The sequence below is a fragment of the Mus caroli genome, unplaced genomic scaffold (genome assembly GCF_978045245.1).
Source record: "Mus caroli unplaced genomic scaffold, Mus_caroli_1 scaffold_3, whole genome shotgun sequence".
In the NCBI taxonomy this organism is placed as follows: domain Eukaryota; kingdom Metazoa; phylum Chordata; class Mammalia; order Rodentia; family Muridae; genus Mus; species Mus caroli.
In genome coordinates this window covers 54707383-54851561 of record NW_028227258.1, presented here as the reverse complement: position 1 = coordinate 54851561, position 144179 = coordinate 54707383, and the positions used below count along the sequence as shown (strand labels likewise).

The 144179-nt window shown below is 41.5% G+C and overlaps 4 protein-coding genes across 6 annotated transcripts in view; 2 read left to right on the top strand and 2 right to left on the bottom strand.

Moving 5' to 3' along the window:
- Kcnd3 (potassium voltage-gated channel subfamily D member 3) overlaps positions 1–2139 on the top strand; it is a 219862-nt gene extending 217723 nt beyond the window's left edge. For both annotated transcript variants that reach the window (XM_021158358.3, XM_021158357.2), the window contains 2 exons: positions 788–1035; positions 1715–2139. In XM_021158358.3, the coding sequence (XP_021014017.1) occupies positions 788–1035; positions 1715–1916 (450 nt within the window). In that variant the 3' untranslated portion in view covers positions 1917–2139. The remainder of the gene's footprint in view (positions 1–787; positions 1036–1714) is intronic.
- An 8571-nt stretch (positions 2140–10710) lies between these two features.
- Positions 10711–20079, bottom strand: Ddx20 (DEAD-box helicase 20). Its single transcript, XM_021158845.3, has 12 exons — positions 20049–20079; positions 19528–19880; positions 19043–19137; positions 16932–17100; positions 16037–16151; positions 15774–15916; positions 15498–15636; positions 15351–15409; positions 13414–13496; positions 12983–13088; positions 12777–12878; positions 10711–12148 (listed from the first exon to the last, which is right to left on the bottom strand). Exons 2-12 carry the CDS (start codon positions 19829–19831, stop codon positions 10986–10988), a joined length of 2478 nt encoding a protein of 825 aa, XP_021014504.1. The 5' UTR covers positions 19832–19880; positions 20049–20079; the 3' UTR covers positions 10711–10985.
- Positions 20080–37477: 17398 nt separating this feature from the next.
- Inka2 (inka box actin regulator 2) lies at positions 37478–53784 on the top strand. Of its 2 annotated transcripts, none has more exons than XM_021157132.3 (2): positions 37478–37575; positions 49134–53784. In XM_021157132.3, exons 1-2 carry the CDS (start codon positions 37519–37521, stop codon positions 49977–49979), a joined length of 903 nt encoding a protein of 300 aa, XP_021012791.1. In that variant the 5' UTR covers positions 37478–37518; the 3' UTR covers positions 49980–53784. The 2 variants fall into 2 exon arrangements, with proteins under 2 accessions (XP_021012791.1, XP_085691718.1); XM_085835592.1 differs by lacking the exon at positions 37478–37575 and adding an exon at positions 37612–37701.
- Positions 53785–60103: 6319 nt separating this feature from the next.
- Rap1a (RAP1A, member of RAS oncogene family) lies at positions 60104–143464 on the bottom strand. The gene is made up of 8 exons (XM_021157561.3): positions 143327–143464; positions 89153–89236; positions 84940–85008; positions 74193–74249; positions 72344–72484; positions 70572–70715; positions 64846–64961; positions 60104–61804 (listed from the first exon to the last, which is right to left on the bottom strand). The coding sequence occupies exons 2-7, from the start codon at positions 89207–89209 to the stop codon at positions 64875–64877; spliced, it is 555 nt and encodes a 184-aa protein (XP_021013220.1). The 5' UTR covers positions 89210–89236; positions 143327–143464; the 3' UTR covers positions 60104–61804; positions 64846–64874.
- Positions 143465–144179: the final 715 nt, after the last annotated feature.

Genomic DNA, 144179 nt, shown 5'->3' with positions numbered 1-144179 from the left:
AGCTCTATGCTGCCTCCCACATTACCTGGGAACTCCTGGTACTGGCTGCCAGGGGACTCTTTGATCTCTGTTCTTATACTTCTCTTCCTCCTCATTCTGACAGCCTTAGCCTCACTGCCAATGCCACAGAGTTTTAATCACCTTGGTCAAGCAGCCATTTTCAAATTGTCTTGGGTTTAGCTACAAGCCACGCTCATGCCCTATAGTCAAGACACAGTTAACATTCTTTCCCAAGCTCACAGTTGACCTAGGAATCCTGTACCACCAGGTAGTTAAAGATCCATATGCTTTAACCAGACAAAAAGGAAAAAAAATGAAAAGAAATCTTATCCTTAGCAATTTGACCCCTTTGCATTCAAGAACATTGTCCCTCCAATTCTATGAATGGTCTGAAACGTTTACAAAGTTACGTCACATCGCTAAGAGTCATCAGATGCATAAAGACGAACTAGAAGACTCATATTCAATGGCTTCAGAGCTTACTGATTCCAGCTCTGCCGATGCCCCTAGGTCTCTCCGAGCCCCTTCTACTCAAAGCTGTATATGGTGTGTATGAAACATAATGGTTTAACAACTGTGCCCCTGTCCAATCAAATGGCCAGGGAAGCCAGTTTGAGTCTTTTGACATTGACACCTGTGAAAATGAAACCTCTCCCAAACACTTCTCTGTAATCCAGCCATCTGGGCATCGTTCATGAAAGACCCCAAGCAGGCAGACAGGCAACCAGAGACTGGGGCTCTGCCCTGCCCTTTTCTTCTTTTTCACTTTCTCTCCTTCCTCCCCCAGAACCACGAGTTTATTGATGAGCAGATGTTTGAGCAGAACTGCATGGAGAGCTCAATGCAGAACTACCCCTCCACCAGAAGTCCTTCTCTGTCCAGCCACTCGGGCCTCACCACCACCTGCTGCTCCCGTCGTAGCAAGAAGACCACACACCTGCCCAACTCTAACCTGCCCGCCACCCGCCTGCGCAGCATGCAGGAGCTCAGCACGCTCCACATCCAGGGCAGCGAGCAGCCCTCCCTCACCACCAGGTGGGCGGCTTCCCTTCCTGCCACCCCCAAAGCCTGAGTCATCCTCTTTCCAGAATTAAACAATCACAGCATTAGAACCTCTGGGATCTCCTTGTGGCTCCCCTCATCTACGGCATGGGGCCCCTCTGCTTTCTTCCCCCACTTTTCTTCTCACGCATTAAAGTTAATCCAAGGGTCTTCATGGCTATTGGATGATACTGTAGCAGTGTAGGTCAAAAGTGGGTTTAAGTAGTAGGGGGCTAAAAACTGAAAAAGATTTCAAAAATTGAAAAGATGGACTATGATCATTTTCCTAAGAAAATACTTTTCTCAGCAATGTGACATCTATGGCTGACCCCAAACTGATTATGAATCACAAACTGACTTTCCCTTCTCATCTCTGTTTATATTTAAGGCATTCCCCCATTAGTTCCAAATACGTTGGAGAAAATTCAGGAAAAGCAAATGTCATAACATCACAAGTTATAAGTCCACTGGGCTGGGAATAAGTACTATCCGCATGATTTAGTGATTGTTAATAGCAGTTAGAATGGCAATTATAAGCTGATTATTAAAGGGCGAGATCAAGGGCCACTGAGTTCTTTGACAGAGCGTAGAGCAAAAATCATGGCGGGAGTCAAGGGAGATTTGGGGTGCCCACAAGCAGGAACTATCTTCAACTCACTCTTTTCTATCCTAGTCGCTCCAGCCTTAATTTGAAAGCAGACGATGGACTGAGACCAAACTGCAAAACATCCCAGATTACCACAGCCATCATCAGCATCCCCACCCCCCCAGCTCTAACCCCAGAGGGAGAAAGTCGGCCATCCCCTGCCAGCCCAGGCCCCAACACGAACATTCCTTCCATAACCAGCAATGTTGTCAAGGTCTCTGCCTTGTAAACACACTGGACAGAGGGCCTGAGGGGGTAGTGGGGAGTGAAAGGGGCTGGCATGTTGGTGAGTGGCCACTGGGACCACTCCCTCCCACTATTTCTGGCCGGCCCCGTTGCACCCCTAGCACTGAGACTTGTGCCTGGAAGGGAAAGGAAGCAGCAAAGGGTACCCAAGGATCCTGCTGCTGGTGTGGACACAGCCCTGTGACATTGCATCTTACTGGGGCCAGAGGAAGGGAGGGGGTGGGTAGGGGATTGGCCATTAGGGGGTGCAGGCTGCTTGCCTGGACAGGGCCTGGTGGGGATACCTCAGACCAAATAACAGTTGTTTCTGGAAACCCCAGTGAGGAAAACACAAGACCAAGAGCTGCCCAGAGGCCGAGTCATCACATGCAAACAGGAAGAAAATATAACACTGTGTATTTAAGCACCTTTTTCAAGGCTCTTAATGGATAATATTTATTCATGGGAAAAGGTGGAAAACAAAATCATCAACAGATTTTTGTGAAATGTTTTTCTCCACGGACCCAACACCTTTAAACCAAAACAATGCATTTTGTGAGGTTGGTTTTTATTTTTCTTCTTTTATAGCAAAAGCTTTTAGACTCAAAGTCAGTTACTGCTGAGTTCTCTCCCCATTCCCTGGATGAGTGCGGTTCCCTTAGCCGGGCCCTCACTGCCCAACTGACCTGCACAGAACTGTCAAGCAACCAACCACACAGCAAACCTTCTGCTCCGTTGGTCCGTCTCCTTTGTCTCTGTACCTATCTGCTTCACCTTGGCTGTTTTCTGTGTCCAACCATCTGTCTCACCATGGACAGTAAATCCTCTGTCACTGCCAAGTACTGCAGACTTGTGCCTGGAGTCAGGCTGAGTGAATGCTAATACAGAAAAAAAAGGAAGGCAAGTGGGCTGAGTTAAAGGGTGAGGTAAGTCTATATTATGAACAGAGGTGCTTCCATTTTGATTGGAACCACTCATCTTTGCAGTTTGGGTCAGGGTGGTGGTCACATTTACCACATCGGGTCTTGAAAAGGAAATCAGCAACCTCAGAAAGCAGTTGTTTCTGCTATGCCCCCATGAAGAGAGAAGCACCAGGAAACTGCCACAGCTCCGGAGCACCTTGCTATGTGCCCTCCTTTAGGATCCACCAGGAAGGCCGTGTGGAGCTCTGCCAGGATGCTCCATGAGCATCTTCAAGTGAGGGGTATGGGAGGAGACCCTGGCTTACTGCCCAAGGCAGTTAGTTCCTACACAGAAGCTGTGAAGGTTAAGCCTGTGTGCCTCATGAAGGATGTTTCAAAACAAGAAAGCAAGCAAGAGGCTCTAGATGATCATTGTCTGGTCAGAAAGATGCCTTGAGGTCTGAGCCATCTTCAGCCCCCATCTCCGAAGACAGCTGATGGGTGGCGCCACTGACGACCTCCATGCAAATGGGAAGTGGAGACTACTTCTTGGAAATGTGGATACGTTGGTTCAAGTTATTTGCATGGTAGTGGGCCTGGGAAAAGTGTTTCTGGAATCTTCCTAATGGTTTTCACCACTTAACAGCAGAGCAAGTGGGCCCCAGGGTTAGTGACGAGCCCTTTCCTGCCCTTCTCAACCCCAAATACTCTCCTGCAGTCTCTGAAGCCTGGGATCTGAGACACAGGAGCTGCTTGGGAATTTATCCATTCTACAGCTCCATTTAAAATACAGATAAGCTGTTCATTTGCATGTCAAAATCTCCCTGCCCACTACAGCCATCTAGATGAGTTTTAACTAGCCAGCGACCTGAAGGGGCTTCCTGGGTCCAGCTCCAGTGACCTTGTATGCAGAGAAGCCCTGATGTTTTGAGGAGGTACCAAACCAGAGAGTGGCTAGAAGGGTGGAAGAAAGGCACCCTTTCTTCTATCTTTGTCTCTCTGTCTTCATCCTCAGTGGCCCCTGACAGCCCTTTCTCCTACATCTGGCCTCAGGATTTCTCCCCTTATAGGAATGGAGTGGTTCTTCCAATCTAGTAACTTTGTACATATATTTTATTGGCCAAGGAGTAGAGCCAAGCTAGACCCAATTTTAGCAGGTAGTCCAAGAAGTAGAAAAGGATCTTCCTTTATGAATCATGGAACAAAGGAATGTCTAGGTGCATGATAAGTCCTAAGAACTGAGTGGAATAAAGCTAGAGTTTAAAAGGAACACTTGCATTCTCATGCACACCACCATTCTATTTCAGAACAAGTCATTAGAGAGTTAGAATAATGACTGCTTCAACAGAGCATCTCCATGTTACTTGGGACCGTGCACCAACACAGCATAGTATGGTTCTCATGAAAAGAAATGCATTTTAAAGACTGTTCCCCCACAAAATTCCATTTTTATTGACTTCAGTGAACTGAATGCTTGTGCTGTTTCTGTTTCATTTCCAAAGTCCATATCATCCAATTCCTAAAAATAACCATTAGACTGTCTGCATTTTCATTCCCCCATTTGAGTCTTGGGAAGAGATAAGGAGCCCAACTCACCTGTGCTCAAAGATACCAACCCAAGAAAACAGCCCACAGCCATATCTGCTCAAGGGTATTGATGGGGAAGCACAGGGGCGAACATGTGCTGGATCACCTTAGCAAATCTGATTCATCGGCTAGTAAGTGAACAACCAGAGTATCAGATTCTTCTGGAGACCAATAGCTCTCTGGTGCAATGGCTCATGGTATTCAAACCATGCTAGGGTATCAGTAAATTCCCCACTCCACCACTCCATTCAACCTTACTTAGCACTGGGGGAGAAGGTATCAAAAGGACAAAAAGAATAAGACTAAGACTACACTCAATAAGTAGAAGTAACTTGGAAAATATATTGAGCATACCAGAGAAGATTAAAGACTCTAATTCATTTTAAAGTGTGGAAATATGAGGTCCAGAGAACTTGACTCCCTCCCTCAAGGCAATGTCGTTTAAGGATAGAATAGGGACCGGAGCACAAGACTCTTGGCTACTAGTCTGATGTGGTTTTGGTATTTTGGGGTTTGGTTTGGTTTGGTTTTAGGGTTTTTCATCACACTTTTTGCCTCACAGAGTTACTACTCCATTGGAGAAGAACCATCAAAGATGCCATGTCATAAGGAAATACTCGTGTATAAATGTCAACAGAACTTGATATAGCTCTTGGAAATCACCTGACTGTGCTAATACAAATTATAGATGTTGAAGCCACCGTTTCTAGTGTAGAACCAGCTGTGGGTGATCAATTCTGTAAGTAGATGAACAAGGGAATGCCCAAGATTTTTCAGGCAGTTGTTTGACTTTCTCGATGAGAAGGCTTGGACAATGGCATTTCAAAGCATACTATGGGCTCTCACTACCATCTGTGAAGGTAGTCACCTTAGTAAATTTTTGACTCAGAAGAAATGGGCACCAAGAAGCTAGATGCCTCACTCAAGGTTTCATGCCAAGTGGATGGCAGAATTATGATTTGATCCAGGACTTAGCGTGTCCTGGAGTGTCTTCTAGGTCCTGCTCCATGGCTCGAAGACTTGCTCATATTTTTAAAAGCTGGACGTCAAGAGTGCTGATTAGGGGAAGGAAGCATTCATGAAGTAGCAGGACGTCCTGGAATAGACCATTACTTCTTCCCCATTCCCACATTTCCTAATTAGTCTCAAGCTCAGGACTAACTGTACAGAACCTCTTTCAAAAGACCAGTAGATAGTTGCAACAGTTGAACATTCTTAGTTTATGACCACATAATTTGATCAGATGTTAAGGAAGTGGTAAATGATGATCCCTGGTTGACAGAAGTCACATACAGAACTGCTGAGGACTTTATACAGTTGTTTTGATTTCTCTGCAGTTCAGGATCATGTCATTTTCTTGTCAGAAAGCAAATAGGGAAAGTACCTGGGAGCATTATATGCCTAGATCATTTTCCTTGTCTTTTTAAAAATAGCAGTAGTGACTGAAATTGAGCTAGCATTAGATTTGAAACTGTTAATGGATTCTAGTAATTCAGGCTCCCTCACTTCAAATACTAGGTAACTAAGTAAGGCAGAAGGATCCCAATACTGCTCATTTGAAGTAATAGTTTCCCGTTCATGCTAGCTAGCATGGTAACCACCGTAAGAGGAACAGGAAAAACTTTTATTTTTCCTCTGATTTCCTAATGAATTCTCATTACTTGCAAAGCTTTAAAATGATGGGATAAAGGAAAAGTATTGTCATGACCCATGACACTTGGAGCCCAAACAGCATCATGAAAAGCATTAGAACTGAGGGACAGTAGCTTTGAAAAATGAAACGGCTTTTTAAAGGGGTTCCTTGTGGGTCTTGTTTTTTATTCAGGATATTCTACGTTTTCTCATCAACTGTTGGAATGACATTTATCTCAGCAGGTTATTTAAACTATGCTGGCTGATGACACATTAGCCAGTGCAGGGCACAGACCCAAGTCCTAGGGGACTCCTTGGACCAATGGACTATTTTACAAACCAGGGAGGTGGGAGGGATGGTATATTTTTGATAACCAGACATTCCAATGTTTTCCTTAGAGGTCATGCGCTCCCATTAATGTTCCTGTGGAAAACATCAAGTGTGTTCTTTTCTATTTTCGTATACTTATTGGGCTTTGCTTACCACCATTACAATGGCAAAGAAATACACTGTATAAAACTGCAGGAAGACAAATGTGAAAACTTTCTGTGGGGAAAAAAGCTCTTAAGTTTGTCTTCTTTTGAAATTGTAGTGCAAATGTTATAACATGTATATCATTTACAGTACTGAGTCCTGTGCCACTGCTGTACCTGATGTATCCAATCTGGATTAAACAAATTATGTGCCACAAGCCTTCTAGTGAGATTTTTTTTTCTAACACCAGTTTTTTCCTTTCCAAAAGTATAGCCTTACACCAGCCAGCTTTCCAGGCTGCTAGCAGACACATAATCTTAGGTGTAACAGCCTCAGCTAACCAGCCTACCCATCTCCTTCCATGTAAGCAACTCTACTAAAATTTCCTGGAGCTTCTTGCCTTCCTACATGCCTTAAGCAAGTTCAGTTTTAACAGCAAAACACCAGGATAAATTTGTCTACAGCTCTTAAGGGCCAGTTACTAAATAAAAAATGTCTTTATATATACTCTAATGTTTGTTCCACTTAGACAAAGGTCTCAAACAAGCCTCCCCACCCCCACCCCCCGCCGCCCCATCCCTACCCCAAGATCTGACAGGCACCAGAAGCTCAAGCTCAGGCTCGTTGTCCTGTATCTTCTACTTCACATCGGTCACTTTTTAACTTCTTCCCTTCAGTTTCTTTCTTGATTTTAAAGGGGTTGGGTGGGGTAGGGTGGGGTTAAGTATCTTGAAGTTCTCCTTTAACCCTAACAATTCCATTGGTGTGAGAGAAGCAGCATTTTCATGTTCTGCCATCCAACAGCATCCTTTTCATTCTCCACAACCACCAGGTCCCAATGAAAACAGTCAAAGGGCTTGGGAAACACAGTATGAATGCCCAAGTCAACTATGAAATTCATTCTCAGCACTACGCACTCACCGCCCACTAGGTGTCACTAAAGACCCATAGCTCAAATAAGCAGAACAAACCTGTATTCAGCAACTCTAATTGCAGTCAGCAATTCTTTACTAAAAAGCATTCAGTGTGGGACCTAAAGATGGCTCAGTGCATAAAGCCCTTGGTTTGACGCTGTTTTGATTCCCAGATTTACAGATAGAAGGAAAGAACTGACTTGTTATCCTCTGACCTCCACCCATGCATCATGATATGCAGGCACACACACAATTAAAATGTAATAAAACTTTCTTACTATGTAGCTCTGACTGTCCTTAACTCACAATGTACACCAGGTTGGCCTTGAACTCAGAGATCAGCCTGCCTTTGCCTCTTGAGTGCTGGGATTAAAGGCACGTGCATCTTTATGCCCATCTCATAACAAAACGTTTAAAGCATTAAATGTCAAGTATCAAGAAGTACACATGCACTTAATTCGAAAGATACAAAATAAACACATTCTGTCCCAAGTAGACAAGAGCCTTTTGCAAAGGTGTCAGTAGTGGCTACGAAAATTTGAGATTGTTTTATATTTAAAGGGAAATGGGAAAAGCTCTTAAAAACTTCTCTTCCAGATCACTCTCTTATCTTAGACATGACCCACAAGGAGACCATTCTTCTTCAATGACTTTTAAGTATTCTGGTGCTGAAGTTTACCTTTAAGACATACTCTAAAAAAAAAAGTCAAAAAAAAAAGTCACTAAAGAAATAACCTGTGATCTCATATGTTCTCACAATTACCCACAGGAGAGAGCTGGAGCGACAGCTCACTGGTTAAGGGCACTTGCTGTTCAGACGGCCCATGTTGGGCAGCTGACTGCCTTGAACTCCAGTTCCAAGGAATCCGACACCATTTTCTAGCCTCTGTGAGTACATGTGAGTACACACACAGAGAAAAAATTAAAACAATAAAAAGAGGAAACTAACCCAAGACGGTTTCACTAAGGTCCCCATGTAAGAAAGAACGCCTAATTCAAGCTTAACCTGGTTATATTGGTAATGAATGTACTAAGATTTTGAAAATTCAAAAATTACCTTGATTTATAGACTTATTTACAAATTTGAATTATCCTTGTAAAGTATTCTCATTATAAATCATATAAAGACTAAATCTTACAAGGAACCCTCAAAGTCTAATCCAATGTCTCATTTTCTTGAGAAAGCTGGATTTTGAAAGGTTAGATGACTGGTGCAAGGCTTACAAGTAGGTAAAGTCTTAACTAGGACAAACCTCCTTTTCATGATGAGCTCTCAACTGACTTTACTGTGAACCATGGTTCTGAAGAGATTATGTAGACACATGCCCAGCCTAATAGTTCCTGAGATGCTCCTCCCACACAGGAAGTCATGCACGAATAGTAATGCCCTCTTCTTTCACCTCTGCAGCTACAGCTACCTGGAAAGAAACAGCTGCAACTTCCTGGTACCAGCCCATGGAACTTAAATCTCTCAGCCCCTTCATAAATATGCATATGCCCAGATTCAAAGTGCCTCAATTTTCTAAACTTTTAATTCATATACTATTGGGACTGGGGAGTTCTGTTTTCCATTTAGTGTGTGAGGTAGTGTGTGTCCCTGGCAGTCAGAGAGGACTTGCAGAAAGTTCTCTCCTGTGGGGCTCAAGCTGTGGCCATCAAACTTGGTGACAAGTGTGCTTACCAGCTATCTCTAGCCCTGTACCTGCTTCTTTGAATAACTTGAGAATGTAAATTATTCTTTGGAGTAACTAAAGAAATTTTCTAGCAAAAGAAAAAAAAAGAGGGGGAGCAAACACTAAACAAACCTAGAGAGAATCCAATTAATTTCAAGTCTAAAGGGTAGCCTCATCTCTAATTAAGATGCTGTAGTATCCTAATTAAAATCCCCTAGCAATGACAAATTGTGAAGTTGACTCTGTTGTGGGGGGAAAGAGTAGAAAGAGGTTAAGTTCAATTACATAGTAATGACAGGACCTTATTTAAGTATGCAATTAAAATCTCTAAATCTTAGCAATACATTGGACCTAATCTAGGTTTGCTAAATTATTTCATGTAACTTCACAATACATGTATAGTACTGATATGTCCATATATGACCGTGCCAAATCACAGAAATGCAAACTGAACAGTTTAAAACTATATATATATATATATATATATATATATATATATATATATACACATACATATATCCATATCCGAGGGACATTCCATATTAAATGACAATGGCCATGGGTATTTGCTGACATTAGGATAGAGTCTGTCTATACTGCTAAGTATGTACATAGTAAAGAACTTTCCTTTTTTAAAGTGAATAGATTGCTCAATATATAAGGAATTTTCTTACCTAAAATGCCAGTTCACAGCAAGATCCCAGACTGAAAAGTTTAGTGACAACAGAACACTTAGCCTCTAATTTATAACTTTTCTAAATCATAATTTTAGAGGCACTACCATCTCAGAAAAATGACAGATCTCTCTCAATCCTAGTACTCAAGAAAAAAAAAAAAAAGAGGAAAAGAGAAAATCCTCTAACACAGATTAACAAGATTAGGACATACTATGGGAAGAGTCTGAGCAGACTGAACTTATCGTCCAGATACTGAGCACTAGAACCTTCCATCTGTCTGCCAGCAGCAGAGTAGGTCTGCTTCTATGCAACCCATGTCAAGTCTCAACCAGGGTTGCATAGATACACTTCTGAGGACCTATGAGCCCTTTGAAATTCTGTTCACAATCCCACTAAGGAATGAGAAATTTTCTGCGGTCAACCTATCTATAGCTTCTAAAAGGTTTAGAACCCAAGACACAAGAGGACTGGCTGCCCCTAATTAGAAGGTAGCCACAGACAATGCTGACCTCACAGTGAAATGTGGGCATCTTCACAGCTTCATCAGGAAGATGAACAAAAGCATTCAGCACATTTACCTAAACCTGTTTTCATGGCTAACAAAACTACCACTGGAAGCAGAGCACATTAAAAAATTCCTTCCTGCCTAAACAAAGATCTACCATGATAAAAATTTCCACAAGAATGCAGCAATATAGAAATGTAATATAAGTCCTGGAGAGATAGCTCAGAGGTTAAGAGCACTGGCACCTCTTCTAGAGCAAACTTCAATTCCCAGCAACCATATTGTGATTCATAACTCTCTATAATGAGATCTGGTGCCATCTCCTGGCCTGCAGGTATACATACAGGTAGAATGCTCTATACATATTTACAAAAAAAAAAAAGTGTAGTGCAATCCTTTTGTAAGAAACTCGACAGAATAAACGGACATTAAATTCAAATTTTAACTGTTTTTATTTTGCTTTTTAAGTAAGGAGTGGCATAAGTCACCTTCTTAAAGATTTCTTTTGGGAACAGCCTACATGAAGTGGCACCTTGGGGGTCTTTAGATCCAAGTTCTAAAAATAATCTGAAAAATAATTGTGTCCCAGTAGAAAGCCTCAAGTCCTCTCAAGTTCCTCCAAAATGCCACCAACCCCCACTTGTTCTAGGTGAAGAATGCATATCCAATTATCTGTTGACAGTCAATAGTCTGAAGCACATGCTAACCTCATTGGTTACCACGCATCATCTCTTGTAGATAAACTGTGTTCATATGATAGGCAGCCATCCAGCTTGGATGTCTCTGAGCATTCCAATAGTATGAATGGGAAGCAGCAGCATAATACTCTTGCCATGCCCTGTAATATGCTCTCCAGTACTCCTCATAATCCTGGTAAGTATCAGAAAAACTTGCAGTTGTTTCCCTGTGACAGTCATACCAACTCTCTTCCTGGGGTTCTGTCTGTACTCGGTAAGAAGAACGCCGTGGTGGGTTTCTCCGACTTTGCTTAGACCTTTGGTTAGCGCCCTCTTTATGCCTTGCCTTTACCTGGGTTTCAGGGGCTTCTTGATACTCCACTTGAGTCAGGGTATCATGCCCATTCTGAACTTGTTCCAAAGAGAGAGGGCCACCCACAGGAGTACATTCAGAGTCTTTCAACTGAGTGTCTGAGGAGCCTTCCAAGTAAGACTTATTACCTTTGCTCTGGGAAGAAGTCCTTGAGCTGCAAGAATCGCTGTCACTCTCTGAGTCTCCAGACTGGCTACTACTCACCAACATCTGTGCTCTATCTTCAGAAACTCTATTTCTCACAAAGCCATTCTGAGGATTCCCGGTCTGGGCCTCAGGCCCTGTGTAGTGCCGGATAATTTCCACAGGTTTCTCTAACCCCTCTTTAATATAGTGCTCATAATCTTCTACCAGTTCTGCAAAAGTCAAAGTAGACGGCTGATGGACTTTAAAAGAAGACAGACAAGGAATTTTAGGGAGTGACCCAGGTGAGGTATCTTTGGCCTGATGCTGGCTGTTACTGGAGGAGTCCTCAACAGAGGTCTGAACAGAATTCTTCACTTGCTCTTCCAGCTGTGTGGGACAGCCCAACTCTTGTGGTAGAGCTGCCTTTTCTAGGACTCCACACTCTGAGTGGCTTTTCACTGGAAGCTTTTGTTTGCTGTGCTTTGATCTGGCTGATAGTGCAGATACAGAAGTATTTCTAGGGGAAGGCATTTGGTTCCCAGGCGTTCTTTGAGACTGGAAGGCTCTCTCTAGTTTTTGAACTTGCTTTTTGGGGGACTGAGTAGCTATAGTTGGTGAGCTGTAAGTATGCATGGCAGCTTTAACTTCCACATCCCAATTCAAGCATTCTTCCATCAGGCCAGGAGGAATAGGATCTATATAAAAGGAAGAATAAGAAATACTCAGCCTAAGCAAAGTGGTGCACACCTTTAATCCCAGCACTAGAGGCAGGTGAATCTTTGTGAGTTAGAAGCCAGTCTGGTCTACGTATCATGTACCAGGCCAGGCAAGGCTACATAGTGAGACTGTCTCAAAAATAAAACTGCAAAGCCTATAACTATACAGTAGAATATTTTTCATGTGTCAAGTAGTTAGTTGGAAATATCTATTTATCAGTTGTTAACACTCTGACTTAACCTACATGTTAAGATATACCCAATTCTCCTAATCTACAAGATACAGGTTAGCAATACTGTCTACCTCACAGGCTTGTGTAAGTATTAATAAATGAACATATAATAACACTATGTACTATTATTTTTATTATGCCTATATCATCATTACAACTATAAGAATGACAAAACTTCTGACTAATGGGCATGGTAATGGGACCTTAATCCCAGTACTCAGGAGAAAGAGGCAGATCTCTGTGAGTTCAAGGCCAACCTGCTCTACATAATGGGTTCTAGGACAGTCAGAGCTACCCAGAGACTGCCTCAAAATAAATAAATAAGCAATAATAAATATAATAGTAAAAGAATGTCAAAGGAAACAAACACATACCTGGTAAAGGAAGAAGGTTGATATTACATTTCTGAGCAATTTTCATCATCATATTTTCTTCTTCTCCTCTACAACAGTAGGTCACTGTCAGTCCCAATGTACCTAAGAGTAAGAAATGACATAGTAACTCATTTCCACAGAAACAACACTCTAAGTACCCTTCACATTAGTGCTCTTATTAAAGCACTAAACTTCCTGTTCCTTACCAAAACGGCCGGCTCTGCCAATCCGATGCATGTAAGTCTCCCAGTCTAACGGCACATCAAGATTTACAACTAGATTCACCTTCTCTGCGTCAATCCCACGGGAAGTCTTGAAGACAATTTTTTGTATTAATTACAGCATGACTACCAATGCACACTATGCAATTCTGATATAAACAAAAGCCAAATTTAAAATGATCTAATATTTAGTATTCAAAGGAAAAAGGAATCTATTTCTATTGAGTAACTAGGACTAAACCTATTTCAAAGCAAATATTAAACATTAAACACATTTTTAGGAAAGCACTTTTCCCAGAACTAGAAAGATAACTTTTATCTCTGGTACCTGTTAGGTACCTACATGAAATAGGACAGCAGTCCGATAACAATACATGCCAAGACCAACAGTCACCCAAACCAAGCAGGAGCTTTACCAGGTCTGTAGAAATGAGGACTCTGCAATGAAACTGTTTCAGTTTAGCCATAGCATCAAGGCGCTGATTCTGATTCATGTTACCTAAAAAGACCCCAACCCCAAAAAGTCACTTTAAAACACCTAAGCAAGCCAGGAATGGTGGCACACACTTGCTATCTGTCATCCTAACACTCAAGAGGTTGAGGTAGAAAATTCCAGAGTTCAAGGCCAGCCTAGACTCTGTAGGATTCCATCTCAAAAACATCAACAAAAACTTAAGCTAAGATATATTTATGCATAGGATCCACATCCACAATAAGCAAGAATCATAACTCCCAGTCTTAAAGTTTTAAAGAAATATACCAACCAGTTAGTTAATTCTGTTCTGTGCAAATATGAGTGCTAAAATATGACTCAGGCTATCAGTCTGAACATCAAAAATCAATTTTAAATGGCAACATTACAAAGTCTAACAATAAATACTTAAAGAAAAAAATGTTCTTTCCAACTCTTTTTTTAAGATTTGTGAGTCTGCAGTGCTTGTAGCTATGTGCCTATGCACACTGAGGCCAGGATAGGCATTCACCTGTATACAAAGACACAGAGACAAGCACACAGACCCGCAGATCTTAAAAACAAGATTCGGAAGAATATTCACTGTTAGACACATAGCTACAGGAGCAAGAATACTACTCTTGGCTTGTCATGTGGGTGCTGAGATCCAAATTCCTGTGTACAAGATTGCACAGGAAAGGCTTTTAACACTGAATCCCTTCAATAGCCCACTTATCTGGGTTTGAAATATGATCCAGAGTTAAGGTAGCAGCCCATTAAGAAACAGTCTTCCTGGGCTGGCGAGATGGCTCAGTGGTTAAGAATACCAAATGCTCTTCTGAAGGTCCCGAGTTCAAATCCCAGCAACCACATGGTGGCTCACAACCATACGTAATGAAATCTGATGCCCTCTTCTGGAGTGTCTGAAGACAGCTACAGTATACTTACATATAATAAATAAATCTTAAAAAAAAAAAAAAAAGAGCCGGGCGTGGTGGTGCACGCCTTTAATCCCAGCACTCGGGAGGCAGAGGCAGGCGGATTTCTGAGTTCGAGGCCAGCCTGGTCTACAAAGTGAGTGCCAGGACAGCCAGGGCTACACAGAGAAACCCTGTCTCGAAAAACCAAAAAAAAAAAAAAAAAAGAAACAGTCTTCCTAATACTGAGCATGTTCCAGCTAACAAGTGAAAAATTACACTACAGCATATAAAACAAAGGAGCTCACTGACCAAAAATTCCTTTAAATCTTTTCTATTAATCCAGCAATTAACAAACTCTGTGGATGAAGTAAGTCACTTTTGCCTTCCATGGAACATTAAGTCGATTCACGGGTGGGAGGTATAGCTCAGTAGGAGAGCACTTACATATATATATATATATATAAAGGTCAAGTCTGATGGTAGGGGAGCAGAGTAGATAGATCAAAACTCAGCTAGTCTTAGCATGTTTGCTTTCTATGCAGCCTATACCGACCTAAAATGTAACATACGCAAATATGGCCTTAAACCCATGACCTTCCTGCCTCTGTCTCTAGAGGACATGCAACACCATACCTTGTTTAATTTTTAAGCATTTCAATAATGATTTGATTATATTGAACAAAATGTATCTCAAGACAATGAAGATAGAGTTTATTTTATAGTATTAAGTTCTTTGCAAGTATAACTCAGAGATTGTAATTAAAAATTTAAGTATTTCTGATCACTGATTTTCTAAATTATTACTATACACCAAGTTACTCCTTCAAAACAAAACATACACACAAAAAAAGAAAAGAAAAAAAAAAACAAAACAGGAGATTGACATCACACTCTTGAGACAATTTGAGAAGTGATGCTTTTCTCTCATGACATGGAAGGCTTCGAAGCAATACATTAAACAAAAACAGAGTGCTGAACTTGCCTGAAATGCATTCAGTAGGAAAACCTTTAGAAGAAAGAATATCAGCCAAATGTTGAGCTCTACAAAAAAAGAAAAAGATTTACAACCTTCAACTACTGCCCCATGCCCTAGTCTTTAGGTTAAGTTCCCTAGATTAAGTTATATTACCTGCTATGCAAATTAGAAAACACCAAGGCTTGATTAAATGGGACTTTACTAAAAAGTTCCTGTAAGTGCTGAGTCTTTTCCTCAAAAATCTTATGAGCCAAAGGGTAAGAATTGACAACTTGGTAGTACTGCTTCAAACCTATAAAGAAGTCAAGAGTCCCAGTTAAAACAAACAAGTGTGGTAAATTCCAATAGCAACTATGACATGGAAATAGCCAATCAGACGAGGGAAAGCCCCAGGACATCACAAACTAATAATGTAAAATCTATACATACCTATGAGACTTGGATCGCTGGGATTCAATCTTACAAAAGTGGGATCTCTCATATACCTTGTCAAAGCATTAGCCAAAACTTCAGGGTAAGTAGCAGATACTGCCAACATCTGCTTACTCGCAGGTAAAGAGGAGTAAATCCAACTGTAAAATACAGGAAAGCACACACCATGAACACACACCATGCAGACAGCACACACTACCGGGAAAGCTAAAGAGAAATGCTTTGGTGCAACATTTTTGTATTCAGGTTAGTTTTCTTACTTTATTTGCTCCTGGAAACTGCCTTCTTCTAAAAGCTTATCTGCTTCATCAAGAATAAAGAGACGGATACTGCCCGGATTCAGGTAGTCAAGTTCTATGAGCTGTTTAATTCTACCTATATGGCAGGAAAACAACAAAACCTGAAATACTTATGACATATCAAATCTGTACAAACCTCAGGAATGCTTTACTGTATTTATCCACAGGTTAGACTGCTCAGGTTAGACGGCTTAATTTCCTTAGAGTGCACCATTACATACCACCTCACGGTCTAAGTAATCTTAAAGTCTGAATCCATTCTGTGTCCCCTCCCTTTTTATCACCCGTAACTTTGGTAAACAAACATTACAGCTAATAAACAAACATTACTGCTATCAAAATACTTGAATGCTAGCCGGGCGTGGTAGCACACGCCTTTAATCCCAGCACTTGGGAGGCAGAGGCAGGTGGATCTCTGAGTTTGAGGCCAGCCTGGTCTACAGAGTAAGTTCCAGGACAGCCAGGGCTATACAGAGAAACCTTGTCTCAAAAACCAAAAAAAAAAAAAAAAAAAAAAAAACTTGAATCCTATGGCACTGAATCCTAGGTTCTGATTCTGAGTGATTTATGAGCAAATAACCAGAGAGAACAAAAGAGACCTCAGTCCACGGCTTAAACAGGCTTCCTAAAGTCACTTCAGGTCTCAGAAGCTGATCCGAGGGGTATTCTCCAACACTCTTCAGAATGGAGAGGAACAGATTCTGTTGAAAACCCAGCCATGTGTCTCTCTGGTCTAATGCTCTTCATTTATGCTGAAAGCAATTATCGCCACCATCAACAAAACTCCCATTTGATTGGCATGCTCACTGTTCTAGTCTTCAAGAACTTCAGCTACCAAGAGGTCTTAATGACTTACCAGGAGATCCAACAGCAATATGACACTTTTTAAGTCTGGTTTTGTCTTGTGATAATGGAGTCCCTCCAATAAAGACATGACATTCTAATCCTTCCATTTTTATTCCAATGGCTGTGATAACCGAGTGTATCTGAACAGCAATTTCTCTTGTGGGAGCCAATATCAAAATCTAAAATAAATTGCAAAACATTTTAACAAGTCAGAGGAATACATTTGAGTGGTACATCCATTTGTTGCAATACACTACATTTCAAGAAATGAGTTTTAAGACAAGAGAAAATTTCAGCTAACAATTAAGACCGGGTGTGGTTGGTGCACGACTTTATCCCTGGACTTGAGAAGCAGAGGCACTTTGGATCTCTGTTAGTCCCTGGCCAGGCTGGTCTACACAGTTGGGTTCCAGGACAGAAACCCTGCCTCAAACCCCCCCCCCCCCCAAAACAGGGTTTTTTTTTTTTTTTGTCGTTTTTTTTATACATACATAAACATATATATAATACACACATACATGTAATAGCAAGTAATAAAAAGTAAGATTTTTTTAAATATATATATGTCAAATAGAGAAAAGAGAAAGACCTGACAAGGGGAGTGGTTTTACATGGGATAATCAGAAAGCCCTTTTCCATCGATCGAGGGTGTTGGCATACACAGATGATTCTACCACCCTAGAAGCAGAAATCGACTGCCTCAGTTGAAGCCCACTCTAGGTTTCAGGCCAGCTAGGACTATCCCAAGTGTGCCTGCCTCAAACAGACATCTAGGAGCCCCATAAGGAGGTAACATTTGAGAAGAAACCTAAGTATATAGCACAGAGCTAGCTGTGGGACACACTAATGCTTTAGGAAGAGAAAACACAAATTCAAAAGTAGTAAGATATACATGAAGAACTGCAGAAAGACCCTCTCTGCTGTTGTTTCGAGACAGTTTCTCTGTTTAGCGCTAGCTGTTCTTGAACTCTCTCTGTAGATCTGCCTGCCTCTGCCTCCCAAGCGCTGGGATTAAAGGTTTGTGAGAGGACTGTATCTCAAAGCTAACTGCAAAGGTTAGGTACCAAAGGCCCCGAGAGCCACGCAGCACAAACTGCAATGTAACCACTGGAAATGAACATACTGGCTTAAAAAAAAAAAACACTAGGAAATAAGACTTTTTAAAAAATCCCTTAACTCTGGGCACACATCACAGATTTGGGTACTTTATTCTCTCTCTCTCTCTCTCTCTCTCTGGGTACTTTATTTTCTCTCTCTCTCTCTTTCTGATTTTCCCAACTATCAATTATTATGTAGTATCACATTGATACATACACAGACACTAATTATTTTAATAGTATACCTTAAAATATGATTTTTACTCGTTTGGGATTTTGTCTGTTGCCAAGTATTACAAAGCCAAAACTCTCCAACACATCCTAAATCTCAAATAAACTAGCCAATGTCCTTTAAAAAGTATATTCATTATCTCCCAAGGTTTGGTGGATATAGAACTCAAAGATTCTAGACAACAAATACAAGAATCCTGGGTTTAAAGGAACCACTATTGAAGATCCACCATCACAAAAGCCCCTTTTTGAAGTCAGCCATCACTACACACTCCAGAAGACGGTGTTAGGATCACATCTTATTCACTGTTTAATCCCTAGTGCCTATTTTAGTATTTATATGTAACAATGGCTAAACAAAGCTTTTTAAAGAATGATCCCCCAAACCCAAAGCTGAGTAGGACAATCTTAAAACCATATCCCGAGGCAACCTAGAAAATGAGAGATCAAAACAACACATACACAAGGCTTTAAGAACCACCTGAAATTTCTGCCATAGCACAGTACGTAATCCAGAACTTCTACCTTCTATGTCTAACCCCACTCAAGTCAGAAAGTAAATGAATTTTTAATTGTACGATTCCAACTGACAACAGAAAATTCCAACTTTAAAATTCTGGACGTAGCCTTGGCCACAACTCACCGACGTGACCATCTAGTTTACTTCCCTAACTTGCATACGCTTTGGTCCCGCCTCTTCAAACTCACCATCTGGAGGAGTTACTAGTTTGTCACGACTCTCAAGAGCGTCCACGTGCTACACACCCCCTTCGGGATCCTGAGTTGGACTTACCTGAGTACTATAGTTTTCAAGAATCAGAGAGTCCAGAGCAATGGTGGAGAATACACAAGTTTTTCCAGTGCCAGACTTAGCTTGGACAATTAAATCTGAGGAAGAAAAAAATTATATATATTACATATCATTACCTAGATTCACTGATGCTACCAAATACCAAATACGAGAAAGGAGAATGAAGAGGTTCTCTCCCAGGAGGACCTAGTTGCCACCTGTATTTTTGGTTGACTCTCAAACGCGCAGGAGGCGTGCTTGATGCCCCAATCTCTTAACCACCGAGCTACCTCCCCAGCCCCTTGTCCCCCGAATCTCTGCGGCTCACCTTCTCCAACTTGGACTCCATGCTGGAAGAAAGTCCTACCTTCAAATTCAACTGCGCGCCTTAGAGCCTGGCTCAGCCCCGCGATGGCGCGGAGCCGAAGCTCTCCGGGGGCCACGCCGTCCCCTCCTTCCCCCCACCAACCACCGGCCCCGGTCCTCACCGAGCCCGCAGCGCCCCAACGGGATGGCCTTGAGCTGCACCGGAGAGGGTCTCTCGAAGCCGGCCGCCCGCAGACCCTCCAGCACCGGTCGCGACAGCAGCAGCGACTCGAAGTCCGCGGGCTCTGCCAGCACCACGTCCCCGGTACGTGTGCGCGGCCCGCCGATGTCGTGTGCGGTCCGCTGGGTCCACGGGGAGGCCGGAGTCGGCTCCGCAGCCTGCACCGGCGCGGCCGCACGCTCCGCAGCCATAGTGGACTCGGAGGTTGTCAAGGCCGCCGGGGCTTCAAACGCCGCCGCCGCCATGGTAGCCGCGCCTCCAGATCTCGCGATATTTAGACTTGAGGCGGGGCTCCTGGGAGCGAGAAGGAGAAAAACTTTATTGGCAGCCTCCCCGAGAAGACACGGACACGCCTGGAAGCGGAGGGGAAGAACGGAAGTCGAAGGCTGACACTCTGGGAGAGAGCGGAAAAAAAATGTAGCCTGAGGAAGAGGCGGGAAGAGCGAGGGAAGATGAGGCTACCGGTGTGTTGCCGCCTGCGGCCTGCAGAGGGCGCTGCGTGCCCTTGGTGGGCGCCGCCCGCTGCCGGCCTCCCGCGGCTCTGAGGGCCTGACCGCGCGACGCAGCTCCAGACTCGAGCGCCCAGGGCGCGCTTTGTGACGCAGCTCGCGAATCGGTCGCCGTCGCCTGGGCTTGGAGTCGGCTCCTTGGGTCGAGCTCGGCTGTAGCCACGCCGAAGTCTTTGCGATCCGTACCCTGTAGCGTGACGGAAGTCTCCTGATATTTAAGTGGAAGCCTGGACTGGACGCCAACTCCTAGGCTCTGCTTGATCGCTCTCTCGGAAACCCTACGATAATAGACGTCTCGGGTCCAACGGATCTTTTGTGTGCCCTTCCTCCGTTCTGGGGTGGACAACTAGCACACCACTTTCCCTTCCTCTAGACCCACTCATGTGTCACCCCGTCAAAGAGGCCTTTCTTGAAATCTTGAGTGGCCTCCATCCTGACTGCTTCCTGGCCTTTCCCATTATTCCCACCACTATCCCTGAATTTGATTATTTGGTTTGATTGACCTAGTTAGTTGGTGGGTTTGTTTATTTTCTAAATCAGAGTCTCCCTATGCCGCTCAGGCTGGCCTCAAATTGAAAATCATCCTGGCTCAACTTTTCAAATACTGAGATGACACGTGTGTGCCACCATACCTGGTCAGGTTCTTCACGATACTTCACTACCTAAAATGTTTATTGTCTCCCCCACTTTCCATGAGGACAGAAAGCTATTCTGATTTGTTCCCTTCTGTCTCTGGTAGGAGAAACATAATCTGGCACGTAGTAAACAATACTGTTTTTTGAAAGAGCTCTTAGAACAAAGCTTTAGTCATGCTTCCAAATGTAAGCATATCTTTATTACTTTTCTCATTGATGATGATGGACTGAGTCTCAGAACCTGTAAAAGAACCCCAATAAATGTCCTTTAAAAGAGTTGCCTTGGCCATGGTGTCTCCTTACAGCAACGGAAACCCTAACTAAGACATGTTTGCTTAGAAATTAACAAAGCACTAAGCAAACGTCCACTATCCAAATGAAGAAGAACTAAAGCTGCCTCATAGCTGCCCACATCTTTCACCCACCCAATCCACAGATGACAAATCTGAGGATTCCTTTTGGCTTTGCCTTCACCCTCTTTCTATCAAACTACTGTCAAATACTTGTGTCTCCAAATGTTTCACCCACTCCTTTTCAATCTCCATAGTATCTACCCTTGGTCTTCTGGTCATCCTAACTATTGCAAAACCCTTCTAGATGGGCTTCCCTGTCCAGAATCTTTTCTGTCCAGACCGTGAACCTCAGAGGCACAGAAATTACTTCCTTTATCTTTCTTTTTCCTAAGAGTTGAATCCATGATGTTGGCATACTATGCAAACACTTTACTGTCTAACCACACTCCCAGTTAAAGAGTGAAACTCATTCCTCACTTCTTCCTCCCTCTCAGTCTCTTTTTCTGTTGCTGTGCCAAAAGCACCTTTAGGGAGAAGGGTTGGGTTGGGTTTGGGTTTGGGTTTGGGTTTGGGTTTGGTTTTCTGGACCATGGTTGAAGATACAGTCCATTATGGTGGAAAAGTGAAGGCAGTAGGAACTTGAAGCAGCGGGTCACGTTACATCCACTTTCAGGAAGCAGAGAACAGTGGAAGCAAGTGTGAAGCTTTCTTCACTTTATACATGCCAGGATCCCCAAGAGAGAATGGTCCTGCCATTATTAAGATGTCTTCCCACATCAATTAACCTAACAGAGATAATCACCCAGGGCCCATCTCCAGGTAACGCTAGATCCTGTCAATTGGATAGGTAATGCTAACCATTACGTTTCCTTTCTCTTTTCAAGATATTTTCTCACGTTTATAGAATCATTAGAAACGTGCTTTTCTTAAGGTAATGAGAGGATAAATAAAGTTACAGTAGGGTAGTAAGCAACAGATGACATCTTTAAAACGATCATCGCTTGTGTCTTCAGGTATTCAATCTGTGCCCCATGCTTCACAATTATATACCCAAAAAGAAAAACAGAGAAATGGGCTTCTATAAATATGAGCCATGAAGTTCTTCTAGTGGGATGCTCTGCAGACAGAGAAGCAATGCAAATGAAACAGAGAAAGTAAGAAACGAAGGAGACAACAGTGCGGATGTTGGTGGTGGAGAATAATTCTGATGGGGATAAAGGAGATGGACATGATGATGGCTGTGGTGAGTGCTAGCATTTATTAAACTCACATTCCATGAGGAGCTCACAACTCCAGGAAATGGGTACTATCATCTCCATTTCACGGTTAAAGAAGGTAAGGCACCCATCTGACATACTTATGAGTGACAACAGGATTATGGCAAGACATCCATAACGACACAATAGTAGCACTCACATCACTGTAGTAACTCACAGGTCTCTGATTAGACTGAAAGCCCACTCAATAGGAGCAAAATCACACCTGGTACTAGAAACCTAGCCCAACTTCTTGGGGCTGGTGAGGTCACCGATCTTAAAAGAGAACTTCTTAACACCCCTTTGTTAGACCAGCATAATTCCTAACTACATTTCTAAATCTTATTCTTTTTTTTTTTTTTTTTTTTTTTTTTTTTTAGGTTTTTCGAGACAGGGTTTCTCTGTGTAGCCCTGGCTGTCCTGGAACTCACTCTGTAGACCAGGCTGGCCTCAAACTCAGAAATCCACCTGCCCCCAGCACTCGGGAGGCAGAGGCAGGCGGATTTCTGAGTTCGAGGCCAGCCTGGTCTACAGAGTGAGTTCCAGGACAGCCAAGGCTACACAGAGAAACCCTGTCTTGAAAAACCAAAAAAAAAAAAAAAAAAAAAAAAAAAAAAAAAGAAATCCACCTGCCTCTGCCTCCCGAGTGCTGGGATTAAAGGCGTGCGCCACCACTGCCCGGCCTAAATCTTATTCTTAAACAAGTATAGCTTTTTTTAAAAAGCTTCTCTTAGCAGGATGATGGTGGCACACACCTTTAATTCCAGCCCTCAGGAGGCAGAGGCAGGCAGATCTCTGAGTTCAGGGTCAGCCTGGTCTACAGAGCAAGTTCCAGGACAGCCAGGGCTACACAGAGAAACCCTGTCTAAAATAATAATAATAATAATAAATGAATAAAAAAAAAGAAGAGGAGCAAATAAAGTCCATCATGGAAAACCACACTGGGCACAAAGCAGAGATCAGTGGATCAGCCCAGCCCCAGTGGAAACATCTATAGCACAGCGCCTGCATTTATGGCTCAGGGAGCATCACAGAAGAAGCAGAAAGATTATACAAGCCAGAATACCACTGTGAAATCGTATCCCCTAGAAATGACTACATAAAAAGACCAGAACGATGCCAATATCAGTACACAAAAGTCTAACACAGAAGTGGGGATGTCTCACAAAGCACCATCCCTAGAAAAAGGACAACTGGGAGAGGAGAGAATGAGCCTCTCCAGGAGATGAGCCCCTGTGTTGGTTATCCACTACAACGTAGTCAACCCTGAAACCATACACAAACAACAAAAACACACTCAGCAAATTATATTTATATATTTGTATACACATATACATATGTGTGTACAACAGTAATAGAAAGGAAGCTATCAATTTGAGAGTGGGAGGTGTGAAGGAGTTTGAGGGAAGGGACTTGGGAGGAGTTAAAAGGTAAAAAGGGAAGTGGGGGAATAACATAATTTTATTTTAGTTAAAACTATTTTGTAAAAAAAGAAGGTAGAAAACTGAAAAGATAAGGAAGATACCCAGGACCCTCTGCCCTAAGGATCTTTCTGAGACTTACAGGAGCCCTAAAATCACCTCCTTGGCTACAGAAAGAATGTGACTTGGCAAAACAGAACAGAGTCTGGGACACTGTTGACTTCCAGCAGAAGAAATGGAGTGCATAGGCCTGTGCCCAACAATGGCTCAGAGACAACAAGGTACTAGGAGAAGTCCTCAGAAGCCAGGCAAAGTGTCCCAGCCTTCCCGCAGTCACAGGGATCTCTCATCATGGAGGTAGGAAAGGGTGCAGGCTCTTCTGCAAGCAGGCCCAAGGATTACTAGGCCTACGATAGATTTGGGACAAACAACGCTCATAGTGTGAAAATCCTACTGTGCTCCATGCAAGGAGCGGAGATCAATGGAGAGACCAAAATGTGGGCGACTTTTCTGAAAACTTCTTAGATTGCTTTGGTCCAATTTCAGATGCTGCCCCTGATGCCCTTGAACTCTACCTCAGAACTTCCCCTGGGAAGCCCCAGTCCTAGGCTCAGATTCTTTACATTTCTCTGACTCACAATAAACTATCAACTTCTCCAGGAATTGTATCACCCTAAGCGCTCCATCCCAGCACAAGCCTCGGGCTTTTGGTAGACCTAGGAAATACTGAATGGCTGACATCTTCCTGCTGAAAATTCTCTTCTGGACCATGAACATTTAGCAATAGTTCTGTGAAACTCATGCAGACTATCCAAGAACCTGGCTTTCACCCCAAGAGACTACTTTTCTAATAAATAAATACATACATAAATAAATAATATAGCTTTATTGACATTCTGTTAATACATTTGTTGTTCGTGATGTTTTACAGATGCAAATAATACAATTCTGTTAGTTGGGTTAAGTTGTATTTTATATATATATATTTTTTTTTAATTCCTCGGGAGTTGAAATTGCAGCAATGAGTGCTCTAAGATAAAGCACAACAGTAATCAATAGTTTGATAAGCAGATGAGATGTGAGGGTGGCATTTACAAATATTAGGTAGATTGTCTCAGCCTCCTTGCCTCTGGCAGGATCATACTAACGATCCAGCCTTCTCTATGGCATTGAAGCCTACCTCCTCCAACCAGACCTAAATCCTTAATGTCTCTGGTACTTTGTTCATGACATGCCAGTAAAGACTCTCTAGGAACCACTAGAGGAAGAGACATCTGTGAACTGAAGTAAGAGAGTGAGAGTGAGACTCGGGCCCAGAATGGGTATGAAGATTCACATCAATTACTTCTAAGCCAAGGGAGAGGCTGAAAGGATCTCTCTGGTAGGACGCTAAAGAAGGCTGGTGTGGAGGCTGCCCCAGCATTTAAGGATCATTGAGGGAATGTGATAAGCAGAGAAGAAAACTAAATTATCGAAGCTGCCTTCACTCATTTGACCCCCAAAGCAACAGCAATATATTTGGATTAATCCCCGCTTAGTTTTTCATTCACCCATACAAATCTTCTCAACACTCCCTACAAAGTGCGCAAATACTGAAGGTGGGAAAGCAGAACAAAATATTAGAGCCAATGACCTCAAGGGCAAACAGGCGTCATTTCCACTGAAAGCACAGGGTGCTATGGAAGTCAAGGATAACCAGCTAACCCAGGTGTGGAGAGTTAGGGAAGACTGAGGGGTCAAAATTAGGACTAATTAAAAATGAGACTGTGTTAGCAACTTTGGTCTCTGGGAAGTTCATTCCTCCCTAATTAAGTCCTGGGTAAAAGTAACATGGTAGCACAAGTCCACAAAGCTCACGTGCACCCAAGCTTCTATCCTGCTACCCAAATAATTGTTCTCGCTCCAGCCAGCATGTCTGCATTCCAGATATTAGGATGAAGGATGTGTCAAAATAGAAAGAGTAGAGGTCATAATGGCAGGTGCCCACCTTTACATTTATTTATTTTGTTTTATGATTACTAGTGTTCTGCTTACATGTATGTTTGGATGCACCACATATGTGACCACTGTCCTGGAATATGGTCATATATTGTTTGTGAGCCACCACGTAGTGCTGGGGGCCTCTAAAAGGGCAGTGCTTTTAACTGCTGAGCCACCTCTCCAGCCCGAGAAAGCCCTCTTTTTAAAAAGGGTGTACTCCAAAAGCTACTACACTCCTGCTCGGCATTTCATTGATCAGAACGGAACCTGGGGGTCCTACCTGGCTTCAAGGAAGTCTGGGAATTATATTTGTAGGAATCACTTCTTTCTCTTCATCATGTGGGTTCTGGAAATTGAATTCAGATCATCAGACTTGGCAGCAAGCGCTTTTGCCCACGGAGACATCTTGCTGGGAAATATACGTATATTTCCTCAACTATCCATGTCTGTCTAACTACAGGCTATCAAGGAGTCTATTACTACAGAATGCTTAGACCTGCCTAGCAGCAAAATCCAGACTCTGACTTCTGCCTGTCCCAAAAAAGCTGGCAGACCAGCCGGGGAAGAAGATCAAGTATGAAACACGCAGGCAGCACAGCACAAGCTGGTGCGAAATCATATGCACCGTTGGCATTCTCAGGTCCTCCGCTGCTCAGAGTGCGGCTGTCATGTGGGAGTGAGAAGTTCTAAGAAACTGAGGGAGACAGCCTTGGGTATTCAGAGAGCAGCGACTTTCTTGTTCCTCTGTTCTTCTCATCCTTGCACCAAGAGCCAAGTGCTTTGAAGGACACATGAAGCACTGAGAAAAACTATGCACTTGACCCATTCCCTGAGCCCAGCACTGAGGGGGTGGCGTCAGTACCCGGAGCTGGAGCTGAAGCTGGTGTCCCTGAGAGAGGTAGAGCTGATAGTCTCTACGCCTGTGGGGTGAAGCTTCTCCCCGCAACTCCTCCTCAGGCAGTGGGGGTGGCAGGAGAGCTTAGCAGGCAGGCGGGAAGCTATTCTGGGTGATGGAGCAGTCTGTGTAGGGGTGTAGCAACATGAGGCACTTAACTCAGTAGCTTAAAGAAGGTGAGTCCTTCAGTGTGAACGGAAGCTGGGGTGGCAGCAGTTCCAGGAAATGAGGCTAGAAGGGATGTTTCGGCTCCATCTTATGGAACGCCTTGTTTGTCACCACAAGGAATATAAAGTGAGTGTGTCGTGCTTGTCTAGAGCGGGTAGTGTTATGTAACAGTGCAGAGAAACAGTTGGAAATGAAAATGGGACTTGACTCACAGCAAACTGGAGGGGTTAGAACTTAATTTGCAGGTCTGGGTGCATCACTAAGCTTTGTATCTGTTGAGACAGATAACAGGCAGGCCACTTTACACCTGGCTTGCATACCTGCTGGCTCCTGGGTCTTCCTTTCTAAGTCCCAGCACTGTCTGCGTGCTGCTTACCCTGAACCCCTCAAGGCAGGGTTTTTCTAGCTTCTTTCCCCAGACTTCTCTACTTTTTTCTGTCTTATTCTTCAGATCATGTGCCCTCTAGACACAAACTGTTCTATGACCCAGTTCAATCCCGGATGTCATTTCCTAATAGGGAGAATAATCTTTTTTACATGTGTCCCACAGTCACATCGATGTACTTCAGTACTTCCTCACAATGGAGCTGGGGATGGGTAATATACCCCAAAAGTCTCAGCCCCTGCAGTTTGAATAGCCACCTCTGGCTATGGGAATTTACACGGCTGGCTTTGGGACTAAAGCTCTAGGCAATCCTCTCACATATGCCACATATACATGTACCAGATTCTCCTCTGCTCGAGGCCTGAGTTGATTGATTGCCGCATTTAACACCACTGCCCCAATCTTTAGAGAGGAAGGCAGAATGTTTGCTCTTCTTCTGAGAAAGGGGCCCAATTCATTCTTGTCCAAGCGGCATAATAAATAACCTGTCCCTTTTGGCAGGGAGTTTATTAGAGACTGATGGGACATTTAACAATAACTGGGGGCCTGTGATTTATTAGGTAGGGAGATTTGTGGCGTCTCTAAAGACTGGGATGTGGAATTTAATTGATAAAGCGGCTGTCAGCCACTATGAGATGCGCCCAATAGAATATGCATTGGAAGGGATTCTCTTTGGAGCTGTCAGGAAGGGTTTCTGCTGATCATATTTGTCTCCTATGCATTGTGAGGTCTGCTGGATATCTGAGTGAGAGATAAATGGCTCAGAGGTGAGCCTGGAGGGGCCTAGAGACAGGTGCACCTGTCAGTTGCTGGGTCAATGGAAGACTATGACACAAATGAGAAAAAGCAAAGGACTTCGCCATCCTCAGTGAAGGAGCCTCTCAAGCCTTTTGTTTTTCTTCTGTGAGCTGCTGGGGGGGGGGGTAAGAGGGGATGGGGAAGGTGGGGGGAGGTATTTACCGCCTATAGCCTAGAAAGAGAGATAAATGAAAGGGTCATAGGTCATGAAAGATTTATTTTGAAAATCTAAACTTTCTGTAGCAGAGACAGCTTTCCCACCTCCTTTGCCTTGCCCTCCAGCCGCTTTCACCACTACAATCAGCACACGTGCGCGCGCGCGCGCACGCACACACACACACACACACACACACACGCACTTGCATGCCATTGCACACTGTGATCACTACTACCTCACCAATTACTTCACACTACAGTAACCCTGGAAGCCCTGGCTCAAGTAGGGCTCCTGCTTTCTTGCCAAGAACAGAGCCCCAGTAACCAGGCTGCATGGAGCCTCACCTTGCTACTGTCAATGTCTTCCACTCCCAAATATCTCAGAATCCAGGCTGAGAACCTGGATACAAATGTTGATGGGGTTGGGTAGAGCACCCAGCCACCTGTCCACCCTTCCACTCCAGTCTTCCTACTGTAAGGGAGATATTTCCATCAGAGCGAGCATAGCTCTGTCCTCAGGCAGCCTTGAGCCTTTGCAAAGCAGCTCCGCTCACATTTTGTTCTCTCCCCACCCTCTGGGTTGTTGCTCAGCCTTAAACAAGGCCATGTAAGGCGCGGAGAGGGGCTTTCTGGGGCCAGAGCCCGGTTGCCTCCTCTGATCCTCCTGCATCTATTCTTAGGTCCCAGCAGATTGGTCTGCCCCCTTGCTCCCTCCAGGGAAAAGGAGGGAGGGAGAGGCAATAGCCAGAAAGGAAACCATTGTCGCTGTCTAATCTGAGCCTCAGTGGTGACACTGAAGGACCTCTGAGAGGGATACAGCAACTGGTTTGATTAAATCAACCTTCTCCTGCAACCTTGTTAAATTAAACTGACAGGCTCAGAGAAGAGGAGGGGGGCAGCGGGATCGTCGCCTCTGGTGGGGCGGGGCAGGCACTGGTAAGAAGATCAGACAGAGGCAGAGCATCAGCCTGCCCATTCCCTTATTTGCTGACTGGAGAGAGGCGATGGGATTTATAGATGTGCGATGCTTAAGGACCTGTCTGAGCACAGGCTGTGGAAACTGATGCAGAGGCAGACGGCTGCCTCCCAGGAGGCTTGGCAAACTCCCCTGGCACTGAGGCCTTATGCACATTTAGAACATTTCTTTTGACATTTCAAAGGGCCTTCACATAACTTTACCTCCATGACAGGCAAGCTGCAGTAGGATTACCAGCTTCACTTTGCTGCTAGAGAAACCTAGGCAGCAAAGACTGCAGAGCTGACCTACAATCCGTCCAGGAACCTGGGTTTGTTGCTTCCTAGTTCTGGCACACACTGCCTCTAGTTTTGTACCATATGGCAGAATTTCCTCGGATTTAGTCTCCAGAGATTAGCCTTTTCTCCCACCCACTAGGACCTAAGCTGGATGGCTTGCCTATTGGGCCATCAGGAAAATGCCAGTTCCCAAATGGCCTCGCGCAGCCTACTTGCAAAACACATGGCTAGCTTCCAAAGATCAGGATTCCACTCCAGCATCTTCCTATCAGCTACCCGCATGCCGGAGCCCTTCCACGTCATTTCCACTCAATCTAATTGTAATTAAGGGCAGGAGGTGAGGTGGGAAGATATTGTTAGCAACCCCAGCAATCAGCAAGAGGAGGGGGAGGCCAGCAGTGATACCCTGCTGGCTTCCTCACCTGTCACCCAGTTCCTCACCTGCCAAAACTAATTTTCCACTCACTGGTAGGTGTGAGCTCCTTCGGTGTCAGAGCCTCATGGAGACTCTCACACATGCATACAGGCAGAGCGGCCGTCGTGAATAGAGCAGTGCCTCATCGGCAGCAGGCCCTTGTTCTCACCCCAGATACACACCAATGACGCTATTGACACATTACCCCTTCCAATCTCTTCTTCAGCTGGGAGCACTGGGATGGGAATTCTGGTCAAGGTGTTGAACACCAATCAGTGAGCACAGCTGGGGCCTTGTCACACCTTGCTACTCTGGCATGCTCATTACCTACCCCAGGCTGCACACTAGTTAATGAGCAGCCTCTAGACACAGTGGAGGTGGCAGATGTGCTTAGACAAGATGTCCTAGTTTTCTTTCTGTTGCTGTGGTAGAAATTACAACCAAAAGCAACCTCGGGAGGAAAGAATTTATTTGGCTTTCAGTTTTCATTCTGTCTTAGAAGAGAGTCAGTGCAGGAACTCAAGGGAGAACCCTGGAGGCAGGAATGGAAACAGGCTACAGGCTGGCTCTTCATGGCTCGCTTGAACTTCTTGCTCATAAAACCCAGGACCACCTGCCCAGAGGTGGCATGGCCCACAATTGCCTGTCCCCCCTGAAAATCAACCATTAATCATTTGAAGGCCTCACAGATCTGCACACAGGCTAATCTGATGAAGGCATTTTCTCAACTGAAAGTTTCTTCTTCCCAGATAACCTAAGCTTATGTCAAACTGACACCAAGTAGCCATCATAGAAGACAAACAACAAGAAACACCATCAAGGGGAGTGTATGAATGCCACAGCAGGCTTACATTGAGCTCATTTCATGTCACTGTTCACAACGTGGAAAAGCCTAACAGTATCCAGACAGGTTGTGGATACTAAGACAAATACCACTGGCCTATTAAACTCATCCTTTGGGTTATGATTGACCACTCAGCACCAACCTATCTAAAAACATTGAACAGGACTCTTCCAAGGGAAGGAATTAGAGTCTGCTAAGACAGTGATTCACAACCTTCCTAACTCTGCAACCTGTTAATACAGTTCCTCATGCTATGGTGACCCCCAACCCTCAGATTATTTTGTTGCTACTTCATAACTGTAATTTTGCTTCTGTTACAAATCATACTGTAAATATCTGATAGGCATGATATCTGATATGTGACTTCCAAAGTGGTCATGACCCACAGGTTGAGAAGCCCTGCTCTAGAAACACCTGGCAGGGGAGGATAGAAGGGAAGGAGGTCCTTTTTGGGGACAGGGGTCACAGATCATTGGCCCTGGCTCCTGTGCTAAATTCTATCCTTAGCACCTTGGTGACCTAGAGCAGATAACTAACACTCTATCCCTCACTTTCTTGATTTGTAAAAATGTGGGCTTAGCCGGGAAATGCAGAGTGCTAAGAATGTTTAGAACTGTGGCAATCATAGAGGACAAAACTGAGACCCAGAGAAGTTACCTTATCAGTTCAAGGCCACACAGTGAGTAGAATGGCTGATAGGGTAGATCTGTCATCATAGCCAGTGCCAGTGGGTGTATCTAACATCCCCCTGGGTGTGGTCTGAGGCAGGTGTCACCAACTCATGTATTCCCTCTGTCATCTGCAGAGAACTGGGGGTACACACATCTCTGAATTCTGGGCCTGACACAAGGAAAGCCTTCTATACATGTAAAGTCAGGACTGTTTGTAGTGGCACAGTAGAGACTCAAGCCTGTTTATCATCTTTTCCAGTATTCCCATGAACTCAAAAGCCTTGATGTTTTTTTATAAGGTCCTCTGTGATTCCAAAATTCTACATTGTTCATCAGAAATCTCCAACCAAGCTATTTTCCAAACTCTCCATACAGAGGCACAAAAGGCTCTTTGGGAGATTCATTATTCATTCTCCATTGCCCCCTTCTTTTTCTATGGATGATGGTTTATGGGGAATGATCACAGGAATGCCCAGGGTTGGGAATGAGGCAGTCAAACTTCCCAGTGTTCAACTCCTGAGTGTGCCCAGCTCCGATGCTTTGCTGTGCATTCCCATTTGTTAAGGATGACACTATTTCTTGGCCTTCTGCCTTTCCTATCTGGGAACCCGAGTCTCTTGGTACAGACCATGGCTGGTGGTATTTACTGCAGACTCTAGGAAGAGAGTCCTGCCTGTCCAGCTGTCATCTTTGGCTCTGGCTCCTTTCAGGGTGTCCTGATTGACATCTCTACTATACCCTAAATTGACAAATGATGAGTGCTAGCACAGTCCTCTGACCCCACAAAACACCAGAGGAGGCTTAGGAGCCAGCCTATTAGCGGCCAAACCTGAGAAGTGACCTCATTTTCTGCTTACCTCATAGCCTCAGGAGAAGCAGATATCCTCCCTTAATCTCTTGCTAACAAGTGTCTCTCTGGCAGGCTGGCAGCCCCTGGTGCTTGCTTACAGCTGGTAGAAGGGGCCAGGTAGTAGATAGTAAAAGAGCTCTTGCCCTGAGTTACAGGGCCTGGTAAGGTTACAGAGAAGCCAGAACTGTACCTCTAGAGACGCAGACATTGTAGAATGTCCTCAGGGGTGGGGGTGGGGGGCAAGCCATTAGCCTTCTCAGTACAATTGACGTCTACCAGCATTAGTTTACACAAAACCCAGAAGTGTTTCCCTGAACTAACGTTCTACATTTCCCTAACATTCTTCAGGTGTCCTTTGTAGTTGGGTTTCTGAGGGACAAATATTTACAAAATGGAAATATTTGTTCCCCAGGGAGTGAAGAAACCGCAACGTAGGCCCTGTAAGCACTAAGCCCACAGCTACCAGTAATTCCATGCCATGACTATCAGCTCACAGACTAAATATGTGTTACTTAACACTAGCTTAACTGTCTACATCCCTAATGAGTGGGCACAGCTGTAATCTCAGCATTTTAGAGGCAGAGGCAGGAGGATTGTTCCTAGTTAGTGTAAGGGCAACAAAACAAGATCCTGTCTCAAATAATAATGATAATAACAAGAACAAGAAATCCCACTGAACTCCACTGTCCAGGCAAGAAAGCTGGAAAGTCATTTGTGCATGTTTACTTTAAAAAGTACCTTTTCTTGCTCTAACGCCTTCCTTCCGGTCCCTTCTCGTCAGAATTAGCTCCTGCATGGCTAATCCCATGATCTTAAAGCCTCGTAGCTGTGAGGAAGCTACACCATAGACATGGTGCTGTATGTCAGCACCAGGGCATCAGCCATGGAAGTTTCGTGGACAAGGACTTGCTAGGACCTCCTCCTTAGATGGCTTTCATCACTTTAGTGCACATCCCTTAGGGCACACCTTTCTTTCTTTTTCTTTTTATTTATTTATTTTTACAGAGTTGTAGCAGCAGGATACCATATTCTCTTCTCTTCTGTGGGCCTCAGTCACCCTGCCTATAACTGGGGAGGATTGTCCTCTGGTTCCTGACTGTGGAAGCCATGTGACTAGCCATTTCATGCTCCTGCCCTCGTGCCTTCCTGGTTATAATGGGCTGTATCTTCAATATAGGAGCCTAAATGAACTCAGCCCTTCATTAAATGACTAGATAATTGCAAGCAAGAATAACAGCACTCTTCGAAGACACTTAAAACTTATGAGTCTCAAGGCAATGGTGGCACATCCTTTTAATTGAAGCACTCTGGAAGCAAGGCAGGTGATCTCTGTGAATTCCATGACAATCTGGTAAAGAGAGAGAGAGAGAGAGAGAGAGAGAGAGAGAGAGAGAGTTAGTTCCAAGACAGCCAGGGTTATACACAGAGAAACCTTGTCTCCCAAAACAAAACAAAACAAATGAACAAAGAAAGAAAGAAAGAAAAGAAAACCTACAGAGCTTTGAGGTGGAGTGATGGCTGCTCTTCTACATGTCAGACTTCTCATGTCTCATGTCAACTCCAGGGGGATCTGAAGACTCTGACCCCCTCAGGCACAGGCAAGCAGGCAGACAGACAGATAGACAGACAGGCAAGCACATGCATGCGCGCGCGCACACACACACACACACACACACACACACAGAGAGAGAGAGAGAGAGAGAGAGAGAGAGAGAGAGAGAGAGAGAGAGAGAGAGAGAATAAAAATAATAGACCAAATCTTTAAAGTTTCCTTGTGGAGCTTTTATGTCCAGTCCCTTTGGGTCATCTAGCAAGTCATAAAGCACCCCACACACACCCTTTGTCAAATTCAAAGTGAAACTTACATCTAGATCCAAGAGGCTCTCCCACTGTAGAAGCTTCTCTCTCTCTCTCTCTCTCTCTCTCTCTCTCTCTCTCTCTCTCTCTGCCCTTCCTGGCAACAGGAAGCCAGTCCTTCATGTAGAGTGTAGATGTCATGTTAACAGGAGTTATCCTCTTCTAAGAGGAGCCAAGTCTCTGTCTAGCTTCCTCCCCTACGTACCCTGTATGTTTAACACAGACACCTCTGGGAAGCCTGTGCGGCACGTCCTTTCCCTGGAGAGTTGCCGTTCTGGAGTGGTATCTGAACACATTCCAACAACACATGTTTATCTCTAAGGTCAGCCTTTCCTGTTGATGCTCTGGGAGTAGGTAGGGGGGAGGGGGCTAATGGTCTCTGCAGCCACAGGAGGTGAGGAATGAGGGCAATAGGGACATGGCTCCACCCTGTGGGAGGGTGCTATTATGTTGAAGTTTCTAGAACATGTGTGACCATGTATCTCCCTGCACTACTGTCGCCAGTGGAGATGAGAAGTTGGGCACCTCCTCTTCCATAACTGAGCCAGGACCTGGTGGGTGGGGACCTTTCAGGTGGGGCCACAGGATCAGAAGCCAGGAGAAGGGTAGCATTTCCATTGTTTAGCTCAGGATGCACTCTGTTGGGACACAGCTAGCTCTGCCTCTCCCTTTAAGCTCGTCTATAGGTGCCAGGACCTTCAGGCTCTGGCAGCAGGACAAAGGGGGCCACCCTCCCTCACCAAGCTGGGTGAAAATGCTGAGTGATTGACACCTTCGGACCCACCCTCAGGAAGGCTACAGACCACTTATCCCCTCTTGCCGGGAGCAGATGCCCACGTGCCTTTTGTGGGGTCCATTTCAACTGTACATGCCTTTGAGAATGATGCCTGTGGCCAGTTTCAAGACCTCTGACCTCTTTAGGATTTATTGCCAATTGAGATGGCTACAGTCTCTCTCTAGGCTGAGTTTCAGAAGGTGGGAGGATGGCAGCTGAACCATCTGATTCCTCTTCAGCAAAACTGAATCATGTCCCTCCAGCCCCCATCCTCAGGCCAGGAATATTTACCCATGTTTATTTAACCATGGCAACAGGCTTTATTCTCTATCACTTAGGCCCTTAAAAAGGGAAGAAACAGAAAGGCAGTTCATCTCCCTGCTATTGCTTTCTGGAAGAAGTAGAGATAGAGAAGGAGAGATAGAGGTAGGAGAGAGGGGGCACCTATTCTCTCTTTACTCACACTAACCTCAGACTTGCAATGGCCCAGCATTATAGAAGAACTTCAGATACTTGCTGGTACTTGTGTTCCAACGTCCTGGGGAGCCATACAACAATGTGTGCACCCCTAATTCATCTGGAAATCTCTTGTGATCTCTGTACCGAGATTGTGGTTATCAGTTATGTCTTTCGGTCTCCATCTTCAGAGCGGATGAAATGTGTGCAATCCTTGCTAATGCTGTTTTCTTCACATGCACAATGGGACATGTATTCTTACGTCTTGACTATTTTGCAGGTGGTCATCAAAAGGCAGTTTTGTAGGGCTGGAGAGATGGCTCAGTGCTTAAGAGCATTTGCTGCTCTTCCAGAAGACAAAAGTTCCATTTCTAGCACTCACAAGGAAGGAAGGAGAGTCAAAATTGCTTGTAAACAGCTGCTCCAGGGGGAGCGTGTGGGATTTGTACCTTCGTTTGGCCTCCCAGGGTACCTGCACACATGTGGCACACACATACATAAAAATAAATCTTTAAAAAGGCAGAGAGGTTTGTAAGGAGTATGATATGTTAGACTCACAAGGGTTTAAATGATATGCAGGGGGAACTGAGGCCCAGGAAAGCATTTGAGTTGTCGCCCCAACCACAGTGCTACATTTTTGTCAAGAGCTCAGACTGCTTGCCTCTCCTGGCAGTTCAACCACAGCTAGTACCCTAAATTCCAAAGATGTTCATGCCCAGGTTTCAGGGATGGAGAAAACCACAGATCTGCAAATGTTTACCGAGAGCTCCTTACAACTGGCTGCTGTTCTGCAGGGTGAAGATCTAACTGTGTAAAGGGGGGGGGGGGGCTTCAGGGTGGGGAACCCACCTCTGTTTCCTAGGAGGGCTTCGGTGGAGGATGCTGCTCTGACCCACTACTTTCTTGAACAGATTCAACAGCACCAACACCGCCCAGCCTAACTTTCTGACTGACACATCACTCTGAAGAGGAGTGAGAAGGTAGGCCAGGAGCACAGTCACAGTCACCAGGTTCTTCACCTACCCCCTAAATTTTTTTGAAGAAGTGATCTTGGCTGGCATCAAATGAATGCCCACAGTGTCTGCTTTCTCCCTCAGCGGCTTCTCTTGCATCCTTTTGGTTCTGTCTCACGCAGATCACCAAAATCTTGCCAGAGGCAAACTTTCCCCTATTAATTTTCTTGAAACAACGCAAAGCAAATTGTCCTAATTACTCTGGCAGGCCGAATGGTGAGGCGTTTGCTCACCAAGGGTAACTTAAGTCAGGCAAGTGGCCAGGAGGCCCGCTTTAGAAGTATCTAGTTGGACTGGCCTGCAGAAGTGCCCCTTCCACTGTGCCCCAACTCCACCCCTTAGATCCCTAGGAGTTAGTGCACCACGGGTACCAGGGAAATGCCTGTCAACTATCCTCAGAGCATTCTCAAGTCCTCTTCTCACCCATTCAAGAAGGCCAGCATTAGGGAGTTCTAGGAAGGGAAAGGCCTGTTTATCAACTCCCTGCCAACTCTATTGAAACAGCTCCCATCACCCCATCTTTAAATCTTCCATTAAAACTCGCTCTCTGAAGTGCCTATCCTCATATTTACTTGCTTGTCTCATAGTTACTTCTCTTCCACGATAAAAGTTATGGAAGGCTGTGACCTTGTCTCTCTTACTCAGTATCACCAGGTCTACCTTGGACACAATAGACTGCCACACCAGCTGAGACCTAGCAGAAGCTGCTTCCTTCCGCTAGCGGAAGGAGTGGGCCCGGAGGAGATGAAATGGAGCCGCGAACTTCCAGGACCCTCTTTAGAAAGAAAAGGCTTCTGAAGGATTTAAGGGGAAGGCAAAGGAGAGCTTTTTCTTCTCTGAAAGGAGTTAAGATTCAACACTGTGACCCTACTGCCTAGTCCTAGACCCTATGCCTAGTCCTCATTCCTAAAACTACGTTCTTCCTTTATAATAGACAATGCACTTGACTGGGGGCTTTGGCAGTTCCATGCTTCACAGAACCCAGAACCTAAATCAAGACCTCTGCGGGTCTCCCAGTAGTTGCTGCTGTCTGTAAGGCTAGTGACAGACTTTCTCGGGTCGCCAGGCCCGCGCAACCCCTCCCCCCGACCACTCTTCCCATTGGCCGAAGATACCCCTTCTGAGTTCTCATTGGCTGCTGCACTTTTCCTCCGCCCCTATCCCGGGCAGAGAGCCGCAGCAGCGGGGGACGCTGCTCTAAGTCCCCACGCTGGAGCTGAGGCTAGGCTCAGCGCGGATAAGGGCGCGGAGCGCACTGAGAACCCTACTTTCTCGTGAGCCCGAGCCCGGCAAATGGGCGAATGAGGAAGGAGAGCAAGGACATGGACTGCTATCTGCGTCGCCTCAAACAGGAGCTGGTAAGAGCGGAACAGGAGCCGGGGGACAGGGAGGACTGCTCCACCCAGACCTAGGTACCTGGCTTGGGGCCCCGCGCTCCGTGCACCGGGCGGACGCGGAGAGGAGAGGAGAGAGGATGCTAACTGGTAGGTAGAGGCTAGGGACGTCGCTCAGAGGTAACAAACTTTGGCAAAGATTTCTGATGAGATATGGATAAGTAACAGGGAGTTAGAGCACCCAGATAAGTTGAATATGACAGAACTGAAGAGAAAGGAGGGCACACCCAGAGGGGACAGGCACACGGACGGAGTAAGGCTCAAGTGTCCAGAGTCGCAGGAATGACAGGCACAGGCATCGGGCGCCAGTGGTCGGGTGCCGGACTCCTGCAGCGCGCAGACAGGTCCCTGCCCTGTGCAGGAGGTCAGGCTGGACTGCTCGCTCGTGGGGAGCTGGCACCGCCCGGGGCCCCCAGCTCTGCTGGGCTTGGCAGAGCTGGCGCGGCTGCGGGGGCAGGCTTGGCCGGCTGTCTGCCCGGGCTTGTCTGCCAGCAGGGAGGGGGGTGGCAGCTGTAATGACGGGGGAGGAGGGGTGCCGCCTGGCAGATCGCGGAGCGGGAGTTGTGGAGGCTCGGCCAGATGTCAGGTCTGGGCTTGGGGAGTGCGCTGGGAGTGTGCGGGGCCTCGGGGTGCTGAGGGTGAGTATGCTGCCCTGGGGTGGGGGAGATGAATCACTGAAGAGGGATAAGTGACTGTTAAGGTTGTGTTAGGGAAGCCAGGTGAATTCTGATTTCTTTCTCTCGCCTCTCTCTCCTCTCATCTCTCTTCTCTCTCCTCTTTCCCCTCTCCCTCCTCCTTCCCCTCCTTCCCTCCCTTTCTCCCTCCCTTTTAGTTTTCCTTTACCACCAGGATTCAGACAGATAGGTAGGTAATGTGCGTCTTTTCTCAGCTCTGCCCATCCCTTCTCCATCTAGACTGCCTTAGCTTCTTCCTCCCACTCCACCTCTCGATGTCTCCTTTATTTTTATCTCCCATGGCAGTAGGCCCTCCTGGCTCACTTAGCTCCTTTTTCCTTCTATTCAGTCAGGTCACCCAGGCACTGAACAGCAGATCTGGATTCAGAGAGTGCCCGGCTCAGGCTTCTTAAGATAGAGAGATAACCTTTCCAGTCCTAGCGGCAGAGATTCCACTCTGCCTGCCTGGCAGTGTGTAGCAGGCAGGCTTTGGTGGTAGTAGGGTGGAGAGAGAAGGCAGAAGTAGAATAGCAGGCGCTTTCACTGATGCTCTCCCCGACCAAGACGACCTGGCCCTAGTCTTGTCCAGTCTGGTCCAAGAGACTGCCTTTTCACGTTATAGTTCACTTCTTCAGTCCTTCCCCCTGAGCCCTTTCTGTGATGACATGCAGATATGAAAGTTACTAGCGCTCCAAAACACTTCTTTGGTGAGTGTCCACTGCTGCTCTTCTGAACTGTACCAGGTCCTGTACCTTATCAGTTTACATATGCATGCCATGCTAGTTTGGGATGGTGGTCTTGGACCGTAAATAAAGTCCCCTGCTCACATTCCCACTTCACGTGGCCAGTACCAGAAAGACCAAGATCACGATGGACGTCGGCTGAGGATCAAAGCCCATGCTGAGAAAAGAACAGATTCTAATAGAATCCTCTTTGTGCCTGGCACCTGGGATCATGCCACCACACCAGGAGCAGCATCTATAAGAGGGTCTGTGGGTGTTCCTGGCATGGGGATGGATTTTCTAAATCTTAACTGATTTGCATTTTTAAGGCACTCTAGGTGGGTGGTGGTGGGGGAGAAGACAGTCTGCTGATGTCAAGAGAATTTTTTAAGAAAGAAAAGAAATCTGCACTGAGCTGAGCTCCCAGATTTTGATCTGCAAACCCCCACCAAGGCCTTGAGTCCCCGTGCCTGGGAGAAGGAGAGACTAAAGTCACCCACTCCCCTTCGGTTTTCATTTGGCCTTTTGTCTGAGCATCTCCAGCCTTTGACTGTCTTGGAGATGAAGCCAACTTGCCTGGCCCAGGGCCCAGAATGACACTCTGATGGCAAAGTTCTTCACTCCCCACCCCGTGGTCCCCTGCTCCCTCCCCACCATCAGCTTACTGAAGAAGAGACCCAGCAGAGCAATGGGCAGAGCTATCAGTGTTTCACCCCCTGCTGCCTCACCTCAGTATCCCTGTAGCAAAGCTGACCTCTGAGCCTCACTAACCCTAATTGGAGCAAAGAGGAAAGCAAAGTGCTGTTAGCCTGGGCCCACCCCTGAGCTGCCTTCCTCCATAGACTGTAGGGATTGAATTCGTGGATCTTGGCTATGGCGTGGATAGGGACCCTTGGGCTTCTCTATACTCTCAGGCTGTAGTGGCATAAGTATTACATACATTACATACAGGCTTTTGTCTGAGGTTGGTTCACTCCAGACGGGATCTTCTGTGCCATCCAAAAGGACTGTCTTCTTTCTGGTTCTTGCCCAGGAATGCCTCATGAAATTCTGATTAAGGACTGCATTTGCTTATTTTATTAAATTCCTGTCAAGAATGCCCTGTAGACCCTACGGGATGAACCTGTTGCAAAAGGCAACCTTAACAGGTTGTGGAATTGTCTTTGTCCAGGGCATTCCGTGTTCCCTCTTTTATCCAGTTCTTTCCTTGACACCGAAATTCAACCAAGAAGAGTTGTTCCTAAAAAAAAAAAAAAAAAAAAAAAAAAAAAACATAGCCAAATGGCCAAATTTCCTGAAGCAAGAAGCATGAATTGTAATAATTAATGCAGGAGAGAGGCTGAGAGTTCAGAGACCCTGGCTCAATTAACTCTGGAGCTAGAGCGCTTTTCCTCTCTCCTTGCCTGGAAGAGGAGGAGGGTCGAGTTTCAGGAATGAAGTGCAGCTGAAAGAGTGGCAGCAGCTGACACTCTTCTTAAGTGGGGGTAGGGGCAGGGGCTACGATGGATGTCCAGCCCAGTGCTTCCCTTTCCCTCCGGCTGCCAGAGAGGGGCCTGCCTGAACACAGGCTTTGGGACCAGCTGTTCCTTAAACACGGCATCCATTCAGGCTTCCAACAAATGTAGACACAGGCACACAGGAGAAGCAGACGTAGGATGCTCGCAGACACTTCTTGTGAGCTTAGATCAATTCTGAATAAGCCGAATGCATAGAGTTTGAATGATCAGAGCTCTTGAAGTTCAGCTATGCTGGGGTGACTTCCCGGAGGAGGGAAATGTCGTAGGAGGTCATTATGAAATGTCCATCCTAGTTGAGCCCTGGGGAAGTAACCAATGGACTTCTTTCTCACAGGCTGGAAAAAATCTTACAGGGAACATATATTCCCAGAAGGCAATTCTTCTGTCACTAGTGGCTACAAGTTTAGGGTGTCCTAGCATATGACTAAGGAATGGGGCCCAAAGGCAAAATAAGGAGAAAAGAAGGGTGTGGAGAAGTTATAATTGGAGCTTTCAAGTCTTGAGCAAAGCACCCCCCCTTTTTTTTTTAAACAAAGAAAAGCTTCTGCAAAAACATCTCATTCTCTGTGTGAAAACCCCCTCTCTCCCTCCCCAGGGGGAAGAAAGAGAGTTTCTGGGTCAGTGAGTCTGGGGTCAGTAGGGACATAGGATTTGGTATCAGGTCAGCTTGAACCCAAACCTTGGCCCTGTCTGACTCTGGTATATTAGTGGCTTTTCTTATCTTTAGAATGGATTGTTAAAGATAACTGCTTCATATAGCTACTGGGAAGAGTAAATGATAATATAAGTAGAATCTGGTCTTGAACTTGAAAGTCTCTTGCTCTTAGCCTCCCAAGGTCAGGACTAAGATGTGTGTTACGAGACCTAGCCTTGAATAAACTTGATGTCATGCTCCTCAGACTGGTCTGCATAAGAGTCAGACAGGTTTACGGAGTTCACACTGGCTTAAGGCACTGACCAGACACAGGGACTGTGTGTAAATACAAATGAAAACATACCCAAATTTGATCTTCAGGGAGGGGATAGTTAGTAGAAAAGAAAGCATATGTAGATATTGATGTTAAAATGTCAAGGCTGTATCATGACTCAGTATAGTGTTTGCCTAGCATGTGTGAGATCCTGTTCAAACTTCAGTTCTGAGATACACCAACACATTTCACCATCTAACTGTTAAAGCAACCTAAGAAGTTGCGTTTTTACTATTGTCTTTTATTATTGTCTGTCTGTCTGTCTGTCTGTCTCTCTCTCTGTCTCTCCCTCTCTCTCTCCCTCTCTCTCTCTCTCTCTCTCCCTCTTTCTCCCTCTCTCTCTCTCTCTCTCCCTCTCTCTCCCTCTCTCTCTCTCTCTCTCTCTCTCTCTCTCTCTGTGTGTGTGTGTGTGTTTGCTCTTTTGAGACACTGCCTAGACTTACCTAGACTGGCAGAGATTACAGATGTGAACCCCTACAACCTAGCTTTATTCTCTTTTTTTTTTTTTTTTTTTTTGGTTTTTCGAGACAGGGTTTTTCTGTATAGCCCTGGCTGTCCTGGAACTCACTTTGTAGACCAGGCTGGCCTCGAACTCAGAAATCCGCCTGCCTCTGCCTCCCGAGTGCTGGGATTAAAGGCGTGCGCCACCACGCCCGGCTTATTCTCATTTTTAAAACAAGAAAATAGAGACTGGAAAAGGTTACGCAACTCGGCCAAGGTCATAGAGATGATAAGTGGTGAGGGTTGGATTCAGACCTAGACAGATGTCGACAGAGCTGCCGTTCCTACCTGCTCAATGGAATGTGCAAAGATGAACAAAGATGGGGAGTTTACGCTCTGTAAGGGGTGTACAGCGCTTTGAGAACATCTAGCTATGTGATGCAAGTTCCTGTTGCAGAGAGACAGCACCTACATGAGACCCTGGGCATCAGTGAGGACTCATACAAAGGTGGACCCACAATGAAACGTAGGCAGATGACACAGAGGTTGACATCATGTGGATGTCTGAAGACCAAATTGAGTTTGCTGGACCGTTGACTATATATAGGGAAATAGTGGGCAGAATAGCCTGGAGAGACGTGTTAAGCCTGACTTTTTCCTCTGTGCACCAGACAGCAGCATGGTCAGAGATATATATCCTGAGACTTAGGGTGTCCTATGACAGGAGAGGAAGCAAATGAGGAAGGAACATGATTTAGAAGCGGTCAGGAAAGAGGCTATGACCATCTGAACTAGGAAGGAGAGAAGCAGGGGACTTCTTCAGGTTCCTTATATGACTGCAGGAGAGATAGGCTAACACTGTCAGAGGAAAGAGGCCTGGCTAAAGCTGAGAGGCCAGATTTCCAGAGCAGGCAATATTGGGCTTCTCTCCCCATCTACTTCTTGCCTGGCCATGTGATCCCCAGGAGATGGTTCACTTGGGAAAGTAGGCTCATCATTTCTCACCCTTCACTTCCTCCTGTCTTTATTCTCCTCCCCATTGCAGCTCTTGGCAGAGTTTTCGTGTTACCTTCCTGTTGAAAGTTCTTAGCCAAGAGTCAAGAAGGTCCCTATTCACTGGGCTGGAGAATGGGTCACTTGGCAAAAGTGGGGCTTTTCCCATTTCCGGCTCAGAGCCTCCTCCTAGCTTCCCCATGGGTTGAAAGGAACTGTGTGGGGATTTTGTGAGTAATGGGGTGGGGAAGGGAGGCAGGGCACACTGCCAAGTCCATGGGCAAAGCTGAGCTTGTGTCAAAGGATTCCGGCTGAGCTCCGAGAGGGCGTGAGATGGATGGAAGGAGGGCACAGCTGCAGGATCAGTCAGGGGCCCAAGGCAGGACTTGGGAAGGGAGCCGAGGATGTTGGCATCTCCTTCTAACTCCTCTCCTCCCACATCACAAAGGGCCAAGCCAGTGCCGATGGAAGGGTCCGTCCATAGATGGCTGACCCCAGAACCCCTTCCTGCTCCATGACTCAAGATGGAGGGGATCTACTGCCCAATGGCAGGCAGTTGCTTTTCCCTCTTAGGAGTCCTGAGTAGGAAGGAACAGAACTGGGGCTTGGAGGCCCTGGGGAATTGGCTTCTCCACAATTCTTCCTCATCTGATGATAACTCCTTCTTCCACCTCCAGTTGACTGGCCTGGCTTCCCACAGCACTCCAACTTGTCTACAGGAAGGGGACCAGCCTTTGGATCCCAGTTCTCCTACCAAAAAAGCCTTAGGACATGAGTCGTGGTGCATGTTTCCTTACAGCTCCCACCTGTGCATGGCTTGTGTCACACTCCTCATGCAAATTCCTTTATAAACACATTGATTATAACATTAATAGATTTAAGCAAAACATTAAATAGGAATTTAAATAATTTGAAGACATAGTGAATGCAATAAAGGCTTGGAAAAGAATGTTTGGGTAACAGTGGCTCTAGAAAAGATGATCCGAGGGAGCCCCTAACTTCCTAATCCATCAAGTGGGGCTTCTTTCTCTGTCCTAGCCAGCCAGCCAGCCAGAGCAATAGTGGTGTTCAGCATTGCAAAGAAAAGGGTACATACCTGACACGGGAGGGTTGACATTGCACAAGTTCACACCCTAAAGAACACAGGTGAATCTTCCCAATGACACTGTCAAGTTTACCAGAGTCCCCAGACTACAGCACGAGACTCTTGATCACACCAGGAAAACTAGAGTAGATTAGAGCTAGAGAGACTAAAATTTGATATGATCAGAAAATGAATAGATAAAAATATGAATCCTCGGCAGGAGGTAAGCAACGAACTGGGGGTGATATGAGGGCAAAGATGTGGGTGAAGAAACCTTTGAAGTCTTGCTCAAAGAGATTCCATTGGGATATGTTTACGGACTTTCTACTCAGATGAGAACTAATCAGATCTTCTTAAGATGTCACCAGTTGACTCCCAAGAGCAAGTAGGGCATGACTTGACCCTTGCAGTTCTGAGATACTAAGAGGCCTGCAGCATGGAGATTGGTTCTCAGAGCTCTTTATTTCTGGCGGTCTAAACTAACCCTGTTCCTTTGCTTCCACCCCACACTGCTCCCACCCTCCCCCTTTGGTCCTAAGACAAGAGAAGCCCTGGGATCCCAGATGGTCCCACGCCCTGAGTGAAGAGAGCAGCACAGCCTCTGGCTCTTTGTCCATGGATGACATCATCCCCTTGGGGTTGGTGGGAAAGGCTGTCCTCTTGGCTCCCCTCACACACATGGTCCAGAGGATGCTACTGTTTGCACCGCCCCTGGCCCTCCCAGCTTCCCACGGCTTCCTTCTTTTCATCCTTCTCATAGCTGCCTTTCCTTTAGTGTCAGTTTGTCCTCTGCCTGAGGCTGGGCTCCCGGAAGTCAGTGAGTGGTCAGGAGGAAGCTGGGACTTCCCCTTCCTCCCTTCCTCTACCTCAGTAAGGCAGGGTTGGGGAATAAGGATCTGGACAAAAGAAGTGTTCTCTTTGTTCAGACCATATGTGATACATGGAATCCTGTCATCACTCTGTGTGAAGATTCACCATGGAAGAAATAGTTTGAAAGCACACTGGAAGTCTTAACAGCCAGCCTGCACTTGATGTTTTCTTTGGGCCATGTAGAAAACCATCACCTCATCTAATCTGCACAGCAGCTATTGAGGCAGAGACTACTATCCCTATTCTAAAGAATGGAGAAATGGAGCTGGCAATGAACTTCAGTTGTTTAAGTGCCCACCTACCACAAAGTCTTGGGTTTGATTCCCCGCTCTGTGTAAAACTGGGCATGGAGGCGTGCCCCAGGAGGGGGAAGCAGGAGGGGGAGATTTTCAAGATCATCCCCAGTGATTTTGAGGCCAAAGGAGAAACAGCTGGGTGTTACAGCTCATCCTATAATACCCACACTTGGAAGGCTGAGGCAGGAGAATTGTGAATTTGAATCTGAATTTGAATATAGGCTGCATAGCAAAACTCTGAAGAAAATAGAACACATTAATAAACAACAATACCCCCATGGAAAAATTAAAATACAGCCACTACATGACAGACCTGGGATTTGAACCTTGTTCCTTTTGTTTCTAGACCTCAAGTTCTAAACCAATACAGAATATTTTCAATATGGATACAATCTCAGCCCTTGTTTTCTTAGAAAGGAGCCCCTGTCTTGTGGACAACCCTGGATTTATACATTCCCACACACATTCATTCTCACTGGAAAACTGTACAAAATGTCAGCCTTATTTCTTATGGATTTTTCCACACTGGAGGAGACTGAATGGGGCCATTTCATTCCTCCCACTACCTCTGGTCTGACTGTTCCTCCTTCTGGATGAAAGCCTGCCAGCTTAGATTCCTTGTTGCTTGGTGAATTGAAACCTTGGGAAATGGTCCTGGCTCTCTCTCTCTCTCTCTCTCTCTCTCTCCCCCTGCCTAATAAGAGACTTCAGGTAGCAAACAGTCTATAGGGATGATGTGGGGGAGGGGAGTGAGTAGTCCCATATATGGTTTCTGAGAGTCATGCAAAGTTTCAAGTGGGCTCTGGCGTGAACAGTGACGTGCAGATCTCAGTCTCTACCTTTAAACAGTATCTACTCAGTAAATATTTCATGAGCAACTGAGCATTTAAACCATGAATGGTGAAGACATGGATGCGTCCAGTACAGAATTAGGACTCTGGGGACAATGTACCTCAAGGATCTAAGAGGACTCCCTGACAGGAACACAGGGGAGACATATATGGGATATAGATTCAAATTCCAGGAATTAGAATTTCCATCATGGGTCTTGACTGGAGGTCCCAGCAGTTTGGAGACTCATAATAATTGAGTTTCAACACTAGAGAGCCACTGTGTGAGGTGATGGGATGGAGATCCCATCAAGTAGAGGAGTGGCCAGGCACTCATGGGTCTGGGGGCCTGAATGGAAGTCGGGAGGAAGCTTCTGCAGCATTTCCCAGTATGGAAGGAAAGAAGCAGGATAGCTCAGGAAAGAGGACTCCAACCCAGTGCAGGAACAAGTTAGGCAGAAACACGGTGACTGGAGAGAGATTCTGGGTGATAGGAGAATAGACTGGAGAATGGGAAGTGAGTAATAGGGCAAGTGGAGGGAAGTGCAACTTCTCAGGAAGGAGCAGAGCCAGGGCTTGCATCCTAGAGTCTGGGCTACACCAGCAGTAGCTGATGCAAATGCATAGTAAATACATGTGTGAAAGAAGGGGACAAGGACCACCAGTGATGGGCACAGCTACTCCATGTGTTCTTTGTCTGCTGCCACTCAAATGGCTCATATGTGCCCCCAGCAAATCCCAGAGCTGTTAGCCTGTGTCACTTCTCTCCCTGTCTCAGGAGAATGCACAAAGCAAGGGCAGCAGCCCAGAAAAGGCCTCCTGGCCCTCGGGGGCTGACAGTCCTCCACTGACCTTTAGTGCTGCTGGCTCAAGGGAGCTTAGATAGATCTCTCCCTACCAGGCCAGGGTTGGCAGGAGATTTAACTTAGAAGCCAGAGAGGGCCAACTGACAGCCTACACTGCAGTGCTTCTGTGTCCCCCACTATTTTAGTCCCCCACCCCAGCATGCCTTGGACTTAGCTCTGGGCATTAAGACAAGCCCGGGAGGTAAGATGATCCTGTGGGTCTCTGGGGGGCTTAAAAAACAGATGGTTCCCGCACAGAGGCTCACTGTGAGTAATTTGATCAGGATGTGGGGAGGGAGCTGGCAGGCCTAAGGCAGCTTGGGCAGGGGCTAGAAACTTTGTGAATGTTATCAGAAGCAGCCTCTCCTCTCCAGCCTCCAAGTGGGGGCCCTCACCCAAGTCAAGTTAGTCCCTCAGCCCCTCCAGATGGTACCTAGGACGTGAGGTTAGGGGAACTGACCCCGGAATCCCTGCTTCTGGCATGACAGAGCCAGCGAGGCAGAGAAGGCAGGAAGAATTCTGGAGCCAAGCACGAGGGAACAGGTGCTTGGGTGGGGGTGTGGGCGCTGGGCTGGGTTGGGCAGGGGCTTCTGGCACAAAGGACTTCCCTGGTCTCTCTCTCCTGACCAGTCATATGCGAAGAACAGTTAGAAGCAGCCCCAGGCTTATGCTTTCTCTTTAGCATCCCTTTCCCCTCCCCTCCCCTCCCCTCTCTACTGTCTCATAGAGGACACAGTAGCCTTCAAGTCTGGCCCTGTTACCTAGCCATCTGCAAGCAATGGTTGCTAGTTGAAACAGACCTAGGCTGAAGTCCTGGCTCTGGGAGCTATGTGGGGTCGCGTCCCTTAGTTCCCTCCTGCTACAGCTTACTCACTTGCTGAAGTGAGAATAGCAGCCTTCCAGGGTTTATAGAGATTGAAGGAGATCAGTGTGCAGTGTGATTCTTGTCACATAGTAAATACTATCAAATGTTTATTGTCACCATTATCCATCAGGGAGCAATGTCACAGAAAGGACAAGAGTGGCTACTATCATTCTTGAAAAATAAAGTGTTTTTGTTTTTTGTTTTTTAACTTTATGTGCCTGGGTCTGCATATAGGGCTATGGACCCAGAAAGCCAGAAGATGGGGTCAGATCCCCAGGAATTAGAGTTACATATGGTTGTGAGCTACTATATGGGTGCTGGGAATTGAATCTGGGTCCTGGGAAAGAAAGGCCAGTGCCTTTAACCTCCAACCATCTCTGGGTATGCTGCTACCACTTTGTACAGCCTTAGACTGAACTCAGCTCCACCCTTTACTGTCTAATCGCTTATGGGCCTCAGATGGAAGCAATAATAGTCACAATTGCAAAGAGTAGTGGACAGATTTAAATAGGATAATTTATTAATGTAAGTTGACATATACATACATATGTGTATTTATATACATTTACACACACACACACACACACACACACCAGTCAACTAACCAACCAAACATATAAAACACCAGTCCCCAACTTGATTTTTGGTCAAGGCATACTCATAAAGCCACTCTAGATTTTACTGTATGTTTGTTTGTTTGTTTGAAATGGAATCTCACTCCATGGCTCGGGCTTGTCCGGAACTTACTACATATCCAAGGCTGTCCTTAATCGCAAAGTAACACTCCTGCCTCAACTTCTATATGTTGTACTTCAAAACTAGTGCTGGGAATGCAAGTGTGAGCTACCACAGCTGTCTGTCTATTCTGTTTTTGTTCTCTCTCTCTCTCTCTCTCTCTCTCTCTCTCTCTTTCTCTCTCTCTCTCTCTCTCTCCCCCTCCCCCAGTGCAATGCAGTAATGAAGTCAATGCTTTATTATGCAATGCAATGGGCTTTGCGTTGGATAAGTTTTCCCTCTCTGTAGGCTGATATAAGTTCTGAGCACTTTGACATCATTTAGACCAAGCTGTGATGTTTGATGGCTTATCTATAAATAATGCATTTTTCAACTTAAAACGATTGTTTCAGTGTACTGTGGATTTAGCAAGCGGTAGAACATCTGAACAGCTTTTAGGGCAGTGCCCATCTTGGTTAGCTCACCGCTGTAAATGTTCATTGTCTTATCTAGCCGGAGCAGTGGTCCGATTTCTCCTCCTGACACAGGCCTGCTCTGCAGTAGACTGTACAGGTGAAGTTCCAACAGCTGATTTGGAAGGCCCTGAAAGTGTGTGTAGTCAGGGGTTACAGGTTCAAAGCTGTGAGGGGTAACCCTCCTGCAGCCCTAGCACTCACTGGCCCTGTGTTTTCTCTCTTTGCAGATGTCCATGAAGGAGGTGGGGGATGGCTTACAGGATCAGATGAACTGCATGATGGGCGCACTTCAAGAACTGAAGCTCCTACAAGTGCAGACGGCATTGGAACAGCTGGAGATCTCGGGAGGCACGCCCACCTTCAGCTGCCCCGAAAGCTCACTGGAACAGCCTGAGTGTCCTCGCTGGCAGGGTAGTCGAGGTCCTGCTGGGCCTGCTGCCTGGCCCTCCTCCAGCCAACCATCTTTTGACAGTAGCCCCAAGTTGCCATGCCGTAGGAGTATCTGTGGGAAGGAGCTGGCTGTCCTTCCTAAGACCCAGCTGCCAGAGGAGCACCAGAGCTGTACCCAACAGGGGACAGAGTGGGTGGAGCCAGATGACTGGACCTCCACGTTGATGTCACGGGGCAGAAATCGGCAGCCTCTGGTGTTGGGGGACAATGTTTTTGCAGACCTGGTGGGTAACTGGCTAGATTTACCAGAACTGGAAAAGGGCGGGGAAAAGGGTGAGACTGGGGGATCCATTGAACCCAAAGGAGAAAAAGGCCAGTCCAGAGAGCTGGGTCGTAAGTTTGCCCTAACCGCAAACATTTTTAGGAAGTTCTTGCGTAGCGTGCGGCCCGACCGAGACCGGCTGCTCAAGGAGAAACCTGGCTGGATGACTCCCATGGTCTCTGAGTCACGAGCAGGACGCTCGAAGAAAGTCAAGAAGAGGAGCCTTTCTAAGGGTTCAGGACGGTTCCCTTTCTCAAGCACAGGAGAGCCCAGACATATTGAAACCCCCGCCACAAGCAGCCCCAAGGCCTTAGAACCCTCCTGTAGGGGCTTTGACATTAACACAGCTGTTTGGGTCTGAATTGGAGAGATGCTCACTGAACCTAAAATGCAGACGGTGAGGGCCCTGGGGAAGAGGGGGGGGCAGATGGCATGGTCTTCAGGCCATATGCAAGTTCCCATCCTCAGAAAGAAAAGAAAAGAAAGAAAGAAAGAAAGAAAGAAAGAAAGAAAGAAAGAAAGAAAGAAAGAAAGAAAGAAAGTTAGTTCTCAGTCAGGCCTCAGTAGAACCAAGTGGAGAGAGGCTGTCCGTCACAGGCCAGGCTGAGCTGAGTCCCTGGAGAAAATGTGTATTTGTGTGTACGTGTACGTGTGCGTGTGCATGTGTGTGTGTGGTGTTGTTGTTCTTTGAGGCTGGATGTGACAATAATTGGGAGAGGCAGGAGAGGAGTCCAGGAAGCCTGTGGTATTCCTCCACTACTTCCCAAGATCTCATTTGAACATTCTATATGGAAAGGGCCATTGAGCCCTCAGGTTTCCCAGAGGAACTTCCAATAAAGACCTGTCTCAGGGACCCCGCAACCATTTTAATGGTCTGCTTCCTGACAAGGCACTGCTACAGGCAAGGGGGTTTGATTTGTAAAGGGTTGGTATCCCAGAATGGAGCACCAGAAAGAGGAAAATCATTACTCACAGACCTTACTAGGACCAAGATTTCAGCCCATAGCTGGGTACTGGGGACCCAGAACAAGCAGGTGTGTGTGTGTGTGTGTGTGTGTGTGTGTGTGCGTTCGTGCGTGTGTGTGTGTGTGTGTTGAGGAAGCCTGAGAAGCCCCCCAGATCTCCAAAGAGCAGAGGAGAAGCAACGTGCCTTCATGCAGGCACTGTCTCATGAGTCCAAGTAGGCGTGCCCAACCAGCATGGTATTCCATAAAGCAGCAAGCTCTGAGAACACACTCGGCTGCCGGGAGGCAAAACGGGGCAGGCTACACGGCCTGGTCCAGAAATGAGAGCCCATCCTGACCCCTGTTGCCTGCCTTAATGCTCCTGCAGGGCAGCAGATGGTTGGGGTGAACCTAGAAATAATGTCCATATATTTAGAAAAATTCTTAGTCTACATCTCATAGTCATGCGGCGAGCTGGACACATCTATCCTCATCAACCTGGAAGTCAACAGGGGACCCGCAGGGTGGGGTTGATGCCAGGCACTTTATATAGTGAGCAGGCATGCAAGCCTGGGTCCATAGAGAATCCATCTCAGCCCCCACCCCTTAGCCAGGAGAGAACAAAGTAGGCCCCTGTTCAAGCCCAGCTATCCCGGAGGGTGCCTTGGCTCCTCCTTCACCCCCTCCTGCAGACCTAGCTCAGCTTGATGGGGTGTGACAACTGCAATTAGAGGCAAGCCGCCTGCTGCCCCCAGAGCATTAAGAGCAAATTGGAGAAGAAAAATAACAAGAGAAGCTCTTCTGCCTGCAGTCTAGACTCCCAGGGGACTGAGAGGAGGAAGGGAGAACTTAGGGGACAGGGATGGGGAGGTAACAGAGTGGGAAGGGTCGCCCACAAGTTCCCATCAAGTTAAATGAGAGAAGGTTTTATTTATTTATTTTTTAGAGTGGGGATTTTTTTTTTTAAAAAAATCTGTAGCTTTTTTTGCTAGGCAATGTACCTATCTCTTTCAGAACGATTAATCAATGGGGTCAAAGGGTCCTGGCATGCACGTTGCCCCCATCAGGCTCCTCAAAAAGGAAAGCAGTTCCCAGCTCAAATCTGTGGGCATCAGGCTTATCTACTTTGGCCTGGTGTTTGTCAGCTGGGCTCACTCTTTCTGGTCAAGCATGCCCTTGTCCATCCTGTCTCCGTTGAACTTCTGTCTCTGGTGAAGGAAGATAACGGCAGCTCCCTCTGATGGCTGCTGCGATGTGTGTGGAGAAGGACCATGTGAAAACCCCACGCCCTGACTCCTGAAGGGTGGCACACTCAATAGATGACTCAAGAGGACATGGACTGCGATGGCATAGGAAGCCAGGTCACCTCCTCACCATCCATGGGCAACTCTCTTGGCTTGTGGACCAGTCATAGTTCACACCATTTAAATCTAATAACATGTGCTGGAACCATGGCTCAGTGGTTAAGAGCACCGACTGCGGTTCCAAAGGTCCCAAGTTCAAACCCCAGCAAACCCCTTGTTGGCTTACAGTCATTAAATCAACTAACACGACAGACTCCTTGCTTGTCTGGGCACTGTAACAGAAGGTGAGAACTCAACGATAAGAAAGGAACCAGCTGCTGGCCTCCACATCTGCCAAGGCATACAAAGAAACACAGTGAACAGTCAGGGGACCAATACAAAACAACTAGCAAGTAATTTGGCCATCTAAGATAATACATATGTGTCAGGCACCTTTGCCTTTATTTCTCCTTTCTTTTTTTTTTCCCTACACCTGGAAAATGGTAGCTCATTTTACCCAAATAGGCTCAGAGAAGTTAACTCTTTCAAGGTCACACAGTAAAAGTTGGGATTGAATCAGTTTGTAATTGACTTCCAATCTTACATTCATGCTACCTGGCAAACTGTCTACGTTTGCTCCAAGGCCAGATCAAGAATAACATTTGTCTTCTGAGATTATTCATGTCTCTTCATGATTGACAAGTGGCATGCTAATTACCTTTTGGAGGAATTCTGCCTGGGTCTCAGAGTGGCTGATATAGTGTCCCAACTACTAGGTCATGCTTGGCTGATGAAAGCTTGTGGTGACTCAGCCTCATATAACTTTTACTTTCCTGTCCACATCCTTGGCTCTTGCTGAGACAGAGATGGAGAGTGTGCTACTGAAGTGAAGAGGTGCATAGAAATGCTCTGGCCTTAGTGATGCGACATGCAGGGCCACAAGTCAGGGGAAGAGATGGTGATAATAGGCAGAGAGAAACTGACAGCTAAATTCTGCCCCTTGGGCTCATTTTATGGTTAATTAGGACAAGTAAATAAGCTGGAAGCTCATTTAATACCCTTCCTGGCATAGAGGCCTGCCCCACACCTGGCCTAATTCCTTGGCAGGCCTCTAGTTGGCCTAGGTATCTTCTCAGGGATCTACCTGCCTCTCTCCATCCTTGTCTGTGGTCAGCCTGTAGATCTTCTCCAACCGCAGTATCTACTGGAAGTGCCCCTCCCTGCTGGGCACGGTTGGTAGAGCCGGCCAGATCTCTGTTTCCTCTTTCTTCTCTCCTCTATACTCTTCTGTAGTCTACCCTCAGGGTGACCTCTAACCCAAACTAACCCTGAGGAACAGACACTTGGCTCAGCTCCACCTACCACCTGGCTCACCCGTTCCCAGAATCTCCATAGAAGAGGACACTTTCTTTCTCAAGTTACCCCAACATTCTCTGCAGGATAAAATCATGAGTCCAGCCTGTCTGTAGCTTCCCTGCAGAAGTGTCCATTCACCTTGGGTGATCTTCCCAACCAAGATACTTAGGTGTTTTGGCCAGCACCAGTATTTCTATGAATTCCTGATCTGGAGTTGAATAGACAGGAATCGAGACCCAGGCTTTTCACCGTATGAACCTGAGCATGTGGCCTGACCTGCTGGCAGCTCCTCTGCTCTTGTGTGAAGCAGGAACGCTGTCAGGCACACAGCACAACACACCAGTGGTGGAGAACGCTAATCCCAAAACACAAGTTCCACAGAAATGGTACTATCCTCCTATCTCCTGCCTAACCATGGACAAAGCTGAGAATAAACAGTGCTTACTTTGAGCCCTGGTGGTTTGCTGAAAAGTACACAGCAACTCTCATTTTATCACACAATTGTGGCAAGGACGTAAATATGGTCTTGTCCACTGCAGTTATGGCTTACCTGGGATGTTAAATGTTGTCAAATGGGGAAGGATAGTCTGGGCCAGGCTAGGGAGGTACTTGGGGCTCCCACTGCCTCAGGGTCTTCCCCTTCCCTAAGGATACACCCAAAGTCTTATGGACTCAATTGTCCCTGACAGCTTGGAGCCTCAATTGTAGGCCAGGAATGGAGATGAATGAGCCAAATTCTGTGACCAGCTGTTTCACCTTCTTGGCCACAGCATTCCTTTTTTCTAGCTACCCTGGAGGTGGGGGGCTCCCTAAGATTAATCCTTTCCCCCATGAAGCCTGAATTTGACAAGACTCTCTGCCCTTCGGGTGACCCTTCCCTTCCATTCACCTCCTCCAAGCACACCCACGCAACCATCACCAAGGAGTCATCTTTGTCCCTGCAACGAAGTTCTCATTCTTACATTCCAGTCTCCCACTGGAGTCCTCTCTCCTCACCACCCCTACGGTTCCCTGAAAGCATCCCTGTGCTGGTCAGAGGCCTCCAATCAGTGTGCCCCATAGCTCGGGGCCAAGCTCTCACAGGGGATCTTGACAATCTAAGTTTTCCTTTTCTCCGTATCTCCTCAAGCAGGATCCCTGACTGGACTCTACCCTATGCAGGGACAGCAGGAGTCAGTGTTCTGTACTTCTGTTCACTTTTTAACTCCTTCCAACACCGTGTCTCCCCTCTTCTGGCCAGGCAGGGTAGTTTGGGCACCCATCTGGAATTGCTGCCAGTTCAAAGAGGGGGAAGATTTCCTCATCCAAAGTCGGGGCTTTGTAAGGGTACCAGTTGTGTGTGGGATCTGTCTGCGACTTGATTCTGTCTTCCTGTCTGTCCCAAGTGTCAGAGAGCTCAAGTAGACTCCCAACTGGCCTGACTGACCTTGTTTCTGGCATTTCTCACTCACTTTACCCACCAAAGTACCTCAAGCTGTTCTAAGTTTTGGGTCTGCCTGTGCTGTCCCAAGTTCAGTTCCTGCTCAGACTGCCTTTTATTTTCCCAGCTTGAGAGCCCTCCCGTAGGTCTCATCTGTGCCTTGGCTTAACCCCCACCCCCACCCCCGGACTTACTTGGATTGTTGAGTCGCTTCTGCATACTCTCACTTCTCCTCCAGACCTGTGACCACCTCCAAGCTAATGAGTACTCAGTCTCTCTGCCTCCAGTACTGAGCACAGGGCTGCTGCCTGTGTGATCTCCACCTCCCAGGGAGCTCTGAGCTGAGCCCACCTTTAGTTTATCCTGCTTAGGAACAGCCAGTGGCCAAGCTTTTCTTAGTCGACCTCCCACTTCTGCATTTCACAACACCGAAGTCTAGTCCCCAGAAACGAGGGGAGCCATGACCAGTTATTGTCAGAGCAGGAAACAGTATACAGGCCCCTCGTCACACTGTTGTACAGAACTGTCCCTGGTCCACTACTTGGCTTTTAATTCTGGCTGGCTGTGGAATCGACCTCACCTTCTGTTGTCATGGGCAGCTCAGGCCTTTCAGGTGGTTAGCTACTTTTCTCTCAGCAGTTACTGAAGAGTCCCCTTCTTGCCTAGCCTCTTTCCTCCACCCTTCCTGACCTGGATCACCTTCGTGGACGCCCTTTTTTAAAAATCAATATCTGGTCCCAGACCTTCCTACCACCCCAGGATGTTCCCTAAATTGTCATGCTCTGATGGGAACACCAAGCCTGCTAGATCCTCCTCCCCTTCGTTTGACTATTAAGGGAGGGGTGGGGTGAGCAGTGTAGCGGGGAAGGAAATTGAGAGTTGGGTGGTGAGCGCCTTCTCTACCTCCAGTCCCACCTCTGGCTACACTCCAGGCATTGTCTCCCCACCAGGCCCTGCTTGCCAGACAGGCAAAAGGTACACAGGCACTTGTCTGGAAGTTGAGGGAGAGGGGTGGTCATCAGAAACTTAGACAGATGGAGAGTGTGCGCGCGCGTGTGTGTGCGCGCATGCACGGGTGCTGGGATTGACCCCCCTGGGCTTGCTTACTTACGCTAGACCCTCACTGCCACGGTGCCACCTTCTCCCTAGGCCTGTATCAAGTACTTTGGGGCTAAAAAAAGCAACAAAATTTCTTCTAAATGAAGAAAGCACAGCATCTGAACCCCTGTGTACCAGCTCCCTGGCCACCTCACACCATGTTCATGTTCAAGTCACATCCACCGCTGGCCCAAGGACCTTGGTCATCATCACAGAGCCTTAGGCCAAACTGAGTGAAGCAATTGTTCGGACTCTCTCTTGAGGTTGCGAGCATCAAATTAGTAAACTCTGATCCCAGAAACTGATTAGTTTTTCAACACTGGTTTCTGGGGTCCAAAGAACTCCAGAGCTTTTGGTATAGGCCTTAGGACTCTGATGGGAGTATAGGATCAAATAGTGTCTTCACGATTCTTTTAGCTCTGCACAGTGCACAAGGGCCAGGCAGGCCCCACCTCCACGGCTCCAAGTCCTACTTTTCAAATTGGGAAGGCTGAATGGCTAGCACTCCCTTATCACAGATGTCCCTTCAAACTATAGCCCATCCAGCTGGAGAGGAAGATCTCAGTGATGCTTAGGCAAGTTGGCCAGGAATTGCATTAATAGTTGTGGCCCGTGGATTTCCCACCCACAAGGAAGGGCGTGACAATGGGATGTTAATGAAGAAGCTAGTACTTACTTGACGCGACTAAAAACTGATTCAGTGCAACCCTAGACAGCCAGAGGGGTTGCTGCCTCACCTGTAGTGTAAGGGCAGCGAGGGAGAGTTAGTTACAGAGTATCCAGAGTGTCCTGCCTGTGCTAAGCTGAGGGGGACAATCATGTCAGCTAACACAGAACTAAGGGCAAGAGCTTATTCTCCTTAATCTTTTCTGACATCTTTGAGAACCAAGATGTCAGGAGCAGATGTTCATAAAGAATAAATGCTGCATACACGAGTGTTTTGTCTTTATGTATATATGTTCACCACATATGTGCAGTGCAGTGCCCATGAAACCAGAAAAGGGTCAGTACCCCTGAACCTAGAATTAGATGGTTGTGAGCTGCCATTTGGGTTCTGGGACTTCGAGAGCAGCAAGTGCTCTTATGTACTGAGCCATCCCCGCAGCCCACAACAGTGTTTTTGATGACATATTATTGATCCTATGTTGTGCCTTTTGTTAAAATTCTTCCCATGAATACCACACAGACTAATACTGATTTTCCCTGTCTACATTCAACCTACCAAATTCTATTATCTACAGTATTCTTGCTCTTGTTCACTCTCCTCCAGCCATGATGACTTCGTCATATCCTTTCCCAATGTGAAGGAAGGCCTTCCTTTCTCCAATGCAGTTGCATGGGCTCACATTTTCAGTCCTTGCTCATATAACCAACACAAGGACATATACATCCTCCACATTCATTCCTGTTGCCCTCTGTACAAGTTTTACAGCATTCACTGTAATAAACACATGGGGTTTTCAGTAGTTTCATCTATCTGTATGTGTGGTGTGTGCACCATGTTCAAATGTAAGTGCACGTACCCTTGCATATGCTTGTGTAGGCCCGAGGTCAATGTTGAGTGTCTACATCTATTGCTCTCTACTTTGCATTAAGACAGGGTCTCTCATTGAACCTGGAGCTCACTGTCTGGCTAGACTTAATGGACAGTGAGTTCCTGGGCACATCTGTCTTCACTTCCCAGTGTTGGGATTACAGTTATCACTAGGCCTTACCTTTTATATGTGTGTGTGTGTGAGTGCTAGAAATCTGAACTCAAGTCCCTATGTTTGCATAGAAAGCACTTGGGGGTACTCTCTCACTCAATTTCCCAGCATAATCTTTGGCCATTTTCTAAAGATTAAAAGTCTACAAGGGGAGGAACTGGCGTATGTTGTTGTATACCATGAATTCAGACAGTACAAATATAGTAACCGTTGATAGGCATATAAAGATCAGGTATGGGGGCTGGAGAGATGGCTCAGCAATTAAGAGCTCTGGCTGCTCTTCTAGAGGCCCTGAGTTCAATTCTCAGCACCCACACTACAACTCACAACTGTCTACCCCTCCAATTCTAGGGGATCTGGCACCTTCAAACATATATGGGGGCAAAACACCAATGCACATCAAATAAAAACAAATCTCTAAAAAAAAAAAAAAAAAAAAAAAAAGATCATGTTTTTTCTGCTTTGTATGCACTCCCAACTGTAGTGTAAAAATTTGAACATAGGTAAGATTAAAGAAAATTACTGAAAACATCAGTTCAATGTAAGAGCCACACAACTGTTTAAATGGGAAGGTTTATTAAAATTTTTCTTTTATGGGAACAGCCAGTCTCTTGCACAAGCAATTAGCAGATGGGCCTAGAGCTATAGTTGTCTGCTTCTTAACAAGCCCAAAGCACTTGCAACTCTCAAGTTTCCTTTGAAGGCTGTTAATATCTGGAAAACAGGATCCATGCTGCCTTCCCAAAAAAGAACTAGGCAGTCAGTTCAAAGTCTCTAGCTGTTCTTACAGGAACATTTAAACATGATAAAGTTAGAGGACTGCACAGTCAATAGATTCAAGATGAAACTTCAGGAAGAGAAACCCAAGATCAACCGAAGTGCTACACTGTATCTGTAAGAACATCTGTTTATACTGAGTAGCATTAACGCTACTAGCTGGGTAGGCAGACAGGCTCACTGCTCACATTCATTTGCTCACAAGGCAGAGTCTGATGAGCAAACCAAAGTGTCTTTTGATGCTTGGTGTGGATGGTTGTGGGGCCACTTCACTCTATGTTTAGCACCGTAAATAAGCAAAGACCCAAATAAAAGTATAATTTTCCTCTGAATTATGAGAGCTTCTTCACAAGCTAATTTCAACACATAATTTATAAGAGACATTTTGTTGTCTAACATCCTAAGAGTATTGGTCAGGAAAGGAATACAGTACTCACTGTTTCTCTTTCTGACCCTTGGTCCCTAACCAAAACTCAGACATATGACTGACAAACATTTGTTGACCTGTGAGGGTACACAGGGTAGCTATTTTAAAGTGGCTGGACCCAAGGCATGCAGAATGTTTTATTACAATTCTTACGGAGAGAAAAAATGACTCCAAATCACTTGTTTTAGTCAAGTAGACAAAAAAGTACATTACAACTTCACAAAAGGAGACGGTCTTATTGAGGAGTAAAAGGAGTTCTCTGATGATGGCAGATGAGGATGGCAGACCAAGGTGAGTTCAGAGCTTCGGGGAGATGGCAGTCACATGCTAGCAGCCACTGTTTCTCCAAACATTAAGAAAAATAAATACTAAAGTGGCTACAGTGCATTAAGTTAATGGTATTCATACCTTCCCAAAATTTTGTGTCTATTTTTTGCCTACTTAAGTTGTAAACTCCATGACTCTTTGTCAGGAAATGCTGGTAGAAGCATCATATGATACTGAAGCTCCCCCTGGTGGAGGGTAAGATGATGCACTTGTATTTACTGTTAATTCTAAAATTAGATTGGAGGCATCAAGTCATTAAAGTTGCTTGTGGTCTAGTTGGGTAAATTAAAAACCTACCAATTGTAGCATCAAGCTTCCTTTAAATTAAATTGTTATTCACAAAACTAAAGCTATTATACTTGAAACAGCCATAAACACTACTATGTAATTTGTTCATAGATATGCATCATGAGATTCAAATTAATACCCTAGAAACTCTCCCTGTCTTGGCTATGAAAATACATCTTGCCTTCAGTTGCCCTTCCCAAGACCAAGGAGTTCACATAAAGACACTATAAAAATATAGCCCTCTCTCTTAACAGGATACCTTTACATGTTGCTCAGCAAGTGCAGATTTCCCTTGGATAACACTGCATCCCTCTGGCTTGAATATCCTTCAGTGTCAAAAGGGCTTTTTTCTTGGGTTTTACCTTTAACCCAAGGGAAGAGTGTAAGATGTGTCAAAAGAAACTGATAAAATCAGTCTGTGTTACTGGTGAGACTGTTTTAATTTAACAAATATCTATACAACCCACGTGCTATAATGTATTTAGAAATTTTAGCTGGTTTGTGAGAGGTCTGTCTGTCCATGATTTTTAAGTCCAAAGAAATGTGTGAGAAGTATTTCAAAGCATAATGACTTTAGAAGTCCTTAAAATATGGTATGCCTCTAATCGGTCACACAGTGATATATTCCTGTAGTCCTAGCTACTTGAGACACTGAGGCAGGAGGTTCACCTGAACCCAGAAGTTTGAAGCCAGCCTGAGTGGTATAGCAAGACCTCCCTTAAAAGACAACCACAATCAAACAAAGAGCCCAGCTCCTCTTGCTGGGACAAATGGACCCTATCCTTCTACTTGCATTTTAGTTTAGTTTAAGGTTTTGCCCCTTAGTCACAGACATGTATAACTGGATAAAGAGAAGGGAAATGTTAAGTAGCTAAGTTTATTAGAATATCAAAAGAATACAATTTCCAATTTTTCAAACAGTACTTTTTGACATTTCTTCGGGTTGGTTGGATCTTACATTTGAAGGTTGACTTGGTAACTAAAGGGCTGTCCACACACCTGGCAAATCTCAGCAAGGCATGAACACCTTCACAACTAGTTGCAATGAGACCGTATCTAGATCCCTGAGCAAAGATTTACTTTCTAGGACTGGTCTCTTTGATTTTCGGGGACAAGGCACAGGGTTTCCTAAGCTTGCAATCTGCTTTCTTCTCCTGTATGCACCTGGCCAACAGGCCATTTGCTTTCTCTTTCTTCATGGAGAACATTCAGCAGTACCACCCTGGCTCCATGTCCTACATACGCCCCACCTTTGTAAAATGCAACTGGGAAGGAAAAGAAAAGCACCTCTGCACAGCCAGCAAACTGCTGTGTCCATCTTCATACCATTCCTCTTCACTGCTCATACAGTCAAGTCACACAGCCCTTTCTGTGTTCTGACTTGCAACCACTTTCCCTCAAGTTCTTCCATCTATTAGAGAGCAAGTTTGAAATTTTTCATTTAAAACTTCATTGGTGGACTCACACCAACAAATTAACAACAGCAAGGATTCCCTGGATGAAGTTACAAACTGTGTAGGATTTGCGATAGTCAAAGTCAAACCCTGATAATACAGTATTGAACTTATCTTTTTACATATAAAAATAATACAGAGTGGGATACTTTATTCAATATGATACAATCTTTAAGGTCAAGAGAGTATATATAAAACTATTCTATGTCACATGGTGCATCTTACTGTATAGTAGGAATAACTCTATCTAGAGCAGGAGTGCGAGGTCTGTTCCTAGAGAGATCACCAGTTAGGGTAGTTTAAAGCCAAGTGTTCTGCTGAATCCAGGCAGAAAGGAAGAGCTACTGCTGTACTCTAAACAATGTGGTCATTATAAAATAAAGGACTATGCCAATAAACAATAACAAAAAGACACAAACCAAATGAAAATGTACTAAAATTTAATCATCCATAAAAGCTGTAATTTAATCTGACAGTAAAACACAAGAAGCAATATTAGAGTTGGTTTAGTATATTATATATTCTAGCTTTGAAAGCCATAGAAATCAGTTATCCCAGTTTTTCCCTATAAAAGACCCATTTTTCCAAAGCATTATGCACAAACAATTTTAATTAGAATATAATGACAGATGATATTTTCATAATTTTAAATATAAAATGAAGTCAATGACTCAAAAAAGTTATCTGCTGCAATGAGTTTGAGAGGAGATTTCATAATCTATATCATTACAGATATAAAGTATGATGGTTCAATTTTTTAGTGCTTGACAGGGAGGAGTCATGATAAAAACATCAATATGAAATCATTTGATTATAGTAGTACATCTAACATTTGAAATGCATCCATGCTCTTCTGTATAATTGTATTAGAGTCAAGTATCTTATTTCACATCTGTTATAACTGCTATTGCAAAGGAGAAATACTATGTCTTATTTCCAAGAGATATACACAGAGCAACTTTGTCTCCAGGGAACTTGTGCAAACCAATATAAGATCTAAATTCTTCACATAATATATAAAACAGGAGAAGCCTCTTCAGATTTCGTTTTTGAAGTCTGGAATGCTGGCACTTTCCAATTAGGCAACAGTTCTTCATTTCTGTAATCTGGAACATTGAAGAGACACAGACACATAGAGCTAGGGTTCTCTCAATATCAGAAGGTGGCAGTCAATAAAGAGCTATCTAATGACAGGAGGGATGACAGCACTGAACATTCATTCCTAAGGAACTGAAGTCCATCAAGCTACTTCAGTAGAAGAGCTATCTGACTTTCCTATTAAACATGCTCAAACATAAGCTGGGCATAGAGGCATGAGGGTCAGGAGGTTTAAGTCTGACCATGATTACAGTTTGAAGTACACAGACTGTCCCAAAAGTTCAAAGTCAAATATAAAAGACAGAATTAGTAGTCAATTAGTAGTCAATTTTTGTCTGTCCTGCTTTTATTACACTCAGTATTTCACTTTTTATCTAACACCCTATATAAAGAGGCAGACAGTATTTTGCTTATATCCCATTACCATGTTTTTAAAAGTCAACATTTGTCTACATGCACACTCTGTGGGAAATTCAGCCATTTTCTGATATCATATTAAGAACTATTACTTCTAACCCAGCGGTAAGACGCAGCACAGAAAGAGCCCAGATCCGAAGGCAGAGGAATCAGCAGGCCCCACTACTCAGCAGAAGCCAATTAGTTTAGAGGGCAAACTCCTGATGATAAATTTCTCTGAGATCCTTAAAATTGGGACATTTAAGAAATTCACATGTTTTAATACAATTCTACTTAAAGGCTATAGCTATATAAGCTGCCTTCGACATTCAAATACTCTTACTAAAATATAATTGTTATTTAAATCTAACCTCTGTTATCGTAGAACTTTTCAGCCCTAGACTTGCCATATTGGCCAGGATGTTCTCAGATTCCTGGGCTCAGGTAACCCTTCTGCCTTAGCCTGATGAGATGGGACTACAGACATGCGCCACCACACTAAACTTAGCATTTCAATTACAAATCACAACAAAATGTACTGCAAAGCATTTTGGTTGCTAAGGCCTCTATTACTGGGCACTATCATACACCTATAAGGATCTCAGGAAACTCCATTTAAATTGAATTATGTTCAATATAAAGATTGATGCAACTAATATGAATGGCTTATTTCCAGACTTAGGCAAGATTTCTTTTCTCTCAGGTAAACTTTATGCATGAATGAATTTTAAAATCACAATAGTCCAAGTGATATCCTTTCCTTTAATATAAACTAAGAGAACATTTTCTGAGAATGCAAAGTAAAAACTCATGTTTGCCAAGGTAATGTTGTCAATAAGCTATTCAACTCTAGAAGAGTTAAAACAAGACATTACCAACTCAAGTCCTCATTTTGTCTTTGTCTTTTGTCCCTTCCTTAAACACACATACACATCCCAGAAATCTTAACAAGAATCATTTTCAGGAAACTAATGATTTAAAATATTTTAATCAATCTGTTTCGGTAAAAAGCCACTCAGCTCTTCAGGAACATTAGCCACTTAGGCAGGAGCTGGCCTTCTGAATCTGACCACCTAAGACAATCTCCATGCTTTTCCTCCTTTCTATTTTTCCTTTAAAAGGGTTGCAGTTACTCAACTGTTTTCTCTAAGAAAGAAAGTTATTCACCCCTGTCTCTAGGAGCACAAATTAGCTCTTTGGGAGCTCAGAAAGCAACAATCTACTAAATAGGCCCCAGAGGTCAACAGGAGTTAGTGTCACCAACTCTCAAGTTAGGAGAGTTTTTGTTCTTCTAATTCCATCAAGTTTAGTTATAGTCACATAATTAGCCTCAAACTACATCATCCATCTGACCCATGAAAGCATTTGCTTTTGTTTAGTAGCTGACAAAGAAGGAACTTCAGGGGGTTTAAATATGTAATTTAACCAAGTAACCAAGTAACTGGCTCACATACTCTTACCTGTCTGGCAGTACAAATGACATGAATCTCTTAATGAAAGCTGAAGTGCTACCTGAAGTCAACTACTACATGATGCAGATTGGCAAAGCATCTGGTGGAGGGAGAGTCATTCACTCTTGAGAAGAGCTGACAAATAGAACTACAATGATATGCCACCACACATCACATAGAATGGCTCAGTTTTAAAATCCTGAAAATACCAATCTTGGGGAGGATGTGGAACTCAAGAATTGCTGGTGCATGTACTCTGGTACAAACACTTAAAGAATCCATATGTACAGCATATGAGCTGGCCATTATGTTTCTACACACATACATATGCATAAATTATGCACACAGCTACAAACTATCCATATAGTTTGCTTGTTTTAGCTTTAAGTCAGGGTCTCAGAGCCCTGACTGGTCTAACTTTGCTTATGTAAGGGAGGCTGGTTTTGAACATCTAATCTTCCCACCTCATTCTCTTGTCTGGGATAAAAGGTCTGAGCTGCGAGGCTAGGCTCAGTACTGTCCTTACTAATCCCTCAAAAGTACCTCAACAGCAAATACCTTAGTCACATAATAAACTAACTACTCTCATAAAATAAGCTGGGGTTGGAGAGATGGTTCAGCAGTTAAGAATAGTGGCTACACTTCCAGAGGACCCAGGTTCAATTCCCAGCACCCACCTGGCAGCTCACAGCTATCTGTAACTCCAATTCCAAGGGACCTGACACCCTTACACAGACATACATACAGGCAGAAAAAAACAATCAAAGTTCATAAAATAAAAATTAATTAAAAATAAACTACTGAATACACACACACACACACACACACACATATACATGGATGCTTCTAAAAAAAGCATAGCTCTGGATGAAAGATGGCAGACATAATGCTATATATGTTTTTGCTTATGCTAACTTCACAGAGGAGCAAGCAGACATGGTAATCTGGGTAAATGCTCTTAATAGCCACTCTGTGGCAGGTGTTGTCAACCTCGTGGCAAGCAAATCATGCATGGTCCTCACTCTGAACTTAGACCCTCCCGGGGAGGAAACAAGTCATCCAACAGACACAGGCATCTCCACAAGCACACGTACAGGCTATAGATGCTCCACAAGCACACACGTACAGGCTATAGATGCTCAGACACACAGAGAACAAGGACAGGGAGATGCGGAGTCCTCTGCTCTGCTTAAGCGTCTTACCTGGCTCAGAGCTGCTGCTGACTTCAGGTCTAGAGCAGCAAACATGATTTCTTTTTAGGCTTCTTCTTTTCCACTGGTGTTTTTCTATTTATCTGTCTGACCAGGTCATAAAATATCTAGGTAAAAACAACAATAAAAGATACTGATTGTTTGTTCCACAGAATGATTCTGAAAGAACTAAGCATTACTCTGCCATTAGATCTGTGCTTTACTGTTATCTTCTGAAGTCTAGTTTCTTAGCTTCCCAAGCTAACTTAGAGTAAAGCAGGACTTCCTTATTCATGATTAAGGATATGTAACTGCTCTTAGACAGTCAGTAGTCAATTAAAAAATCAAGTGGTGAGCACTTAAAATTAGAATTAAAATTATAGCACCAAAGTGACTGCAGTAACAGCAATGCCCTCCTTCCCCTCATTTTCCTAGATCCAGACACCAGCACTTTGCCGCTTTTACTCTACTGGTCTTTCTCTTTCTCTCCAAACACATTTGCTTTTGAATCACGTTATAGTGACATGGATCCTTAAAGGGTTTACACATATATCTCCCAGAACAAGAGTATATTCTTGTGGTTAACTTAAGCATAATGCTGGTCATAGGGCTGGAGAGATGACTCAGCAATTAAGAGCATCAACGGCTCTTCCAGAGGTTCTGAATTCAATTCCCAGCAACCACATGGTGGCTCACAACCATCTGTAATGGTGTCTGAAGACAGTGACAGTGTACTTACATATATAAAATGAATAAATTTAAAAAAAAAAAGCTGATCACAGTAAGATATTTAAGACATTTCTTTGTATCATCTTGAGCGTAAACTCCAATTTTGTCAGATATCATAACCAGGCCCTAAAATGGGCAGAATACATCAGGATCCATACTGCATTCTGTCCTTGATACTGTAGCATCTATTTGTCTGTGTCTTATTATTTGCTTATCTGTTCGAAGTGGGGCCTCATTTCAAGCTTGGGCGGATTCAAACGTACTATTACTCAGGCTGGCCTTGAACTCCTGATTCTCCTGCCTCCATCTCCCAAATGCTGAGACTCTGGATGCACACCACCTCAGACACTGCTTTCAGCCTTCAGAACTGGGAATAGTTCTTTGGTCTTTGTCTTTCAGGGATTTTTGTTTTGTTTTCTCACTTCTAAAAATAAAGTCTAATAAAGGTATATAGAATTTCCCTTAATCTTTATTTGACAATGATGTACATTTTAGGCTGGGACAGGTAAAAGTGTGTCTCTCTTCAGGTAACCCAAGATCAAGTCCATGATGTCCACCCATTATAAATTTTTTGATTTTTGTTTAAGGTAGGGTCTTACTATGTTGCCCTGGCTGGCCTGAAACTCACTTTTAAGGCAAGGCTTGCTCTACCTCCTTAGTGCTGGGATTAAAAGTGTGCACCTACATGGTCAAAGCAAACAATACAACAGACAGGAATAATCCACTAATCCCTGACTTGAAGTGGCAAAGAGTATAGTCATAACCATGAAGATTCATCTTTGGAAGAATAAAAAACATCAAAGACAAAAACTACAATACTTCCTGTGTCATGAAACCAGGTTACTTTAACTCTGCTCTGTTTATATGTAGTTTTAACGTGTTAAGCATCCCAATGTTTTAAAACAAATCTGGTTCTTTGCTAAGAATGCAGGCACTCACTCACTAATGGCGTGGGATGAAAGAAACGGCCCTCAGCACCCTCATCTGAATGCCTGTTCTGCAGAACTGGCTTTAAGAGTACAACAGGGTGAACTGGCAACATTCCAACACATGCCAAACTAACTGTGTTGAAGGCAAATTTCCTTATTTGCTTTGTTTTGCGGTGTTGGGGATGGAATTCAGGCCTTGCTCTTGTAGGCAAACACTCAACAGCCAAGTTGTATCTTTAGCTAAATGATTTTAATCACTGTGGTTTTATTAGAGAATGACCTTAACAGTTTTTTAGTAATTTATTTTTTTGATTTTTGGTTTTTGAGACAGGGTTTCCCTGTATAGCCCTGGGTGTCCTGGAACTCACTTTGTAGACCAGGCTGGCCTTGAACTCAGAAATCCACCTGCCTCTGCCTCCCAAGTGCTGGGATTAAAGGCGTGTGTCACCATACCTGGCATGATTTATTTTTTTATTTTCCATTTATCTATCTGTGTGGGTGGCTGTGGAGTCCAAAGTGTTGGATCAGCCACATCTGGACTTATAGAAAGTTGTGAGCCATGGGCTCTGGACCTGAATTCATGGCCTTTCATAAAGCCTTATAAGCTTTTAACCACAAAGCCATCTCTCCAGCCCAAGCATGCCTTTGATCCAAGGATACACACACTAAAATATATCAGAGCAAAGAAATGTGGTTCCCATAAGTACGTGGCAAAATGTTAACAGTGAATCTAAATAAAGAATAAACAATATTTTCTCGTTCTTTTAAGTAAATTTCAAAAGCAAGAGATTTTAACATCATTGATTTACATTTATTTCTTTTATTGTTGTTTGCAGTAGTGAGGAATTAAACCCACAGCCTGTACATGCTAGGAGCATCCTCCACCACTGAACTATATTTTAGTCAGTGTATTTTTTTAAAGATGAGAAACAAACTATACATTTCTTTAAGATGAAAATCATCTGTTACTTTTTCAAATGGCTCAGAGATTACAAGACTAAACTGCTACAAAGCTATAAATATATTCTTGTTTTGTTCCCTCCATCCAATTCTCATTTTCTAAAATCATTGCACTTTCTACAATTTTATTTCTAAATGTTGAAAACTACAACATTTATAAGCAAACTGGTAGCTGTTTTTACAACTCTGAAACCTTCCAGAACTTACGAATATGAGTCATTGTTGTGCAAGGCTTAACATGCAAGCTAAAATACAAAGTAACAAAAAGATAAACCAGAACAGTAAATTAATGAAACACACCCAGCTCCTATTTCAGTTTCTTCCTACCAGCCACCTTCCTAGCTTCTGGCACACAGAGACAGGTAACCGATTGTTTGCAGTATCATTTTAAATTACATCTTTGGAAAACATTGCCTACCTCACAGCAGCAGGTGGTTCAGTGATGAGGGCAAGTTCGAACTATAATATTTGGTTAGAAATGCTGAAAGTTCCCAGCCTAGGTTCGTCCTCATCTCTCTGAACTATAGAAAAATCTAGAGGGAACACAGAATAGAGTTTCTCAACCCCTCTCCCATTCCTAATTGGGATGTCTTTATTCCAATCACTACTCCAGCCTCAGCAAAGAACAAGAAATTTGGGGCTAAGATTGAGGTATTTCCAGTGCACTGATTGATACTTGTAGAATAGAGAGAATTAGAGGGCTCTGACCAAGCACTGTGTCCTTATCTGTTTGCAAATTTGAAGTCAAGAGCTGAATCTTGTGAAATTATTATTCCCCTATCTTCATGCATTCAGAAACCATACAAGCATTAGAACAGCAGTTTGAGTGGTCTGAAAAACCACCAACTATTCAAGGAATTCTGCAGCTCAATTATTAGGCTATGAAGAGTGAGATCTTAAAAAAACAAATACCTCAAATTATACTCTCATTTCTAGCGTGTAGTCTGTGTGTTTCTCAAAGAGGTAGAGACTATTATGATGACTATGGCACTTTATATTGTTTTTTAAACCCCTATGTAAAGCTTGAACAAGACACCATGAATAAGTCAATTCTGCTGCATTAGAAACTGCAGCCCAGGAGGTTTAATAGCCTGTGTAGGATCCCACAATCTTGTAAAGATAAAAGAAGAGGAATACTTACTTTCTCCCTACTAAACTCTGGCTCCTACAGGGAGAGGTCTTGTGTGATAGAACTCTGGTCCAACTCAGCCCTGCACATTTGATGAACTTGGAAGGTGGATAGCAGTGAAGGTGACAGACAAAGTAAGGAACCAGATTCCAAAGGCCAATCATCTTTGATAAGGTGACGCTGCACTACAACTCGACGACCCAGGGGCATTCACCAACTGTAATGTATTCTTCATTAAAATATTCTCAGCTCACTTTAGTTAGGGTCTTGTGATATATAGTGCAGGCTGGCCTAGAACTCCCAGTCCTGCCTTGGCCTCCAGACTGCTGGCATGACAAGTGTGTGCCACTATATCTGGGTCCTTTTCTTGCTCACTCATGGTTTCAAAAAATACTATATTAAACATTAAAATTTTATTACAGCCATATTTTAAAAACAACCTCTACGAAATTCTTATTCTATAACAAAAGAGGATGAGTGACAGCTCTCAATTTCTTCTCACTGACCTAGCAGTGAACAACAAATAACTGTATGGCAGGGCTCAGTAGGACTGGTTCCTCAACTAGGATGTAAACCTCTTAAGGGCTGAAATCCTTCTGTCTGGATGACTGCCACTTGGGTACAGAATGAAGTGCCAGGCATACTACAGGTACTCAATGTGTTTGCCAGGTAAGTGGAATTAAAAGATTTTTGTATTTGTTAAAAGTGGTTTCACCTAAAGAAAGCAAGCGTTAGCATTCTTGATTATGATAAGAAACAGAATATATAGTAAGCTGACTTTTTTTCCTTACCAGATGTTTAAAATAATATTCTACAAGCACAGTCCTGAAAAATGACTTACAGAACCAGAGGCCAGAGCAGTGCAACCCCAGCCTTGATGAGCAAGCCCTCTCTTATTCTCACCTGTGTCCAGGCGCCTGCGACACTACAATGGCAAGTGCATCAGCCAGAGAAGGAAAAAAGAGGCTTACTTTGCCTTTCTGCACCATTTATTGCAAATGTTTTTGGTAAACAACAAAGTAGTACACATGGCTCCAGCTGCATCTGTAGTAGAGGATGGCCTTGTCATGCATCAATGGAAGGAGAGGTCGTTGGTCCTGTGAAGGCTTTATGCCCCAGTGTAGGGGCATTGTAGGCAGGGAGGTGGGAGTGGGTGGGTGGGTGGAGGAACACCCTCATAGAAGCAGGGGGAGGGGGAGGGAGAGTGTGATAGAGTGTTTTGAGGAGGGAGGGAACCCAGGGAAGGGGATAACATTTGAAATGTAAATAAAATACCCAATTAAAAAAAAAAGTTCCAAAAGCAAAAGGACTCTCATGGATGTGCCTGATTGGTGTTAGCAATTTGGGAAATGAACTAATTTTGGGGGGCTCGGTCAACTATTGCCTTTTTAAAATGAGGCACATAAGATTATTTGCAAAGCTTTCTGGACCATAGTTAAGATCTTAAATAGTGAAGTGCTCAAATTAGTCACGCGCATCCTGACTACCAACCTGAAGGACTGAGTGGTTTGACTTACACGTTTACTCACACAGACCCCACACTTAGGCATGCATCAAAAGGAGCAAGAAAAAAAATAGGAGCAAGAATCAAAATCAAATTCTATGATGGTATTTTATAACAAAGGATCATTATAATGGCAACTTTTAATTTTTTTGTACTGTTCTATTGGACTTTATCACCTATTTATATTCAACTGGATAAGTAACTTATAATAAAAAGTGCTGGGTCAAGTTTCAAATGCTAGCTCTGGTATATCACTTAAAAGTGTTAGCAGGATTTTATATGCAGCCTGTGACAATAAGGTAACATTAGATGTCTGCACTGAAACTCTAAGAGAATGATGTCATGGAAGCCAAAGAACACAGTGTCTAGAAATTACTATTTTCTACAAGGTGGTAAAATTGAGATTTTTATTTTTATTTTTTCTGAAAACTTCTGGCTATGAAAATAAAAAGGCACTTGTTTACACTGTCCAACGGTTGCAGGTTACCTCATTAACGTTGATCTTTGACTTTGCAGAAGATTCTAAAAAGGCACAGTTACACCACTGTCTTGCTAAATTCTGGCCTTGTTCTTTGCCAACTACCCGCTCATCTTCCAAGTCACATTTATTGCCAACCAAAATCATGGGAACCTGCAGGAAGGAAAAAAAAACACAGCAGTTTGCAACTGTATATATCACTAAGTGATTCTGGGTGCTGTGTGTTGTGGTTGCTCAGGACAGAAGGAGAATGGAAGGCAGAGAGAGAGGCCCAAAATAGTGAACTCCTACTGGGCTCACACACCAAATTATTATAAAGAATATGATTCCATTTTTTCTTAATGTAGTGTATGAATGCAATGCACCATGTTCATGTGTGGTGCCTGGCGAGGCCAAAAGAGCTACAGAGGATTGTGAACTACCATGTGGGTACTGAGCATTGAACCCTGGTCCTTTGGGAGGACAGCAAGTGCTAACTACTGAGCCATCTCTCCATTTCTTAATAATAAAGAATAAAAATAGGAGTTGAAGAGACAGCTCAGTGGTCAAGAGCATTTGCTGCTCTTCCAGAGGACCTGAGTTCAGTTTCCAACATTCACATCAGATGGCTCACAATTACCTGTAACTCTAGCTCCAGGGAATCTAACATCCGCTTTCAGCCTCCCTGGACACCCCTCAACAAGCGGAAGACACAACAAGCAGCCGTGTCTTTCCTGTCACTCCATACCACAGATGTTTGACTATCTTTAACACAACATCCTACTTCCAATAAAACATTCAGCTAACAAACTGTGTTAGGTTCTTCAGCTAAATGTTCAAAGAATAAAGTCAGAAGGTTGTAAGGCAACGTACTACACACAAAAAAGAACGTTAGGGATGTGGTGACCCTTTTACCCCAAACAGGTTACATTAAACAGTCTAGGCATCTTTTCTCTTTTACTGATGGAGCAAAGGGGATTAACATTTTCAGAACTCACTGATCTGTGTGTTATGAAACAGAACTCTCTGGATAAAGCAAGGAAGACAACTATTCATTAAAGGCAGTCATGGAGTCATATGGCACTTATTCCTCCTACCAACAATGTTACCAAGATTAAGGTCCTGAGCAGTTGTACATGTTCCCATTAGAAAACATACACACACACACACACACACACACAAAACCAGGAATGTGTAACTGAAAATTTCTATCTTAATTTATATAATGCAAAAGGAATTTCCCCATAACTTCCAGGTGATGTAAACATATACAATATATTTTATTTTTTTTAACAAAGGTAAGCAAAAAGTATATGCTACCAACAAAGGTAGCATATGCCTATAATCCCAGTATTTAGAAGATGGAGACAGAAAAATTAAGTACCTAAGGCTAGCCTACTTTATATAGCAAGATACTGTGTTAAAACAGCAAAGCAATCCAAAGAACACGTATGGAAAGAATTTTAGAAACAGTAACACTCATCTTATGGTCCTTTGAAAATGTCTCATGTTCAAAGCTTGAGTCTCACACCTTCCCTCTTCCATGAAGTATCTGACTCCTCATCTCTACCATTCTTTTGATTCACATGGCAAAACGAGTGTCACTTTGCCATACACGTGTTCATTTTATAAACATCTCAACATATAACTAACAGGTTAATTTTGAAGGCTGAAATTTATTTTCAGGGGCTTTTTTTGACATATGCTACATACCTTTTAAACCTTCTACTGATGAGAAAGCAGACATACTTATTTGGCTGTAGAGAAATAGCAATATGTTCTATATAAAGAAAAATACTTACATCTTCTGTGTCTTTAACCCGTAAAATCTGTTCTCTCAAGTCTTGTAAATCATTAAACGTAGACTGAGCTGTAATTGAATAAACTAGTGCAAACCCTTGGCCATTCTTCATATACAAATCCCTCATTGCTGTAAATTGCTCCTATAATTAAAAAAAAACAATTATAAATATAAATGCATTTTGAATGAATGCTGTAATAATTTTAAACAGAAAAATCTTAAATAAGGACCTACATTTAAATTACATATTGACATAAGACTTCATGCTAGTTTCAAGAAACTGAGGTAAATGTCTATGTTTGCTGATATAATTCCTTTTATATACAAACCTGAGTTTATTTTGTTTGGAAGATTGATATCAAGTAGAAACAATTCAAGATGCAAATCTAGCACTGCATCATAGTCATGTAGCATGACCAGATAGGTGCATTACCAACCCTAGAACAGACTCTTCTGAAAAGAGCTTTTTCCTATGCTTTTCCTACTCCCTGAATTTCAAATTCTTAGAAAGGACCTGAGAACAGCACAGTAACTGTTCTCTTCAGAGTCAGTGACCGTCAACATCAGTCACAGTTGCACTAGATACAGTGACTATTTTTTTAAGAGTCACTAACCATTAACTTGGTCACAGTCATACCAGATTAAATGTTTTCTGTTTGCTTGAAATCACTTTCTCTTCTTTGGAGAATCATTATTATGTTATACCCATAGATAACAATACAGAATGTCTAAAAAGTTCTTGAACTTTGTATATAGTATTAAGAAGGCATATATAGCAGAATATTAAAATGCATTCTTTTTGTGACCTCTTTATTATTAAACATACAGACCCACAAAGCTTTATAAACTGTGTTTCTTTGACTTGCCATTTCCCACCGTCACCCCCTCCATTCTGTTTACTATATCCAAAATAGTTCTAGATATTCCAGCCTGGCTGCTGCACTTGATCTGTTACTCAAGCTGTCAGCTGAGCTAACATTCATCCACATCCCATCCTTCAAGTTTAGTCTTTTGTACATTTTTTCTGGATTTTTCAATTACAAACTTTATTAGAAATTCTAGCACTAGTGTACTTCCATGTTCTGCTGAGATTAGGTCTCTGCTACTTATTAAATCAACAGTGTAAATACTGTACTGCCTCCTCAGTCAGTTGTGGTTCTTGCTAAGAATCCCAACCTCCTCCCTAAGGACATTCTACAAGACTTATCAACAGCTGTTTCAGCAGGATGGATATGCTGGTCAACACAAAAGTCTCTCAAGGAATGTACACAGAGAGAAACAAAAATACAGAAAAAAAGATTTTTTTTTTCTATTTTTTGGGGCTGTGGGCTGAGGTGTGGAATAAAAGTTTACATTTTAAAGATGAAGGCACCTATAGGTAACAGGAGAGCAAGAGGGAGGACAGGGTTATCATGTACTCTTATAACGTGTCCCAGGCAGAGATCAACAAGTACACAGGGCCCAAGAAGCACAGTGCTTGAAAAGCTAGAGCCATTAGTTAACTAGAGGGCTGAGGAGAGTGGGACTAGCAGGGGATAGCTATCTAAACTAAAATTCTGAACTTAAATACCTTTTTAAAAAACAGTACTCATAGCATATCATCTTACTTCAATATAAGACTGCCCCCCCCCAAAAAACCCTTTAGAATCTTCAGGTGAATAGAGTACACAATTTAATTATAATATGTGGGTATCAAGCATATCACAAAACAATTTCTTAAAGAAAATATATAAAGGATTACATTTAGAGAATTAAAAAAATCAGAGTATCACTGTACACAGAGAATTATTTAGATAAGAAACTGTCCTCACAGACTAAAACCTGTTAAAGGAAAAGAAAGGAATCCTTACTGTTCCTGCAGTGTCCAGGATTTCCAGCATACACTGTTGGCAATCTACTTCGACTTGCTGTGAGAGAGCAAAGAAAAAATGGAAAACCATCAGCGTGTTTTGCCTTTACCCCTTCAAAGCACCTATAACAACTCCTGAGTGTTTTCTACTTGGTACCATAATAAGAACAGGGGTCTTCAAGCACACTAGCAGTATTCCAAAGGCCAAGACAGTTAGAGCTGAGTGTGGATGTTCTCTGCTGTAATGATGCTCATTTGTCCTTATTGGAGGGCAAAAGAACAGGTTTGTTTTAAGAAATTTAAGAAAAATGGTAATACAGTTCTAACAGAAAAAAAGTCTAACAGAAAAACATGAAGATCATATTTTTGATGAAGTTCTCTCTCTCTCTCTCTCTCTCACACACACACACACACACACACACACACACACACGCACGCACGCACGCACGCACGCACGCACACGATCTTCATGGAAAACAGAATTAAAGAACCCAAGCTGTGGATAGGTAGGTTTACCTATATTCTCAGTACTGGGGAGGCTGAGGCAGGAAGAGTTCTTTATGGCCCTATGGGATGACATTGAAAGACACTATTTCCAACAAAAGGTCAGGCTTCAACCAACCACCTTAAATGGGTCAAATTGTATGCAAAACGATTTTGAGGAATAGAAACGTTTGCAATTTACTATATACAAGTTGTTAAAATTTTGCTAAAATATTCCCAAATTTTGCAACAAAAACTCAGAAATGTTAAATAGCAATGAGCTATTTATTCCTGAAGAATACAGACATTTCTTAAGAGTTTAAGGGGCTCTCTAGAAAAAAAAAAAAACTGTGTAGAAAGTGAAATATAAATATACTAATCCTATTTCCCCAGTCTCTAAAAGAAGACTGGCCTAAAGAAAGTATCAATTATCAACTCTATGGAAAATTTTTATAGAAGGGATTGAAAAAATTAGTCCTTCCGCATGCTTAGGGACAGCTCTTACTTTGTAGTTAGAGACTTAACTAGCAATTTATTTGGAAGAAATCTCAGTAGAGCAACCCTGTCTCCTAAAAATAAATGCATCACCCTTCAGGCTCTTTGACCCTGGCCTCCCTGCCAGTGCTGAGAGGGAGTGCCTTGGGGGTGGGGGAAAGCTCTCACCCACCCAGAGCGGGCAAACAGTTAACAGCCCATAGTTTCATAGGTATTTAGAGCTCAATTGTGTTAATTTGGAAGAGAATGAGATTGTTTTGCCAGTACATCCTAAAAAGCTTAATTCAACAAAATTTACAGTGCTATCAAAGAAACATTTCTCAGAACAGATACCCAACAAAGCAATCCTTTCCTCTCTGTAGTCACACTTATAGAATTATGGTTTCTTTAAAAAACAGAAATATTATAAGAATGGGTGTTCAGTTTTAATCCCAGGTGCAGGGATGTGAGGCTGCTTTGGACTGTCCACAGCAGCTGACCATAATGTGCCACATGCTCTAGCAGAGGCACGGTTTTGCCAACTGCAGTTAGTTTCTTCAATTGTGGGACTTTTGGAATTCTGACAACTGTGGTATTGGTGGTTATTGGTCACTTAGGGAGGCTGGTTGCAGTTTGTTAGGGACTATGGTCAAAGAAGAAACAAAAGGAAAGAAATTAAAATTAGGGATTCTCTCTCTCTCTCTCTCTCTCTCTCTCTCTCTCTCTCTCTCTCTCTCTCTCTCTCTCCCTCCCTCCCTCCCTCCCTCCCTCCCTCCCTCTCTCCTTTTTCTCCTCTATCCTTGTTTTTCTCCTATCCAGTGTTAAGGGGTGTAAAACTGAGGACATAAAATAAAGTGTGGGAGGGAGAAAGAAGAACCCACAAAGTAGCAAAGACTAGCTACACATCTCTGGTAAGATGTAGGTTTAATCTTTGGAAGAAGGGGTAACTCTGGCTCTTTTACTGCATTTTGTTATACTATCCTAACCCTGGACACTTAAGAAAATAAAATCATAAAAGGTTTTCATAGTTCTACCTAGTCTTATAATAGAACATATTTTTGTCAAGACCAACAATTTTGCTTCTTTTAAAAATAAATTTTAGTCTTTCCTTAAATTCATTCATTCATTCTTCCTTCCTTCCTTTCTCCTTACCCCTCCCCCCACCAATGAAGATAGTGTCTTTGTCCACTAGGTTGCCCCTGACCTTGTAGAGCTTTCCCTGCCTCTGTTTCCTAGGAACTGTGATCTAATGTATGTACCATCATGACTGATCCAACTTCACTTCTTTAAGAGAATTTTGGGTTCACTGTAAAATTAGGGAAAATAGAGATTTCCAACATAGTCTATGCTTATATTATATACAGCTTCCTTCTCTCTCTTATCAATACCCTGAAGCAGGGTGGAAATTTGTCATAATCAATGAAGCTACAATGACACACAAAGTTTGTATTACATTTGATTTTAATATTGTATGTTCCACCTATGCTCCAAATGCAAGGGCATCATAAAAGAAACTTTACGAAAGCTCACAGCACACATTGCACCCCACACAATAATAGTGGGAGACTTCAACACCCAACTCTCAGTAATGGACAGATCATGGAAACAGAAACTAAACAGAGACACAGTGAAATTAACAGAAGTTATGAAACAAATGGATCTAACTGTTATTTCTAGAACATTTCATCCTAAAGCAAAAGAATGCCCCTTCTCCTCAGAACCTCATGGTATCTTCTCCAAAACTGACCATATAATTGGCCACGGAACAGGTGTCAACAGATACAAGATTGAAATAATCCCACACATTCAATCAGATCTCCCCGGACTAAGGCTGATGTTAAATACCAACAAAAACAACGGAAAGTACACATACACATGGAAGCTGAACAACACTCTACTCAATGATAACTTGGTCAAGGAAGAAATAGAAAAATTAAAGGCTTTTTAGAATTTAATGAAAATGAAGACACATTGTACCAAAACTTATGCAACACAATGAAAGCAGTGTTAAGAGGAAAACTCATAGCTCTAAGTGCCTCCAAAAGGAAACTGAAGAGAGCTTACACTAGCAGCTTGACAGCACACCTGAAAGCTCAAGAACAAAAAGAAGCAAATACGCTCTTCCGACCGGACCAGCACCGGGGTAGCTAGAGCGCAGGGTCGGCTGACACTCGCCAGCTACCCACAACACCCGCCACAGGATCTTAAGACTTCTGGTGAGTGGAACACAGCTTCTGCTCCAATCCAATTGCGCGAGGGACCTGAGACTGCATTAGTTAGGGAAGCAGAAACCGGCCTGAGTAGGACCACAGGCCTCTTCCGGCCGGACCAGCACCGGGGTAGCTAGAGCGCAGGGTCGGCTGACACCCGCCAGCTACCCACGACCCCCGCCACAGGATTTTGAGACTGCTGGTGAGTGGAACACAGCTTCTGCTCCAATCTTTAAACAGTGACAACGACAACAACTAACCCCAGAGATTACCAGATGGCGAAAGGTAAACGTAATAATCTTACTAACAGAAACCAAGACCACTCACCATCATCAGAACCCAGCACTCCCACTTCGCCCAGTCCAGGGCACCCCAACACACCGGAAAAGCTAGACACGGATCTAAAAGCATATCTCATGATGATGGTAGAGGACTTCAAGAAGGACTTTAATAACACACTTAAAGAAATACAAAGGAAAACTGGTAAACAGGTAGAAGACAGTACAGAAGAAGCACAAAAATCCCTTAAAGAATTGCAGGAGAACACTGCTAAAGAGTTACAAATCCTTAAAGAAAAACAGGATAAAGTAATCAAACGGGTAGAAGTCCTTACAGAAAAACAGGAAAACACATCCAAACAGATGATGAAAATGAACAAAACCATACTAGACCTAAAAAGGGAAGTAGACACAATAAAGAAAACCCAAAATGAGGCAACACTGGAGATAGAAACCCTAGGAAAGAAATCTGGAACCATAAATATGAGCATCAGCAACAGAATACAAGAGATGGAAGAGAGAATCTCAGGTGCAGAAGATTCCATAGAGAACATCGGCACAACAATCAAGGAAAATGTAAAATGCAAAAAGATCCTAACTCAAAACATCCAAGAAATACAGGACACAATGAGAAGACCAAACCTACGGATAATAGGAGTGGATGAGAATGAAGATTTTCAACTCAAAGGACCAGCAAACATCTTCAACAAAATTATAGAAGAAAACTTCCCAAATCTAAAGAAAGAGATGCCCATGAACATACAAGAAGCCTACAGAACTCCAAATAGACTGGACCAGAAAAGAAATACCTCCTGACACATAATAATCAGAACAACAAATGCTCTATAAAGATAGAATACTAAAAGCAGTAAGAGAAAAAGGCCAAGTAACATATAAAGGCAAGCCTATCAGAATTACACCAGATTTCTCACCAGAGACTATGAAAGCCAGAAGATCCTGGACGGATGTTATACAGACACTAAAAGAACACAAACTCCAGCCCAGGCTACTATACCCAGGCAAACTCTCAATTAACATAGATGGAGAAACCAAATATTCCACGACAAAACCAAATTCACACATTATCTCTCCACGAATCCAGCCCTTCAAAGGATAATAACAGAAAAAAACCAATACAAGGACAGGAACCACGCCCTAGAAACAACAAGAAGGTAATCCCTCAACAAACCTAAAAGAAGACAGCCACAAGAACAGAATGCCAACTTTAACAACAAAAATAACAGGAAACAACAATTACTTTTCCTTAATATCTCTTAATATCAATGGACTCAACTCCCCGATAAAAAGACATAGACTAACAAACTGGCTACACAAACAAGACCCAACATTTTGCTGCTTACAGGAAACTCATCTCAGAGAAAAAGATAGACACTACCTCAGAATGAAAGGCTGGAAAACAATTTTCCAAGCAAATGGTATGAAGAAACAAGCTGGAGTAGCCATTCTAATATCTGATAAGATTGACTTCCAACCCAAAGTCATTAAAAAAGACAGGGAGGGACACTTCATACTCATCAAAGGGAAAATCCTCCAAGAGGAACTATCAATCCTGAATATCTATGCTCCAAATACAAAGGCAGCCACATTCATTAAAGAAACTTTAGTAAATCTCAAAGCACACATTGCACCTCATACAATAATGGTGGGAGACTTCAACACACCACTTTTACCAATGGACAGATCATGGAAACAGAAACTAAACAGGGACACAGTGAAACTAACAGAAATTATGAATCAAATGGATCTGGCAGATATCTACAGAACATTCTATCCTAAAACAAAAGGATATACCTTCTTTTCAGCACCTCATGGTACCTTCTCCAAAATTGACCACATAATTGGTCACAAAACAGGCCTCAAAAGATACAAAAATATTGAAATTGTCCCATGCATCCTATCAGATCACCATGGACTAAGGCTGATCTTCAATAACAAAATAAATAATAGAAAGCCAACATTCACGTGGAAACTGAACAACACTCTTCTCAATGATACCTTGGTCAAGGAAGGAATAAAGAAAGAAATTAAGGACTTTTTAGAGTTCAATGAAAATGAAGCCACAACATACCCAAACTTATGGGACCCAATGAAAGAATTCCTAAGAGGAAAACTCATAGCTCTGAGTGCCTCCAAAAGGAAACTAGAGAGAGCACACATTAGCAGCTTGACAACATACCTAAAAGCACTAGAACAAAAGGAAGCAAATTCACCCAAGAAGAGTAGACGGCAGGAAATAATCAAACTCAGGGGCGAAATCAACCAAGTGGAAACAAGAAAAACTATTCAAAGAATCAACCAATCAAGGAGCTGGTTCTTTGAGAAAATCAACAAGATAGATAAACCCTTAGCCAGACTCACTAGAGGGCACAGGGAAAGCATCCTAATTAACAAAATCAGAAATGAAAAAGGAGACATAACAACAGATCCTGAAGACATCCAAAACACCATCAGATCCTTCTACCAAAGGCTATACTCAACAAAACTGGAGAACCTGGATGAAATGGAGAAGTTCCTAGACAGATACCAGGTACCAAAGTTGAATCAAGATCAGGTTAATGATCTAAACAGCCCTATATCCCCCAAAGAAATAGAAGCAGTCATTAATAGTCTCCCAACTAAAAAAAGCCCAGGACCAGATGGGTTTAGTGCAGAGTTCTATCAGACCTTCAAAGAAGATCTAATCCCAGTTCTTCACAAACTATTCCACAAAATAGAAACAGAAGGTGCTCTACCCAACTCATTCTATGAAGCCACAATTACTCTGATACCTAAACCACAAAAAGACCCAACAAAGATAGAAAACTTCAGACCAATATCCCTTATGAATATTGATGCAAAAATCTTCAATAAAGTTCTTGCTAACCGAATCCAAGAACACATCAAAACAATCATCCATCCTGACCAAGTAGGTTTCATCCCAGGGATGCAGGGATGGTTCAATATACGGAAATCCATCAACGTAATCCAGTATATAAACAAACTCAAAGACAAAAACCACATGGTCATCTCGTTAGATGCGGAAAAAGCATTTGACAAGATCCAACACCCATTCATGATAAAAGTCTTGGAAAGATCAGGAATTCAAGGCCCATACCTAAACATGATAAAAGCAATCTACAGCAAACCAGTAGCCAACATCAAAGTAAATGGTGAGAAGCTGGAAGCAATCCCTCTAAAATCAGGGACTAGACAAGGCTGTCCACTTTCTCCATACCTATTCAACATTGTACTTGAAGTCCTAGCCAGAGCAATTCGACAACAAAAGGAGATCAAAGGGATACAAATTGGAAAAGATGAAGTCAAAATATCACTCTTTGCAGATGATATGATAGTATATATAAGTGACCCTAAAAATTAGGAGAGAACTCCTAAGCCTGATAAACAGCTTCGGTGAAGTAGCTGGATATAAAATTAACTCAAACAAATCAATGGCCTTTCTCTACACAAAGAATAAACAGGCTGAGAAAGAAATTAGGGAAACAACACCCTTCTCAATAGTCACAAATAATATAAAATATCTTGGCATGACTCTAACTAAGGAAGTGAAAGATCTGTATAATAAAAACTTCAAGTCTCTGAAGAAAGAAATTATAGAAGATCTCAGAAGATGGAAAGATCTCCCATGCTCATGGATTGGCAGGATCAACATTGTAAAAATGGCTATCTTGCCAAAAGCAATCTACAGATTCAATGCAATCCCCATCAAAATTCCAAATCAATTCTTCAACGAATTAGAAAGTGCAATCTGCAAATTCATCTGGAATAACAAAAAACCTAGGATAGCAAAAACTCTTCTCAAGGATAAAAGAACCTCTGGTGGAATCACCATGCCGGACCTAAAGCTTTACTACAGAGCAATTGTGATAAAAACTGCATGGTACTGGTATAGTGACAGACAAATAGACCACTGGAAAAGAATTGAAGACCCAGAAATGAACCCACACACCTACGGTCACTTGATCTTCAACAAGGGAGCTAAAAACATCCAGTGGAAGAAAGACAGCATTTTCAACAAATGGTGCTGGCACAACTGGTTGTTAACATGTAGAAGAATGCAAATCGATCCATTCCTATCTCCTTGTACTAAGGTCAAGTCTAAGTGGATCAAGGAACTTCACATAAAACCAGAGACACTGAAACTTATAGAGGAGAAAGTGGGGAAAAGCCTTGAAGATATGGGCACAGGGGAAAAATTCTTGAATAGAACAGTAATGGCTTGTGCTGTAAGATCGAGAATTGACAAGTGGGACCTCATGAAACTGCAAAGCTTCTGCAAGGCTAAAGACACCATCAATAAGACAAAAAAAAAAAAAACACCAACAGATTGGGAAAGGATCTTCACCTATCCTAAATCAGATAAGGGACTAATATCCAATATATATAAAGAACTCAAGAAGGTGGACTCCAGAAAGCCAAATAACCCCATTAAAAAATGGGGCTCAGAACTGAACAAAGAATTCTCACCTGAGGAATACCGAATGGCAGAGAAGCACCTGAAAAAATGTTCAACATCCTTAATCATCAGGGAAATGCAAATCAAAACAACCCTGAGATTCCACCTCACACCAGTCAGAATGGCTAAGATCAAAAATTCAGGTGACAGCAGATGCTGGCGAGGATGTGGAGAAAGAGGAACACTCCTCCATTGTTGGTGGGATTGCAAGCTTGTACAACCACTCTGGAAATCAGTCTGGCGGTTCCTCAGAAAATTGGACATAGTACTACTGGAGGATCCAGCAATACCTCTCCTGGGCATATATCCAGAAGATGTCCCAACCAGTAAAAAGGACACATGCTCCACTATGTTCATAGCAGCCCTATTTATAATAGCCAGAAGCTGGAAAGAACCCAGATGTCCCTCAACAGAGGAATGGATACAGAAATTATGGTACATTTACACAATGGAGTACTACTCAGCTATTAAAAAGAATGAATTTATGAAATTCATAGCCAAATGGATGGACCTGGAGGGCATCATCTAGAGTGAAGTAACACAATCACAAAAGAACTCACACAATATATATTCACTGATAAGTGGATATTAGCCCAAAACTTAGGATACCCAAGATATAAGATACAATTTACTAAACGCATGAAACTCAAGAAGAATGAAGACCAAAGTGTGGACACTGTGCCCCTTCTTAGAATTGGGAACAAAACACCCAGGGAAGGAGTTACAGAGACAAAGTTCATAGCTGTGATGAAAGGATGGACCATTTAGAGACTGCCGTATCCAGGGATTCATCCCATAAGCAGCTTCTAAACGCTGACACCATTGCATACACTAGCAAGATTTTGCTGAAAGGACCCAAATATAGCTGTCTCTTGTGAGACGATGCCGGGGCCTAGCAAACACAGGAGTGGATGTTCACAGTCAGCTATTGGATGTATCACAGGGCTCCCAATGGAGAAGCTAGAGAAAGTACCCAAGGAGCTAAAGGGATCTGCAACCCTATTGTCGGAACAACATGATGTACTAACCAGAACCCCGGAGTTCTTGTCTCTAGCTGCATATGTATGGAAAGATGGCCTAGTCGGCCATCACTGGAAAGAGAGGCCCATTGGACTTGCAAACTTTATATGCCCCAATATAGGGGAATGCCAGGGCCAAAAGAATGGGAATGGGTGGGTAGGGAAGTGGGGGGCGCTATGGGGGACTTTTGGGATAGCATTGGAAATGTAACTGAGGAAAATATGTAATAAAAATATTAAAAATTAAAAAAAAAAGAAGCAAATACACCCAAAGAAGAGTAGAAGGCACGAAATAATCAAACTCAGGGCTGAAATCCACCAAATAGAAACAAAAAGAATTATACAAAGAATCAACAAAACCAGGAGCTGGTTCTTTGAGAAAATCAACAATATAGATAAATCCTTAGCCAAACTCACCAGAGGGCACAGAAACAGTATCCAAATTAATAAAATCAAAAATGAAAAGGGAGACATAACAACAAAATATATTTTAAAATAGCCATTCTGTTTGCTGAATATTAATAGTTGGAAATATCAAAATCATGTTCTACAAACATCATGGAAATATTGATAATTTTTCTCACTGTGCTTGAAATTAACATTTGCTTAATGTTTAACTTCAAAGGGTTTTTGCTATTTTGAAATTTTTAAAATATACTTACTGATAAAATAATTTCTCTCCTAGAAACATTGATAATCTTTTTTAAGTAAACTGATTGCTAGACAATGTACACAGATATAGAAAGTGTTTGAAATACTCTCTCAGTATGTTGGGGGTATCATATAAGGGCTTTTGAATACATTTCTTAATGACTCACTTTTAAGGGCTGGAGAGATGGTTCAGAGGTTAAGAGCACTGTCTGCTCTTCTGGAGGTCCTGAGTTCCAATCCCAGCAACCACATGGTGGCTCACAACCATCTATAATGAGATCTGATGCCCTCTTCTGGTGTGTGTGAAGACAGCTACAGTGTTCTTACATAAAATAAATAAATCTTTTTAAAAAATGATTCATTTTTATTATTTTAGGCTATTTACTATGTTTAATTCCCAAAGAATATTTTGTATGTTTTGAAACAATTTAGTGCTCAATATTAGCTATAGGACCCTCAGTTGGGGATAGTATTAAACATTCATTAATGAGATTTTTAGGGTATGAAAGGATATACATATAAAAGTTGAATGAATTTTTATGAATTATTGATTCTCAAAATGCTCAATATTATCAATATGTTTGATGTATAAAATGCATTTAAATAATGCAAAAATTTAAGAAAAAAATCACATTAAACACACACACACAAATAAATACATCTTTAATCTTATGCCAAACTAAAACTAAATAAAAAAAATTTATGTTCCACAGATTCTGAGGAACATGACAGGTGCTCCCATGCACCATTACACTGATTTTAAATACTGCTGATAATCTAAAGGCAAATATCCTTAAATTTTCTATAAACCAAGTAAAAAAAAGTTAATGAATAACTTCAACCATAAATGTAGGTTTTGTTAACAAGCAGTAGTTAAAAATGTGCCTATTATTCATTCGTAATATTTTTCTACTTAAACTTCCCACTGGGAAAATGTATGCAGCAGAGAATGGACTATTAAGCAGACACAGCAGCAGCAGCACATGGAGTGCTCTCTTAAGCAGTATCCAGTGAGGCATGTTTTATCCAGGTGAAACTTCTAAAAACAGCACAGGCAAATTTCTATTAATTCTCAAAACTATTTAAAAAAGCAATCCCGTGACCAAGTTTGAAAGTTGTAAAGATTACTCCCACGTGCACACACTGTTTTGCATTTTACCTTTCTGTAGGAATCTTCTATCGTTGGGTCATATTTTTCAACAAAAATTCCCTGAACAAACTGAACTGTCTGAGAGGAGAAAACAAACAAACCAGAGTTAAAGACTTGAAAGAAAAATCAAATGTTCTTAAGTGTTATTTTACATTAAAAATTGTAAAGAATAAATGGAATTGTGTTGAAATTCTGGATAAAAACAAATATAAATCATCATTATTATATCCAGTAAGAAAGCACACATAAACTAAGAACACATTTATTACAAAAAGTGATGGTCATATTAAGAACTTGTCAATAGTGCTACTACACTGCTTAACCATGATTACATTACATCTTAAAATACAGGGATACAGACAGCAAGATTATATAGCTCATTAAAAAATATATAATTTCCTGTCCAAAAGGACAGAAACAAAGGTTCCAAATGTTTATATCTTTAAACTGTAAGGAAGAATTAAGGAAATTTAATGTCACTGAATATCTGTTTGCTTCAATATTAGATTATAATCACAGTTAAGTTTCACTTGTACCCCAGAAATACTTCCCATTTGCCAGCTGAACTTATAATACATCATCTTTCTGATTTTTTTTTTTTTTTTTTTTTTTTTTTTGGAGACAGGGTTTCTCTGGATAGCCTCCGGCTGTCCTGGAACTCACTTTGTAGACCAGGCTGGCCTCGAACTCAGAAATCTGCCTGCCTCTGCCTCCCCCACCCCACCCCCACCCCCAGTGCTGGGATTAAAGGTGTGTGCCACCACGCCCAGCCTGATTCTTTTTTTTTTTTAAAGACTTATTTATTTTACGTATATGAGTGCTTTATCTGCACGTACACCTGCATGCCAGGAACAGAACTCTACCTCTGGAATGCAGCCAGTGCTCTTAACCACTGAGCAATCTCTCCAGCCCCATCTTTCTGATTCTTAAGTCTTACTTTTTCCAGTGGAAAGTACTCCCTAGTCACAGAAAACAAGGGCTGTCTAAGTAACACCAGAAAAAAATAAAGATGACTAAGTAGTGTACATATGTGAATATATGAGTTCAGTACAACCCATGGTTTTAAAAATCCACTGAGAGCCTTGGCCATCCAGGTGGGGGAGAATGATGTACTCTCATCTGCAGTATACGGCGTGAACATATCTGAATGTACACTAGAAAGAACATTTATCATTCACTAAATGGCAAGTACAGATAATAATTCTGAGATTTATCCTAGGCAGTTTTAAAACAGTGTCTGCAATATCCCTGCCTATAAACAAAGGCAAACATGCAAATTAAGGTCATCTACACTTAAATTAACTAAAGGAACTTCGATATATAATCATGGTAAAATTTTTAATCATTCTCTCCCTCTTTTCATTCCTCTGTTTTGAGGATACAACCCAGGACCCCAGACATGGTAGACAAACATTCTACCATGGTACTGTGTCTTAAAACACTGTGTGTTCATGCATGTGTGCAGAGACTAGAGGACACTGGATGTCCTACTCTATCAATTCTAGACTTATTTCTTCAACATACAACTAACATGCACCCACACACGCATGCATGTACATGCTCATCACTGGAGTTACAGATGTGTGTATGCCCACACCCAGGTATGACTGTGGGGAATTTATTTAAATGTAGTTTTTCATATGTACACAACAAGAGCTCTTCCCCACTAAACTATCTCCTCAGGTACAGTCTTTTAATCCTCATTTTTATCAAGGGTTTAATCACTTTGTATTATGACATAGATAGGAAAAAGCCCAATATGGCTTTCAAACAAGGGCAGCCTAGAGGAGAAGGTCTCAAAATATGGTCCAGGATATGGCGTTCTTATGGTGCACAAGGTCCCAATGCTAAGATGTAGCCTAGGTCCTCCACTGTCACAATGCTTAGGCACAGGAGGCATGAAAGTCAAAGCACTGCCCCCAAGCTGGACATGACTGGCACCTGTAAACAGCAACAGCCAGCTCACACTCAGCACTTATTTATGATGAGTAAGCTTTCATTATTCCTCTGTCTTGGCTCCTCATTTCTCAAGCATTCTCTCATTCTTTTGTCTCTATTTTCATTTTATTCCTTTGACACCCATACTAGTTCTGCTCCTCCTCCTCCCTCATGTCATATCTTCTTTTCCACTGGATCACTGCTTCCAAGATACAAATGTTCTCTACCTTCAATCCCCGAGTGAAACAGAAAACTCTTCTTGACCCTGTGCCCCCTGGAGCGTCTCCCCCTTGTCTGTTTGCTCCCACACTCAGACTTTAACTGTCTCCACAGTGCTTCCTTCTCCTCAGCTTGGCCCAGCATGGCTATGGCAAGCAACATCACCAGAGCAAAGCTGTTCCCTTTATGATGTGCAGCCAACTCCATGCCCCGCTCTGCTTCCTCTCTTGACTTCTGAGCAGTTAAACAGACACATCAATGTATTCAAACACAGTAAGTACCAGAGACCTTCCTCTATACTGGGGATTTCAATCCTATCTATACTCTAACAGTTGACACCTATTCAGAACTCAGTCCTGGGCTCTCCCTGGACAGTTTTGTTTGCGCCTATGGAATTTAACTTATTTCTTTATCCTATTACCATCCTTGTTTCCATCTACCCAATCTATTTACAACAACAACCCATGTATTTCATAGGTCCCTCTTCTCAGCATTTCTAACTTTTTTAAAAAATCATTTCGATCTTATTTATAAGTATTTATGTTAATATGTGTGTGCCCACAGAGGCCAGAAGATGGCTCAGGTTCCTGTGGGGCTGAACTTCAGTGTTGTGAGCTGGTCAACTGGGGTTCTGATAACTGAACTTAAGTTCTTGTCAAGAACAGTGTTTTCTCTTAAGTGTCCTGTCATCTCTCAAGCCCTGATCCCTACAGCTTTTTGAAAAATCAAACATAAATGGTAGCCTAACTAGAACCTTTCTTCCCTATACATGCTCCATCTTTGATATCACAGGTCAGTACATACAAAACACCCATACTCATAAAAAAATAAATCTTTTAAAAAAAGTCCAGAGAGAAATTGCTAGACTGAAAGTTATATGTAAAGCCAAGTTGTGGTACACATTTATGTTGTGGTACACATTTGTAATTCTAGCACTTGGGGAACTGAGGCAGGAGGATTATCAATTTCAAAGTCAGCCTGGGCTAACACCGAGACCCTTTTCTCCCCTCCCCCAAATTACATACATTTAAAAACTCATTTCCATAAAGGTGTTAATTCATATTCCCAACAGGCTAACAGTAATGGAATTCTCATGAAATTAAATATGATCGACATATTCATGGCAATTAATACCACATCACAAGCCCCTTTTAAACTCTTTAAGATTCATTTGTGTATTTGATGTATTTTACTGGAGCAACTTGAGTATGTTGTATCAGACTTTGCATTTCTATTCCTTCACTCTTCCACCCCACTCCCCAGTGAGCAATCAGTTTCAGGTCTACCTCCTCTATTTCATCTTCAAGCATCTACATGTCTCTTCTTCACTAGCATGCCCCTAATCAAGCAATCTAGTGGACTTAACTAGCTTCCAACTTTCTCCTACTCTTCTAAATGTCAGAGGTTAAAGTCCATTTATTAAATGAAATATATGGCTAACTCACCTGCTTCCCAGCACCCCAAGAAACCCTTCATAGCCATCTTTAAGTCATGTGAGCTCCCAACTCCCTGTCACCTCACTTTCTCCCACTTATTCATGCCTAGCTATTCTGGTCTTTCCTGCAGTTGTCAAAGCTAAGGGCCACTTGCCAGTCTCTCCCTTAAAAGTCTGAATTTTTCTTTCAGAGCATCAAGTAGCTCTTTAATTGTATATTATTACAATCTATTTTTCTGTTATATTGTGAGCTCCATGAGAGACTTTTTATCTGCTGTTGTGACCCCAGAGGCTGGCATGGTACCTCATATATGTAAAAAGTAATTTTTATTCCATGCAAGGTAAAGGAGAATCTACTCTGAGACAATCCTTAAACTTTCCCCCAATGGAATATACATTTTTCTGACAATAAAAATCGCATTCCACTTTGAATCACAAATATTGGTGGCCAATAAGTAGCTGGCATACAAAAATGTAAGAAACTTGCCAGTCTAACGCTATACCTCTTTGGCTACAAATAGCAGGTTTATAAAGAACAATGCCTCATTTTTCCTTACTGACTAGAAGCATGATAAGAAGCTACTGTCCACATCCTGTGTATTAGTTAATACTGATTAGTGGCTAACTTACCAGAGCAGACTTCCCCACGCCTCCTGAACCAAGGACTACTAGCTTGTACTCACGCATGATGCGCTCTGTTTAAATATTGACAATCTGCAAAACAAAAAATAAAAATAAAAATTTACAAAACAAATTAAGAATGTAGCATCAAATAGAGGGTTTTGCTTTTTAATTTTTTTCCCTTTGGCATTATCTAACCAAAACAGAGGCTATGGGCAAAAATCATACAGTTTTCAATAATAGCTTTATAGGACCAGTCCCAGACTCTTTAATTTACTGAAGACGAGCTCTAACTAGGCATCAGTTGTTAAGCCTGTACATGTTACTTTGAAGAATGACCAGAAAACAGGGCATTAAAATCAACATAGTCTTAAAACTACAACCCATGACCCTAATTATTTTCAAAGGTATAATTTGGAGAGACACATGAGCTTTAATATAATCAACATGCTACTTTACTTGCCCCCAAAATATAGTACTTCTGAAATATTTTATTCATTGTTATTTTATAGCTGAATGGTGTGAAATGTCAGCTTGAAAATTCTTAGGATATAAATAGTAGATGAAAAGACACTGTTAACGTGTATCAACAGGGATTAGTGAGCACTACCTAACATCCAAAGAGCTGAAAAAATAAATGGATTATAAGCTTATCTTACAAAGTAAAAGCCAGAAAATAATTTCTAATGGTCGATATAGAGTAACAAAAGTAAGACTTTTCACCCTATAGAAAACTGCTAGAACACCGAGGGAAATGAGATAATTTTTCTAGACAGGAGAAAATCAACAACGAGGATGGAAATGTGTAGATAAGAAAGACAGAACGTACTCATGACTCCTTGGCTTTTTATCTGAAGATACTTTTCAGGCTGTGCTACAGGGAGGAAGAATTCAGGCAGCTTTGGAAATACACCAGAGGAAAGGGAGCTAGGCTCTGAAAGTCCCAGAAATCCTCAGAGGGAACACTTGAGTTTGGGACCAATAGTAAGCCAAGCTCTCACTCAATGACTAACCATGGAGTTGATGGGGAACTGTCAATATACTTAGTCTTCTGGTCTAGGTGCATGTTCTATGCAAACACTGGTTTTTCTCAGTATGATTAAATTCCAAGTACTATCAAGAGCAATTCACTTGAAAATATACTTCTTAGAAATGTATCAAAAGGGCTACCAAGCATGGATATTGAACTACATGAGATAAAGCTAAGAACATAATATGAGAGAAAAGAAAATATGTTGCTGCAGTCTCAGGGTTTACACAGTGATAGGAAATAGGGTTGCCTCTTGGTGAAACAGCAAGCATGCACTAGACACCTCAAAAATTTTACACGTTGGCAGAAAAACCTAACAAATCCCTTAGTGATATTCTTCATGTTTTCAACATATGGCTAAAAACAGAACAAAACAGAACAACAACAATAACAAAAAACAAACTATGGCTGGTGAGGTAGTTCACCCCTTTAACCCTAGCACCCAAGTGGCATATTTCTGTGAGTTTGAGGCCAGCCTGGGTTTACGTAGTGACCTTTATGTCAGCCAGGGTTACATATTGAAATCCTGCCACACAAAGAAAAAAGTTATGGAATGTGAAGCTGAGCATAGACTTGTGCAAAGGCACTTGCCCTATTATAGTTTACATTTTACCTAGTTACCCAAATAGAAAACAGTTGTTTACTTGTTTTAAATGCATGGGTGTTCTGCTAGTTTGCATGCCTGTATGCCCGGTGCCCACAGAGGCCAGAAGAGAACACCAGATCCCCTGAAACTGAAGTTACAGATATTTGTAAGCCACAATGAAGGTGTGTGAATCAAACCTGGGTCATATACAAGAGCAGCCAGTGCTTTTAACCACTGAGCATCTCTCCAGCCCTGATACAGTGATTTTTCTTCATGTTATTACAACTACATTTATATTTACATAACATGGACCGACAGTAAAGGAGTTAGGAAGCCACATTGGCAATTCAGTGAGACCTGATGGAGACCTCTACAGCAGCATTAGACTGAGAAGGAGACTATGCTCTTTTGAAGGTTCAGGACTCTAACTGATGAGAGATGATTGTTAAGGAGAAAGAAGAAAGGCAAACACAACTTCTAGGTACCTAGTTTGAGCAAAAAAGTGGCTGACAGGGCACCTGCAACTGAAGCAGGTTCACTGCTTAGGGAAATTTGAGATTCCTGTGAGAAAAGCACGTAACAGAATTTGATAGCTATTTTTTTTTGATAGCTATTTTTAAAACTCGAGTTTGAAAGGGCCTAGAAAAATGGCAGCAATTAAAACCACAGCAGTCTATGAAATTGACTGAGGAACACTCGGTGCAAAGAGAGGAAAGCTAAGAAGAGGACTTGAAAACGACTACATGTTATCATAGAGACGTAAGAAACGGGGAGATCTGGTGGTTCTTGCATTTACCCAAGGACAGTTCTGATGGTTTCCTCTGTCTGTCCTTATCCAGGCCTCTAAGGGGACTGCAATCATTGTGTGAACTCACCAGTACCCTAATTCAAATATGTGTCTCTCATGACGTAGTTACAATACAGCAAACAGTGAGCTTGGTTATATTCCCCAAATGCCTCCTAATTTTCTAGGGGAACAGGAATTATGGAAAGAATTCAGAGATGATCAATTTACTTGGGGGGATTCTCCAACAACAGAATATTTATTAGCCTCTGTTCCTTAACAAAATGGTTAATATATCTAACTTTCAAAGTCATTTTTCATATACTATATGTACATAACATGGGTTGTGAATATACATACATAGAAGCACATTTATAAAAACAATAAAATAGCTTGTACAACAAGCACATACATATAAATTATCAGTAAGAGTAACTGGAGTTAGTATCTTTCTTCTAAAGGGAGTTCCTTCTAACATATCACTGCCAAGTAAGGAAACACTGTATCTTTCAAGAAACTGTCTTCATGGAGATCTCCTATATACTTTAAATCATTTTTAGATTACTCCTGACAAAATATTAATGTTATGACCATCTTTAAGAAAATATAAATATTATACAAATTACCATTACATGTTATTTAAGGTATGATATAATAAGGAAAAAAGTGTACATACTTAGTACAGAAATACTTTTTTTATTCAGGGCTGATTGAAGCCCTGAATACAGAACCTAAGGGTAAAGTATGCCAACTGTGTTTCACCAGACTATATATCCTAAAAACAAAAACAAAACCCTGCTACAGTTTATCAGAAGAAATAGTAATATATCTGGAGGACTGAACAAGAAAAGGTAGAAATGTTAGAACAGAACATAAGAAAGAAAATTAACTGCAACCTATTGCTATCTGCCTACAATGTGTAATACACCGTGCATAATAAGCACTTCATATATGTTAGTATTTTTAATCCACACAACATTCTTAGTATTCCCAGTTTTATCCCAATTATCCTCATTTAAAAAAAAAAAAGATTTAAGCTGCGAGTGGTGGTGCACACACGCCTTTGATCCCAGTACCCGGGAGGCAGAGGCAGGCGGATTTCTGAGTTCGAGGCCAACTTGGTCTACAAAGTGAGTTCCAGGACAGCCAGGGCTACACATATAGACCCAATCAAGTTGACAACCAAGATTAACTATCACAATACCATTGTTTTGGTTAGTGAATAAATTTAATGGTAAATTATTTTATTGTCACAATTATATATTAAAGCTACCATGACCACTTGTGAAACTCAATAGAAATTTTGCTGTTACCTTTGGAAATCTTTAACTTGAATATTTAGAAAATTCTAAGGATTTAATGGATGAATTAACTATCATTCAAGTGGTGTTTGTCTGTTTGGCAGGATCTCACCTTGGCTGGCCTGGAACTGGCTATGATAGACCAAGTGACCTCTAATCCACCTCCCTCTGCCTTCTAGTTGAAGGGAGTAAAAATGTATGCCACCACACCCAGCCTCTTATTAAAGTTTTTGACAAAGATTTATTTAGATGCTATATATGGATACATTTCTTTAAAAGAGTATAATTTATGTTTCTAATTAATATGTGTATAAGGAAAAGGCAGAGAAAAGCTTTGAACCCAAGGATTGTTGGGGTCTCTACCTGTACCAAAAAGTGTTGACGCTGGGAATGAATTATAACTTAGTGCTGCTTTTCCCTTTAAAAACAACAAAAATCCAACAGCAACAACAAAACAAAAAACCCAGACACAGTCACTATCTTTATAGTACAGACTCTACTTAACCTGTAGCACTTCGCAGATAGGCACTTTTAACATAATATCGAAAGCCAAAAATGAAGAAGCAGCCTCCAATACTCGAGTAACCTAATTGTAAATTAAGGTAATAGTGACCCCTTTTTTTGGTAAAGCTAGTAACTTCTATTAGTGTTAAGCAACCATGGCATACTTTTGAGGTGGTTTGGTTTGTGTTTGTACAGTGCCGGGTATTGAACCAAATGTTTTGTTAATAGTGCATATTACCTTGCCTTCAAACCACATCCTAAGCACAGAGTGTATATAAAAAGAGTAAGAGAGATGGATGCTTTTATAGAAGCAACCAGAGCAGTAACGGAAAAAAAGAAGACTGCTTACTGCAGAGGAATACATACACAGAGTAAGAAAGAAAAAAAGAGAGAAAAAAATCCCTGTTCAAATGTTATAAGTCTGGAAATGGAGGAGGAATTCTCTTTGTTGTATTGATAGCAGTGGACAGAACTGAAGCCAGCTAGTGACCACTACAAGACCCAGAGCAATGGAAAGAACTTCTAATAGCTCAGCTGCCCAGAAGTGGAGTGGAGTTTTATTTGCAGTAGTGTTTGAAGAGACTCCATGACCCTGTGTATCTCTGGTGGCTTGTGATTAAAGAAGTTCTTATATTTTAATACTTAAGCAGGAAAATGCAAAACAACACAAAAAAACAGAAAAACCCAACCTAAAACAGTTTTTTGTTTACCACATCTAAGTTAAGTATATTTTATTCTAGTTTTTGTATTTGTCAGCATTGACTGGGGTCAGGGTTCTTTTCGTTGTGTGATATCTTTTGCACTGTTCTTAATATCTTTGTTTATTTACCACTCTCTTATTGTTTGTAAGTGAGGGTGCAGTGAAATCACCCAACTGGCCCACTGTGTGGGTAGAAAGAAAGGTTTAATGAGGGAGCAAACTGCCAGCCTGCCTCTGAGAATAGTGGTGTGCTGGAAAGCAAGTGGATTTTATATGGTAGTTAGTAGGATGGGGGAATCTTTGGCTGATGAGGGCTATGTAGATGCTCTTGTCTGAAGTAGTTGACCATTGTGAGCAGATAAAGGAGGTCATGGTTTTCCTGGTAAATAAAACCCCACCTTACAGAGATTCCGGAGGAGAGCTTACTTTAAGCTTCTGTTTACCCAATATAACAATCCTGCTTACCTGTCAGAATCCTGCTATTTAGAACATTGTTACTAGCATTGCCATTTTGGGGGCCTGATTTGGACCTAACAGTATTGATTGTTCAGTTTCTGAGTCTTATTGAATGAGTGTGTGTGTGTGTGTGTTAATTTATGGGGTAGATGTGGGTGTGTGAAGGGTATAAGTGTGCTTATATATGTTAAAGTTAGAAGTTGATGTCAGATATCTGTGTTTATTGTTCTCCACCTTATATAGAGGGGACTTGGAATTCACTGTTTTGTAGAACTGGTTGGCCAAGCAGCCCTTAGAGTTTGCCTCTTATCCCCACCACAACTCCCCTTCTGCCTGTCCCCACCTCCCTAGTCCTGGAGTTACAGGCATGCACTATCAGACCACACCACCATATTTGGCTTTTTAGTTGTGTGCTCTGGGAATCTAAGCTCAGGTCCTCGTGCTTGTGTAGCACTCACTTTATACTGAGCCATTCCTTGGCATCTTTCCTAGTGATTTTAAAAGTATATTCATCTAGTTTGTTGACATTATATTTTCCATAGTTGTTTAAACTTGAAATTTTTCCAATAGCCGGGCGTGGTGGTGCACACCTTTAATCCCAGCACCCGGGAGGCAGAGGCAGGCAGATTTCTGAGTTGGAGGCCAGCCTGGTCTACAAAGTGAGTTCCAGGATAGCCAGGGCTATACAGAGAAACCCTGTCTCGAAAAACAAAAACAACAACAACAACAAAAAAGGACTTAATTTTATGTATAAGGGTGCTTCGCATGAAGGTGTGTCTGTGCACTATATGCATGCAGTATCCAAGGAAACCACAAGAGGGTAATGGATCCCTGGAACAGGGGTTATAGACAAGTAATTATCTTTAGCTTTACAGATGAGTTAGAGAAGCTAATGTTAAGCAAGTTCATAACAGGTGGAGGGGTAATTTCATTTAGATGAGAAAAGATAACTACAGACCTGAGAAAACTATTTGAGAGACAAAAACATTTAAGAGAATAACAAAACCTAAAGAAACAGATGATAGACCCTGCAAGAAGCTGCCAAATAAATGTCTAAAGACTTTTCAGGGTTGTACTGTTTATAAAAAAGATATATTAGAGATTTATAAAAAACATGATTATCTATATAAAAAGGTGGTAGATGGGATGAAGAAAAAAGCATGGCTTAAAATAAGGGTAAGTTACTGAGTCTACACTGAGACCAGAGTGTGGAAGAAAACCAAAGATAGGGAACATCCGCTAGGAGAGTGCTGTGATCTGAGTGCCTGCCAATCTCATGTGTTGGAAATGTAAGTTGTATCTTAAGAGTATAATAATTGAGAAGTGGGACTGAATCATGAAGGCTTTGATCATTAACAAAGAATTATTGATTGCCTGAGGATTGGCTTTGTTATATAAAAGTTTTCCTTTGCTTGGGAAAAAGGTAATGATGAGCATTTCTATACATGGAAAATTTTCTTTCCTTTTTTTTGTTTTTTTTTGTTTTTGTTTTTGTTTTGTCTTCTAGACCTTCAGTGACAAATTGGGTCAACCCTTGTGCACTGATCAGCTATAAGGCTCTCACCTTCTCCAGTACCTAAACAGACACAGCAAGACTACACACCATGAATCATATAAACCGATCTAGTGAGTCTCTTTTGTAATATATATTCATTCTACTAGTTTTGTTCCTCTAGAGAATCCTAATACAATTTCAATCTCTCTCTCATTCTTTGTCCACCCCACCCCCTTTTTATTGATGTATTTATTTCTGTAACCCACTGGCTACAGGGGCACAGGAGTGGGCTACACCACTGAAGAAAGTCTCCCTCTTCCTCATGAACACAGTTCATGATTGTTTTGGGGTTTTGAGACTAGATTGTGTTCTGTAGTGTAGGCTGACTTACTACTCATAGCAATTCTTATGCTCCAGTACCCAAACACTGTGGTTATGGGCATATGCCACCATGGTTAGCCCCTTCTCTAATAATGAACTCTCCATCAAGCATCAATGATTGTTTATCTCTAAACTTTATCTTCTGTAATCTTTTTTAGGATATCCAATTAGTGATAAACAGTCCCAGTTTTTGTTTTAAAGGTTATGTTGCTCTCCATTACCACAACTTTTGAAAGGTATTTTAGCTTTAATAGATGTTACTTTCAGTACATTGTCTATTGTCTTGGTTTCTGTTTTCCTTTCAGTAACTCAGCTGTTGTAATGGCAGATCTTTTCAAAGTTTCCCCCTCTGGCTATTTTGAATGTGGTTCTAACTGAGTATTTAGTCTTAGATTTCTATTTCGCTTGCTAAGGACCTAATGTTTAATGTTTTGGAAATATGAAATCTTAATCTCCTTAAATATTATCTCTATTTGACTTTTATTCTGATCAAACAACTGCTAAACCTCTTCCTAGGATGTAGACAAAGCTGCTCTACTGAGAACATATATCATCTTAGGGACTATTCAAGCCTCCCCACCCCCACTCATATAGTCCAGGGCTTCTTTAGCAGTTTAGAAATATACAAGACAAACTTTTATATCTTATCCTATCACTCTTAAAGCATTACATTCTATGCGCATACCCTCCCCCCAATAGCTCACCAACCAAGTTACATTCTTGTCAGTCCATGGGATGAAGACAAGAAAAGAAAGCCCATACTTTTCCTCCTTATTCATGACCTAGAAGTTTGCACAATTTCCCACTTGCACCCCAAATTGCTCAGAGCTTATCACAAGGACAGAATTCACTTGCTAGAAGGCAATGGCATGGAAGTGTTAGTGAGGCAACAAAGCATTCAGTCAGCACACCCATTCATTACTAGAGGAAAAGCATCAGGAAAATAGCATTTTTCTGCCATAATTTTCCAATCTTTTCTTATATTTCTATCCTTCTCTCTTTCCGTTAACCTATTTTTCAGATCATCTTCTTGCTCACTAATTTTCTAGTATAACTTGTTCATTTAAACTTTATTTTTATTTTTTTTATTTAAGTTTTTTGAGACAGGGTTTCTCTGTGTAGCCCTGGCTGTCCTCGAACTCAGAAATTCCTCTGCCTCTGCCTCCCAAGTGCTGGGATTAAAGGCATACGCCACCACGCCCAGCTTCATACAAATATATATAACAAATGTAAATATCTATAAACAAATATAGTTTCTAAATTGTTTTCCTTTCAATGCTAATGGCAAAACTTCATCATCTCATTTTCTTGTTCTTAAGTAGCACGGTGAAACAGTTAAAAACATGAATACAAGATTCACACGGGCTCATCTACTAGCCTTGACCATGTTACTTTCTCATTTTGTGCTTAGTTACTCACCTGTAAGTAGCTCCTGTTTCACAGTTGTGAGTACTGACTGAATTAATATGTTTCAAGGACTAGAATATTGGGAGATAAGGTATAAAATCAGTGGGGGATCCAATTCAGTCATCAATTGTTGGGGTTGGTCCTTGTTTTCAGTATCTTTTTTCTTTTTTAACTGAGGAATTTTTTTTAAAAAAAAACTATAGCATGCATTTGCTTCTGTCAAAGGGCTGGAATTACTGGAATTATTCTAAACCATATTTCATTTTTATCTTAGAACTACCTACAAACTGACTTAGAGATACAAATCTCACAGAGATTAGGCTATAACTAGAAAATGTCAGAGAGTAACTGCTGCCCTCCTAACCTCCACCACCACTTCAACTCAGTTCATTTTCTTTGTAGTTGTCGAGGGTTGGGGGCCACAGAGACACACGTGATGGGCTATTTTCTAATATGCTGAGTTAGTGTCCTTCTTGTATGTCTCCAAGACAATGCAACCAACCCCAAGAGTTCAGTAAATGAACTCACGACAAAACCAGGTTATGGTAGTTGTTGTAGCTTTCACTTCCTAAGCCTGTACAGAGCACGTCCTCTAAAACACCCACTCTGGGGCTGGGGCTTCAGTTCAACAGGGGAATGCTTATGTAGCATGTGTCTAGATCCAGGCTCAATCCACAGCACCACAAAAATTAAAAAAAAAAAAAAGGTAATAAAACTTAAAACAGTTCCAGCTTTTAGCTATGTGAAAAATACTGTATAGTCTGCCTTTTTAAGTTATTTTCATCTGGAAGGGTAAAGGAACATAGCTGAGTCCCCAAAGAATCTTTAATATCTTTTAAGCCTTTCTAGGTCTTAGCAAAGTAAAAGTGTGCATGCTTGCTTTTTGTTGCCAAATGTTGTAGCAAGATGCTATGGTACTTCTCAAACCTTAAATGATAATGGTACATTTTCTTGGTGAGTAATATACAGAATTTCATCCCTTTGCAAAGAAGAATGTGTTAGAGATGTATAATTTTGATTACAGTAAGAACAAAAATATATCTTTGCTTACAAATTCTATATGGCCAATATATGTCTTTCCAAGCAAGCAATCAAGAATCTACGTTTAATGAAAAATTCCTTGTAAGATTCTGAAGATGAAACCATGCATAGCTGATGCTATGAAGACACCATCCTAAAGTGGGATCTCATCACAAAGCAGTGCCTTTGCATTTTGTGTCACTTTAAAAAAAATTCTTTTGCCAAGTCACACATAGCACCGCTGTCTTTGAGGCATTTCCATCCCCTACCACCCTCTCTCCTGCTGAAACCCTTCTTCCCAATATTCTTCATATGTTAATGCCTTTACTATCTATTTTTTATCCTAAGACATAGTCTTAAACAGCCATTATTGTTCTTCTAGAATTTCTGAAACTGCTTCATAAGTAGGTCATTGTTGCTTAATCTCCACAGCATATTGGCTTTACACTGTAACCAGAATGATCTTTTCAGGGTGTGTGTGTGTGTGTGCGTATCTTACCATGGTCATTGGTTAGGATTGTCAACTTGACATAGCCTAGAGGCATTTCAAAGGAAAGCCTTCATTGAGGAATGACCTATATTGTCTGGCCTCTGGTCATGCCTGTGCTATAGTATTTCATTTTTGAAATTTTTTTATTTTTAATTCTGATTTTTTATTGGATATTTTCTTTATTTACAATTCAAATGTTATCCCCTTTCCTGGCTTCCCCTCCAAAAAAAACACCCTCCCCATACCCTCCCCCCCTCCTCCTGCTCACCAACCCACCCCCTCCTGCTTCCTGGCCCATTCACACTGGGCATAGAGCCTTTATAGGACAAAGGGCCTCTCCTCTCATTGATGTCCGACTAGGCCACCTCTGCTACATATGCAGCTAAAGAAATGAGTTCCACAATGTGTGCTCTTTGGTTGGTGGTTTAGTCCCAGGGAGCTCTGGGGGTACTGGTTAGTTCCTTTTGTTGTTCCTCCTATGGGGCTGCAAACCCCTTCAGTTCCTTGGGTACTTTCTCTAGCTCCTTCAGTGGGGACCCTGTGCTCCATCCAATGGATGGCTGTGAGCATCTACCTGTGTATTTGTGTAGCACTGGCAGAGCCTCTCAGGAAAGGGCTATATCAGGTTCCTGTCAGCAAGCACTTGTTGGCATCCACAACATTGTCTGGGTTTGGAGATTGTAAATGGGATGGGTCCCCAGGTGAGTTAGTCTCTAGATGGTCATTTCTTCAGTCTCTAATTCACACTTTGTCTCTGTAACTCCTTCCATGAGTGTTTTGTTCATCCCTTCTAAGATAGATAGAAGTATCCACACTATGGTCTTCCTTCTTCTTGAGTTTCATGTGGTTTGTGAATTGTATCTTGGGTATTCTGAGCTTCTGGGCTTCTGAGTTGGTGAGACTAGTTCTGACACTGTTGGTTTGTTTGCTTGTCTGGAATGACTTGCAACATATCCTGGCTGGCTTCAAAAGCAGCTCCTACTTCGGCCTCCTGGATGACAGACAGGGTTTACCAGTGTGCCTCACTAAACCTGCAGACAAGCTGGCAACCAAGGAACACTGAGATGGATTTAATAAAAACTTGAAAAACAAAAAGAACTAAACAAGAAGGGCTGAGGGCACAACTGAAGAACAGAAAGAAACTATATTATTTCTTTTATGTCTTGTTTTCATATGTTAAAAAGTATCACCTATTAATGTAGTAGTTCACATTGCAATAGGTGATCAAGGTTACACACTGCATAATTAAATCATTAAACTGAGCTGTTTTCTAGAAACAATACCTTTAAAATGAAAATCTCAAATGTACTTTTTACATTAAATCAAATATCTGAAGTAAAACTTACTTCTCGTATTTAAATGATTTAACATTCATCCTGAAGGGATGATCTTTGTCAAAGTATCTATGACTGTAACTTTTTATTCTAAATGTCTAGTACTGGGAATGCCTCTAATTAACAGAAGGGAGAACAGTACCAAATCCAAAAATATCCTGTACTCTGCCTTTGGGGACAACATGTGCTCTGCGTCCATGAGCTATCAAAGCCTAGTGAATGCCTGTATCCTGTATCACGGCTGAGTGATGGACATGGAGATGGGTACCGTCAATAAGACATTTATAAACCAGACTGAAAACCCTTGTATGTCTAGTGTGTAGGAGCACGTGCACATGTAAACGGGTTATGCTGGGTGTCTTCTCCCACTTCAACCACATGTTCTGAGACAGGCTCTCTCCGGACCTGAAGCTTACTGGTTAGGCAAGACTAGCTGGCCAAGGAACTCTTGGGCTCCTACTTCTGATCCCCAATAGGACTACAGGTGTACTGTACCAGCCTAGCTTTTTCCATGGGTGCTAGGGATCCAATTCAGGTCCTCATGACTATAGGGTAGGCACTTTACTGAGTCACCTTCCCAGTCCTCAGTCTAAAAAATTTTAAGATTAATACTTTCAAGGTTGACTAACTTTAAAAAAAATTTTAAAAGACTAGGTTAACTAAATTCTGCTAAGCACAGTTAAATGTGTCCAATTCTGGAATCCACTGGCAGATATACTTCCATAAATGAGAGTTTATTTACTCAAATTTTGTTCCTTAGCAGAGCTGCCAAGTTAACTACATATTTATAATCTTAAATAAAGCTTGAGTTTAGAGTCATTTGGGGAAAAATAAGATCACTATTACAAAGTTTCTGATAGATTTGTCTATTTACTATTTTTTGATACAGGTACAGCTTGATCCAAAACTGAGCTCTGACCTCCTGAGTGCTAGAGATGTAGGCATGAACTACCACACCCAATAATATATTTTTTAATAGATTTCATTTCTCCTATTCAGCCAAAATGCTGTGACTTTGAAACATAACACTATGTGACCAACAGCAACTGAACTTTATATAGCATTCTGTCTTTTACAAAACTTTTAAGTAATCAAAAAATTTAAAACATATTATTGTCCCCATTATAATGGGAAACCACAAAAGGGTTTTATTTGGGTTACATGACTTAGGCATAAAATAACTAGGAAGCCATAATCCAACCTGTCTCTAGTGTTTAAATGACACTAGCTTTTCAATATATTTTGTTTTGTTACATAATAACAATAAATAATACCAGCCTACATTTCGCTTAGTATAGATAACTCATACTAAGGGGCCCGAGGGCATAGTTTAGTGGCAATATATCTGCTTGGTGTAGGCAAGGCCACAGGTTCAACCTCCAGTGTCAGCTGGAAAGGAGGAAGTCATACTAAGCTTAGAAGGTAGGAACTAATTAATAGATGATATGCTAACGAGTCCAGATCTAAAAAGAAAAGGCATGATTCAAACTCAAGCAATTTGACTTCAGAGTTCACTGGCTAACATGTTAACTTGCCTCTACCCATATACGCGATACAGAAACTTGTATTTATACACAGGTTCACCTTTGGAAGGAGATGGGAGGGGGGTGAAGAGTATACATCACTGTGTTTTATATGTAATACTTTAAGGCCAGGAGAGGAAGAAAGTAGAAGTAGAGTATAAAGGATGTGGAATTTCAAGGGGGGTAGCAGATTCAGGAGCCTTGGAGTAAGCTAGTGAGCTTTTGCTATAACACATAAAGTGAGAGGAGGAACAACCACATAGTATTTATGTGTCTGTATGAGTGTGTGGCATGTGTGTGCTGATAACCACAGAAGCCAGAAGAGAGTGTTGAATCCACTGGAGCTAGAGTTACAGGTAGTTTTAAGTCACCTGATGTAGGTGCTGGGAACCAAACTCTGGTTCTCTACAAGAGCAGCAAGCACAACTGGCAATGTAGCTATTTCTCCAGTTCCACAAAGGATGGATTTAGCAGGCATCAGGTTACTGTGGTCTCCTATCATATCCTAAGAACCTAGAACATCTGTATTACAAAGGCACAGTTTTACAGCAGGAAAGAGCCCTATAAGCACCATGTAGAATGGAATGGGGGGGGGGGGGGTGTCAGTAGGGAATAAACTGGAGGAAGACCACAGGAAGGCAAGGAAACAATTTTTTTCAAGCTGCCTACTAATAATATATTTTAGTTTTTAGCAGCTTCAAGGTTAATATCTCTTCCCTAATACTATAAAGAAAGATGCCATCCTAGTACCTCAAACAATACTTGGGAATGGTTGATATTCAATAAATAATGCATGAAATAATTAAGGCTGGATTCAAAGCTAGATTTTATTGAACACTAATGTCCATCTTTCCCACTGAGTTCCCAGTTCAATAACCTAGGAAGCCTTTAGAATTGAATGAAAATGAGGTTGGAAAATGAGATATTGGTTAATCTTTACCAGCTCAAAAACACTGGTGTGAACAACAAATAAGATAATATACACATAAGGTTCAGTAACCCTATCAATGTAGGAACCCTAAATTACGAGGCAGCTGGAGGATATATACTGATTCTTAACTTAAATTGAAAGGTACAGAATTCGTCTACAATTGAAGTGGCCCTAGCCTGAGGTGATGTTGGGAAGTCTAAGGCACTTTGCTGCCACAGCATGGAGCAAATGAAGTGGCAACAAAACCAGGGGACAAAGTTAGTCAGCTTTTTTGAAGCTGAAACAAAACAACACAACACATTGCCTGTAGGCATTGTCTCTGTATGTGGATCCAAAACATCTTCAGGATATTGAAAAGTTTATTTTGCCAACTGGAGTTGATAAAACCCAGAGCAGATTTGGATTCTTTTCCATTGGAGGTTAGCTGTAGGGAAGGGCTACATTGGAGAAAATGAATGGTCTTCACTTTGTAGGTAAAGAAACCCCAAAACAGGCCTGGTTCATGCAAAATGAGTATGACAATTAATTAGGCAGGAGGCACTTTATACTCTAGGTTCTCTGATTATCTCTGACTGTGCATTTAGTGGTGGTGTTGAGAAAACGTGTAGTACAAAAGTTGACCCCAACACAGTAGCAATTAGAAACAGAGCAGACTTGTATAAAAGCACAGGTAGGTTTCTTGGGGTAGCACAAGGAAGTGTGGGAAGAGCAACACTTCCCAGCCTCCTTGCTCCCCTGCCCCCAGTGAGTCGCAGCCACTGAGTATGCGTTCTCTTCTCCTTTGGAGATGACCTCACACCTGTTCTCTCTCCTACACACTCAAATGGAGAACAGCCACTCTTCCAGAACTCAGGCCATACTTCCTGTCAACACTTTATCACATATGGTTTATTTTAACAATCTGAAACTGTAATGTTGCCTTATACTCCAAAATAAAAAGTGAAAACAAAACCAAGTCTAGCTCTAATGTAAATGAAAGTTAAATAATAGAGATGCTTGATTTTGTGCTATATGTTAAGAAACATACAAAAGGACACAGGGCTTTCTAGGATCTTTAAAGATCTATATTACATCAGACATTCTATTTTCTCAAAATAGAATCAAAAGATTGTATAAAATTAGAAAGCTCATTCTGATGATTAGGAGATAAAAAATTGCTAATTAAGGATATTTATAAATACATTTCATTGAAGGTTTACTGCTGCAACCATTCTTTTTTAAATGGTCATCAACACCCTACCAAAACCTGACACCTAAATCACTGGAACCAACTGTCATCTGATTGCAGCAAACTCAGTCTTTTCCCTGTGTTGATTTTAATTAGAATGGCCAGTGTAGGCTCATATATTTGAATACAGGGTACCCAGTTGGTAAATCCAGTTTGAGAAGAATTAGGTGTGGCCTTGTTGGAGGCAAGTATGTTACAGGGTCAAAATTTGAGGCTTCCAAAACCTCTCATTATTCCTAGTGCACTCGTTCTTTCTGTTTGAGATGTGAGCTCTCAGTGCTGCTCTAGCTAATGTGCCTGCTGCTTGCTACCACAGGGCTCTGTCGTGGTGGACTCTAACCCTCTGAAACTATAAGGCCAATCAATTAAACACTTTATTTTATAAGTTGCTTTGGTAACAGTGTTTTATCACAGAAAACAAACAAACAAACAAATAAAACCCCAAAAAGTAAGTAATATACCCCCTCCACTCTATTCTTTACAAAGTAGCTGGGATGATTTTCATAACATGACAAATCAGTCACTTTAGTAACTACTTCCTTATAACCCTCCAAGTGAGTAATATGATTTATTAGTGACCACCATTGCCTTTAAATATAAAGATGGAAATGCTTAAGGCCTAAGAGGGAACATTATAATTTGAACTCTAAATCCCACCCTAGATTTATCTTACAATGTGTTCTCAACAGTCCAGCATAATTGGCTTTCATTCATTTTCTTCAGTGTACCATATTCTCCTCTGCCAGAGATTTCCTCTGCAGGTAAAATGCTTTAGTGAGGAAATGGGGCCTGGTTTGAATCCTCAGTAATACAAACAAACAAACACTTTAGAGAATAATGAAGCAGCAAAACGGGAAAGGAGCTCATGGACTATGTGGTTTATGTTTTCAAACGCAGTATTTGATTGTGTAGGGGCTAGAGGAAATTAAAGAACAGAGGTGTGCAAAAGAGCAAGGTGGCAAAGCCTCCAGAAGACTGGCAACTTCCATAAGAAAAAGAGGGCCTAAGACTGGCAAGCAAGAGGGATTAATTACTAGAAGATTCTAAACGGAGCTAAATCCAGCCTTTCAGGCCATGGCAAAGACTTTGGCTGTTAGCTGGCATGAGACAGGAAGCCACTGGATGACTGAACAGAGGGGATGACAAGCTTCCTCTAGCTATGAAATAGATAAAGGGCAAAGGCAGGAAGAAGAATGAAGACAACCGCAAGCACCCAAGACAGCATGGACCAAAGCAGCTGCAGTGGAGGTGGCAAGAATTAGTTAGTTTCCAAGTTGAAGATGAAGCCAAGCAGAGGATCTGGGAAGAGGGGGAGACTGCTAAAAAATAAACAAACAAGATACACATTAAACCACAAACTCAGAAAATGCAGAGGACACCAAGTAGGGTGAACATAAAAACATCTACTTGGGCAGATACTCAGACAGCAAGAAAATGAAACAGAGTAAAAAGGCCAAAAGAGCCGGAGGGAGGAGGAGCTAAGATAAGAATTACATCAGAATTTTCTTCGAACCACAAAAAAGAATATAAAGCGAAATGTTTAAATCATTCAGACAAAATCTGCCGCAATACAATTGTGTATCTAGGTCAATCATCCTTCAAAATGAGGGAGAAATGACTTCTACAAACAACAACTGAACAGATTTGTCATCAACCTTGCAAGAACTGTGAGATTCTTTAGAAATGACAATGGTTTAAATCATAAACTTCACTTTTACTTTTGTTGATCTAACAAATAGCATTTGCTGGAAATGAATACACAACATGCCAAAATGTATAAAACAAGGAGAACAGAAACAGATCTCTCACATTTGCTTATTATAATAGTACTGTACTGACAGATGATAGCACTTGTCAGTAACTGACAGATCTAATAGGCAAAGCCAGTAAGGACAGACTTGACCCACACTCAGAGAATATTCCACCCAACAACAATAGAATATACATTGTTTTTCAGGGGATATAAAAATTTACCAACATAGTAAATACTCTATACTATAAATACAAGTCTCAATAAATGTAAGGGAATTTAATCTATACAAAATGCCTTTTGTTTTCCACGAAATTGCTATGTTCTGCTGTGGTGAGCCTGCTCCTCTTCCCCATCACTTTTCATCCCTTTCAATCCATTTCATGGTTTCCTGGCCTCATCTTTGTAACTGACTCCAGTGTGGGATAGTTACCATCCTCGTTTCTAATAGATAGTGCTCTATGTAAGAAAGAAAAACTGTCAGAATCCAGTCTTGGTTCCTTTAATAGCTTGACTATATCAATGCTAAAAGTTTAACTTCTGAAGCTTGACTTAACAGTCCATAAACTGTATTAGAATAGATTGGGGAAGGAGTGTATATTTAAATGTTTAGGCAGTATTTCTAAAATGATCAATACTTAAACTTGTTTTCTTTTCCATAATATAAAAATGACCCCATTGAATTGTGCCACTAAGACATGATAGTCACATGAGTAGTTTTCGTCTCTCCACATAAGCAGCACTAATAAAATTGTTCTTTAAGGCAGTGAAGCAATAGTTAATGGCTTACATCCTGTATCAATACTATATTTTTAAATAAGTGAACTTTTAAAAAGTCAGTTTTCTGAATATATAACAAGTCTTTATGTTTGTTCTTTTATATTACTTTATTTACTTATTTTCTCAGTTCTAGACATTATGATCTTTAGTCTTTTAAGAAACTGTGTACTTAATATGTATAATATTAAACTGTGTACTTAATATATATAATAAAAAAATTAACAGCATGGAGCAAAGAATATCCTAACTGATAGAATCAAATTTAGAATTAGTAGCAAAGATATGAGAATCTCCAAATATTTGGAAACAATATATTTCTACTATTCCAAGTTTTAAAAAAGAAATTAAAGGAGAAGTTAGTATTTTGTTGTTATATGAGTATACGAGGCAGGGTCTTTTTATGTATCTCTGGCTGGAATGAAACTCACTATGTAATCTAGAAGCCATCTTTCTGCCTCAGTACCTCCCAAGTGCTGAGACTGGAGGCAGGCACCCCCACATCTATTACAGAACTTCATGTTCTTAACAGTGTAGAAATGAATATATAGAGGAATTGTAAAAAACAGGGACCTCAGAAATAAATCTTCACAAACACAGCCAAATTATGTTTTACAGGAGACAGTCAGGAAAGGACAATCTTTTCAATAAACAGTGCCAGGAAAACAGATGTACACGTAAAAAAAGAATGATCCCATTTTGTATATTAAAACTGACCAAATGGGGCTCACACTCTAAACAATATAGCTTAAGTAAAGTTCCATGGAAGAAAAAACAGACAGAAACTGCATGACACTGGCTAGCAATAACTTTGGAGGCATGACACTTGAACCACAACCACTAAAAGGAAAAAAAAAACTGGACATCAAAATTCAAAACTTTTATGTTTCAAGCACACACACACCAACAGGGCCTCTGAGATTGCCACCAAGACAGAGTTCAGTCCTTAGACCCCCCCCCTCCCATTTTTGTTTCCTGTTTCGTATCACTTGAATCCTGCTATTCTGCCAGGCACTCCTGCCGTGGTCTCTCTCTACTTTCCTGGTTTCTGTGGTTACTCCATGTTCTATATTTGGATTTGGAGCTAAGAACTATAGATGAGAGAGAACATGTAGTGTTTTTTTTTTTTTTTTCTTTCCAGGTCTGGGTTACTTCACTCAATGTAATTTTTCCTAGGTCTATCCACTTACCTACAAATTTCATGATTCCATTTTTCTTTACAGCTAAATAGTATTCTACTGTGTAGATGTACCACATTTTTTTATTATAAATTCATCTACTGAGGGACATTTATGTTGATTCCACTTCCTAGTTATTCTGAATAGGGCAACAATGAACACTGCTGAGCAAGTAGCTCTGGAGTAGGATGTCCAGTTCTTTGGGCATCTGCCAGAGAGTGGTATAGCTGGGCCACATGGTAATTTATTTTTAGCTTCTTAAGGATTCCCCACACTGACTTCCAGAGTGGCTCTATCAATCTGCATACCACCAACAGGGATGAGGATTTCTCTTTCCCCACAGCCTCACCAGCATTTGCTGTCAGTTGTTTTGCTGACCTAACTAGTCATTCTGAGTGGGATAAGATGACATCTCAAATCTGTTGATTTGCATTTCCCTAACTGCTAAGGATAATGAAGTTATGTCTTTTTTCCTTTAAAGATTAATTAATTTATTATTATATCTAAGTATACTGTAGCTGTCTCCAGACACATCAGAAGAGGGTGTCAGATCTCATTACAGATGGCTGTGAGCCACCATGTGGTTGCTGGGATTTGAACTCAGGACCTTCAGTCAGTGCTCTTAACCACTGAGCCATCTCTCCAGCCCCCATGAAGTTATTTCTTTTTGTGGTACTTCTTAACTATATTTCTTCTATTGAAGAATTCTGTTTAGATTCCTAGTCACTTTTTAATTGGGTTATTTATTTCTTGAGATTCTTTGTTTTTGTTTTTGATTTTTGAGGTTTTTGCATATTGTGAATAAGACACTGCATACTTTGGACACAGGACTTGGATTAGATAACCTGAAAGCCTCCTTCTTACAGTCTAGCTTCCAGACCTGAAAATACAAGCTATGCAAGCTGCCAAGGAAGGAAAGCAAGTAGTCCTGCTCAGCTGTGGTACCTATGAGCTGCCACAGAAGCCGAGACAGCACTCCACTAGAGGGGCAACAGATGGCGCGCACACCTTGATGGTAACCAACTGCTAAGTGGACTTAAGGTCAATTCACCAGGAGGAAAATCATGTCTTGCACTAGTAACCTAGCCAATTTCCTACAGCTCGTTAAGTCATTTGTTCTTCCAAAGAACTAAGGTTCAGTTCCTAGCACCCACATGGCAGCTCACAACTGTTTATAACACAAGTTCCAGGGGATCTGGCATCCTTACACAGGCATACATGCAGATAAAACACCTATCCTCTAAGACTGTAAGCAAGCCCCCAGTTAAACACTTTCTTTTCTAAGCGTTGCCTTGGTCAAGGTGTCTGTTCACAACAGTAGAATAGTAACTAAGATAGCCTCCTAATTGGTTATCCAAATACAACAAGGTCAGCCCTGAAACCATATACATACAAACACCAAAACAGGCTCAGCAGAGTGTATGTATACATTTGTATTTGCATACACTTGTGTATATGTGTGTGTGTGTGTGTGTGTGTGTGTGTATGGTTTTATATATATATATATATGTGTGTGTGTGTGTGTGTGTGTGTATATAAGATTATATATATAAGATTATATATATACATGTATAACAATGACAATAAAAGGAAATGGAGGCTATCAATTTGAGAGTAGGGGAATGGAAAGAGGAGACGACTTGGGATATGCTGGAGGAACAGGAAGAGAGAAAGTAATGTAATTATATATTAATTTAAGAAATGTATGAAAATATATATGCAGCTCACTACAGGAATTATATGACATAATGCACGGTAGTTTTGAAAATTCCTTCTGTAAGTACAAAATCACTTTTGTTTTTCAAATTGGACAGTTCACCAGAGCACAATGTGGCATATACCTATAATACTAATAAGATCCTGTCCCAAAAATAACAGAAAAGAGATGGGGGAAGACAGAAAGCAACTACCCTGAGTCACTTGTCTAAGAGTATTCTAAGACATAGTTGAGGAGACAGCTGAATCAGTGAAGCTCTTGCCTGAAAAGTCTGAGGACCTGAGTGTGGGTCCCTAGAATACTCATAAGTCAAAAGCAGGACATGGTGGAGAACACCTGTAATCCTTGTGACAGCAAGTTGGGAAGTAGAGATAGCTGAGCCTTAAAAGCTGGAGGGCCAGCTTGTCTAGCATATTTGGAGAAGTTGCAGGGTGCCCAAGGATGTCTCTGCCCTTCATATATGTGTGCACATACACAGACACAAGATATGCACACACTATACAGAGCAGATTTTGTGATTCAAAATTTTACTTATAGTCAATTAATTGTTAAACATCATAAAATTTGAAAACCTGCTGAAATCAAGTATTTCTGAATCTTAAAGCCATAAGGTGAAAGTGTAGTAATACAATGTGAAAGAACTTACTGTTTTTTCTTACTTGATATTCAATCAAAACAACTAAAAGGGGGAGTCTGGCACATTTTAGAGCAGTGACATTACTCAATATAGTACTATCAGGTACAAACAACATTATCATTTACACGTTTGTTCAAACCCATGGAAAGAAGATGATCGTCGTGCAGTGTGTCACTCAGTGATAATGATGTGCCATGTGCTCACCCACCAGCCTAGTGGCTCTCCTGGGCACTGCTGTGAACGGAGGAAGAGGTGCAGCCACCATGTGAGAACCTTTGTACTGTATGCCCAGCTTTGCCGTGAACCTCAAAACTGCTCGACAAAGATTAAATCTTTGTAGGAAGTGACTATGCACAGAAGCTGTGATACAGCAGAGTGGAAACGAAGAAATGGCCGTTAGCTTCCTACTCTGAAGCAGCTCTTTCTCAATGATGCTATCTGGGCTGCCTTTCACAGAACTCAAGATCAAGTGAGACGCACCATCACTCATATACAATGCAGGAAGAATTGTAAACCAAGACCAGATTTTTATAATTAAAATAAATATAAAATAAGTATAAAGTAAGTATAAACCATTTTTTTAATTAAAGTAAGTATATATAAAGGAAGTATAAACAAGAGTCCTCTGGGTCTTCATAGTCATAACAATTATTTTTCTTCAGTCCTAATGACATCAAAGAACATGACAGCGATTTTTTTAAAGCCCTTCTAATAGAGGAATAAAAATCAGCAAACTGGTTTCAGATACTGAATGGTATGAAGACTAATTAAGTCTAATTAAAAGCATCCAAACCAATGCCCAGCTCATAGGAATCTAAGACAATAATCACTCTTTTAAATATTTAGTTCATTCTAGGAAAAAAGGAATACTGTTTCCTAGATTCTTTAAATATTAACTGCCTATTAAAACTTTTATGAGAAGCAACCAATTACTTCATATACAAAATCATAATCAGTAGCAAAGTATTGATCACCAATAAGAAAATAAAGGGACTTTACATAGACCATGATAATTTATCTGCACGACCCTAATTTATATCAAGTTTCTAGCTGGCTCGTAAAAATTGTTCCTATTTGAGAGGTGCCATGTGGTGTTTCAATGTGTACTACTTCTTCAAGTGTTTGTTATCTCTGTGATGAGAACATTTAAATCTCTTTCTTTAGCTTTTAAAACACATTGTCATTATCTACAGTCTGGAATACCTTGGCTTCCTGTTTAGCTGTAACACTGTACCATTAATTTATCACACTCTATGCTCCACTCCTCCAGTCTCTGGGAAGCCACCATTATACTCTCAGCCTCTAGTAAACCAAGTTGATTATATTCATGTATGGGTAAGAAAATGCAGTGCTTGTCTCCCCAAGAATGACTTATTCCTCTTAACATAAGAATTGCTAGGATTGGAGAGATGGCTCAGTGGTTAAGAGCACCAGCTCTTCTTCCAGAGGTCCTGAGTTCAGTTCCCAGCAACCACATGGTGGCTCACAACCATCTGTAATGGGATCTGATGCCCTCTTCTGGTGTGTCTGAAGACAGCTATAGTGTATTCATATATATTAAACAAACAAATAAATCTTTAACAACAACAAAAAAAATGCTGGCCCAAAGGACTTGAGTCTATGACCCAATTAATAAAATGGTTTATCTGCAAGCGCAAGGACCTGAGTTTAAGCTCCAGGACTCATAAAAACAAAAGCTCCCACAACAACAAAACCAACCACCAGTGTGTGTGTGTGTGTGTGTGTGTGTGTATGTGTGAATGTGGGCCTGCCTGGTGGCTCACATGTATAGATCCAGCGGTAGGGAAGTAGAAATAGATTTTTCCTAAGGCTAACCTAAATGGTGAGTTCCAGGCAGCAAACCCTGGCTGAAGGAAAAAAAAGTGGATCGCAGCCCAAGAAAACCACTAGAGGTTGTCCTCTGGTGTCCACAAACAGGCACACACAAAACAATCTCCAGTCCTACCCAATCCACAAATAACAAGAGTGCAACTTTTTAATGACATTTTCATATTTTACAGCTAAAAAGTGTAAAGCTAGAAAGCAGTGTGAAGTGGAGCCTCACGAAATTCCAGCAACTGAGACACTGAGGCAGGAGAACTGCCACAGTTTGAGACTAGCTTGAGTTACTGCTTTTAGCTACAGAGTAAAATCTTGTCTCAAAAGGCGGTAAGAAAGGAAAGACGGAGGGAGGGAGGGAGGGAGGGAGGGAGGGAGGGAGGGAGGGAGGGAGGGAGGGAGGGAGAGAAAGAAGAAAGTAGGGCTGTCAGGAAGGAAAAGTATTTTACCAACGACCACTCACAATAATCTATGGAACCAGGATCAGAAGCCAAGAAAAAGACCGGTCCTTGCAGGCTCACCTTAAACTCTATCTAAAATGCTAGCTTTCCTATGGACTAGTAAAGTTAACAGTGTGTTTATCGTGTATCCTTTTCTACAGTATGAGCACAGCAATAACATAAAGCAAGAAAAAGTTATGTGTGCTTTCACTTTCATTCCTTGTCCAATGACCAGAAGCTAAGAAAAAAGACAACAGTACTCAGTAAGCAGCACCCAACAGAACAGAACAGAACAGAAGAGGCCGATCTACAAGGCAATACTTCCTCCATAGATTCACTCTTATTATCAATTCTATCTGCTATCTTAAAAATTCAAAATTGGTCCTGTTTCAGTAGGTTTCTTTGTTCACAATGGCTGAATTCTTTAAATAAAGCTCAAACCAATGACTTTAGATCTGTTTTCAGATCTAAAAAATGCTTGAAAATGTGCTACCATTCTTGCTAAACAGAATACATTAAATATTTGAAATACTGTCTGTTGGTAGAAATGGCACCAGGAAATAATTTGTAATTATTCAGCTCTACTTATTTTCATCAACATAACCAACTATCCCTACCTCCACTTTCATTATCCCTGATTGTTTACATCAAATCTAGAAAATAAGAGACTGTTTGCAAGCATCAATGAAAGCCTCTTAGAAAATGTGATTCTGAGCAAGTTCTTAAGACATTTAACCATGAAAATTACTGAGTAGAACATTTTGGTTAGAAGTGTTTATGACTAGAAATAAAATGTGAACACTGGGAAACACCTGCTTGATGAAAATATCTCTTTAATCACAGTTCTATCTCTTTAATTCTAGTTCTTAAAAAACGTTGTTTTTATTTATTTAAGTGCATTGAGTTAGCCTGTTGGACTGTACACTGTGCAGTGAATGCAGAGGCCACAAGAGGGCATCAGATCCCTTAGGAATGGAGAGAAGGGTGACTGTCAGCTGTCATGTGGGTGTGGGAATTGAACCTGGGTCCTCTGGAAAAGCAGCCAATACTCTTAACTACTGAACCAACTCTCCAGAGCTCCATCTTAATGAACTGTATCTTTCTTTCAACTAAAGAAATATTAGATAGCAGTCTGGGAAATTAGCTTGGTTATAGAATGAATGTTTATCTAGCATGTGTGAGGAGGTCCTACTGTGGTAGGTTGGAGAAAATTCGATTGAGAAAATAGAACACAAGACCTTGAATTTGATGCCAGTGTGCTGAAAAGCAGTGGGCAAGGGTCACAGATATGCACACCCTGGGGCAGTGAAATGGCTCAGCAAGCAGGTGAGGACACTTGTCACTGAGCCTAACAGCCTGACTGAATTCCATTCTGGGACCACAGCTGACTCCAGAGAGTTATCCTGACATTCACAAAACATGTATATACATATATACAATGAATAAACATAAAAATAAATGTTTTTTAAAAACATTCAAATGAAGGTCTCTGAAAGTAAAAAAAAAAATCTCATAAAAAGTAATTAAAATTATAAATAGTCATAATTATGGGAAAAGCAAATATCTGTACTTTAAAAAAGTACTTAAGATATATTTAAAAAAATAAAATGTAGTATATGAGAATAAACCCTAAATTACCAAGATTACTTTCATATTAAGTGACAAAGTTTAAGCACACAAACATAAGCTCTACGAAATGGAAACTATCACCAATGAGTAGTGACATTGTTACTATATATATCTTAAGAATAAGGATTACAAAGGAATTTATATGTAAACTTAGTCCTGGGCACTAAATAGAGCAGCTATTTTCACTGAAGAGCAAATTCTCAACACAGTACGAATTAGAGAGACTAATAATGTTATGTACATTAGACACACACTCACAATTGATAAGGAAAAATTCCTCAGTATTCAAACATATCTCCAGAGCTAGGATCCACAAAGGGAAAGAATATGCAGTGTCTGTCTTTCTGCCTGAGTTACCTTGATATACCAATCCAGTCACTATCATCATTGTCCTCAAGCCTCATGAACCTGTCCTCACATCAGAAGCCATCCTCTTCACTTGTCCTTTGTATTTCTGCAAGTCCTGAAAGCTAGAAAACTTACAATCTGTGAGACTGGTAGCTAAGCTACTTCTACAAATTTCATTTTCTAAAACACTGTTTTCAACTGTTTACTCTTTTTTTTTCTCTCTATTTCCACTGTGTTCATAAAGGCCCTCATCATTTCTTAACAAACTTCCCCAAAGAAAACTCAGGAGAGGAGAAGTAGGAGTACAGGGAGGCTGGCCAACTGAAGGAAGAGGTAAGGGCTTGATTCTTGTCAGTGTACAGACTTACGCCTCTCAAGTCATCTTCTAATGCAAGCCAAAGCCACGTGTTGGGAATGCAGCCGGCGACTGGGGATCCTCGCCTACGTTCCTCATGTACTACATTATATCCTCTCTCTGTCCGTTGTTAGTCAAATATGCACTTTAGGAAATATAAGAAACACAACTTAAGTGAATACAGAACAAAGATCTTTGCTTTTAAAGCACAGGAATAACTTCTGGAAAGATTAGAGGGCCCAAAAGTTTCAGGTTTCAATGATGTCTGTGAAGACCTCAACTCATTATCTGAGCTTGTAGAATTTTACATGTTCTGGGCCTGGTTTGGGTCTTTACCAGCTGTCCCTCTGTGGGAACAAGAGCTGGTGAATTTAGTTACATTATTTTTGAATCTCTATTGTCCCTCTTGCCCCTTTTCTTGACAACAACGGTATTCTCATTCTCTATAGGAAAGCAACCCTTATCTCCATAAATACATTTTGATGTGAATGTCAATCAAGGTGTCCTTCTCTGGTCTGAATAAAGGAAATATGACCTAAAATCAAAGTAAGGCCATTACAATGAGTTTCCAGGAAGCTAATCTTAAGAAAAATTAGAGCTTAAAAATTGATAAAGCCCATTAATTTTGACTATGGTACACCTTAAAAAAATAAGAAGAAAACCACTTGCACAGTGAAGTCAAGGACCCCATACCTACCTGTTCTAATTCCTCTTGGGGATTCTACCTGTTTATTTCAACTTAAGTTCTGTTATTCTGTTATCCTTCAAGCCAACATATTTTTCTGCTTTCATTATTCATCATTTCCAACACTTGTTCATCTTTGTGATGAATAAATATTTACTGAACTGTTTGACAGCCGTACCAACCTAGCTAGGCTACAGTACTCAGTTATTCTAACAGGAATCTCATCTTGTTACCACTATACAGTAACTATGCAAGTATGGTTAACATTTACAGGCAGTTCATTTTAAGATGTTATCCTCAATAATGTGGGTAAGCAACATCTAAACTGCACAAAGGCCTGAAGAAGCAAAGCTGAGGTTTCTCAGAAGATACAACTTACAGAAAGTTTCTGACCCCACTGTTGGTGAAAGTACAGATATAGAAAGTTGACTTTATTCAAGAGACCCATGGCTCTAAAATATATAGTACCTGCTACCTTTTAGGGAGAAAAATTGCTACTGGTCTAATTTATTGAAGCAAGCATTAATATATTATCAGGGGAAATGGACAAGAAACTGGTAGAAATGGTAGAAAATATGATTTAAAATAGAAAGAAAAGAGAATGAACAAAGGGTGACTGCTGTTGTACAGAGTGTTCAGTATGAGGAAGGCTGAGGCTGGAGAATCACAAGCCGGAGGCCAGCTGAGCTATACAGTAAGCCCTTGCAAAAGAATAAATTATCTGTAACTATTATTTATTGCCAACTTACCATGTACAAAACAGTGTTTTGAACACTGTTTGTGTACTATGTTTTCAATCCTTGTAACATTTCTACGAGGTAGAGATCCATTATCTTCATCTTATATTAGGTAATGAAATTAACTAACTTGACCAATGTGAACAGACATAAATCATAGAATCATGATTATAATCCAAGCAGTTTGGCTCTAACACTGTGTTGTTAACCTCAATATCATACTGTCTTATCAGCCATCTTGTAATTTGCACTACACAAATGATGTTGATTTTCCCTGGAAATAATGTATAGTCACATGTCACTTAAGGGCAGAGATATGAGAAATTAAGTCACTAAGAGTCTTCACTGTGAAACATCACAGTGCACTTGCCCATGCCCTAAATGGCATAACCTACTGAATATGAATAGCTCAGCTAAATGGTAGTGGTGTGTGTGTGTGTGTGTGTGTGTGTGTGTGTGTGTGTGTGTTGGGACTATGATGAATGAAATAAAAGATTAAACCAAGCAAAGATAAATGATTAATCAAGAATTAAGGTGAATGTGAGATATATGAGGCTCACCAGCTGCCAGCATGACATGGCATCTTCTTTTATAGTAAACACACACAAGTTAAGCAGGAAGAGCACAGATAGAGTCTAGAAACTTGACAACTTGTCTTTGAGTGGAAGTGTAGCTAGAATGCTTTGCATTTCTACTCCTTACATGTAATTTCTGAGTAGAATGTAAGAAACATATACCAGTAACAATCACTTGCTGTCATTATCAAGTCTTATCAAGTCTACTATGAGTTCATAGACACCAGTCCTCCTGTCTCCTGCTGAATTGTGCTCTGCATGCCCTCTCCCTGCCCCCCCTCCACCCCCTCTAGCCCTGAAGCTCAGAAGATGAAATGTTAACTCATAAGTTTCTCTTTCCTCTTCTTCCATGTCCCCCCACCTGTGTGTGTGTGTGTGTGTGTGTGTGTGTGCCACAAACATGTGCGCAAACAGTAGAGTTACAATGTTATGATTCACATTACTTATTAATACAAACCTCTCCACTCTATATAATAACCTAGGGAGACCACTGTTAAAGTCATTGTACAGTGCCTGTTTTAGTCAGGGTTTCTATTCCTGCACAAACATCATGACCAAGAAGCAAGTTGGGGAGGAAAGGGTTTATTCGGCTTACACTTCCACTCTGCTGTTCATCACCAAGGAAGTCAGGACTGGAACTCAAGCAGGTCAGAAAGCAGGAGCTGATGCAGAGGCCATGGAGGAATGTTCTCTACTGGCTTGCTTTCCCTGGCTTACTCAGCCTGCTCTCTTATAGAACCAAGACTACCAGCCCAGAGATGGTCCCACCCACAAGGGACCTTTCCCCCTTGATCACTAATTGAGAAAATACCCCATAGCTGGATCTCCTGGAGGTACTTCCCCAACTGAAACTCCTTTCTCTGTGATAACCCCAGCCTGTGTCAAGTTGACACATAAAACCAGCCAGTACAGTGCCTGAATAAATTATAAACTTTAGATGAGCCAAAACTGGAATAAATAATCAAGTTTGCAATGGTACTTTTTTTTAAAAAAGAGAATTACAAACATTATAAAAACGTTTGCCTATTTATATCTACATACAACTTGCTAAAGAAAACCATGGTACCATGGACTTAATCACTGTCTTTCCTGAAGTTTTATTTTATTTTTATTTACTATTATTTTTTTTTTTTTTTGGTGTTTCACTTTATCTGTATTTTTGTTTTGTTTTTAAACACAGGATCTCACTATGTATTTCATAGTTCAAAGTGTTTTTCCTGCCTCCTAAATCCTGGGATCCTGGGCATGTGCCATGTACCATTACACCAGATTCCCAGCTCATACTTGAATTTAGAAGCTTGTGAATATATAAAGCTAAAACAGAGGCTGTTAGCTGAGGATGGTGACACATGCTTGTATCCTCAGCATTTTGGAGACTACAAAAGGAGGATCTAGGGTTTGAAATCAGTTTGAGCTACATAGGGGGCCCCTCTCTTAAAAGGTCATGGTCTTGCCTAGGATGCACAAGACCCTGATTTGTTGTCCTACATTTTCAAAAAATAAAGTAAAATTACAAAATATTTAAATGTGTATTTTGGAAGCCAGAGAGATGTTTCAGTGGCTAAGCGCATTGTCTGTTCTTCCTGAGTAACCAGGCTTGATTCTCAGAACCCACATGGTGGCTCACACCATCTGTAACTGCAGTCCCAGGAGATCTGATGCCCTCTTTTAGGCACAGCACACATGTAGTGCATGGACATACATGAGGCAAAATACTCATAATAATAATTAAAATTTTAAAATGTATGTTTTAATAGAAGTTTCTCTCAGGACAAATAACAAATCAAGTCATTTTATTTTACTTATAATCTTCTATACTTTTTGATTATCTGTATTTACTGCTTCTGCAATTTATTACTTCATAAAAATTAACTTTTCTAAATTGACTTAAAATTTTCTATATTGCTTTAGTGCTTAAACTGAGAAATTATTATTAAAAGGGCAAAGAGAATGAGAGTAAAAAATGGGCTTCTACATATTACTAATACTCGATACTTTCCTGAAAGACAACCTACTTTTAGTTAAGAGTACAAAACATAAAAATGAAATCTCCCTATTTCTATAAGCAGTGGAGATGTATTCTCTGAAAAACTCGTTAAATAATCCTTGTTATCATGTGGCCATTACTAATTAAAGTCCTATGGGTACTGACATTAAAATACTTAATAAGGCAAGAATAAATGGAAAACGAGTAAGAAAATGGAAATATTTTAAGTTTTATAAAATACAAATGTCCATTATACATTGTAATTTTTGTATTATTTCACACATTTTAGCTCAAAACTAAAGTAAAATTGTATATCTTCTTTGCATGCACTATCTATTAAATTAGTTTGCAATCTTACTGTACCTTCAGTCTTCAGGAAACAACGTAGGCAGTCTTCAGGGTAAGAGCTATAGTGAAGCTAACCATGGTTTGGTGGGAGGTCTGAAGTCATAATGCATGAATTCTCAAGCAAAAGCTGTCATTTGTAACTGTGATGCTAAGATAAAAGAGCAGCTTTGTGTAAATACTTAAAAATTCATAAAAGCTGTATCTTGTGCCAAAGCATGAAATCTTCAACTTGGTTAAATAATAAACCTCAGCCTATAAATTCACAATTAAAATGTTAGGTTTTTATAACCATTCCATTAAAAAGATACTACTAGTTGAGCAGAGTAGCAAACCCTCAGTGACTTGGGAGGGCATGGCAGAAGACAAGAGCTGAAGGCAACACAGTGAGACTCCTGTCTCAAAAAGCAAAACAAGCCGGGCAGTGGTGGCGCACGCCTTTAATCCCAGCACTCGGGAGGCAGAGGCAGGCGGATTTCTGAGTTCGAGGCCAGCCTGGTCTACATAGTGAGTTCCAGGACAGCCAGGGCTACACAGAGAAACCCTGTCTCAAAAAACCAAGGGAAAAAAAAGAAAAAAAAAAAGAAAAACCAGACAAAACAAAACAAAAAATTACTATCATGCTGTTTTCACTTTGATAAACAGCACTAATACAAATCAAGATGGGCTTTTTTCAAAAGCATTTGCTTTTATTAGTTTTAACTATGTGAATGTGTGTGGTTATGTGCACCTGACACAGGTTCCTGCTGAGGCCAGAGGTGTCAGGAACCCTGGAGCTCTTGTTACAAGCAGTTGTGAACTGCCCAATGTGAATGCTGGGAACCAAACCCAGGTCCTCTGGAAGAGCACTGCTTGCTCTTAACCAACAAGCCATCTCTCTAGTTCCAAGATCAGTTTTTCTAAAATGAACCTAATTAACCTAGTAACCACTTAATTCCAAGAAAATCTAGTAGTACTTGGGAGCACTCCTATCTGAACTGTGGAGGGGCAGGTGTACATCATGAATTGCAGATTTAGTACAACCAGCCTTTATTCTAGGTGTGAACATGCCAGAACACTAAGAGTAATTAAAATCTCACTTTTAAATAAAATATAGCAAGATCATTACTTAATGGCTAGCCTCAAACTTTCATTTCTCTTGCCCCTCCCCCCCCCTGGTGTGTGAATTTATTTGAAAGTTCTTTTTTATTATACTTTTTATTATTTAAAACAATTTTAACTTTATATTTTGACCATATTCTTCCCCTCCCTCAAATCCCTCCAGATCCTCTCCCCTTTCCTATCCACCCAACCCATTACAACAATACAACCAAGAAAACAAAATAAAACACCACACCCAAACAAGTAACACCCAACTGTAACCAAATAAACACACACACACACCCCAACTGTAGAGTCATAATATGTTGGTCAACTATGCTGAACACGAGGCGTGCCCTGTAGTGGTTGATATGCCCAGTGTCAATCCATTGGAGAAAACGGATTTTTCCCTCTCCCAGCAGGATTACAACAGTTCAGTTGTTAACCTTTACCCTAGTGACTAGGTCGGTTGGTTTGTCTGTCTGTCTGTCTGCCTGCCTGCCTGTCATTCATTTATTCATTTTTAAGAAATATATAACAAAATAAATTATAATAAGATAAAACAAAAGCCGGGCGGTGGTAGCATACACCTTTAATCCCAGCACTCAGGAGGCAGAGGCAGGTGGATTTCTGAGTTCGAGGCCAGCCTGGTCTACAAAGTGAGTTCCAGGATATCCAGGGCTATACAGAGAAACCTTGTCTCGAAAAACAAAAAAAAAAAGATAAAACAAAAACTATCACATTGAAGTTGGACAAGACAAACCAACAAAGGAAAAGGTCCAAGAGAAAGCACAAAATAAAGAGATCCACTTGTTCACACACTCAGTAATCCCATAAAAACACTAAACTGGAAGCCATGATATAAGCACAGAGGACCTGGTACAGAACTGTGTGCATTCTGCTTTTGTCTCTGTGAGTTCAATGAGCTCTGCTCATGTTCCTTTAGAGGGGCTTGTTTGCTCAGGTCTTACACTTTCTTTCTCCTTTTCTGCAGGGTTCCCTGAGCTCAGACATTTAGGGCTGAGTGCCCCAAGGTCTCTCAGTCTGTAATGTCTGGTTGTGGGTCTCTATTATCTGTTCCCATCTGGTGCAGGAGGAAGTTTCTCTCCTGATGGCTGAACAATTAATTACCTGTGTCTCTTGAGTGCTGGGATTACAGGGGTGGGGGTGGGTGTGGGTGTGTGTGTGTGTGTGTGTGTGTCACTGAGATCAGCTTTAAAAATGCACTTGAGGGGGGTCCTTTTAAAAAGACTTTCACAGGCTGGGGCATAATGACACACACCTTTAGTCCCAACAGTCAGGAAGCAGAACCAGCTAGGTCTCTTGTGAGTTAAGGACCACCCTTATCTACATAAAGAGACACTGTTTCAAAAATGAAAAAAAAAAAGGAAGGAAGGAAGGAAGGAAGGAGGGAAGGAAGGAAGGGAGGAAGGGAGGAAGGAAGGAAGGAAGGAAGGAAGGAAGGAAGGAAGGAAGGAAGGAAGATTATGGGTAATGTAATTATTAAAATAATCAGAACTAACATTCAAAGTATTTAAAAATTGTACAAGTAGCTAAGTTTATATAGGAGAAATGAATCTGAAAGAAATGAATATATTTTTAAAAGCTAAAAACATTTTTAAAAACTAAAATATAGTTTCTTGAAATGTTTACAGATTTTCCATAAAGAAACCTGCTTGAATCTAGCATAGTATTAATTACATTAAGATTGTATAAAAAATACTGAGTCAGAAGTATCACCTAGGATAATCCTATTCTGGTATAGGTTGATTTATGAGAGTGTAAACCTTAAGAAAGTGTAGGAAATACATCAATAACTCTATAAATAAACTGAAACAGAACAGTATAAGATTCCAAAAATAAATACTTCACAAGAAGAAAAAGGGAAGGATACATCTATCTTGAAACAAAACAAATTCCAACTCAAAGACTATATATATATAAGTTCATACTTCTTCAATCAATAAAGATTAAAAGGTATTAAAAGACAGTACGTTTTGCTTTCAGGTACCCTCAAGAATACACAGCCTTTTTATTTATTTACTGTGCTTACAAGTACTTTATAATATAGATAACAAACTCAGTGGTAGCTTTAGAATTCTAAATTATGGCCAGGCACTAAAAAGTTATTAAATGTATGTACAGATAACAAACTGAGTGGTAGCTTTAGAATTCTGAATTATGGCCAGGCACTAAAAAGTTATTAAATGTATGTATTATTCTAATCTGGTATATAATTCATCCTCTCTCTCTCTGCCTCTCTCTCTCTCTCTCTCTCTCTCTCTCTCTCACGCACACACATACACACATATACACACTTGGCTTAAAAGTATTTTTTTTTAACTAGAGCCAAAATGAAGCTGTATGTGAAAATTATACAGGCACACCTGCACATATACCAAATATTTTCTATTTCTTTATTTAAAGGACTATAAAAATATTGCAATTAAAATCTGGTGCCAATACCAAAAGGATGAAATAACAAAAAAAAAAAAAAATGAGCATATAAAGCATTTTCAATTCTTAAGTGATCCAGTGACTCTATCGAAGTCAGGAATTTATGAGACAGACACAAGCAAACAAAGAGGTAGGAAGCAAAAAGATCCTTCGGCAGAAGAAGGGACACGCTGCTTTAAAGAGTAAGACTCATGGACATGGAATGAAAACATTACCAACATCCCTTCAGAAGCACCTGCCTACAGTGAACCTACAGTTTACTTTCCCGTTTCAAGAATACAGTGCTGAACAAACACTCTAATGGTGATTGTCTTTGGAGAAAAGAACTTTGATTTTCCAAGTCATATGTACTAAAAGTATTAAAATATACACAATAAATAATTCTTATTTTTTGAAACTATCCTGAGGATAGTAAGTTAAGATGCATAAGGGAAAAACTAATCATAATATTCACTGAACAACTTTTATTTAAAAAAAAAAAAACACGGGATGCTATAGGGAATCATTTAAGTAACAGTTAAGCATCTTATGTTATCTGTCCATTAATAGGAAGTTAAAGTATGTTCATTGGTTCTGAAAAGGGGAACATGAAATACTATATATCTGATTTGGCTTCTGTTGATGGAAGAACTACATTAAACAATTTGGAGAATGCTGTACACCAAAATATTAATAGGCTAGAAAGTAAAGTTAAATGGTTTTTTCTTTGTTTTCTTTTAGGTCTTTAAATCCACTCTTGATGGCAGAAAACTTAGCTCTCTGGGGCGAAGAGCAAGCCCTGCCTTTCCTAATAAACCACAGACACACCGAAAGCAAATATTCCCTCTAGCTATGCCTCGCTGGTGTGTTCTACTTTCTTCTTTCCTTTTGTTTTCTTCCTAAGGACATAGGATGGATCAAACCCAGGACTTAGCACATGCTACACAAGTATTCTACACTGAGGTGCATCTCCAACACTTCATTTCTCAAAATAAATCTGGTAAAACCTGACTTTGAGCCACATAATCTGTGCACATTTAATGAATTTACAAGGTCAAAATGAATATACAATGAGAAGTTGATGTCATTATTTTTTATTAGTGAATGTAAAATGTACACTTTTATTTCTACAGCCTCAAAAATAAAACAACCTGCTGGGATATGGTGGCTTGTGTCTACAATCATGACGCCTTGGGAGACTGAGGCAGGAAAAAATTCCAAAATATAGACCAATCAAAGCAACCCAATGAATACCACTCTCCCCAGCTTCAACACATACATTTAATTCTAAAATGAAAACCATGGAAAGAAAAAGAAACCTGGAAGAGTATCATATCTCTATCACCTGAGGAACACCAGAGGACTATAAAGTACAGCTGGCTTTCCTGGCTCTACCCCAGATCACACTAGAGAATGAGTACTTAAACACGCAAACCCAGCACTCGGCCTATCCTGTTGTTACAGACTTCCCATGTTACTTTAATTCTAAAAAGTTAAGATATGAATGTCAAAGATATATTTTATACATTAACTTTAAAACATAACCTGCCTAAATGTAACTGCTAACTGCCATACTCAACTAATGGGGAATGCCTGGGGGTACTGTAAGCTGGTAAAGTCCTGGCATTGCCAGCATGGAGAACTAAGCAAACGCTGCGTATGTTCAGCAGTCAGCATCTGTAATCTCAGCACAGCATTGTGAGGGCAGGAGAGAGGGGTCAATCCCTGAAACTCACCGGCGTGAAAGGCTAGCTCAGTCAGTGAGCTTTGGGTTCAGTAATGAGACACTGTTGAAAAGAAGCGAGGGAGGCACCTGATACTGACCTCTGGCTTCATATATGTGCACACACATACACCTCCAGTCTCTAGAGATCTTCTACTCTAGTGTCTGAGAGGCAGTAAAGCCAACTTTTGGTAATAAGAACAGCAGGAGTAAAGTTTTAAGTGCTTTTCGTATGTCAGGCATACTTATTTAACTTTCAGACATGCCTAAAGCTTAGATACCACTCATTTTTCCATTTTACAGAAACTGAAAATGAAGGAGGTTAAAAATACCTACCAAGTATTACATCAAATTTTTTGCCCAATATTCTGTTGGTCACAGATACATTATGAATTGACACAGAATGAGACTTTGCATGCCACTTAGAGGAATAAAATTAAGTTCTGTTATTAACAATTACCAATAAAGTGGTGAAAATCAATGTAACTGGGCAATTACAATGATAAAAGTTTCCAGGGCACGCTATCATAAACACTTCAGACCTTTTCCGGATCTCTCATTCCCCACACTCAGAAACTAGAAAGTCAATTTTGCTCCTGTTTAGTTTGACAACAAATTCTAATCATATAAAAATTCTCATAATTCTACTTCAAATGCTATATTTATTAAATTATGCAGTGTTTAACTAATTTAAGAACTTTCATCTTTAAAATTAATTTCACACTCTAATAAAATTCATATTAGAGCTTTTATTTTCTGAGTATAAAATATATACACAGTATAATGGGTAAAGCTCCAAAAATAAAAGGTTAAAGGAATGTAATGAGCCAGGGATGGTGGACTGTCAGCAGCCTGGAGGTACAAGAACCTCCAATTCAGGCCATTGTGGGCTACACCAGGAGACCCTGTGTTAAAATAACTGTCCATAGCCCCATGATTTGGAGGTAACAATTTAAGACCTTCCTTCTTTGTTGTACTCTGCACTAATACAAACTTCACACACATGGCCGTGAAAACCCCATCGGCACTGTTCATCTGCTCCTTCCCCTTAACAACTGACACTTTTTATGGTTTGCTGTACAAAACACTGTGGCTTATAGGACTAAAAATCTGATTTAATACACTGTGAAAATTAACCACAGGATGGAAGGGAAGGGATGATGGTTCGTCATGTAAAGACAACTCTCTTATTAGTATTTGATTGTTTTTAAAATAACTTTTTCCAACTTAAGCACTTTTTAAAGGTCTAAGGAGTGAAAACTCAGCCCAGCATACATGAACCTAAACAGAGCCAGCTAAGAAGACAATAAAGCAGCAATGACTCTTTGTAGCCATTATCTAAGGCCTCCTATTCCTTACATACACACACAAGCAGATGGTACTGAGTGGTGACAGGAGCTCAAGCTTGTTCTATTGGTGACAGCAGCCCAAGTCTAAAGCACAATGGGAACAATGGGACAACACAGCTTCTAAAACTGTACTTATCCACTGCTCTAAATGCAGGCTGGAGGTACAATGCTACTGAATTATAATGCTGATAGTCTGTATAAAAAGTGTAACATTTGACTAAAAAGACTAGTCAGAGGTTATTAAACATTTACTTAAAAGTCAAGGCATGTTTTACTACTGAAGTCTGTCCTAAGGTTTGGAACTAAGTATCAAAAGGCACAGGAATGTTTGAAAAGAATAATCTGAGAGGAGGACTTAGCACAGTACCACCGTGCCTGCCTGCAGACAGAAGTGTGAGAGGATTTGTTCCTCAGCATTGAGCAATTCTGAGCTTGTAAAGTTCCAGACTTCTTATCATAGGAACACAAAAGAAACAGCATACATCCAACACAGACATAAAAACAAATCTGAAGATCTCTTCCCAAAAGTTTCCATAAATTAGTGACATTCTTACATTAATTAAATTTATGAAAGTTGTATCATTAAAATTCAGATATACAGCTATATAGAAAATAATACTTGAATTTACATGTGAAATACTTTCTGAAGAATGAAAACTTCATACCAAAAAGCTATATACCGTTATTAAACCATGGGAGTAAAGTGAAAAAACTTAGAATAAATTAGCCTACACTAGCAAAGTTGGGTTTTTAAAAAGAATTACAAACAAAAGCAAAGTTTTTTTAATTTTGTTTTGTTTTGTTTTGTTTTCTGAGACAGACCTGTGTCCTGTGTACCTGGCATTCTCTGTAGACTAGACTGGTCTCCCAACTCACAGAAATCCATCTACAGCCATCACATGCAAAATTGCTGGGATTAGGCATGTGCCACCACACATGTCTAGGAAGATGTTTTTTACTGCAAAGACTAGGATCTAAAAAGCAGATTAGAAATAAACTCACAAATTACTTCACTAGCATCCATTAAACAGCTGGAGAGATAGCTCAACAGTTAAGAGCACTGACTGCTCTTCCTGAGGTCCTGAGTTCAATTCCCAGCAACCACATGGTGGCTCACAACCATCTGTAATGGGATCTGATGCCCTCTTCTGGTCTGTCTGAAGGTAGTGACAATGTATTCACATACATGAAATAAACAAATGAATAAATCTTTTTTTTTAATCCATTAAACATTAGGTTAGCAGAAAAATATTGACACTATTAAAAAAAATCAAACTATTATATAAAGTTATCTTTTTAAAAAGCCTGTCAAATTATGTTAGTCTCTGGCAAAATAAATAAATAAATAATTAAAAATTTTTTTTTCTTTCCAAAACAAACTTTCTCATTCTGTCTGGGCTTACTGTACTCCTAGAGAGATGGCACACCCCCAAGACACTGAGCACTGAACGATGGCAAACGCATCATCATCTCTCTGAAGGTCTCAGTGAGCTACAGCAGCCCATACAGGGCACGCACCTCCTTCAACATTAACCTACCTCCTCATGGCCCACATTTCATCATTTTCATTTCTGCTCTGTGAAAATAAATGATTTACCTACATGTAGAAAAACAACTCTCTCACATACCAAGTATTCTCCTGCAGTAAACCCTCTATCATCATTCCTCCATGTCTCCAACTTCCCTCTATCAACTTACTTTAATTTCTAGGTGGGCATCCATTCCTTAAAGATTGAAAATAATGGTAAACTTAAATTTGTTATGCAGTGTTGGGTTGGTTTCCCTGGGAGGCCTGCTCTTTTCTGAATGATCAATGGATCTCAAGGTAGGTGGGAGGTGATGATTGGGAGAAGAAGAAGGGGAAACTTCAGTAGAAATGTATGAGAGAAGAATAAATTAAAAAAAAAAAAAAAAGAAACTATCTGATTTTTCACTGCCCTCAGGAGTTTTGATGAGCATTTAATTGTAAGTACTTTAACTCTCACTGAAGAAGGGGATAACAAAAAAAGCTGAAGCAACTTTTTTCTTTTTTCATATATTTATTTATAATATGCATGAGTGTTTTGTCTACCTGTAGATACATGCACCACATGCATGCAGTTCCCACAAAAGTCAGAAGGGGCATCAGAGCCCCTGAAACTGAAATAACAGATGGTTGAGAGGCACCATGTACATGCTGGGAATGGAACCAGGCCTTCTAGAAGAGCAGCAATGCTTTTAATAGCTGAGCCACCTCTCCAGCCTGACTTAGCAGTCATTTCTGAAGAAACTTTCTAGACTGTCTAGACCTAAGAGGAAAACGGTGTAATTTTACTAAAGAACAGATTACTGGTACAGAGATAGTTCCTTGTTACTAAGTCCTTCATTCATGTTTTTAAGCAGGGCATATACAATTACTGAGCATCTGGTTTTTTTGCCTTATGCTACTCATCTTTTGGGAAGCTTTGTATCAGCATAATAATAATTAGAGCTGTGTGTTTTCATAAAGCACACAATTACCTTTATTTTAATCCCTTATAAGAACCTAAGATTAAAAATGCCCTGGTTGGTTGTTTTATTTTGTTTTTGTTGTTGTTTTTTCAACTTGACACAAGCTAGAGTTATCTGTAAAGAGAAAACTCAACAGAGAACATACCTCCATCCAGACTCCCTATAGGCAATTCTGTAGAACATTTTCTTGATTGATGACGGATATGCGGATGACGGATATGCGTGGTTCCAGCCAACAGTGGGGGCTGTGCCATCCAGGAGGAGCAATTCAGTAAGCAGTGTTCCTCAGTGGCTTCAGTTCTGGCTTCAGGTTCCTACCCTGACTTCTCTCAGTGATGGAATGTGAGCTGAGCTGTAAGCTGAAATGAACACTTTCCTCTCCAAATCACTTTTGGTCATGGGCTCTCTCACAGTAATACAAAGCTAAGACAGAAATTGCTATCAGATCACTGAGTACTGCTGTGGTAGATATAACCATGTATTTTGGGGAGGACTGCAGAAAGAATTCAGAACTTTGGGTTAGAAAAGTCATTGAGTGTTCAAAACTTGGTAAGCTGTTTATCTGGAGGATAATGCTAAAAGCAAAGCAGATGATGGAGGCCTGACTTGACATTTCAAAGGGAAGAAAGATGCTACTGGAGGCATTTATATGGTATTTTATGTTAAGAACCTAAGTGGGACTGAAGCATCCTCACTTGGGCTTTTCTTCTTTTTTAACTTCTTAGGGTCTGTGAGGTGTATCCTGGGTATTCTGTACTTTTTGGCTAATATCCACTTATCAGTGAGTACACACCATGCATGTCATTTTGGGTCTGGGTTAACTCACTCAGGATGATATTTTCTAGTCCCATCCATCCTGCAAAATTCATGATGTCCTTGTTTTTAAAAGCTGAATAGTACTTCACTGTGTAAATGAATCACATTTTCTGTATCCATTCTTTAGTTGAGGGACATCTGGGTTGCTTCCAGTTTCTGGCCATTACGAATAAGGCTGCTATGAACATAGTGTAGCACGTCCTTGTGGTATGGTGTATCATCTTTTGGGTATTTGACCAGGAGCAGTATAGCTGGGTGTTCAGGTAGAAACTATTTCTTGAGGAACTTCCAGGAACCACTGATAGAACAGTGGCTGATACAACAGTGGTTATACCAGCTTGCAATTCGACCCGCTATGGAGGAGTGTTTGTTCCCCTTTCTCCACATCCTCCCCAGCATGTGCTGTCACTTGAGTTTTTTGTTTTTACATTTATGTATTTTATATTTGTGAGTGCACTGTCACACCAAAAGAGGGCATCAGATCCCGTTACAGATGGTTGTGAGCCACCATGTGGCTGCTGGGAATTGAATTCAGGACCTCTGGGAAAGCAGTCAGTGCTCTTAACCATTCTGATTGGTATAAAGTGGAATCTCAGGGTCATTTTGATTTACATTTCCCTGATGTCTAAGGATGTTGAACAATTCTTTAAGTATTTCTCAGCCATTCAAGATTTCTCTGTTGAGAATTCTCTGTTTAGCTCTGTACCCCATTTTTTAATTGGGTTATTTGGCTTTTTGAGTCTAACTTCTTGAGTTCTTTATATATTTTGGATACTTAGCCAAAATGCCTAACAGTGGGGATATGGAACCTCAAGAGACCACTTCCAGTAATTAGACAGGGCCACCTGTGGAGGGATGAGGTCACCAACCCACCTTCAAATTTTCTGACCCAAATCTGTTCCTAAAAGAAATGCAGGGACAAAAGTGGAGCAAAGAGTAAACAAATGGCTGACCAGTGACAGGTCCAACTTGGGATCCATCCCATGGGTAAGCACCACACCCTGACACTATTACTGATGATATACTGGACTTGCAGACAGGAGCTTAGCATGGCTGTCCTCTGAGAGGCTCTACTAGCAGGTGACTGAGACAGATGTAGATACTGCATTGGACTGAGGTCTGGGGACCCCTATGGAAGTTAGGGGAAAGACTGAAGGAACTGAAAGGAATGGCAACCCCACAGGAAAACCAACAGTGTCAACTAACCTGAACACCTGGGATGGTCTGAACCAACTCCACATCCCCCCACCCCCTGACCCCCTCATATATAGCAGAGAACTGCCTCTTCTGGCCTCAGTGGGAGAGGATGTGCCTAATCCTGTAGAGACTTGATGCCTTAGGGAGGGGGAAGGTTTAGAGGGGGGCTCTCAGAGGTGAGAGGAATAGGAGGAAGAACTCTGCAAAGGGGGCTGAGAGGGGGGACAAAATTTAGAATGTAAATAAAAAAAAGAATCTGTAGTAATGTAAATTAAGAAAAAGAATCTGTAGTCTTTTTAAAGGTGGTGGTAGTGTGCACCTTTGCCAGGCAGAGGCAGGTGGATCTCTGTGAGTTTGAGGTCAGCCTGGTCTACAGAGCTAGTTCCATGACAGCCAGGGCTACACAAAGAAATCCTGTCTTGGGGGGGGGGGGGAATATATATATATATATATATATATATATATATATATAGAGAGAGAGAGAGAGAGAGAGAGAGAGAGATCAAAAACAAACAAAAAAATCTGTAGTCTCTGGTCAGCTGGAACTGTGATTAAAAGAGACCAACACCACAAGTAAAAACCTTTGCTTTCTGGGTTGTCTTTTAGCTGAAGCTGAGAAAGTTTTGAAGGCATCAAGGGGTTATGGAGAACTGCTGAAGCATGGCACTATGAAAAAGGCCCCTTGTGAAGGTGAACCCTCAGTTGCAGTAGAAGCCTCTAATTGAAGAGAGTCCCATAGAAAGAAGTTGAGGCTTGGTACCATGAAGCTGGCTTAGAGTACTGAAGAAATCCCAGGAGAGGCTATTAATGAAAGTGCAGCCCAGTTACAAGGGAGATCCCAGTACCCTGTCATCACTACCAAAGACAGCAGTGGTCTTGGAGTGGACCTGGCCGTGATCCTAGGAAACAAGCTATGTGTGCTGCAGAAAATGGAACCAGAGAAGTGATCCAGGCCCTTTGAAGCCCAGAGGATCAAAAGTAGGTTCCAGAAGTCAAACTACTGAACTCTTTACACTGTAGAAGTTTAGTACCACTTGATTTGATTGCGACAGTGCCCTGGTTCTTCCCCCATAGAGAAATATGCAACCCATTTTTGATTTTACAAGAGCCCAAAGATGATAAGACTTCAGAATTTTAGAGACAGAAATCTTGACAGACTTAGAAATCTGAGAAAAAGTGGATATTTTAGAGAAGCACTGGATGTTTTAGAGAGGTTTAGAACTTTAAAGAAATGATATATAAAAGAGACTAAACTTTTAATGTAAATTCTTTCAGATTGTATGCTTTCAAAAACTAGAATGTTTTATACTGTGATAGTGATATTAAATGCCCCCATTGAGGGTGGTTTGTTGTTATTTTGTCAAGCTAAAGTTACAAGCTAAAGTTATCTAGGAAGAAGAGCATTAATTGAGAACAATACCTCCATTCAAACTGCCTGTAGGTAAGTCTGTAATGTTTTTTCTTGATTAATGACTGATGTAGGTGGGCAGATGTCACCCTTGGGCAGGTGGCCCTGAGTTGTATAAGAAAGCAGGCTAAGCAAGCCATGCTCCTCTGAGTTCCTGTTTCAGTTCCTGTCTGCAGGTTCCTGCCTTGACTTCCTTCTGTGAGGGAGTGTGAGCTCAGAGTTGTAAGATGAAGTAAACCCTTTTCTCCCCAAACTGTGATAATGTCTGCTACTGTACCTTAACACTAGCAAGCTAAGACAACCAGTATCCACTTCAGAGACTTCCTATGCAGTTTAAGTGGAATAAGACTTCTACCAGCGAAGAAATATTAGTTCCTTTCTTTAAGTTCCCAAGGAGATTACAAAATTTATCAGTGGTTTCTAACCTTCCTATGAAAATACATAGTCTCTATGGATTCCATGTTCTTAAAGAGCTTTCTGTACCAAGTACATTGGTACTTTGCTAGTCAGATTAAGTAAAGGCTAATCAGAATTCTCAAATTTTTAGACTTAAAAACTAATGTAAGCCGGGCGTGGTGGCCCACACCTTTAATCCCAGCACTGGGGAGGCAGAGGCAGGCAGATTTCTGAGTTGGAGGCCAGCCTAGTCTACAAAGTGAGTTCCAGGACAGCCAGGGCTATACAGAGAAACCCTGACTCAAAAAACCAAAAAAAAAAAAAAAAAAAAAACAAAAAACAAAAAAAAACCTAATGTAATTCAATGCTACATTCTCCCCACCATAAACAAAACAAAACAAAATTCCACAGACTGAGGAATAAAACCCATTACGCTCTTACATACTAGGCAAACATTCTGACATTAACTATAAGTTAATGAGTGATAGAAACCAGGCCCAAAGAGTTGAGTCTACATGTTACCAGTTAAAAAACAAAGATAGGCAATAGTTTGTGTACATACTTCTATTGACACACACACACACACACACACACACACACACACTGGCAGGGGGAGTTCTTTCATTTTAGACAGGATTTCTGCTGTGTAGCTAGGTAGCCCTGGCTGGCATAGAACTCAATGTGTAGAGTAGGATGACTCTAAATTCAGATCCTCCTGAATTGGCCTCCCAAGGGCTGAAATTAAAGGTGTGCACTACCATACCAAAATTATACAATTTTATTAGGCTTTTTGCAATACTAAAAGTAATTTATTCTGATTCTGTAGATTCCTGGAGAAAACAGTAATGCTGTATTTAAAAATTTGTTTTTAAAAAGTGATATGGGGGGAGGGCTCAGTTGGGCAGGTGAGAGGACCTATGTTAAACCTCAAAAACCCACATAAAGCTGGACTGGGAAAGGTGTCTCTGTAATCAATCCCAGGACACCTATGGAGGAGAGAGGAGAACTCAAACTCAAAGGACAGGCCAGCTATCTTGACATACATAGCAAACAAGAGAACTCCATCTCAAAACAAGGTGGAAAGTAAGGCCTAACACCAAAGGTAGTCCTCTAATCTCCACCTCCACACAGGAGCCATGGTTTATGCCAGTGCCCATAATTCGTAAACACACACACACACACACACCACAGTAAGAGAGATGGGGGGTGGAGATTAACAGACAAGAAACTGCTGTTTACCCTGCAGATTTGTTTTTAGCTAGTATTCTTAGTAACACTGTCCTCAGACCCAAGTGTTCCATATACCTATCCACACAGGAAGTGATGAGCAGTGTGCCTTCCCTTTCTATTTATCACAGAATCCAAACCATTCCACAGTCCTATGTGATTTGTTCCCTACCAGCCTCACTGGCTTCAAAACTGTGGCATAAAGGTTAGAGTCTCACACACTTTAAGTCACCTCATGTAAAAATGGACGAATAAGCCAAACCAGCTGCTGAGACTGGCACAGTGCAGTAGACTCACCTGAGTCCAGGAATTTGGGGGTAGCTTAGGCAACATATTACGACCCTACCTCTTAAAACTAAAACAAAAAAGGTTTTAATTGAGTAATTTTAATAATATACCCTAAAATGGTAGCTGAACAAACCTTAACAAGGGACTAAATCTGGAGCTTAGTGGTAAAGTACTTGCCTGGCCACATGCAGGCCAGGATTTTAATTCCTAGCATCTTAAAGATTTCATTTCTGAATTTAGACATTATTTGGAGGAAAAAAAAAAACATTTAGAAAGAAATGAGAACTGGTTTAAAAATATAAACTTTTTGTTTTGTTTTGTTTTGTTTTGTTTTGTTTCGCAACACGGTTCTCTATGCAGCTCTGGCTGTCCTGGAACTCACTCTGTAGACCAGGCTGTCCTGGAACTCAGAAATTCACCTGCCTCTGCCTCTCAAGTGCTGGGATTAAAGGCATGTGCCACCATGTCTGGCAAAATATAAACATCTTAAAACTAAAAGAGAGTTGTTTGGTTTTCAACTGTATAATACTGAGCACCTAACTCAGAGTTCATATGAATTATTTTCAGATTGATATCAAAAATCAGATCAACTTTGCATACTGGTTTTTCAGCCAAGTGGAAAGTACTAGAGTCGGGTACTAGAATGACTAAAACTGGGTCTGAAAGCTCATTTAAAAACAGACCAAGAGAAAACTTGCAACAGCAAGACTGGGAATGCTTACATGCTTCCTCTGAAGGTCAGCGTCCCGTGCGGGAGCTGCTCTCCATCTCACTGCCTTGACTTCCAGGCTGCCGTAGTAGTGTACCTCCTCTGCTCGCTTCACTGATGCTTCCCAGGTCTAGGACCATTTACACCGAATGTAAAAAATGGAGTGGGCTGAGTTGAGAGATGTTTCAGCAGTTAAGATGGGATGTGAGTTCAAGTCCCAGCACCCACATGGCAGCTTAAAGCTATACATACTCCAGTTCTAAAGGATCTAATTCTCTCTGACACAGACATACACAAAGATAAAACACCCATACATATAAAATAAAATAATAAAAAAATTTAACCCATGAAAAAGAATTTCACCTTACTACGAACAGTTTTACAATATTTCCAGACTACAACGTATAAAACTAAGAATTCTCTATTAACTAATTAAATTAATCACTTCACAACACTAGAGAAAATTAGATTTCTGCACAAGTTATACATTTTTTTAGAAAAACAAAAATATTACTATTTGGCTAGCTATTTAGACCAAGCTGGTCTTAAATTCATAGAGATCTGCCTGCCTCTGCCTCCCATGTGCTGGGCTTAATTAAAGGCATGAACCACTATACCCAGGGAAGATATTTTTATGCATATGAGTATTTTGCCCACATATATGCCTGCAGTATTCACAGAGATCAGAACAAGGTACTGGGTGCCTTGGAACTAGAATTACAAGCATTGTGGGTGTTGGGGACCAAACCCGGGTCCTCTCCAAAAGCAGCCAGTGCAATTAACTAAACATCTCTGCAGAGCATACCTCTGTTAAATCAATATCCCATTCTTCATCTTTTGAACTTTCTGACTTTTCAAATGCCATTCCTGACACAAACAGAGTCTACCACTCTCTCTCTCCTAAGTACTATATACGACAGTTCATTTGTGTTTCTGTTAGTTCATGTAAACAAGGTCACAAAAGTGAGGTATCTCCCCCTTCTGAAACTGGCCAAAATAATTAACAAATTAGCTGTTTTTTATTAAATGCCTATTATAAGTCAAGCAGCCTTACAAATTATTTCAAACCTTTTCAACAAACTTATGATGTAGGTAGTACTATTGTTATGATCCTTTAAAAATAAGAAACTAAGGTTTAGAAATACCAAATCATCAAGTTAATAACATGGACTTCATAAGTGATGAAGCAAGGTTCTGGACTAGGCTTGCCTAACTCCAGAGCCACTAGTAAACAATGTTTATTAAGTCAGAACAATATGTCTGTCTCTCCCTCCTACCATCCCTCTCCACCCCCTTCACCTTTTTGCAAGAAAATAAACTTTCTCATATTCATCATTTTAGAAACAAAAAACAAAAAAAAAAAAAACAAAATGAATAAAATGCACAATGCTCAGATTGCAACGCCACTGTCTATTTTATAACAGATCACTTTCATCTAAAATATTTTAAAAGAAATTCACTTCAACTTTTTCAAAAGAACTGAAAATTTCCACTCTTAGTGTCCCACATTCTTAATAATATGAAGTCTGAGGTACTACCATGAAGTCTCTAGCATGGATTGACCCCACTGGCAAAAACTGTAAAAACTAACCTGCTCAATGCCACCGAGGGTGCAGCAAGACACTTATACAGGGCAACTACCCTTTGAGCCTGAGATCCTATTTCTGGGAATCTAGCCTAAAGCAAAGGGAGGAAGGAAAAGACAAAAACAAATGTAATCAATGATAAATGTACAAAAGTGTCTCTCCATTGTTTAAAATAGTAGTATGATAAATAGTCAACCTTAAAGCTCTAAACCAAAGGACCAACAGTCCATACAGACAGGAAAAGTAATAACTAAATAGTATAAGACACAAATCTAACTTTTATAAAAAGAAAAGTCTGTACACACAAAGGAAAAACTGGAAAAATCCATACTGAAAGCCTGCTGTGGTTTGCTCTGTGTAATGGGACCATCAAAAATGGTAGATTTCTTCTTTACCCTTATATTCTTTTCAAAACTTGCCACGTGTAATCTCTCTCTCTGGGGAAGGTGAGAGGGGGCGTGTCAGATTAGTTGGAATAGGAACTACAGTTTCTCAGGACAAAAATCCCATCAGTCTTGTTTTGTTGCCAGGTTCTATTATGCCCACGGTTACTTTTAGATTGTATAAAGGATGTTATGTGAAACTCAATAGTATTTATGATGCTACACAAGGCCTATCATTTAATGGACTTTAAGCAGATTTTCTATGTATGACTGATGAAAGTGAATGTCAAATTAATCCAAACTCACACATGCAAAATAGGAAAACCAGAATATCTATCCTCATTTTGCAAACTAAATATACTATTATTTCTTATAAGTATGTCAGTTAGGTCTGAGAAGGAAGAAATTTGAAAATAAACCTGGCAAGTTCCTAGAGTTCACTAAGAATACAACCTGATATGTGTATTTGGTGTATCTGCATATCCATCCATCCTAACTAGGTATTTTAGTGACACAAGATTATTTTAATTTATGTGGGAAAAATATTAAAAATCTGTTCTACAAAAAAAAGCCAAACCTTGACATTAAACATAAAATTAAGGCCGGGCGTGGTGGCGCACGCCTTTAATCCCAGCACTCGGGAGGCAGAGGCAGGCGGATTTCTGAGTTCGAGGCCAGCCTGGGCTACAGAGTGAGTTCCAGGACAGCCACGACTACACAGAGAAACCCTGTCTCGAAAAGCCAAAAAAAAAAAAAAAAAAACCCATAAAATTAAAACCAATTGCTTAACAAGGAAACAACTCCAGTATGTGTGTGTGTGTGTGTGTGTGTGTGTGTGTAGAGCTACATCACAATCTATAATTTTTATTTTACTACATTTTTGACAACTAAGAGATAGTATTTATGAAGCTGCTATATTTATGAACAGACAGTCAAGTACTAAAAAGTAGTACTGGTTTAAAAAAAAAAGAAAGAAGAAAAAGAAAACATGAAATACTACACATTTACATGTGTCCAACAAAGAGTTTAATTTTGACTCATCCAACCTTCTCAGCTGGGACTTTGATCCTTGAGAAGTGCATGGTGGAAGGAGAGATCCAACTCCTACAAGCTGTCCTCTGACATCCACACGTGCATCATGGCATGCATATAATAAAAACAGAGATCATAAATATGCGTAGTAAAAAACCTTTAAGGGGCTGGAGAGGTGTTCAAAGTTTAAGAATCCTTAGTACCCTTCCAGAGAACTAGAGTTCAGCTCCCAGCACCCATGCAACGGCCACTGACCATCATAACTCTAGTTCCAGGGGATGTGACACCCTCTTCTGGCTTATTCAACCAGACACTCATCTGGTACACAGAAATACACACAGGCAAAACACCCATACACACATAAAGTTAAATAAAATAAAATAAATTTATACTTAAGACATTGGTTCAATGTTAGTGAACCAATGGGTCATGAATGTAATGTATACATGGTTGTCAATGTATACATGAATATCAATGGTTAATGAAAGTATACAATACTTTTACATGTGAACGGAAAGGACAGTTTCAAACACATCCAATAGATTTGTGCAGATTATAAACTACATCAAATTCTAAAATTAGTGCTAAATGTCAACCACTGCAAGACTTAACATAGAACTCGCTGTCTTAATGTTGCATTAGATCATCAATCTATCTGGAACAAAATGATTGTATTTATAAGTGAATTTAAAAATATCACTGAAAATACAGTGACTGAATGTGCTCTGTAGTCAACATGTCTGGCAGTCTACATTAAGAGACCCCCTACTATTCACTTGTGGCAGCATCAACACCATCAGGGCTCTGTCCAACAGTAGCACCTAATTCTTTGTACCTCTGTAGTTTCACCTCTAAAAGCTAAACCACAATCTTATCCTGAGCAAAAATATTTTCACTTGCACAGTAAGTCGTTATAAACCAGCACTGAAAATAAAAACAGGACTAAGGGGCTTAGTGGTTAAGAAGACTGACCACTCCTCCAGAGGACCCAGGTCCATGCCTAGCACCCACATGGTGGATCACAACCAGCTACAACTCCAGCCCTGCGGATCAGATGTGTTCTTCTGGCCTCCTTGGAAACCAGGCATACATGTGTATATGGAGGCAAAATACACATATACATAAAAAATGTGATGGCCATAATAAGTAGCACACTTGATAATAAACCTTTGAGTTCAAAGTGAGGCCCTTTAAGTTGTTAATTAATTCAAAAGTGGTTTTATCAGTTATTTGTACTTTAATATTCTTAGGGAATAGGACTAAACTGTATTATGTCCTTAGATCAAACATATGATTTACATGCTTTATTTTAAGTTTGGTTCATCCTATCAATATGAACTAAATAAGCTTAAAAAAAAAACTGGCAAAAATTAGAGTGACTTACAAAAAGATTCTTTCAGATTTATCTACAGAAAATTGATATGCTCTAAGTAAGTTAAGTATTCTTTTAAAAAGTCACTCACTTGTATAATAACTAAAGTTTATTTCATAAAACAGCTAATTTCCCAGGTGTACATCAGGTACTTCTGAAAATAATACTAAAAGCACTATTTTTATTCCTCTTATGAAAGTACACCATTTCTTATTTTAGTTTTACGTTAGTAATCACACAACTTCCCTTTTTATATTGGTGCATGTGTGAGCGCACATCGGACCCCTCACTCTGAAAGGCCTACTTTCAAGAAGAAATGAGAGCACGGCACAGTTCTTTGCTGAACTGCTTGGCTGATCAGAACATAATAATGAATAAAGCTAACCTTATATGTTTAATACTCATTAGGATCATTTAACTTTGAAACAAATTAACCAGTCATCTCAAAACTGTGTGCCCAGGGAAGGAAGGCCAAAACCCCTCACTGTGTAACCATAACTGCTACTACAAAAGACTCAAAATGTAAATTAAGTATATGAAATTCTAAAAGGCACATAAAAATTACTACTTGTGATATCTACACACACAGGCATACACAAAGGATGCTTTGACTTCCTCTCATTAACATATAAAAGCTTAAATATTTCTATTTAATGCTAGTATTTACTACATAAAAACTATATTAAGTAATGCAGTGTTTTCACTACAACATTGAAATGAACATAAAATACTTGAATATGCTGTAACTTTTCACAAGTGATTAACTTAATTTGAAAAAGAACATTTCAGAATAGTAAGATAAATGCTTTGTACAAGTTATTGCTATTGACCATCTGAAATGAGAGCTGTCTGATGCCAAGACCCTTGTACACTGAGCTCTGCGGCCACTCCCTGAAACCTCTAGTACATGCTACACAGTGCTAGGTGCTTTCTGGGAACTCAGCTGTTCTCCCTCCCTTTACAGATGGCACAGTTTTGGCTCAGATCAAATCAAGCCATCTAGATTCCAGAACCAGAAATGCTGAAACAAAGCCTTGGTGGTGTAATTTTCTATAAAAATAAACTGGTATCATTCTCCTCTTAAAACTAAATAAAATGTCAAAGATTCAAAGCTGACCTTACATAACACAACAGGAGTCTATTTTCAAAATAACAGGCACTACAACAATTTAAAATTCAACTGCTCTTAACTAAGGACTACTTGATGAAATTTATTGTCAAACATATAAGATTCTAAAAACATCATACAAAACATAAACAAATTACAGAGGACAATAAAAACTCCTTATAGAAGAAGTAACTGCCAGAATGAACAACTAGAAGCTTATTTTAAATAAGACCATCAAGTACCCACAAAGTTCACAGTAACAGAAAACACTGTCAAGACTCAGTTACTTCACTATTAGATTATAAAACACAGAAGAATGTAAAAGTTCCCTAAGAGCAAAGGCCCTCTAATTCATCCCTATATTCCCAATAATTAGCACTCTGTGAAAAGCAAAGATGAGCTAAATTCAACCTGTCTAAAAAACAATCGTCTGTGGTAATAACACCCAATGAAAACTAAATTGCCATGAAACTTGTACTCAGAAAACACGGCTGTTAAAACTAGATGGCCAACTAACTATATGTCTATTCACATACTGATCCTTTTAGAAATAAATCACAAAGAAATATCCCAAAAGAAAAAAATGTTGTCTAGACTACTGTGAACCATCATTGTTATTTTATGGGGAGGAGAAGATACCTACATGCCCAACAGAAAGAAGATGGACAATTTTAGCATGGTTGAAAGGTTAAAAAGGAAGACATAGGGCAGGATGTAACTTGGCTACTAGGCATTTGCCTAGCAAGTTCAAGGACTTGGGTTCAATCCCCAGAACATTAAAAAAGAAAAGAAAAAAAAAAAAATTCCTAGATCCTACTCTTTCCTGAGTTGACTTCCACACAAGTCAGAAGGATGTTCATAAACTTAGGTCTGATAAGGTCTCTCTTCTACTCTAAGGGCTCCCCCATCTCATTCAATGTAAAATCCAAACATCCCATTACTGAGTGTAAGAGGCCCCGTTACTTCTCTAATCTCAAGCCCTCTTCTCTCCCTGCTTACTGTTCTTACACCGCACTGCCCTCCTAGCTGTTCTCAAAGGGTCACATACACTGGAGGGTCTTTGCCCTAGCAGGCTCTTCCTGTCATCTTTTTGCATCCGAGGAAGCACACATCCCTCCTCACTTCCTTCAGGTCTTCCCTGACAGTGTTCTCTAGCCCCTCACCAGTCCTCACCCTTCCACACAGCTCTAACACCTGACACTACATTTACTTGGCTATGGTCTTGTTCCTCCTTCTGAAGGGATGACAGCAAGAACTCCTTATCCACACAGCAGACATTCAATTAAGTACTCCCTGAATGTTGCATATTTTCACAACAGACTACAAGAAGACCACACATATGAACAAGCTTGGAAGAGGGAAAAAATTTTTTTTTGATTTTCAAATGCTCATATTACTAAAACATAGATTATACAAATAAAAGCCTGATTAGTCATGATTATGAGTTTAGGGGGTCAAAATATACTAGGGAGTATTGGTTAAAAATGGCTACTGGTTAGAGCTGGGGCTATAGCTCAGGGGCAAAGTGCTTGCCAACCATGCTTGAGGCTCTGGATTAGCTCCTCAATACTACAAACAAAATGACTGCTAAAAGTTCCCTGCATGAAGCTGGGTTTCAACCCAACACTACATAAACCAGGCAGGGAAGTCTATACTGATCCAAGCACTCTGAAGGTAGAGGCAAGAGAGTTAGTAGTTCAAGGTCTTCCTCAGTTACACCACTGAGCCACAGGAGATTGGGGGGGGGGGGGGGGGAGGAGAGGTTCCTGAGAACTTTTCCTCATAAAACTGTAATCAATTTTAAACCTTGTTCCAAAATCCTCAGAATTTATAAGGTGAAAGCAAGATCACACCCGAGGCCACAAAAAGTGTGCACTTTTGCAAAGTTTTAATATGAAACTGAATAATATCGGGATCTCAGTTCACTTTTAAGATCGGTGTCTATGGGTGGCTTTAGAGGAGACCAGAAGCTGAATACACAATTCTGTGGATAAATGTCTGTTTTGGTTTTCCTGGGCAAAGGAAGAGTTCATATACATCACTATATTCTAGAAATGGTTAAGAATGACATTTTTTATAATGGAAGTGGAATGTAACATTTAACATAAAGATTTCTCTCAAAAAGATAAGAGATGTGTAAACAGACCACTCAACTCATTCGACAAATGCTGGAATAGGTATAATCCTTGCTAACGAACACAATCATAACAGAATCTGAAGTAGCAAGGAACTAAACTAGAGTCACTGAAACACCACACTAAGAAAGAATATCCGAAAATGTACATTTAATTTTGAAACAAAGTGTTACAGAAGAGCATAAAGACAGCAAAGAGTCTGGGACCTAATCTAGTACTTACTTTCTGTAACACCAAAGTGTTACAGAAATCAATTACATCAAAAGAAAAAAGTACTCACAGGCATATCTACCCCCACACACGCTGACAGGAAACTCAAAGAAAGTTTCCAAATCCTGTTTCCAGCATCATCTCTTCTAACCGCCCGCTTCTGAAGGCTAACTACCTTGGTTAATTCTGACTTTGACTCTAATAAAAACAGTATCTTCAGCCACCCAAGAAGCAGACAACAGCGGTTGGTACCTGTCCCGCTTGGCCCATTAACCTCCTGCCCTTTTATTTCATTTCTTACACAGTACTTCCTTCAAAGCAGCGACAAAACGATTTTCCTTTCCCAACGGCAATACACTCACTGTTTCTGAACGGTAGCTCTTTTTCCAAGGCATGAAAGGTCCCCTAAACTCTAGTTTTCTATCCTGTGAGGAAATCTCAGATGGGGGGAGGGGGGCGGACGCGGGGGACACAACTGTCCTTCCTTGCTCTTCTCCTTACAACAGCCAATTACACAACTCAGCAGAAGATACTGCCCTTAACTTTCTGAGTAAGGAGACAAGCCACAATCCCACCACCCCACACTCCTCACACGCCCTCGGTGGGCGGAAGACCGGAATCACACCGTGGCCTCTTTCCTGACAAAATTCAGGGGTAGCAGCAGAGATCAGAGAGTCGAGAGCGACGCTGCAAAGGCGAACACATGGCAAGCGGCAGAATACAGAGGGCAAGGAGGGCGGGAACCGGGCTGGCGGCGGAGTGGGACGCAGAGGTGTCAGCGCTCGGCGGCCGGGGCAAAGGCCGCGCGGAGGGCACCGCACCTCTCCGTCCACGGGGACGACAGCCGAGCGGGCGCGGACACGCGTCCCATCTCGCGGCCCGCCCCTCGCGGCCGGTCCCGCAGGCCCCGCCGGGCCGCCTCGGTCCGCGGGCGTGGCTGGCTCCGGCCTCCAGCCGCGGCCCCTCCCGCCCGCCGGGCCCCCGGCCGCCTCCCCGGGCTCGCGGACGGCTAAGAATAGGCCACCGAGGTGCGGCCAGTCCGCGCCCCTCACTCGCACCCGGTACTCACCCAGCGGCCCGGCGCCTCCTCCACCTCCTCCTCCTCCCTCCTCTCGGCCGCGGCTCGGGCTCGGGCTCTGCACGGCGGCGGCAGGAGCAGCGGCCTCGGGAGCGGCGGCAGCGGCGCCTCCGGAACGCGCACGCACGCAGCACGCAGGCCCCGCCCCCCCGCCCTGGGCTCCGCCTTCCCCGCTGTGTCCGGAATCTATTTAAGGGAGCCGTTCTTCAAAGGGTCGTGGGGGGGGGGGGGGGGGGGAAATAGTGTGCAGACAGGAACTGGGGCCTTGCCTTTGAGAAGGTAGTTAAGGCCAACATTGAAATGAGGAAGGGAAAAAAAAATCAGAAAGAGAATTTTGAAGGGATACAACCATGGGACAGCTGTTAGTTGAGTGCCTAATAGGTCCCCAATGCCTAGGCATACATAGGGAAAGTCACTTCTAAAGCTCTCATCCTCGTGACCCAGGAGAGGGAACACGAACAACAAAAAGAGTAGCAAAATTCACAGGTCACCAGGGAGGGCTTTGCATGCTTTCGTTCATGCTATGAAGAAACGAGCCTATCCAAAAGAGGCTGGATGAGAAGAATACCTTCCTGGGCTGAGAGGAAATCAGCCACAAACCCCGAGGTGAGGTGTGTCTTCCATATTTCACAACTAGCAAAATGCAAGCGAAAGGATGGATAAATAGAGTCTATGGCCAAAGAGTACTGAGGCGCCAAGATCTGGACAAACGACCAGACCCCGTGGAGCCTGTGGGCCATTGTAATGACAACAGGAAGCCCCGAGGAGAGGGTGGGCCCAGAAACAACTATATCTAGTTCATGTTTTTAAAGGTTAACTTTATGCAGGGCGTGGTGGTTTACTC

Excerpts from the sequence above, each read along its gene's own strand:
- Ddx20 (XM_021158845.3), bottom strand. The coding sequence starts at position 19,831 with ATGGCGGCGGCGGCGTTTGAAGCCCCGGCGGCCTTGACAACCTCCGAG. Across the intron at positions 15,410-15,497 it reads TTTTCTAATTTGCATAGCAG|AGCTCAACATTTGGCTGATA; the intron begins GTAATATAACTT and ends CTTTTTTTGTAG. Across the intron at positions 13,089-13,413 it reads TCCTCATTTCTACAGACCTG|ACTTCCCGTGGGATTGACGC; the intron begins GTAAAGCTCCTG and ends ATTGTCTTCAAG.
- Inka2 (XM_021157132.3), top strand. The coding sequence starts at position 37,519 with ATGAGGAAGGAGAGCAAGGACATGGACTGCTATCTGCGTCGCCTCAAA. Across the intron at positions 37,576-49,133 it reads GTCGCCTCAAACAGGAGCTG|ATGTCCATGAAGGAGGTGGG; the intron begins GTAAGAGCGGAA and ends CTCTCTTTGCAG.
- Rap1a (XM_021157561.3), bottom strand. The coding sequence starts at position 89,209 with ATGCGTGAGTACAAGCTAGTAGTCCTTGGTTCAGGAGGCGTGGGGAAG. Across the intron at positions 72,485-74,192 it reads TCCTGGACACTGCAGGAACA|GAGCAATTTACAGCAATGAG; the intron begins GTAAGGATTCCT and ends TTTTAATTATAG. Across the intron at positions 64,962-70,571 it reads CAAAGATCAACGTTAATGAG|ATATTTTATGACCTGGTCAG; the intron begins GTAACCTGCAAC and ends GTTTTTACCTAG.